Here is a 140,543-nt window from a genome sequence, read left to right on the forward strand (position 1 = left end):
AAACAGCTGAAGATCAAAATGGAACTGTTGCGTTTCGGCTATCTTTGGATGCTTTAGTAAGGCAGCTGCAGAGCTCCAGAGTGCCAGAATGAAGTGGTCCAAGTGCCGCATCTAGCACGCGTGCCGGGGGTTGCCTACCCCTGCTCTAGCAAAAGATTGTTTCACAGTTAATTGTTGTAAAGTACTAGTGCTCTTCTTCTTGGGCTGCTTACTGGAGGAAGATTCAGCCCCAGAAACAGCAGCAGCAGTGGGACTAATGCTCAAGAATTCTTCAGAGGAATCAATTATAGTGCAGGAGTCATCGAGCCTTACTAAGTTGGATGCAGGGCTAACTCCGATCGCTACTGAGGATATTGATGAGGACGGTGTTGTGGGTGTAGATGGCAGGCGTCGGGATGTAGGCAAGAAAAGGGTCCTAGCTGATGATGGCGTGCTTGTTGTTATTTTTTTTGCCATAACTTTCAGCTTTTCCTAACACCTTGCCATGAACTCTCATCAAATGGCGTAACATGGATTAGGTTCCAAGATGGTTAAGGTCCCTCACTCGACTGATTGTGGCTTTACATACACTACAAATGGCTATACAACTGTTGTCAGGATTTGGATAGAAATAATTCCACAAATAAGAATGTCACGGGCACTAGGAGTTCTGCCCAGGATTCACCAGTTGACTATGCTTACCAGAGGGGCAGAGTTTGCACAGCGGTCCTCTGGCAGTAGGGTGAATTGTGGAACATATATAACAGCAGATGGAGAGAGGATGCCAATGGAATTGATGATAGTCAGTGACTTGCAGCTATACTGGTAGATGAGTCAGCAACTTGCAGCTATACTGGTAGATGAGTCAGCGACTTGCAGCTATAGTGGAAAGGCAGGTTTCAACCACGGAGAGCAGGGAGGACGTGAACAGGTGAAGGAAGGTAATGGGAGAGTCAGTGGTCTGCGGATAGCAAGTTGTACCACTGCTGTGATGGGAAGACTTGTCCAAGTGCAGGTAGGTAGCAGGGAAGTCAGTGGTCTGCGTTCAGCAAGTTGTACCACTGCTGTGTAGGGAAGACTTGTCCAGGTGCAGGTAGGTAGCGGGAAGTCAGTGGTCTGCGTATAGCAAGTTGTACCACTGCTGTGTAGGGAAGACTTGTCCAGGTGCAGGTAGGTAGCGGGAAGTCAGTGGTCTGCGTATAGCAAGTTGTACCACTGCTGTGATGAGAAGACTTGTCCAGGTGCAGGTAGATAGAGGAGGCGTCAGTGGTCTGCGGATAGCAAGTTGTACAACTGTGAGTAGGTGAGGACTTGTCCAGGTGCGGATAAGTGGAGGAATGAAAAGAGTCAATAACTGTATGAAGACAATGAGAGCACAGAGGAACTGTTCCAAACAGATATGCAGCGTTACAGCTAATAGTCTATAGCGGTATGTATACCGCTGCTGAGTAGAGAGGCTTGTACAAAGCGGATATGCAGCGTATCAGCTAATAGTCTATAGCGGGTATGGATACCGCTGCTGAGTAGAGAAGCTTGTCCTAAGCGGATATGCAAGGTAACAGCTGACAGTCAATAACAAGTAAGCATACCGCTGATGAATAGAGAAGCTTGTTCACGAGGATATGCAGGCACAGCAGGAGCGCTGAACGGCTGTAGCGGGTATGGGAACCGCAGGTGAGCAGAGCAGGTAATCCAGCAGACAGCTGAGGACACGAGCAGGATACAGGAGTCAGTACCGGGTATGAGAACCGCTGATGAGCGGAGCAGGTAATCCAGCAGACAGCTGAGGACACGAGCAGGATACAGGAGTCCGTAGCGGGTATGGGAACCACCGATGAGTAGAGCAGGTAATCAGCAGGAAGCTGAAGACACGAGCAGGACACAGGAGACACCTTCAGAGACTCACAGGGAATGAGACTCAAGATCAGGCAACGATATAATGAGCACAGGTGCCTTAAATAGGGAGAGGTGCCTGATCCACCAATTAGATTAAAAGCAAAGGTCATAAGAGTTCTTGGATGCTGCGCATGCACAGTCCATCAAGATGGCGGATGGCCGCGGCTCAGGACAGGCGCCGGCAGGAAGGCTAGAGAACCACGCACCAGTGCAGAGGCACTCATGGTCCGGTGAGTGACAAAGAAGTGGCTTTTTTGGTCTTATACCCAGGCATGACAATGACCTTTTTCTTGTCATGTGCCAGAACTGCTTCCACTGGTGCAGGACTTACACAAACAACCTCATCCTCATCAACATCCTCATTAGCACCCTCGTCGGCTCCACAAATATCCCCCTCATCCTCTTCTAATTCCAAAGTGTCATCCTCAATTGGTGTATCACCGGCTACACTCAGGCTGTTCAGGCACACATCAGCAGAAATGCTGAAAGGGTCCTTCTTTATGGGTACACTTTCAGAATGGTCACGATTACACATACCACTCGTGGATGGGCTCTCCTCAGGTATTGGTGTCATTTCTGATTCTGAGCATACAATTACCTTTAATGCTTTACTGTTTTCTTCCATCTCGACTTTCACACGTAACAGTAGTTGTGCACCACTTTTGGACTTCAAATTACTTGGTCTTACTTGATCACGAGTGACCTTACAAGAAGCCTCAGTAACATTTTTAGATCTTGCACTAATAGAGAAAGGCGAAGCCCTCATTCTTTCTTTGCCACTGAGTGTGTAGAATGGCATGTTGCCAATTTATTTTTTTTATCAGCAGTTAACTTTTCCTGTATTACAGCTCTTTTTCTCTTCAACACGGTAAAAGGTGTTTTTTTGTTGGATTTTTTCCCTGACTTCAAAAGACTATGTACTTTTACATATGTTTTACCAGATGACATACAGGAAAGACTACCATCAGGACTGGTGGCAGTAGCTGCTTGCTGCTCCTGCTCATATGGCTGTGAATCCATTTTAATGAGACCCCAAACACTTTGTAGTGCAAATTCAGAAGTATACTTTGCTATCTTACAATTTCAGCACTCAGCAAATACAGTTTTTGTAGAAGGGGGGAATATGACACCCAAACACTTTGTAGTGCAAATTCAGAAATATACTGTGCTATCTTTCAATTTCAGCACTCAGCAAATACAGTTTTTTAGATGGGGGGATATTACACCCCAAACACTTTGTATTGCAATTCAGAAATATACTTTGCTGATATATTACTATTTCAGCAGTCAGCAAATAGTTTTTTTAGAAGGGGAGAATATGACACCCCAAACACTTTGTAGTGTAAATTCGGAAAAATGCCTCCTCTATACTCCTCTATTCCTGCGACCTAACCCTTCTCTGTCCCTCTCTCAAATGAGGCTAGATCGCTGTGGAGGCGACTATTTATTCATTCTAAAACTCGCGAGATCAGACGACGTCACGATGACATTTTGCCTCGTTTTGGCGCGAGATAACCGAGCCGACTCGGCTCATTACTCGGATTCGTGAAGTTCGGGCGGGTTCGGTTTCAAGGAAATTGTCGGTGAGTCTGTATTAGAGATGGGCGGACTGCCCATCTCTAATACAGACTCACCGACAACTTGCCTATTTGTTTACTAACTCATTATTTCTTTTCTCTGTGATGCCCAGACTATATTCCTCCAAAGCAGAAATAAACATTACTCCTCCCAAAGAAGTTTCATTTATGTGAAGATTTTTGAGATATGGTGTCATAACACACAACAATTTCATTATTCCAGAATTTGTATTTTATTTTATAAGTTGAATCTGAATAATGCACATGACCGTGAAACGTAAGCACTAGCTCATTGGCAGCATATTAGCATCAAAGCACATCCTTAATATATAGATATGAATATATTTATATATATTATGCAAACATGAATCTAAAGATGTATCATTGTCTAAACAGGAATAACAGGAAAGTCTTCTATAGTACAAATAAAGCACTAAAGTAGGAAATAACTATGTCACATGATACAGGTTTGCATTCTTCATACCTGTTTTTACACTGCAGAATCTTTTACAAGGGATTTAATATTTGCTCTGGGCAATGGACAGATTTGGGCGGAGTGTTATATAGGCACTTATGTCTAGAGATGCTCACTGACCCCCGTGTTTTGGTTTTGGATCTGGATTACAGTCGTGTTTTGGTTTTGCCAAACCGTCATTGCGTGTTTTGGTTTGCCATTTTTGAAAAAAATAAAAAAAAATTGGTCTAAAATAACCTAATTTAGTGCTCCACCAGTTTCTTGGATAAATGAGGTAATTCTAAAGCTAATAAATTATGAAAAAAACAGTTTAATCCCTGGTAGGCCATCCTTAATTCGAACACTTGTCTGCAAATTATACAGACAAACCTGGTTGTCTACCTCCTCCATCTTTGATTATTGGCAATGTAGACATCGTCTTTGGGTGTATATTACATCCTACACTTGTAGTTGAATAGAAAAAAAGCAGCCTGCATAGACTGTAGAATTAGAAAGTAAAAATAAATGGACCAAGGTAGTTTGGTGGCTATCTATGCCCCCCAGCCCTCCACTTGTAATTGAATAGAAAAAAAGCAGCCTGGATAGACTGAACAATATAAAAAATAAATGGACCAAGGTAGTTTGGTGGCTGTCTATGACCCCCCCCCCCCCCCCGTCCTCCACTTGTAGTTGAATAGAAAAAAAGCAGCTTGCATAGACTGTAGAATTAGAATATAAAAAGAAATGGACAAAGGCAGTTTGGTATCTGTCTGCATCAGCCCCCCCCATCCACTTGTAGTAAAATAGAAAAAAAGCAGCCTGCGTAGACTGTAGAATTAGAATAAACAAAGAAATGGACAAAGGCAGTTTGGTATCTGTCTGCATCAGATCCCCTCTCCACTAGGAGTAAAATAGAAAACTATTCAGCCGTTATATAATCTAGAATATAAATAGTAATTGAGAAAGGCAATTTGGTATCTGTCTGCATCATAATCATCCACATCATCATTAGTGCCCTCGTCGCCTACACAAATCTCCCTCTTCTAATTCCAAAGTGGCATCCTCAATTTGTGTATCACCGGCTACACTCGGGCTGTTCAGGCACACATCAGCAGAACTGCTGAAAGGGTCCCTCTTTATGGGTACACTAACAGAATGCTCACGATTAGACATCCCACTGTTGGATGGACTCTCCACAGGGATTGGTGTCATTTCTGATTCAGAGCAAACATTATCCTCTACTGCCTTACTGTTATCTTGCAGCTCGGCTTTGACGCGTAACAGTAGTTGTGCACCACTTGTAGGCTCGGTAACATTTTTTGATCTGCCACTAATAGACAAAGGTGAAGGCCTCATTCTCTCTTTGCCACTGCGTGTGTAGAATGGCATGTTGGCATTTTTTTTTTATCGGCACTTAACTTTTCCTCAGTTACACTTCTTTTTCGCTTCAACACGGTAAATTTTGTTTTGGTGTGTGTTTTTTTGACTAATTTCAAAAGACTGTGTAGTTTGACATCGCCTTTCCCAGATTACGTACTGGAACACTACTATCAGGACTGTTGACAGAACCAGGTTGCTGATTCTGCTCATATGTGGACTGCTTTGAATCCATTATGAGCCCAAAGCACTTGTAGTGCTACAAATTGTTTTAGATACTGCTGACAAATATGACTTTTGACAGCCAGAAAAATTTATGCAAAAGAATGGGGGACAGCCCAAAAGCACTTGGAGTGCTAAATCCGGCCCTTCCTCTCCCAAGATGCCACCAAATGTCTTATTCACTCTCTGATCATCTCCCGCTTGGACTACTGCAACCTCCTCCTTACTGGCATCCCCCACTCTCATCTCGCTCTCCTTCGATCTGTACTTAACGCAGCCGCTAGGCTCATCTTCCTTTCTTGCCGCTCCTCTTCTGTCTCCCACCTCTACCAATCCCTTCACTGGCTCCCCTTCCCCTACAGAATCCTGTTCAAGCTCCTCACTCTTACATACAAAACCCTCGCCAACTCCACTGCACCCTACATCTCCACCCTCCTCTCTATTCATGCTCCATCCCGCCCTCTCCGTTCTGCCAATGACCGTCGCCTCTCTTCCCCCCTGATCACCTCCTCCCACGCACGTATCCAAGACTTCGCCCGCACTGCCCCCCTCCACTGGAACAAGCTACCTCCCTCCATCAGAACTTCCCCTAATCTGTCCAGTTTCAAACGGGCTTTAAAAACCCACCTTTTTCTTAAAGCCTTCCAGTCTCCCACTTAACTTCCTACCTTTTCTTCTGCCTCTTCCTCCCCCCTTATCCTTAGTTTCTCCATCTCTCCCCCGTGTCTCTCTGTCTGTCTACCCCACCCCTTAGATTGTACGCTCCTTTGAGCAGGGTATTCGCTCCTCCTGTCTTCACCACTGTTAACTCTGCTTTCCAGCTACTTAGCCCTCCTCCGTGAGGACCCTCTTTCCCCCGTCCCCTCTCGCTCCCTCCTCTCCCCTTGGGGGTCTCCCTGTCATCCGTGCCTTCCCTCTTGGACTCCGTCATTGGCGGACCTTCCCCTCTCCCCTCCTCCGCCCCTCTAGCTGTGCTTTGAGCTCACTGAGTTACTGTGATTATTGTTTACTGTACTGTGCCGTCTCACCTCGAATTGTAATTTCGTTTGTCCCTGTACGGCGCTACGGACACCTAGTGGCGCCCTATAAATAAAAATTAATAATAATAATAATAATAATAATATTATTTTTTTAGACTGCTGACAAACAGGACTTTTGACAGACAGAAATATTAATGCAAAAGAATGGGTGACAGCCCAAAAGCACTTGGAGTGCTAAAAATTATTTTTGGAGACTGCTTTCTCCCTCTGTCAAATGGCGATGGATTGCTGTGGAGGCTGGTATTTACGCTTTTCAAATCTCGCGAGAATTGAACTCAGAAAAACGAATACGTCACAATGACGTTTTGCCTCAATTTCGAATCCGAATGGGCAGGAGAGTACTGAGCGTGCTCGGCTCGGTACTCGGATACCCTAAATTCGGTAGAATTCGGATCTCGGGGAACCGAGCCCGCCCATCTCTACTTATGTCACAAACATACACTTAAGTAGATGTCAGAATCACTAAAAATAAGATTTACTTCCACGGAAAGGATATAGAATTTTTTAGTCCTATAAAGTCATACACTTTACCACCGTGAAAGTGACATTATTATCATTTCAACTAATTTAAACAACTTTCTTTGTCCTGAATCGATGCTTAATATAAACATGCATCTTCTCTGTGTAAGTAAAGCAATGTGTTTAGAGTCTTAAAATAAAGTATGAAATAAACTCAGCCCAATGTTCCCTTAATTTTCTAAGTTATGTTTTGGTTGCTGTATTTTGATCTGATTACAAAGTATTTTGTCTTTTTTTGGGCCGTGATTCTTACCTTTTTTATACCACTGTAAATAACTCCCAATGTGATTGCATTGAAGGCAAAATTATTACAAAACTATTTATTTCTTACCATTGTGAATCACAATATTTTACTGAACAATTGGAGCAGCAGTCAATATTAGGTGAAATAATAATGAAGTTCATTATGTATAACTCACGTGATGGCTGGTTCGCGGAGCCCTTTTCGGCCGTAGAGTAACATACAGTAGTGCACAGTAAACCGTCTAGGTGTGGAATAAAAACAATAACAGAGCCACAGTATCATAGAAGCCAAAGTCACAGAAGTGCAAGTAAATTCAATCTTGATATAATTATATGAAGTGGCAGGCGTACAGGGTAGAAACTAGGCAGGCTTGCATGATGATAAAAGCTGGAAGGTGGAATGGTGTCACAGTCTAGTGAAACAGTAAGCAGTCAGGATCAGGAATCTGAAGAGATGCAAGATAACAGGAAACAAAGTGGTGGAACACTAAAAGCTGGATACACCTGGAGGTCTGAGCAACAGTCTGTACATAGGAACAAACAAGGAACAGAGGTATAAAGCCAGGGAGGCAGCTGAGGGTAATCAGATGAGAAAGAAGATTAACCCCTTAAAGATTAAAAAGTCCACAAGAAAAGCACCTTTGGAACGGCATGATCAAAATGTGTACAGAACACCATCCTAACAATTACACCATAAGTAACTTCCAATGTGATTCCATTGAAGTAAAAATTATCACAAACCAAATGATATCATTATGTAGCTCCCTGAAGAGTGCTCCCTCACCTAGTATTATATTGTTAACTCAAAAGACAAGTGATAATAAAATGATATGAATCACTGATTGTAGCAATGTGCATTTAACAGCAAAAAAAATAATTTACTTACATCTGTAAGTAACATGTATTAACATGGTGACCAACCTGTGAAACCTGAAGGGCTGCTGTGAGAAATTTGTTGTCAGACATGATGCTCATGTCAGTATTACATAGGGAGAGTGAACCTCCTGCAGCTCTCTGGCTCAACCATCAAGAGACAGCTCAAGTCTCAATGGGCTCAAGCACACTGTGAACTCAGCCCCATTCTGAACAGGTTGAAGCTGTGTGACATTACATCAGGGTGACCCACGCTGTAGGTTTCCCTGTTGTAGTGTCAACAACCAAGCCTGTCATAGCCTTGTGCTGGCATTTGTTGAAGGACCCACTCTGTTCATTGCCCAGAAATTGCCACAACCATCCCAGGCTATGAGCTATGGCTATGTGTCTTTATTTATAATTGAAATGTTTTCAAATTCAGCATCAGTCCCATAATACATAGAAGACAGAAAAGCCCAGCAGAGACATACCAGGACCACTAAAGACTTGAAACCAGGAATCCTCAATCTACTACTTATCTCAGAAGGACTGGACATTTAAGGCCTTGAAAACTAGAGGAGACAGATAAGTAAAACTGCACTAATCAAACACTCTGCAGTGTGCGCCTCACAAAGTGCTTTTTTTCTGCCGATTACATATTCAAACTCTTTATTACCTTTAAAGATGGATAATTAAAAATGTTATGTCACTGGGTAATACTTTTTATATTATCCACTGGCAGACACTCCCGGGCCGCAAGTGAGACATGCATGAAACAAAACGCTACAAATTTACAGGACAGTTAATACCCTGTGACAACATAGTTACACATAAGCACATAGTGAATTTTAGGTCACCTTTATTGAAAGAAAATACAAAGAACATTATTATAGTAATTTGGAAACACAGAAGATATTTAGATTTAATTGAAATTGTTATACTCATAACTGATTTATATCCATTTAAATTTGTTAATTATTTATATTTTGTCAATCATGACCCTATTACTACTTAATTACCCCCTTCACCAATTTCCACTCCTTTTGAATACCTACTTTCCCTAATAAAATTCTTCCTTTTAAAAGTGTCCATTTCTTGGGGTCTTGTCTTGGTTTGGGAACCTCACCTCTTTCTGCACCGGTGACACTCTCTTTCTTCACTCAAGGAACAAGAGGATGTCACCACAATAAATATCTGTTGTTTTCCTACATTTATACAGTATTGTTAATAGAAAAGGTTTATGATTAGGCAAATTTCCTTTGTACAGTTTTATTCATGAATCACAAATAACGTAAGTGGAAGAAGAGCAAAGGGAAAGGAAGAAAGTTTTTTAGAAAAAATCCCCATCTCACAGTGATAAAGTTTATAAAACTTTAAAACATTGCGGTTCCAAAACTGTGTGCCTCACAGGGGTGACGTGGCCAGGGCCGGTGGTAAGCAAGGTGGGGAACTACTTGGTAATAGTTTTGGCTTTAGAGGTGTCTTGAAAAAATTATGGAGATCCTAAGGGTGCCTCGAACCGAGAAAATTTGGGATCCACTGCTAACCCTAAACAGAAGAGATCCATCAAGCTTGTGTTGATGTTATGAAAATGGGATTTTGAAATCTCTGTGTATATGTCAATTGTATATTGCAAGATGGCAATTTCTGCAATTAACAAGTTAAATTTTTTAAGTGGTCTATTTATTCAGAAGTAAAGTAAATAATAATGCATATTATATCGTATTATAAAATTCAGATGGCATTAATATATATCACATATAAATGGTGATTACATCAGTATGCAAAAGAGACATTTATATCATATATCATGAATAAAATACATTTTTAGCTTTGAGTTCTGGGACTTGCACTCTCTTGGCTTTATATATTGTATGTATGTATGTATATGTATTTCTTTGCAACATTATTTATTTACCATTAGCACTCTATATTGAATATTTCCAAGTTAGACCTGTACACAGTAGAGACCTATAAATCAGTGTGTGATAGACAGGCTGATATACTTTAATGGACGTAGGTGTAGCCATCTAACCTTCAAAAGGGGATGTTCATTACCCTTAAGATCAGTAATAAGTTAAAACAATACATCTAATGAAAGAAAGAGACACCACCCTGTAATAAAATAACAGCAGGCATTGTAATGTGTTACAAGATATAAAAAGCAAAGCTGACAATTCAATATGATGGAGCAACAAGTTGAGAAAAAGGCCGACATGGCATAAAGAAGGAAAGAGCTTGTGGCCGTAGGTGTCTACTGAAATCCTTAAAACTTAGATCAAAGGGTACATTGTATCACATAAATGATACCGAAACATAATGTGAAGTGTTATGTACACATTTTTCTGATCACTAAAAATAAGGCCTTATGTAGGATATTTAATATTCCTGAATTTCTTAAAGGTGGGGCAGTGGATATATCTGTATCCGGGAAATACACACTGTTAAGTGGTGTAGATTCTAAAGCAAGAGTGCCCCTTATGGCCAAATTCTCATGAAAAATGTTAGAATATTTATGAGCTTTACCAGTCACTTTCATTTTTAAGTGTCTCTTTCTTTATTCATGAAGAGCTCTACAAAATATATATATATATATATATATCATTCTGAAAAGAATTTGTGTTAATACTGTAGGTAGATATGCAACATTAACAGATCCACAGGTCAGGGCATGTTTTATTTCAGAGCTTCTACATCCACCGGGGAATGGTCTCTGACAGGAGTCTCTGTATTTCCGTTTGCCACCTGAAACACGGAAGAAATTTAAATTTAAATTCAACTTACTTATTCATGTAAAAAATGTGCAGAAATATATATACACAGTGGACCTGATTCATTACTGATCTTGTCATCATCATTATCCTCATCATTTCTTTATATAGCGGCAGCAAATTCCGTAGCGCTTTACAATTGGATCTTATCTGCCTTTTTTTGAGGATCTTAAGAAAATCTTCTCTGAGCATGCCAAGAAAAGGGAGATAAGAAGGACAATCGGTTGCGTAAGCTAAGATTTTCTCAAGTTAAGGTAAAAATCCTTCTTAACTGCACATTAAGAAGTTTTCTGACCATGTAAGAAAAAAGGGTTGGGAATGGGAGGAGAATGGGCGGAGATCCAAAATAAGTTAAGAAGAGTAGAGGTTATTTGTACTGACTTAAGAAGAGTAGGCGTTCCCTCTGTATCTGTTGGATAGTTAAGAAAAAAAGCTGTGAGTTTTATCTTAACTTAACTCCTTGTTGAAACTTAAGGAAGCTCAGGGTCATGTTTAAATCCAAAGCAGCTACAGCAGCAGCGCTGAGTAACAACAATAAAATGTTCTAAAAGCATTATTCGTTTAAAACACTTGCAACTAAATATGCACAACATGTATCTTAATACACTTCACCTAAGAAAAAAAATTTTTTTTGGGGGGGGGGGGGGGATTTATTATATATTCATATCAAACAATAAACATTGTGTACATTTTGTTAAAAGCAACTTATTTTTAATTACAACCATCATTGTAATAAATTGCACTGTAAAGTGGCTGATGTGTCCACAGTTAGTTGCTGATAGTTGTTAAAAACAGCTAACAATACGCTAGTAATAATGTAACAGCATAACAGCTTAATTTATGAAAATTTTACGGATAATTTGTGCGGACTTAAACCAAGCGTACGCTTACATAAGGGACACATAGGAAAGCCACACAAACATGGGAAGGATATATAAACTTATATTACCACTGTTGAAAGGTGGATTGTCTAACCACTACACCAACGTGCAAGTTGAAACAATATGTGCATAAAATAGACTAGAAGGAAAAGCTGAGCATCAACTTCTCTCATAACAAACAGTTTTACTTTAATAATTTTTATAAATGTCAATAAATATACAATGAAATATTAGAGACATAAATCCTTGGTACATGCCCAGTTTAAATATTTGGATATGGAAATTCAGTCATGTATAATAATAATAATAATAATAATAATAATAATAATAATAATAATAATAATAATAATAATAATTGGACTTCAAATTGACTTTTTTTTTTTTCTTTTTGGCACTTAGGTTTTTTTAGCTGTCATCTGTGGATATTTCCTATGTTTTTGCATACAATTTTCAACATGCAGTTTAGCCATATTCCACAAAATGTAGCAGGAATCAAACTCATGAACCCACTGATGAAAAGTGGATTGTCCAACCCAACGTGTGAGTGGAAATAATATGTCCATGAAATAGACTAGAAGGAAAAGCTGAGCATCAACATCTCTCATAACAAACAATTCTACTTACTTACTTTAATAATTTTAATTAATGCAACAATCAATCAATTATATTATTATTATTAATTCTACAAAGAAATATTGGAGCCAGAGATCCTTGCTACATGAACAGTTTAAATATTTGGATATGGAAATTCACAACACAACACATGGATTACTGCCAACATGAAGGTTTAAGGATAAACAATAAAGAATTACACACACACACATTCTCTTGTTCTCCATCAAGAAAAATGTGCTATTAATTTAATTTAAAAATGTAAATAAACGTGAATGCAGATGTAACGGCTAATAATTCGCAATCATACATATGTACGATACTCTAAAACCAAATATTAGCGTACTCTTCTATAAGGGACACATTGGAGTAAATGAAATGATTCTGGATTCAAACTCATGACCCTGCTATTGTTGTGAAGCTTTTCAATCTAATATCTATTAATATAATTCTTATGTGGTTTTTTAAATTTTCCATGTTGCATGTTTATCCAACAGATCCCCAGCCCTCCAGAAACTGTGGAGGCAGGACACTTCAGGTTCAACATTGATTTGCAAGGTAGAAATGTTTTCAAATATGGTTTATATCACACTTTTTGAATTCTCTGACATCCTAAAAAAACAAATCTATTGTGATGAAAGTAAAGTCCTGTTTCATTTTTATAAACATATACAAATGCAGGCACCAGATAGTTTGGACTTATACAAAAGTGTACCTTTGAATTCTGCAAAATTGAAATTGTGCTGTAAGGCCTGCCTCTGCTGCTGCTGCTGAGATTATCATATGTGACTTTTATAGCCTTAGTACTTAGAAAAATAATGATAAAGCTTGATTGGTAGAGTTTTGTTTAAAATAGACCAAACTACAGGTTTTCCTTTATGTACTACCAGGCCTTAGCTGGGACATGTCTGCCTCACCTGAAAAATATTCAGTAATCAAGGAGGATTGGCAAGTTTAATTTCATGCAGAAGGATCAAGACATGGAGGAGTTGCCTTTTGCAGCATGTAAGTATCTAGTTGTTGTTCCTTTTAATGTATTGGGGGACCTGTGTTACAGTTAAGGCAACAAATTGTAGATTTTACTGCTTGAAAGTACAGGTGTATACAAAGTACACAGTCAACTATTTTTTTTTATTTCAAAATGGCCTAAGGTTGATTGCTTTTTCTCTTATATTTTAAACAGAGAAAGAAGACAGGCATTATGGGTTCCAGCATGACCTGCCTTGTCCAATGGGATGAAACCAACATGCATGTGTTTATAATTTTTAGTTTACAAAGGTTGGAATTTTCAGTTCGTTTTCATGTTTCATTGATTACTGTAATACTCATTCTCCTGTAACTCTCTGCTGCTTTGGACACTGTTTAACACCCGCTTTTCCTACACATCCTTCACTCCATTGTCCATCTAGACACAGTTCTCTCCTGGGTCACTTCCTACCTCTATAACTGCTCCTGTAGTGTATCCACCTCTGGCACATTCTCCCTTCCATTCTCACTCACTCTCTATTGAGGTGTCACAAGGCTCCTTTTAGTGCTAAATTGTGTACTTTAATATTTTACATCTATGGGTACTAATTTGGTCATTTGCCCTCCAATACCACCTCTACGCTGAGGACACCCAAATGTACAATGCTTTCCCTGACCTATTTCTTTCTGCACTATCTGTTGAAAAACTGTCTTTGTGCATTCACCCATGGATGTCATAACCATACATGCCTACTTCTAAGATTTCTCTCCTGGGAGATCCGGGGGAGAAGTCATGTGACATGGGGACGGAGGAGGGCGTGGTGACATTTCACGTCACCATGGCCCGGCCCCCACTCTGAAAAGCTGAAATTCACGGCATTTAATGGAGGGGGTAGAGCTTAATGATGCGATTAAGGCCGGCCCCCTCCATTCACTTTTGCCTACTCTTCCGGAGTCCGAAATTTGGGAGCCTCCCGGGAATTCCGGGAGAGTAGGCAGGTATGGTCATAACGATAGCTAAAGAAAATCATGTTCTAGAGAGAGCTCATTCTTGTCCCTCATCCCAGAGTCACCAACTGGCCTCCAATCTCACTCACTGTCAATAAAACTACTATACCCTCTGTGTTGCCTAAAATTGAATTCCTCAGTAAATTTGTGAGGAGGATAGGAGGATCAGATTCATGAGGTATATTTGAGTACCAACAATGTATTACTTTTAATCCTGTCAAAACCATATCACAAAGTTATGTTTAAAATTAGGCATATTTTAAACCATGAGTAAATTACTGTCTGCTTTTTGTGATAGTTCCCTCAAAAAGTTACACTTTATTTCTAAACTTACATTTATAACTCAGCTATGCAAAAACTATCGAACTTAAATCTAGTGCCTGTTATCAGGTGCCTGCAATTAAAGGTTCCTGTTATAAAGTAATAATAATAATAATAATAATAATAATAAAAAAAGTGCCAGTAATTGCAAATAGCAATCCGCCCCCTATTTGCTAGGATATGATGAATGACAGGCAGACATTTTACACACAGGTGTAGAAAAGATCCGCGTGTCACGGGAGCTTGCCCACACGTGCTCAGAGAACCAATCAGAGAGCAGAGTATTGGAAAGTATATTGTGGAGAAAATGAGGTCCTCCACATTCGCACGGAGAACTGAGAGTGCTGACCGAGGGCATGGACAGCATGCCCTCTGGTCAGTACATCTCTAATGAACTTAAATTGGGTGCGTACCAGAGGGTGAACCGCTACATCTGGTGCCGTTTTTATCAAAGGTGGAGCATTGTGTAGCTCCAGAGGCGCTGGAGTGATCTGCGCCGCTGCCAGCTCCAGCTTTTGGTGTAGCTCAGGGAGGAGATAGTAAGATGTGAGTTCTCTATTAATTGGATGAAAAACTAATCTAAACACTTGCTTTATTTTTAGGAATAGTTTCAAACTTTATTTTGAAAGAAGGTGCCCTACCCAAAATATAAATCTGTCTCTTGATTAGAAATGTAACTCCCATCACGTAACTCTGATCACATTATTATCTGACTACATCTATATAATTGAGAACCAGGTTGATTTTTGAAATATACACTTATATGTTATATTTATTCTAACAGACCGTAGACATCATGTCAGATGGCTGGAGGCGGAGGGGGTGACGCTGGTGGTAGAGGCAGAGGAGGAGGAGGTTGCACCACTGGTGGAGGCAGAGGAGAATGAGGAGGTTGCGGCAGAGGTGGAGGAGGCACCAGAAGAGGTGGCGGAGGTGGACCTGGAGGAGGAGGTGCCTACCACACAGCCAGTGTTGGAGGGAGCGAGGGGTGAATGTAAGTATGGAAATTAAACACTATGTATTCCTTTTCTAGTTGAGCAAAAATCATTAATAACCACATGCCCTTTTCCAAATAGCTACTTAGCCATTCCACAGTTTTCAACCATAATGGCCATAAGAATAATTTTTGTGATTTCAAGTAAACCCCAGCCACCACACAAATGTGTATATATAAATACATCTGCCACCCAAGTGTAGTAATCCTCTGCCTAGTACTGTGTTTAGCATACTATTAATCTTTTCCAACAAAGTTATGTAACACTCCATGCCTCTGGTTATCCCAGCAAATGAGACAAACAAAGTACACCCTTTTGAAGTAATATATGTTTGAACAATTAGCTAAGCATGTTTTTTTTCTTTTTTATCAACAGATCTAGAAGACACCCAGGCTATGGATGAAAACACTCAAATGAGGCCATCACACACGATATATTAAAATATAGAAGAAAAATAAAAAAATATTTGAAATTGTTAAAAAAAAAAATAATGTTTTGAGCCAAAATTTATAGTTAATGCAAATATTTCTACAGTTGTTTTTTTTAAATTACCATTTTAAAATTTGTTTGTAAAAAAAAAAAAGGTGTCTGTCTTTTGTAATTTAATTACAAGAAATGTATCGAGGTTATTTTAGCCAATAATGGCTGGACATTCAGAACATACCATAATATTTAATTTACATTGGTCCCTTTGCACTACATCTTACTTTATTTCATCATTTATTTATTTTATTTTTTTAAATTTCTTTATTGAAGAATGTCAAACATGTACACATCAGTAAATACATTAGAACAAAGATATGCTTATACTTAATAATCATGAACCACGACACATAGTATGAGGAAAGTCGTCATCTGTGAGTTACTGAAGTGAACTATAAATATGATATCACACATAAGATACAAAAGCCTGGAGAGACCGGGGCAACACAAGCACTCTCCTAGTCCAGAAAGATAGGTGGGTCTTGCATGAATATTCTAGTTTCGTACCAAAGGGTGTGTTGAAAACATTTTTGTATTTGCTCTCTCAGCGGGACTGACAAAGTGCCAACAAAGCTCTCCCAAGTGTCAAAAAATCTCCCTGTGTATTTTGTTTTTTGGAGGGAGGCTTCCAACCAGTCCATTTTCATGACAAAGAACAATTTTTCTTTAAAGAGGTCCAGTGTGGGGGATGTGCTCTGGATCCACATGTGGAGGATGCATTTTCTTGCCACTGCCGAAATAATCAGCAGCAGACGTCTGCCACCTCTGGATGTGCGGGCATTTGGTGGGAGAATGCCCAATATAGCCCAGTCTGGTGTGAAAGGGAGATAATTTACCAGATCAGTAGTAGCGAACCTCCACACGCTTATCCAGAACCCTCTAATAACCGGACATCCCCAGAAACAATGAAACATGTCCGCCCCTCCCATCCCACACTTAGGACACCTATCATTATCTGACAGACCCATAGCCAATCTGCGATGTGGAGATATATATCCCCTGTGAAATATGTTGAGGAACATTTCTACATATGTAGAGGCTGGGAGTAATCTGATCGAGATGTTTAAGTTTTTAAGCAAAATGTCATTAGTTAAGTGCGGGAATGTCAATAACCATTGAGCAAGGCCCGAGCGTATGGTAGAATAGTCTATGTTGTTTCTCAGGAGTCTATAATGAATTGAAATAGCTTTTTGTTTGGGGGATTTAGAGAGTAGTATATTGTCTATTGGGTTATCCCAATCTATGTCTGAGAAAAAAACAATTAGGCTCTTGACATAATGTTGGGCTTGGAGAAATTTCATCCCGCATGGGCCTAGAAATGGAAATTTTTCTCTAGCTTGGGCATAACGCAATGGTTTCTTGGTTGATTTATCCATCAATTGACCCGCAGAGTATAGACCCTGTTGTTCCCATGTCTTAAAGGGATGAGCCGCCATGCCATCCTGAAAATCAGGATTACCAACAAAAGGAAGGCGTACAGACTTGTAAGGATTTAAATGAAATTTATGTCGAAGAATGTGCCAAATCTTTCTCACAGACATCACCAGTGGGTTATCTAATAATTCTATCGATATTTCCTGGTCATGAATGTGAAGAAAGGACTTTATATGCATAGAAGGTATAAATTGTTTGTCCAATGACAAATTGGTATATATACTAGTTTGTGATATCCAATCTCTTAAGTACCGTAAATGTGCAGCGTAACTATACAGAACTATATTGGGAAAGTTGATGCCTCCATTGGAAGATGACTGTTGTAGTTTGATAAACGGGATACGAGGACGTTTTTTCCTACAAATGAACGTGCGGAATAGGCAATTCAATAAATGTTCATCTGATTTTGTGAGAAGTAAAGGTAATGTTTGTAGAGGATATAGCAATTTGGGGAAGGACACCATCTTCAAGAGATTCGCTCTACCCAGATATGAAATATTGAGATTATCATTTATTTATTTATGATGGAACCAGCAACTCTGAGGCGCTGTACAGAGGACACAGTCCCTGGGCCAATATAGCTTACAGTCTAACAACACACACACACACACTTTGATTGATGAAGTCAAATGGCGTTGAGGGAGGACATTAAAAAAAACATGGGAAGAACATATAAAGTCAACACATATAAGGAAATGGTTGTGAAATTAACTCATGGCCCCAGTGCAGTAAGGTAGTAGTCTGAGCGACTAAACCACCGTGCTGCTCGAATGTGATCTGCATTGATGTTTTGTAAAGCTGAGTACATAACATAGCACATACAAGCCGTAGATAGAGAAAAACAAGGATTCAAGACAATGTTGCATTTTTCTCCAAGAAAGAGCCCTAAAAATCAACCCACCCCCTCTGAATCTTAGGCTATTCATATGGATGAACATAATAATGTGAATGTGACCTGTGGGGCATCTTCCATTTTAAAAGTAAAACATTGTAATAAAATTAAAATGCACCTTGGCCTAACAAAGTTGCATTGAAGGGTGAGATACATCTAAAATAGGATGACAGATCTATCATTGTGGTAGAACATGTAGTAGATCACGTTTGAACAACAGAGTAAAAATCAAGCTAACAAGTGTTTGTGTGTTACCTAAAAAAAAACCATTACTTTATCTAAATAGTATCCTAATTGTACTCCTTGCAATTTTTTAAAAAAATCCTGGTTTGGCCAAAGCTCCTGTTGTGCTCATTTTCTTAATGATTCACGTCTGCAAGCTGCACACAGATGCTAAGGCCATATTTGGTATTTGAACTCATGACGCCAGTTTTGTGAGACCAAAGTGCTAACCAGTAAGGTACCTGTTCAAATTGTAACTGCCATACATTTTTGGGTAATAAGGAAGAGCACTATTATGTAGCTCTTATATCTGTTGCACACATGCTGCATTGTTATACTTCTCAATCTAGTCTCTAGAATGTATTGATATTTTCGATTGAACCTTGCCTTAGTGGTTAGCCAATCCACCTTCTAACAATGGAGTCATGAGTACAATTCCTAACTCATGCCCTTTATCGTTATGTACTTTGCTATGTATCACTTATGGAAGAGTAGGCTATGCATTTTTTGTAATGTAAATTACATATTTTTTCACATACATTACTGTTTATTTTAATATGCATGTTTATTTATGTTTGTGAATTATTATGAGATTAATCTGCATCCACCTTATTATTATTTTATTATTATTACAATTTATTTATATAGCGCCACTAATTCCGCACCTCTGTACAGAGAACTCACTCACATCAGTTCCTGTCCCATTGGGGGTTACAGTCTAAATTCCCTAGCACACACAGACATAGTTGTAATCAAACTCTTTACACAATCTTTCATGTAGGGGATTAAGAAGGTGTGTTAATTTAGCTAATTTAAAACAATTCAAAATGATTTCTCTCAGGTGCTATAAAGATGTAAGTGTTACAACTAATAATTAGATTACAATTGTGCTGCAGAATACACTCCAGAGTGTGTTTTACATTTGTAAACAAACTCTTAGCACCTCCCACAGTTGCAGTTACGCAACACTTTCTTATCTTAAATTAAGAAGTGGAAGTTATGCTTAAGATCAGTTGCTTCTTATATTCCATTGAGTAAAGGACTGAAGGTGTGCGTGTTTTTGAACTTTCCATTCCTTAGTGAATTACAAACTTCTTATCTCCCCGTATGTTCTTAAAATACTTATTGCAATTTAAGCACAAGATCCAATCAGGCCCAGTGCCTGTAATCGCCAAATGATCATCAACTATCTGGAGCCACAAATCATGGACTGTGCCTGTAGTCACCAGAGCCAGGAACTAACCCTGTACCTGTAACAATCAACTGGCTGGAGCCAGAAACAAGCACATTGCCTGTAATAACCCAATTGCCATGAGCCAGGAACTAGTGCTTGTAATTGTTGCATGCTTGGAGCAAGAAACTGGCACAGTACCTGTAATGATCAAATACTTGGAGCCAGAAGCTTGCCAGTGCCTGCACTCGCCTACCTCCTAGAGCCAGGAACTAACGCTGCACGTGTAATTAATCACATGGAGCCAGAAACTAGAACAGTACCTGTATTCGCCACCTGCCCAGAGCCAGGAACTAGCACTGAGTCTAACATTATCAAATGTTTAAACCAAGAAACTAGCTCAGTACCTGTAATCACCAATTACCCAGAGCCAGGAACCAACAGTGTACCTGTAATTATCAAATGACTGGAGCCACAAACTAGGACAGTACCTGTAATTACCAACAGCCCACAGCCAGGAACCAACACTGTATCTGTGATCATCAAGTGCATTGAGGGAGACATCTAGTAAAGTGCATGTAATTCATACTTGCCTACTCCCAGAAACTTGTTTCCGGGAGAGGGGGCGTGACTGGAGGGCGGGGGGAGGCCAATCGTGCCATTTTGGCCCCGCCCACCGCGAAACTGTAATGACCATCGCAAGGGGCGGGGTCAAAATTCCGCGATTGGCCTCGTCCCGCCCACCCTCCAAAATAGCGTGATTTGACGCGATTCTCTGTGAATTCCGGGATGCGGGAGAAATGCCAGCTGACCCGAATTTCGGGAGTCTCCCGGACTTTCCGGGAGAGTTGGCAAGTATGATGTAATTTCCAATTGCTTAGAACTAGGAACTAACAATATACCTGTAAATATCAACTGCCCTGTTAGGTCTATCTGTCTGATCACGTGACCTGAGAGGCGGGGAATTAACTTCCCTACTATTTGTTAGGTCTGTCTGATCATGTGACCTGAGAGGCGGGGAATTAAAACTTCCCCACTATTTAGTCTTCACTCTGACACTCTCCTCTGTCAGAGCAACAAGTGTACTTAGCGTCTGGCTGCTCCTGATCTCTGTGCTTTCCCTGTGCACTTATCCCTGTGAATACTGGTTGACCTTCTGTGTACCGACCAGGCTTGTCTGATTAACCCTGCATCTGCTGAATCCCTGGCAACACGCACTGGCTGACTTTCTGTGTACTGACATGGCTTGTTTAGTTAACCCTGCATCTGCTGAATCCCTGGCAACACGAACTGGCTGACCTTCTGTGTACCGACCCGGCTTGTCTGATTAATCCTGCATCTGCTGAATCCCCGGCAACATGCACTGGCTGACCTTCTGTGTTTCTAGAACCGTTCACCCTGCTACCATCTCTCTACCACGCCGGTGGGCTAACCTAAGGGCCACGACCTGCGGGCTTCCGGCAGCTAAAATCATCCAGCCTTGCGGCGGTTCTTGGAGAAGACAGGGTGGTCGGTTAGACTCTGCGCCCTGGGGAGGCCAGTGCCAATACAAGTTGGTAGTTGTCTCCAGTGAGACGTAACATGCCCAAAGGCAGGAACTAGTAAAATGCCTGAATCAATGAACATGTATCCTCACTAGCAGCTGCAATTGTTATTCTGCTACCTTGTATGTCAAAAGTACCCTACACCTGTTACATTATAAGCTTGTTTGGGTAGGACTATCGTTACCTCTGTTTCATGTTATTTGTTGGTATCATGATCCCCTCAATGCACATTACTGCATAATATAATGGTGCTTTACAAATAAAAGATAATAATAACAAGAAGAAAAAAAAATGTTTTTACAGGAAAGGTTAATTGAGAGCGAGCTAAGTTAGGGATATCCATTTGTTAAAGTTTGCTCAAACTATAAATGCAATCACATTTTCTGCTGGTTGATAAATAAAATAAACTAGCTATAGGTGTATTTTCCCGTTAACTGGGGAACATCAAGATCCATAAAAAGTAAGAATTCAAATGTACATATTTCATTATGCTTAATTTACAACCATCCTAAGAAAATTAGGACACATAAGGGCCCTAACCTTTTGAGAGGACTACCACTGATTAATACTAATTAATGTTAATGATATATTAAAATACATTGGGCTAATTCATGTTCGTCCGTTTAAGTAGCGTATCTTGCGTGAAAAAGCTCTGCCTATACCCAAAAACAAACATTACGCAAATTAATGAAATTGCATGTAATTCATGTTTAAACACAAATTACACTTTCAACTCCCTACAACTTGAGAGGCGGAATGAGGGAGGGAAGTGACAGACATGAACACTAAGGTCTCTCCGACTCAGATGCGGACAATTCAAGCCCTATGTTTGTCACAAGCATACTTGTTTTGAGCTGTATCATTTGCACCCACTACAGGGCAGGTGTAAATGTTGACTGATAATTATGACTGACACAACATAGACTTTTGATTTAAAGGTTATGTATGCAAGCCACTAGCTATCACAGAACAATTGTATGCAACATAGATATAGTATTAAAACACATTGTATATACAGTATGTATTGAAAGCATCGTTATTTATGTAATTAATGTTTAAAAAAAGTGTATATATATATATATATATATATATATATATTTATATGAAAATATTTATATTAACGATTACATTGATATTATATTGGTTGTTATTTTATTATAAAATAAAACTTTTATGTCTTCTGATGTGACCTGTAATTGTACATACTACAGTCTGTTCTATGTGTCTAAATATGGCAAGTACTATTTAGGCAGAGTGTTTTTCCGTCCAGATTCAACTGAAAACTTATTTTATACCATTGGATTTGAATACGTTCAGAATTACGCACAAGTTCCGTGCACTTTTTAAACACACAACTTATGTGCAAGTTTCATTCATCAGGCCCATTGTGAGGCATTTATAAAAATAGAGGCATAAGTTATATTAAAACACTGTTTGTTTGACAAACAATAATTATTATATATACTGATTAAAACAACGGCACTCTCATTTCTAGGAGACACTGCCACCCAGTGGGCAAATTATTACCATGCCATATTGTTTTGAATTTGAACACTGTTCTATTGCTTGATTTTTTTTATAGATAACCATTAACAAATGCAGCAAGAGGCTGGGAGGGTGTATCAAATTTGATGTGCCGTTATACTGGTTTGAGCCACCTGATTGGCACTTGTTAGCCTGAATCTTGACCACGAGTGGACTCTGCCAGCCCTGACTTCTTGCTTAGTTTCTCACCATTGCACCTTTTCTGCCAGTCCTGACCTACCAGTTTGATCCTGATTACCGATACCTGCCTCCTGCCCTGACCTTTGTGACTGTTTACCTGAGTTCTCATACCTGCCTACTGCCCTGAATTCAATGCTTGTTTTATCTGGATATTTCATTTTCTTTCCTGATACCAACTTGGGAATATTAGACCTCTCCTATCCTGAACATATACACTACCACTAGTTTTATCCCACAGATTCTGTCCTCATCTGCTCTTCTTTCATCCATATTTCTGCACTCTGACCACAGGGGGTAAATGCCTAAAACTCAATGATAAACTCCTGCGGGCTACAGAGTACCAGTGTGCATACTAAGCGCTATGGGAAAGAAGCTGCTATAGGTAAAGCACATAAATAGCCTGTTTTTTGGTGATTACATGGAGGGTCCAGGCACTAGAAAAGCTTTATCTAAGCACAGTATTCAAATAACTCTTGAAAACATTTGCAGTGTGTAAAGAAGCACTTGTGTTTTAGGCTTGATGGAGAACTTGGAGGAACAAATAATGAAACCTTTTTAACTTAAATCAGATGTTTGTTCTCAAAATTTCAAGGTAGGCAAAAAAAAGCTTTTAATTTGTAAGACTGAATATACAGTAGCAATGAGGAAAACAAAAAAATCATTGACTTGCTAGTGAAGGCAGCACTAGAGACTGTCAAGAAAGAAGTAAATTCCCCCCAAAAAATTATATCATTGACACACAAAAGAATAACAATTCTATGAAATCCAACTTCTGTTTTAGTGAAGAATGATTTCCCCTCCAGAATATGTGAATACCAGCCTGGTTCATCAAGGAATGCAGAGTGAATGCAATTTGCGTTGTTCTTAAATTGGATGGAAACTGCACGCAGATACGCTCATATTCAAGTTCAAGCAGGTCTGAAGAAATGTTTCTAGTTGAATATAGGTTTAAGTATGTTCTGCCTATAAGGCACTTGCTGTATGCAGACTGACACAACACACTGCACGATATGCACAATACATATGTATATATAAATCCCATCAGAACCGACAGATAAAAAAATAGGTTTTCCTTAAAGAAAGGTCAGATGATTAAAGTTCATTTTTTTTTTATTATAATTTGGTGAAACACTTCAAATAATTTGTTTTTTTTACTGAAAAGGATAGGATGTATATATAGGAAAAACATATCCTTTGTACAAATAAATGGTATAAATTCAGTGAATTTCCACAGCAGGAAATACACATATTTTTTGGGAAACATGCAATATTATCACTTTTTAAATATAGTTTACTTACTATTACACCCAGGAAACCTGCACAACATGTGCATAGACATATAACCGCAACAAGGAAAGCTAAAAAGATATACTCAAAGATCAGGATTCCAAACGCAAATTTATAAACCAAATCATTACAACGTCTTGGATTTTCCTGGTAGATTCTAAACACCCAGACGCTACCTGGGGAAGAAAAAATAAAAGGGTTTTTAGAAAATAAAGACAATTTTTTTCTTCTAAATGTCGTTATATTAATTATTAAGCGTTTGCTACAGTAGCTCTCTTTGGTGATCAAGCTGGACCTAGGTTGTTGCAAGAGATAAGCAATTGTTCAGATTTCATGTGTGGGATAATTCTAAATAATAGGCCTATAGGTAGGTTCACATGTCACAGTGATACTATTAGGAGGTTCTCTAACTATTTGAACAAGTCTGAAATGTGTTTGAAATTTGTTCACTGACCTTGAAATTTTGGTCAAAACAATCTAGAAAATATGAAGATTATTTTTTGTGTGATGATGTGTATTTTACAACTGATACTCTATTTGAATTTTAAGTATGACTTTGAAGTTTGCAGTTAAAATATGTATATAAAATGTAAACTTTACAATATAGCCTTTTCTGTTTGTTGAAACTTAAATGGCTCAATTTTACAGTATTTTCTTCTAAAAAATAATTTAATCAACAAACAATACTGTTTTCTAGTTTGAATTCACTATTCAGATGGAAAAATGGTAAAACATACCAATGCCGTAACTAGACATTTTAGTGTCCTGGGCAAGACAGTGCACCAGCGCCCCCCATCTAAGTGGGAGTGGCAATCTTTGAGTGGGCGTGGTCAACATACTGTGGGGTGTGTGGCTAGCGCTTTACAAGTTCTAGACCGCAATGTAACCTCCCTCCCCATTCTTCATGTTCTGGCTTTGTAAGGATTTTTATGTAATGAGCCTCCATAGAATCACAGTACTTTCAATGCAGCCATCACATGCTAGCTGTATAACAAATTTATTGATTATTGAAATAAAACTCACTGAAACAAACTGAAACATAATTGTAATGGTACCATCTTTACCACACTGCCCCGTCATCACACTGTGCCCTCCATCACAGTTTCCCCTTTATCACACTATGCCATGGAGCAACGCCTTTATCACACTGTGCCCCCTTATCACCATCACACTATATATATATATATATATATATATATATATATATATATATATATACATATATACACACATACACACAATATAAAGACCATCCTAGTGTCCGCCGTACCATACAGAGAGCATTCTTATGACCACCATACTATACAGAGAGCATTCCTATGACCGCCATACTATACAGAGAGCATTCCTATGACCACCATACCATACAGAGAGCATTCTTGTGACCGCAATACAGATACCATTCTAGTGACCCCATATAATACAAAGAGCATTTTTGTGACTGCCTCACAATACCACCCCTCTTCAAAATTGTTAACTCCAGGATCATCATAAAACCCCTATCAACATTAACTCCCTCATCAAGTTTAATCATTAATCCCCACATCATAAATAAATTTAATTCATATTCATTAAACCCCCTCATTATCCTTCTTCAGTCTCATTAAAAAGAGTGTATATGTGTGTGCCCAGAGAGTCTGTCCCTGTATGTATGTGACCAGTGTCAGTACCAGTGCATGTATACCTAGTATCTGTACTTGTGTGTGTGTGCCCAGTGTGTGTAACTGTAGTTTCTGAAAAATTACTTGCCATAAGATGTCCAGGGACAGCACAGCATGGCCTCAGTGCATAGAAAGTATCTTGATCCTGGAATGTTGGGGGCCCTATTTTGAAAAAAAAAAATTGGTACATGAAATTTAGAAAACTCCAACCAGCTCCGGGGTTAAATCAATAGCACCCACGTTTAATAATTAACAGCCCCAGCAATAAATTATATAACATTTACGTTTAATAAATATAACCATTTCCTGCATTCATTTCCGGAATTAAAGAATTCATATTCACATCTAATAAATAGCCCTCCTCACCAAACACTGTCCCACAGTTAATTAATAGCCCCAAACCACCCCAGCGTTAAATTAAAGGTCCCGTCACCTCACTTTAAATTAATAAACCTCACTATTAAATTAAAAAGTCCCATCAGTAAATTAAATTGACCCACCATCACCCCACAAATAAAATAGTACCCATTAAATAATTATCCCCCACCTAAATGCCACCATTAAATTAATAGCCTACCTCCCACCCATATACTAAGACACTCAACCTCCCTACCCTCATATCACACATTATATTAATACACCCCCTCTTCCCTCACATATTATGGCAGCATACCACCACCCCTTCCTCATAAAGCATAGCAGCATGTAGCATACACCCCCCCCTCCATCATAGCAGCACCCCCCTCTCCACCTTCTATCATAGCAGCACACATCCCCCCTCGATCATAGCAGCACACATCCACCCCCTCCAGCCCCCATCATAGCAGCACACACCCCCCTCTCCACCCTCTATCATAGCAGCACACATCCCCCTCTATCATGGCAGCACACATTTTCCCCCCCTCGATCATAGCAGCACACATCCCCCCCTCTATCATAGCAGCACACATTAATCCCCCCCCAAGCTTTTGCTTGAAGTCCTACCTTCATTCTTCTTCCTTCCTGTCCAGCCGTCGCTGCCTGGCTCTTCTCTGCTTCTCTGCTCCTCTGCTGCCTAGCAACGTCATGACATCAGATGCTGAGGGGCAGAGTTCAGAAGGGAGGAGGAGCCATTTTGAATGCACCGGGCGGCCAGCTGTCTGATTCGGAGGTCTGTTAGCTGTCAGTAAAAGAGGCAGGTAGTGGGCGGCCGCTGCACCACCTTGGGCTTGAGCCCTGGGCGACGGCACCGCCCACACCTGCCTAGTTATTATCTGCCTCCATTATCAGATTGAACCTATAGGTTGCACTATGTATGTATTCTATTTTTCTTTCATGTACATTCGTGGAATAAGCGGGAGTGGATTGGATACAGCATAAAAGAACATACAAATACTTTTTGGGAATTCAGGACATTTGATGCATTGACTTACATTCACCATTTGGTTCCAAGGACTATAAGTATATTACCAATAGCGCCATCTTTCCCTTATGTTTGTTGTTCACATGTGAATATCGAGTACCATTGGGAATTGTGTACTGTAAGATGAAGGGCTGCCTTTGGTTTTACTGCGCAGAAATTTTCCTGTACTGTTTTTGGTATACTACAAAACCTATCTATTTGAGCTTGAACATGTAAAATCAGTGTGTTTTGCTGAAATTTAGTTAAAAATGTTTCATCTGTGTTAAATATATGACGCTATTACAATTTTTCAAACATTAGAGTCTGTTTGAGAATCACCTTAAAACAATTATGTGAAACACTTTGTACTTTATGGAGACAGAGGAAAAAGACACACAGACATACACAGTATTTGTACGCTTGACCATTACACCAACACTTTAATAAGGAGTTGGTCCCCCTTTTGCAGTGATAACAGCTTCCACTCGTCTTGGAAGGCTTTCCACAAAATGTTGGAGTGTTTATGAGGGAGTTTGTGCCCATTCATTCTTTAGAGCAGGGGTTGGCAACCTTTTTCTATCGGAGTGCCGGCTAAAATCTAGTCAAGCCCAGGTGTGCCAGGTGTGTGTGTGTGTGTGTGTGTGTGTGTGTATGTGTGTGTATATATATTATATGTATATATAATATATATATATATATATATATATATATATATATATATATATACACATATACATACACACACACACAAGTTAACCCGTGCATGATACGCATGCATTCTAGTCAAATCAAGCTACTTAAGGTGTTAAAAAGGTTCTTGTCATGCATTTGGGCCATAGCCCAGGCCTCAACCACCAACCACTCCCCACTGTCACCCCCGGCAACCACCAATCACTCCCAACTGTCACTTCTCCTTCAAGAAATATATATATATATTTTTAAAATCTTTATAAACACTTTTAACAATTAACAAATTAAATTAACAAATTAAAAACATCTTAGTATACCAAATTTCAGCCCTTTCTGAATTTTTTTTTCCACACACACTAAGAATTTAGTAGGTCAGTGTATAACTCCGCCCAGCAGGTGGCGCTGCAGCTTGGTTTTAATTTTTCCACACACACACACACACACACAGGCAGACAGACTAACACACGCCACTAGACATTTATATTATATATATATATATATATTATATTATATACACACACACATACATACATACATACATACATACAGAGCTGCCTAGAGAAATTCATGGCCCCAGTACAGCAACTCCATGGGTCCTCCCTTAATGTTGTGCCGCCTCTTTGCGGCGGCACAACATTTTTTTACCATGCAAGTGGTCATACAATTTGGGGTGTGGCAGTACATCATTGGGGGCATGTCTAGCAGGTGAAAAGTACCAGGCCACCCTCTTACAGAAAAATGCATTACTCACACATGCCCCCTTGCTCAGCAGCTTTGCTTACATATGTCCCCTCTGCCCACATGCTTTAATCACACTTGCCCTCCCTCTGCCCAGCACCTTTAGTGACACATGCCCCTCTCCATCACCTTTCGTCACAAATGCCCCCTCTCCAGCACACCTTCTTCTTACCTTATTCTCCACTGCACAGCATGGGAAGATATCCAGCAGCCCGCCGAGTACCATGTGATCACTGCAGTCACATGACCTGTCATCTGAAGGTACCGGAGCTGAAGGGGATTTAGCCACTACTGATCCCCCTGCACTCAAAAAAAAAATTAAAAAAGAACTTTTAAAATATTTTTTTTCTTTCAAAATTAGGTCTCCAGAGGGGACTCGGGCCACCATGCAGGCCCAGGCAATTTGTAGCCGCCCCTCTCCTCTCGGCGGCTATATATATATATATATATATATATATATATATATATATATAATTATTTCTCATTTTATGAGGCTAATATCATATTAACAGTAAGGGACCAGCAAAAAAAAAATGTTATGCCGCACAGTAGTGCCCCAGTTCACATCATACCTCATAATTGTGCCCCCAATTCATCTTATGCCACATAGTTGTGCCCCCAATTCATACTTTGCCACAATTGCCTGCAGAAAGACATAGTATGCCACAGTTGCCCCCATAAATACATAGTATGCCACAGTTGCCCCCAGAAATACATAGTATGCCACAGTTGCCCCCAGAAATTCATAGTATGTCCCAGTTGTCCCCTAGAAACTCATGGTATGCCACAGTTGCCCCAGAACCACATAGTATGCCACAGTTGCCCCCATAAATACATAGTATGCCACAGTTGCCCCCATAAATACATAGTATGCCACAGTTGCCCCCAGAAATACATAATATGCCACAGTTGCCCCCAGAAATTCATAGTATGCCACAGTTGCCCCAGAACCACATAGTATGCCACAGTTGCCCCCAGAAATACATAGTATGCCACAGTTGCCCCCAGAAATACATAGTATGCCACAGTTGCCCCCAGAAATACATAGTATGCCACAGTTGCCCCCAGAAATACATATGCCACAGTTGACCCCAGAAATTCCACAGTATGCCACAGTTGACCCCAGAAATTCCACAGTATGCCACAGTTGCCCCCAGAAATACATAGTATGCCACAGTTGCCCCCAGAAATACATAATATGTCACAGTTGCCCCCAGAAATTCATAGTATGCCACAGTTGCCCCAGAACCACATAGTATGCCACAGTTGCCCCAGAAACACATAGTATGCCACAGTTGCCCCAGAAACACATAGTATGCCACAGTTGCCCCCATAAATACATAGTATGCCACAGTTGCCCCCATAAATGCATAGTATGCCACAGTTGCCCCATAAATTCATAGTATGCCACAGTTGCCCCCAGAAACACATAGTAGGCCACAGTTGCCCCAGAAACACATAGTGTGCCACAGTTGCTCCCAGAAACACATAATATGCCACAGTTGCCCCAGAAACACATAGTGTGCCACAGTAGCCCCCAATACATTTTATGTCACAGTAATGCCCCCTTCTCTTTACACTTCAAAGTGCCTCCAAAAAATTTTGTAGATAGAGAAAAAATGCCCCCAATGACTCTTATGGCCTCAGAATTGCATGAAATAAATTTTTAGGACACAAATAAATGAATAAAAAAAAATATAAGTTTATACTTACCTCTTCCAGGCGTGATCCGCAAAGGTGCTTGGGAGGAACTGCGCAGCCGACACTGAACTGCTGCGCTTGCTCAGCAGTTCAGTGTCGGGGAAGGAATGACAGCCGGAGAAGTTCAGCTCTTCTCCGGCTGTCATTGAGAACAGACGGCGTGCCAGGACTCAGGGGGTTGCGTGCGTGCCGAGGGTTGCCGACCCCTGCTTTACAGCATTTATGAGGTCAGGCACTGATGTTGCATGAGAAGGCCTGGCTCGCAATCTCCGTTCCAGTTCATTCCAACGGTGTTCGATGGGTTTGAGGTCAGGGCTCTGTGCGGGCCAGTCAAGTTCTTAGGTGCTTGATTTTATACACCTCTGGCAACGGGTCTGATTAAAACACCTAATTTAATAATTAACAGGTATGGCCAAATATATTTGTCCATATAGTGCAGTGGTACTCATTATTTTGACGAGTGTATTAGCGTCAACGAGTATATAGACAAAAAAAATCTCATTCAGCGAATTTAAAGCTACAATGGCAGGACCCGGTAACTGGACAATTTAATCTAAGGGTTAGGGTAAGGCTTTAAATACACAAATCTCAATGTCGCTTTCTTTTCTGACGTAAAAGTGAAATGCTAGCATGCAATATGTTCACAATTTCTAGCAGTCTGGATGGCATTGTCGTCGGAAATGTCCTCTGCCTATTTTAATGTAAGCCTGCATTTAATACATGTTGCTGTTACAGTAATCAGACTTTTTTTGTCTATATACTCGTTGTCGCTAGTACACTCATCAGAATGATGCACCCACACATATAGTGCACCTACAGTATATATTTAACTTAATCCAATGCTTAAATCTTTAGAGTGATCTTCATCAAGGATACAAGGGCCATGATGATAGCCACCAACTCCTGGTTTCCCGGATGGCCTCAGCAGAGCCGAACCTCTTTAAAAATAGGGCACAGGGATTAAGGATGCCTTTGTTATCAGTCTGGTAGAGCTTCCATTTGACACTAAATAATAATATGTAATAATCAAAATGTTGAAGCTAAGCTATGTGATTATAAGGAAAAGAGCTCTGTATCTTTGCAAAGCCAGGAAAGAAATGATGCTCATAAAAGCCTTGTTCAGTGGCCCAGTCAAATCCGGTCCTGACTGGTGGGCTCAGATGAGCTGCACAGCTCAAACAACCAGGACTGGCAAAGTTTTCAAGGGCTAGATTTACTAAGAATCGTGTTTGGTGGCGGTTTGAAACTGCCACCCATCGCCGGCGGTTTAGTGGTTCAAACCGCTGCATTTACTATATGGCGGCTTGAGGCTTCAATTTAAAATGACTGGCGATTTATGGCGGATTGAAAAAGCTAAACGGCCGGCGGTTTGGATGAAACCGCCATCAAAACCGCCAACCAAAAGACAGAACAGAACAGTTTTAATACCTGCTTCAGAATGGCTAGATAGCTTAAACAGGTTGTTTGAACTATTTTGCCATTCAGAACATAAGAGAAAGCACCATTGACATTTAATTATGTTGGCAATCATTATTTATTGATTAAGGGGCAAAATGAATTAAATATTAACTTATGAGGGAATAAAAAAATGTCATTATATTAAGGGGATACAATTATTTAATTATTATATTATTTGGACAATATGTAATGACAAATTGTGCAGCATAAATAATTATATCCACCATTAACAATCAGTTAATAATATTATATATTCACATTTTCTACATAATATAATGCTATAACAGTGTCCCTTTAAAAAAAAAAATATAAAAAAAAAATTCTCTCATAAATTAATATTACATTTATTTTGTCCCTTTATCAATAAATAATGATTTTCCAAATGATTAAAATATCAATGGTGTTCATCTAGGACACCTTGCTGGACTCGGGTGGGCTCTGCTCCTACTCACACCTCAGTGACCTATATTCGTTGCCCAAAGGTAACTTTTACAAATACCTTCAAATCAGGCATCTATTAACTTCCTTACCGTTGAGTATTCCGGCAATAGGCCCTCCTTTAGCCAGGTATTACTCCCCATTAACTAAAGGTAGTAGTAGAGCCAGTATTACCCTCTGGTATAAAACCTTATTGAGTCTAGATATCGCTCCCAAATCCAAACCTCAGATCCAATGGGAATCAGACCTTCAGTTAGATTTGTCAGAGGAAGACTGGGAACATATTTTCGCCAACTCCTTTAAAATGTCCAAGTGCCTTAATCACACTTAGATGTTGGTAAAATTATTGAATAGAATATATGTTACCCCAGACAAACTTCATAAGATCTGGCCTTCTATATCCCCACTATGTTGGCGTAATTGTTCTGAGCGTGGCGATATTTTTCATATATTTTGGTCATGCCCGGTAATAAGGCCTATATGGAATAAGGCCTTTCAATTGATAAGCTCAGTCCTTCGTCACTCGGTCCTCCCCACACCAGAGTTAGCTTTATTGCAATATTATCCCCCCTCTCTTCCCAGTTGGGATAGATACGTGACAGGCCAGATACTGATAGCAACCAAAGCAGCTATAGCCCAGGCCTGGAAGCAGCCTCTCCCCCCTACTCTGGCCAAGATAATCTCCAAAATGAATTTCAATTTCGAAATGGAAACCCTGGGTGTCCCATATTCCACGTCAACATCGTCCCCGCTGATTAAGTGGAGAGCCTGGCATAATTATGGGACAGATGGGGAGGGAAATCCATCACGTTCACTTACCTCGCCCTCTAATGACAATGACGCTGGTGAATGATCTTTTGTTTGATGGGGTGTAAAGTATTAATCAAGCCGAATGTACACAACGTATAGTCAATTGCATTTGATTTTGACGCTGTATTTTTTCTCAAGGATATTGTGTATGTGTTCCATCCCCTTATATACCCTTTCCCCTTTTTTTTTTTCTTCTGTACCCCTTTTGAAAAACCTTGAAAAAACCAATAAAAATTTTATTCGTTAAAAAAAAAAAAATATCAATGGTGCTCTCTCTTATGTTCTGAATGGCAAAATAGCTCAAACAGCATGCTTTTTGATCAATCTCGCCTATTGCAACCACCTCCTTCATTTTGGCCGTTTGGATGGCTGTTTTGTGGCGGTTTTGAAAACCCCAGCTTAGTAAATCTAGCTGTTTGTATGTTCATCATTGTTAAAATCGGGATGGCGGTTTGTAAAGTGGTGGTTTTGAAAAATGTAATTTCTGGCCGTTTTGACGTCGGTTTGGGCTCTAGAAACCGCCGGAAAACTAGCCGAAAAGCGGCAGTTTGAGCCAACTGCCCTTTAGTAAATTTAGCCCCAAGTGTTTACTTGAATTTATGGCAGAGGTGGTTTTGGCTCTATATAAAGGGTGTGTACCATTTGGGTGTTCAGGAGCTGCATGTCAGGATTGGTGAGGGGTTATGACTCCTGAAGGACTGATTAAAGAATGAGAGTACTACAGAAGGACTAGAAGGATCAGCAAGTCTTCTTCCTTCAGCTGGAATCTTTATTACCTGCCATAAGCAGGGTTACAATGAAACAGGACAGCTGCCTTGCAAGCAGTGTCAGGAGAGAAGCCTCTGTTGTCATAGGATCAAGCCTATGACAGGGTTGGCCACTAACAGACCTAAGTGTTGTGCATCCAAACCGTTATGTGCTGTGTCACATTTTCTGCAGAGTGATTTTGTTAACCCTTGCCTGTAAATGTTATAGTTGCTGTTGGTGTATATACTACAATCCTGGAAGTGCTATATACAAAATAATACCTTTTTCTGTTGTTAAAACTTAAATTTTAGAAAACTGGATATTTACCTTGGTGTAAAAGTGTGCTCCCATATTCAAAATGCCAGATAAAAGCTAATTTAATGTGGGAGTGCTTGCCAGTTACTCTCAGATACACAATTATCTGGTTGGCCCAGTTATCATTAGAGCACCTTCCAGGCACACTTTATAGATAAAAGTACACTTATAGGCGCAATTCTAACAACGTAATAAAAAATATGTCAAATAGTGACACTTTGTGAAACATCTAATAAATATAATCATGTTATCCGCTCACTGTCATAATCAATATACAGTAAATGATTTAAATTTAAGATAAAATTGTGACATACAATATAAAACATTGCACATGGAATACAAAGTAATAAAATTATTGCTATGAGGGTCATTATATACTTTGGGGGTTTTAGACAAGAAGACAAAATAGAGATGATGTAAATAATATATTCATTCTTTAACAGCTAGTGGGTTAGATCACCTACACTTCCCCAGCTAATTAAATCTAGTCTCTCCCGTTACCATCTATGGTATATTTACTTCTGCCAATTTAAGTTATTTACTTTTCTTTAAAAGTTATTCACTGCTGCTCATTTGTAATTAGAAAATGATTCAACCCCAAATCCCACCACATTTACCTGCGATGAACCAGCAAAAGGAGAAAAGAGCCATAACACTCTCTATGGCATACGCTAGCCTGTCACCCACCAGCTTTAGTGGGAGGAGTGCAAATGCCACCAAATGAAAGACCCCAGCCACAATCAAGTAGATTGGGATTTTTGGCTCTATTGGACAGTTGTCAACGTGCATGGATCCTGTAGAGAGAAATATACACAGATTACAATACAAAAACTGTATTTACTTGACATAATAGTAAGGCAATATTGATCTACAGTCTTACCTATGATAATCATGGCAATACTGAGTGCTGTCCAGAGTAATACAGAAAACAGTTGTGAGCCTAAAATAAAATACAAAATATTTAATGAAATTGAAGGTTACAGAAACTAACCTAATATTTTATCTCGGTAAAGAGATGGCACAATAAACATGGCTGTGATTTGAGGAGTACAAACAGTTCAATTGTGTGAAAAACCCCTTACCACACCAAAACATAAGTGACCAGCAGCATTTAATGGGGAAACAGTCCATTCCCTTCCTCTTCGCCCTCTTCTGGCCAGAACAGCCATAAGCACTGGCTGATAGAATTACATTTGGAACCTGAAAACCCGATTGTCTGTCAGACAGTAACAGCACTATCAGGAAATACCAATAATTTCTGTAAATGGGATCCAGTAGCTGAGGTTATTATCACTGCTCAAACAGACAGAAAATGAGAAAGGGTCAGCACAGTGTGCAAGTATATGTATGCACATTACATTTGGCAACATAGATGGCTATTCACATTAGTATGACAATACTTGCCTAATCTCCCAGAATATCCGCGAGACTCACAAATTTCAGGTAGATCTCCAAGGCTCCAGGGAGATCAGGCCACTCTCCTGAATCCTGCCCACTTCCAGGATGGTGACCTCCATGACACGATTTGCGGTGAATTGCTACACTTTGGACCTGCAAAATTGTATTGAATAATTGCGCTGAGGGGCCAAAACTTCTGAAAGAAAGGTTTGGTCAGGTGCTGATCATTTCATTTTAATGCCACATTGCACTTCCTGGCTTGGACTTGTTATTCAAGCACATCGCACAGATGCTCGATTGCATGTAGATCTGGGAAATTTTGAGGCCAATTCATCACCTTGAACACTCTGTCATGTTACTCAAACCATTCCTGAACAATTTTTGCAGTGTGACAGAGTGCATTATCCTACTGAATGAGGCCACTACCATCAGGGAATACCATTGCCATGAAGGTGTGCCCTTGGTCTTCCACCATGTTTAGGTAGGTGGCATGTGTCAAAGTAACATCCACATGAATGCCAGGGCTCAATGTTTCCTAGCAGAACATTACCCAGGGCATCACACTGCATCTGCTGGCTTGTGTTCTTTCCATAGTGCATCCTGGTGCCATCTCTTCCCCAGGTAAACGAAGCACACTCACATGACCGCCCACTTGATGTAAAAAAAATTACTTTATTCATAAGACCAGGCCACTTTCTTCCAGTGCTCCATGGTTAATTTCTGGCTCACATGCCTCCTTTCAGCGGTGGAAAGAGGTCAGCATAGGCACGCTGACTGGATATGTGGCTACGGAGCCCCATACGCAGCAAGTTGCAATGCACTGTGCATCTGACACATTTCTATCATATCCAACATTAATAGGCTCATTGATAGCCTTCACTCCACATGCGCCTCTATGAGCCTTGGGCGCCCATGACCCTGTAAACCGGTTCACCCGTTGTCCCTTTTTGGACCACTTTTGGAAGGTACTAACCACTGCATACCAGGAACTCCCCGTAAGACCTGCCGTTTTGGAAATGCTCTGACCTAGTCGTCTGTCAGGCACCGTCTCCTGTTAATTGCACACAATGCGTGCACATGCTCTATTCAGTCGCGTCCCGTTGCCAGGCAGCGGGACACTATCTCCGCTCACCAGTCGGCGGTCAGCATGTCTGACCACCAAATCTCCATCACCCAATCAGGATGCACCTTATGGTTTATAGAGCACCCTCTGACACATGCTGGGGGCCAGAGTATTGGTTCACTCCTGCTCCAGCGCTTCCTGAACTTCTGATCCAGTGTTCTTCAGTTCTGACTCAGCTTCCTGACTATTCTCCTGTGTTTCGTTTTGGTATCTCGCTGCCTGGCTGGTTTGAGTATTTGGCTTGACCGGCTCTCGAACCTCACTGTGCACTGCACCGTTCGTTTGGCTTTGACCTGGATTGCCTGACTACGCCTGTCTACTACTGGCGCTACACCACTCACTGTCTTGGAGAACCGCGACCTGCGTACCCTCTGCAGCTAAGCCCAAACTCCCTTGCAGGGGTCCCTGGTGAATACCGGGGGTACGTTAGACTCCCAGTTCAGTTGCGCCAATACCGGTTAGCGGCCATCTCTGCAATTCCGTGACAGTATACTCTGGCCATATGAGTGGACAGGACAAACCCTCAGCTCGAGATCTTCTGCTCCACTTAGCCCAGATGGTGGATCAGCAAGACTCCAATCAGGCACAACTCTTGCAATGTCTAAAAGGGTTTGTTTCTTCCAGCAGGCCAAGCGTCCTTAGCAGTAACGGTTTCCTTTGCAGCCACAACATCTACTGCTAGCACCTCTAGTTCCAGAGGCCTACGTATTCGCCGCCAGAGAAATATGATGGCGATCCTAAAAAATGTTGTGGGTTCCTTAACCGTCAATGCTATTTAGTTTGAGCTTGCCCCGGAAAATTTTGCCTCCAAGAGGACCAAAGTGGCTTATATAATAGCCCTCCTCTCTGGTCAAGCCTTGGCCTGGGCTTCTTCCCTCTGGGAACTGGATGTTCCTACGCTCCCAGATTCTTCCACCTTCACTTAGAATTTTCGGAGGGTCTGTGATGAGACGGCCGTGTTTCCTCCGCCGCTTCTGGCCTATTAGCTCTCTGTCAAGGGTCACTCACTGCTGGGCAGTATACCGTGCAGTTTCGCACCTTGGCTTCAGAACTCTACTGGAACAACGAGGCCCTGGTAGCCACCTTTTGGCAGGGATTAAACGACCGCATAATGGACGATCTGGCCTCCTGTGAGCTCCCGTCTAATCTTGATGACTTGGTCTCTCTGTGTGTTAAGGTGGACATCCGTCACAGGAAACATACTCAAGAACGAGAACGGACCCGGCACTCCTTCCCTCCCTCGTTCCAAGCTCCAGCAATTCCTCCAGAGGAACCCATCAAATTGGCCGCTCTTGCCTTTCCCAGGAGGAGCGTGACAGACGCATCAAGAATCATCTTTGCCTTTAATGTGGGGATTCGAGTCACCTTCTCTCATGCTCCAAGAGGCTGGGAAACGCCCCATCCTAGGCGATGACAGGGCGTCGTCCCAAGATTTAAGTCCCTCACTCCCTACTCCTTTAGAGATTCTGAATTTCTGATGCCTATTACGCTATTTTCTCCAGATGACCCCCCGCAATTGGCAGCTTTTGTGGACTCTGGATCCGCTGGGAACTTCATTTCCGCAGAGTTGTATTCCAAGCTTAGTCTCTCCATCCTTCCATTGCCACAGCCTCTGGCACTGACCGTGATTGATGGTAATCATATCAGCAATGGTTCCATCGACCGCATGACCAGTTCCTTATGGCTGGCGGTAGGAGCGCTTCACTCTGAGTGGATGAGTTTCCTGATTCTTCCTCAGACCTTCAATCCCGTTATTCTGGCCCTTCCCTGGCTTAAAGCTCACAATCCGCAGTTCAATTGGTCTTGTGTCCAAGTAATTTCTTAGGTGTCCACCTGCAAACAACATTGTTTGACTGCTGTACATCCTCCTAAGGCTTCCATCTCCTCCTCTACCCCGCAGCCTGCTCTTCCTGAGGTCTATGCAGAGTTTGTAGATGTATTCAGCAAAGTTGTAGCTGAGTCTCTGCCTCCTCATCAACCCTGAGATTGCCCTATTGACCTCAAACCCAACAAGTGCATCCCTAGGAGCAGAGTTTTTCCCATCTCTCTCCCTCATACTCAAGCCATGTCTGTATATGTCTCTGAGAATCTTGAACATGGTTCTATCCGCAAGTCTTCTTCACCGGCGGATGCAGGATTCTTTTTTGTCAAAAACAAAGACAGTACCCTTAGACCCTCTATTGACTACCGGAAGCTGAATGCTATTACGGTGAAAAATTGTTACCCGTTACCCTTCATATCAGAACTCTATGATCGGATGATTTTCACCAAACTGGATCTTAGAGGGGACTAAACCTTATCCGCCTTCGCCAAGGTGACGTGTGGAAAACCGCCTTTAATACGAGAGATGGACATTATGAGTACCTTGTGATGCCCTTTGGACTTTGTAATGCCCCTGAGGTTTTTCAAGAATTCATCAATGAAATCTTCAGAGACCTTTTGTATCTATCTGTAGTCGTCTACCTTGATGATATCTTTGTCTTGTTCTGGAACATCACCTCTCATCGAGATCATGTCAAAGAAGTTCTGTCTCGCCTCCATACCAATAACCTATATTGCAAATTGGAGAAGTGCCTTTCTGATCAACGTCAGGTCCCCTTCCTCGGATATATAATCGCCGGCATGGGTCTTCAAATGGATCCTAAAAGGGTAGAATCTATCTTTAGTTGGCCTCAAACCTCTGGCCTAAAGGCTACTCAGCGTTTTATTGGATTCTGCAATTATTACCAGCAATTCATTAAAAACTTCTCATCGTTGATCTCGCCCATTATGTCACATACCTGTAAAGGTCGACTAGCCAAAAATTGGACTCAAGAGGCAGTTTTAGCCTTCAAAGTTCTTAAGGAAGCTTTCGCCACCGCTCCTGTCTTGAGACAGCCTGACCAACTACAACCGTTCTTTTTAGAGGTTGATGCTTCCTCGGTGGGTGTGGGTGCAGTTCTCTTTCAGAAGAATTCTGTCGGCACTTTCTTTTCATGTGGCTTTCTCTCCAGAAAATTTTTACCCGGTGAGACCAACTATAGAATTGGGGACAAGGAGCTCCTGGCCATCAAGATAGCCTTAGAAGAATGGCGGTACCTGCTTGAAGGAGCTCTCCCTCCTATCATGGTATTCACAGATCATAAAAACCTCACCTATCTGGAATTTGCTCAGTGCCTTAACCCTCGTCAGGCCCGGTGGTCACTTTTATTTTCTAAATTCCAGTTGATCCTGACTTATCATGCTGGGTCAAAAAATTCCAGGGCCGATGTACTTTCCAGGTCTTTTGATCCTTTGGATTCTTGCCAGCCGAACGTTAGACCTATCATCAGTCCTCTGAAGATTTGGCCTTGACTAAATCCTCAGTTAAGGCACCCCCTGTTGGACGCTCTTTTGTCGAGACCCATCTCTGTCCCAGACTGTTGACTTGGGCTCACGATTCCAGATTTGCTGGACATACTGGGGTTAAGAAGACCACTGCTCTTTTGTCCCGCAGCTATTGGTGGCTGTCCTTGAGTTCTAATGTTCACAAGTATGTTGCAGCTTGCAAAGTATGTGCCCAACACAAGACACAAAGGCGTCTGCCTGCCAGGCTTCTTCTTCTGCTCCTGCTTCCAGACTCACCTTGGGCAAGCATCAGCATGGATTTTATTACGTACCTTCCCAATAGTCATGGTTTCAATACTATTTAGGTGGTGGTCGATCGTTTCTCCAAATGGGCACATTTTGTCCCTCTCAAGAAATTGCCATCTGCTGCTAATCTAGCCACTCTTGTCATTAATAATATTTTTCGGATCCACAGTTGCCCTGTTGAGACCATCTCTAACAGAGGTGTACAATTCATTTCAAGATTCTGGAGATCCTTCTGCAACAATCTAGGAATTAAGCCAAAATTCTGCTCGGGAAACCACCCCCAGACCAATGGACAGACTGAGCGGGCCAATCAGGATTTGGAGACGTTCCTCCATTGTTATTGCTCTGATCACCTATCCTCCTGGAGTGATTATCTACCTTGGGCAGAGTTTTCACAAAATATCCATCAACATGAATCATCTGGAACATCTCCCTTCTTTACCATCTTTGGCAGACATCCCATACTTCCCACCTTTTCAGAAGTTCCCAGTGCATCAGTACCTGCAGCTCAAGAGATGGTCAGTGACTTTTTGAAGATTTGGACTCGGGTATGATCTAAACTCTTACAGTCCTCAGAACGGTATAAACACTTTGCTGATCGTCATCGTAGGAAGATTCCAGTTCTTCACGTTGGGGACAAGGTGTTGCTGTACACGCGTAATTTCAGACTCAAGCTATCTTCTATGAAATTCGCCCCCCCCCGATATATTAGTCCCTTCTGCATTTCTCATATTATTAATGCGGTTACCTATTAGCTCCATCTACCTCCTTCACTCCGTGTGCATAATTCATTTCATATTTCCTTATTAAAACCATTGGCTCTTAATGAATTCTCCAACCGTCAGCCTCCGCCTCCTCACATCAAGACGGCCTTGGGCGACGAATATGAGATTGAACGCATCTTGAAATCCCGATCCATTTGTGGTAAAACTCAGTTCCTCATCCACTGCAAGGTTTATGGCCCTGAAGAAAGGTCCTGGATGGATAAGAAATACCTACATGCCCCCCATCTGTTGTCAAAGTTTTTGAAGATTTCCAACACTTCATCTTCAGGGGAGGGGTGTACTGTCAGGCGCTGTCTCCGCACTGACACTTGGTGCAGTAGACGGACGCCTGCACCTTCTCGGCAGCCTATTATTATTATTATTATTATTAATTTTTATTTATAGGGCGCCACAAAGTATCCGTAGCGCCGTACAAGGACAAACAATGGCACAGTACAAGGTGAAACAGCACAGTACAAGTAACAGTAATCACTATAACTCTGGGGGCTCAGGCACAGCATGAAAGAGAGGGAGGGAGGGGAAAAGTGAGTATAGGCAGGTAACTATGGCCCAAGAGGGTGGGCACGGATGACAGGTTGAGAGTCACTGAGGGGAGCGGAGAGAAGCGAGAGGAGACAGAGGGCAGAGGGACTGAGAGGAGGTGAGCTGAGTAGCTGGAGAGCGCAGTTAAAAGCGATGGAAACAGAAGGGAGAAGCCTAGCAGCGGGATGCTTCTTGATCCTTGCACGCAATGCATACACATGTTCTGTTCAGTCACGTCCCGTTGCTAGGCAGCTGGACACTATCTCCGCTCACCAGTCAGCGGTCATCGTGTCTGACCGTCAAATCTCCATCACCCAATCAGGATGCACCTTATGGTTTATAGAGCACCCTCTGACACATGTTGGGTGTCAGAGTATTGGTTCACTCCTGCTCCAGCGCTTTCTGAACTTCTGATCCAGTGTTCTTCAGTTCTAAATCGGCTTCCTGACTATTCTTCTCTGTTTCGTTTTGGTACCTCGCTGCCCGGCTGGTTTGACTATTTGGCTTGACCTGACTTCTCTGTGGAACCACACTGTGCACCACAACGCTCGTTTGGTTTTGACCTGGATTGCCTGACTACGCCTGTCTACTACTGTCGCTACACCGGTGACTGTCTTGGAGAACCGCGACCTGCGTACCCTCTGCAGCTAAGCCTAAACTCCCTTGCGGGGTTCCCAGGTGAATACCGGGGGTACGTTAGACTCCATGCCTCCCTGTTCAGTTGCGCTAATACCAGTTAGTGGCCATCTCTACTATTCCATGACACTAACCATCACAATTATGCCATTGTCAAACTCACTCAGATCCTTACACTTGTTCCTTTTTTGCTGCTTCCAACACATCAATTTTAAGATCGGATAGTTTACTTGCTGCCTAATATATCACACCCATCAGGACATTCTAAGCGGTCAGTATTGTGGCTCATAGGATTGCTAGCTGTCTTTCTGATCTCCAACGGTTGTTGAGGATTACATGTTGCTGGTGCCACAAACTGATGATCGCAATGGCAGAAAATGAAGCAACCGCAATAACAGTAAACTAACAGCATTAGTCTACTAAGCAAAAGTCTCACTGTGTATGTTACTGTTCAAAGGGTGCTGCTGGTGAAAGAGTACTGGGCGTTGCTGGAAAAAGGTTGCTGTTGCTGAAATGGGTCCTGTTTCACAGCCATATAGGTGCATATTACCAATCAAGAGTAGTATACTAATATGGTATGCACACTGTTCTTTTTTTTCATGTGCAGACAACAGAGTTTGACTGAATTTGCTGCCACAGGCACATTTCCTTGAGAACACGGACCTACAGGATACAAACCTCTCAACATTTTAAAAAGCAAAATATCCATTCAAACCTCACCTAGATCCACATAGACAATTCCCCTTTCTGAGGTCAATGAATCAGGACAATACCATCTAAAAAGGCACTGTTGGTAAGTATCCAGGATTCAGTAGAAAGTTGCACTTGATTTTGTATTTATGTCTTTGAAGGATTGATTACATAACTAAAAATACATTTGAAGTAGTGTTTGTGAATAAAAAAGTATAATACTTTCCTGAATTGTTTTGTGTGCTCAAATCTGCTGTAAAAAATCCTTATTGCATCTGAAGATTATGGGCCTGATTCATTAAGGAAAGTAAATCAAAATAATTGAGTAACTTTGAAACTTGGCAAAACCATGGTGTTTTGGAGGGGGGGTCAATTTAAAGTGTGAGGACAGATTTATAATTGGGGTAGAGCAAGTTGTATATCAACTTTAAATTTCAGTATGCAAATAAACTATCAAGTATTTGTGTGCTACATGAAAAAACAGACAGTATTTATCTTATGCATGGTTTTGTCCAGGAGAAAACTTACTAATTTTTTTGCCTTACTTTCCAGAAAGAATCAGGCCTTATATCTCTTTACTTTAACAAGGCAGGAGTTGCTGCACGTCCCCTGCAGAGACCTTTTTGATGATTTTTAAGATGAAATAATGGAGACCACATTGCAGAATATTGAACTTACGAGAAAATCATTACAAGTCAACATATAAGAACACAAATAAATATAAAATTGGGATATGTAAAAGCATGTACATATTGATGGAAGACGCTGGAAAAGAAATCAGGGGCATGTGTCTTCTTTCAACAGATAAGGACATGCAGTGAGAAAGAATGGGCTACTGTTGGTGCTGTCTTATGAAAAGAGAATTCATACATCCATGATTGTTCTGCAGATCAGAATGGATGTTGGCTCATCACATGGTACCAAAACATTAGTGCATCATGAAAACCAACATGCTCCATAAATGCCGTCAGCAAAAAGACACATCAGTATATGATTATTTGTGAGCAGCAGGTCATGTGGCTTCCCTGGACAACAAGAAAGTAGGGCCCTTACATTCATTAGTTACAAAGCATAATGGTAACTGATCACGTATCCCCTAGTGTTTAACAAATACATGAAACTGTTTTTGTTAAATCAATAAATAATAATTATTTCCCAGCTTGTCGTAGGCAATGTGGAAATGTGAAGTGTAGACTTCTAGCACTTGTTCTAGAAAAAAGTGCTGGTTCACGACTAACTGGATGGACTTACTCTGCCATCCTGTCCTTCTCGTCAGTTTCAGTGGGTTTATTGATTCGTCTTGGGGTTTCCTTTTACTGTTAGTGACCTGCTGTAACTGACCACTCCTACTGGTGTTAGTCAGCTACAAGACACTCACTGACTGAGTGCTAACAGCACCCCATAGGGTAGGAGAGTAGCTGCTACCACCACCTGGCTCCTTCACCAGCACCTGGAACCAATTACTTCTAGGTGCTTGTTAGAGCTGCTGCAGTACCTCTTTGCAGGTGACTGTGGATGGTTCTTTATGACTGATTACTTAGGATCAGGACTGTAAGGTTCAACACAGGACAGACAGGGAACGGATAAGAAAGTTAGCTCATATAGGTAGGTCACATGATTACAGCAACTAATAGGCATCATGCAGGATCTTATAAGCAGTTGGTGTTCACTGCTCAGAAATAGTCCTTACTAGGACTGCTAGACATTCCTTAGGGGTGATAAACCCAAATGGAACACAAGAATGTACACACAGAATACAGCAACATGTATTAGCCAAGCCCATCTCCACTCCTGACATAAATCCTATTATGCACTTGAAATACTGCATCAATTCTTGTGAATGTATGAGCAGGCTGGCCAATGAGGGGATAGACTGCACCGAGACAACCAATTAGGATTAAATTTGAGTGGGCCAATGTACAGGGGCTTTAGGCTCATACCCAGAACATTTCTCCCCTTGGTAAAAAGAAGGTAGACATTTTACTTTGCAAACCAGGAGATCTTTCAACACAGAGATATTATATTTTATAATTATTGGGATGGTCAAGGTAACATCACCCCACATGGCTGAAGCTAATTACTGATTTACATCATACTTGCCAACTCCCGGGAGAGCAGGCAAATATCCTGCATATGGCATCTTGGTCCTCAAAATGACGAGATTCGCAGTGAATCGCGTCATTTTGGCTTCGCCCCCAACAACAAAAATGGCATTTTGTTGCGGGGGTGGAGCCAAAATGACCCGAATTACCGCGACCCGCCCCTCCTGCCCTCCAACCACGCCCCCCTGCCTGGGATCTCCCGGAATTAACTTACCAAAGGTTGGCAAGTATGATTTACATGTCATTTCCTGTTTCAGAGTGACACAACCCTGTTGTAGGCATACTGCCTTAAAAATCAATACAATTAGTGCATTTACAATAATATACACCAGGTATGAAGTGCCGATAAAAGAAATACATTGAAACACTAAGTTATTTCTTCTCATGTTCATTTGGGGGAAGTTTGGATTCAGCCACTATAACAATTTACATCTCAATCGCTGGGAGGGATTTCCCAAAAACATTATTTAATTATCAATAGAGATGGTCACTGACCCCTGTGTTTTGGTTTTGGATTCGGTTTTGGATCTGGATTACCGTCGTGTTTTGGTATTGCAAAACCGCCATTGCGTGTTTTGGTTTTGTTTTGCTATTTTGTTGGAAAATCAATGTTTTTGGGCCTAAAATAACCCACTTTAGTGCTCCAACTGTTTTAGAGATAAGCAATCTAATTGTAGAGGCAATAAATCATGTAAAAAACAGTTTAATTCTTCGTTGGTAGGCCTTCATTTATTCTACACACAAAACAGATTGTCTTCCTCTCCATCTATGCATATTGGCAATGCAGCCATCGTCTTTGGATGTATATTACACCCTACACTTATAGTTAAATATGTAAAAAAATGGAAAAAGGCAGTTTGCTTTCTGTCTCTATAGGCCCCCCTCCACTTGTTTAAAAAAACAAAAAATTCGGCCGTTATAGACTGTACAATATTAATTTAAATGGAGAAAGCCAATTTGGTTTCTGTCTCTCTAGGCCCCCCTCCACTTGTATGAAATACCAAAAAATTCAGCCGTTATAGACTGTACAATATTAAGAGAAATGGACAAAGCCAGTTTGGGGTCACTCTGTCTATGACACCCTACCCTTAAGGATAAATTGCCCAAACAGCAGCCTTTCAAGACGGTACGTGATATGGAAATGCCACAAGTCCCTTTCCTCTTTGGGGGTAGATTGCACCCTTCACTTACATAGAAAGTGTCACGGTATACTGGGATACAGACCCCTGACCTGCCAAGACTAACACTCACCAGAGGCGCGGAGTCTAACATAGCGGCTGGCCTTCACCAAGAACCGCCGCAAGGTGGTATGGACTTTGCAGCGAACGCCACGCAGGTCGCGATCCCCTGGTAGTGGGGCAGGTTCCACGGAGTTCGGAGAAACAGAGCTTGAACAGAAATGACCACTGATATAGCGAAGCTGTATGGAGTACTGCGGGTTGCAGAATGACCGCTGGGATAGCGGAAGCTGTACAAGTTGCTGCGGTTTGCAGGATGACCGCTGGGATAGCGGGAAGCTGTATAAGTTGCTGCGGATCGCAGGATGACCGCTGGGATAGCGGAAGCTGTACAAGTTGCTGCGGATCGCAGGATGACCGCTGGGATAGCGGGAAGCTGTACAAGTTGCTGCAGATTGCAGGATGACCGCTGGGATAGCGGGAAGCTGTACAAGTTGCTGCAGATTGCAGGATGACCGCTGGGATAGCGGGAAGCTGTATAAGTTACTGTGGTTTGCAGGATGCTGTATAGAATTGCTGCGGATTGCAGGATGCTGTATAGAATTGCTGCAGATTGCAGGATGCTGTATAGAATTGCTGCGGATTGCAGGATGCTGTATAGAATGCTGTGGATTGCAGGAGGAATTCACTAGGACATCCAACTGAACCTAAGAACAGGCTCAGAGTGAAGGAAGAGGGAGGTTTAAATACTGGAGGAAGATCCTCCAACCAATAGAGTGCAGTGGAAGGCCTTAAAGCAGAAATCGGGTCTGCGCATGCGCAGACCCATCCAAGATGGCGGCCGTCATCGGAACTCCGCCGGGCGCCGGAGAGGTAAGAGAGCCGGGTCCCGACTAGCGGGTCCCTGGCGTGACAGTACCCCCCCTTTTAAGGGTGGACGCCGGACACTCGGCCCAGGTTTACTGGGAAACTTGGAATGGAATTTCTTCAGGAGACCTTGAGCGTTGATATCGGCTGCGCGGATCCAGGAGCGCTCCTCAGGACCAAATCCTTTCCAATGGACAAGATACCAAATACGACCTTTGGAAATCTTTGAGTCCAAGATATGAGTTATCTCAAAATCCTCATCCTGTTGAATTTGGATAGTTGAAGGTGTAGAGGAGGTAGTGGAGAAACGGTTGATGATAAGAGGTTTCAACAGGGAGGCATGAAAGGAGTTCGAGACACGTAGACTCTGGGGTAACTGTAATTTGAAACAGACTGGATTTAGAATTCGCAGGATCTTCTAAGGACCTATAAAACGGGGAGCGAACTTCATACACGGAATTTTGAGGCGTATATTCTTCGTAGAAAGCCAGACTCTGTCCCCCACCTTGAAAGCAGGAACGGCCCGTCTCCGTTTGTCAGCGAAAAATTTGTATCTGAAAGATGCTCTCCTGAGAGCAGATCGAACTTGAGTCCAGATGGCTGAGAATCTTTGATGTACAGACTTCACGGCAGGCACCTGGGTGGGAGGGAGGGATGAAAGCTCAGGAAGAAGTGGGTGAATTCCAAATACCGTGGAGAAGGGAGTAGAGGACGTGGACTCATGGTATGCATTGTTATGCGCGAATTCTGCCCAAGGTAGAAGGTCTGCCCAGTCATCCTGGTTAGCAGAGGAAAAGATCCTTAAAAAGGTCTCAAGATCCTGGTTGACCCTCTCAGTCTGCCCATTAGATTGTGGATGATAAGAAGATGACAGGCATAAGCGGATACCCAACACTTTACATAGGGCCCGCCAGAACTTGGAAACAAACTGTATTCCTCTGTCAGACACAATCTCGGAACGACATTGTCACTCACCGGACTGTGAGTGCTTCTTCCCGGACTATTAGGAACCGTGGACGTCCTCTATCCTGAGGGACTGCGCATGCGCAGCCCTTTCCAAACCTTCAGTGTATGTTCCTTTAACTTAATTGGCAGATCAGGCAACCTCCCTATATTAAGCACCTGTGGTCAACACCACGTTGCCTGATCTTGGAGTCTCATTCCCCATGAGTCTCTGAAGGTGTTCCTGTGTTTCCTCGTTTATTCAGCCCAGCTGATTCCTGTGGTTTCCAAACCACTTCTACCTCTGTGGTTTCCAAACCACTTCTACTACTGTGGTTCCCATACCACTTCTACCATCTACTGTATCATCGTGACTGTGAGCTGATTCCTATCTGCTGCCTCCGTGCACTACAGTCTTCTAATCACTTCAACTCTACCATGTATCATTGGGACTGTTAGCTGATGCCTATCCGCTGCCTCCGTGCATTACAGGCTTCAACCACATCCACTCACCTGTTCATGATTGTGACTGCCAGCTGATTCCTATCCGCTGCCTCCGTGCACTACAGGCTTCAACCTGCAACTCGTCTGTGTTTCACCATCGTGACTGCTAGCTGATTCCTACCCGCTGCCTCCGTGTACTACAGTCTTCAACCTGCAACCCGTCTGTGTTTCATCGTGACTGTTTAGCTGATTCCTATCCGCTGCCTCTGTGCGCTTCAGTCTTCAGTCCTTGTCTACTCTACCGTGTTTCCTTGAGTCTGCTGCCACTATTGCTACCCGCTACTCTCCGTGATCATCTGTTCCAGCTCAACTCTGCTCCGGTGTCCCATCGTTACTGCACCTGCTGGTTGCTATTGGTTACCTCCGTGTTCCCGCAGAGACCCGCTGCTGTTACTTCTCAGCGCTACTCATCCATCTACTGCTGATCCGCTCTCCACGCCTTCCTGTGTTCCCTGCTGGTCTACCTACCTGTGCGCTGCACCTGCTAGACCCCTGCTTCACCCATCCAGGGACTTGTATCCTGCTGGCCTCCTGCCCTTCAGGTATCTCTGCACTCCTGTCTGACTGCCTTCTCCTGAACCACGGTATGCATACTTCCCATTGACTGTGCTGTGTATTGCATACCTTGCTGGACTGTGTTGGTTCTCCTCTGGAGTGTACTATCCGCTGAGTCTATTGCCATCATTGACTGTGTTGGTTCTCCTCTGGAGTGTACTATCTGCTGACTCCACTGCCATCATTGACTGTGTTATCTCATGCCGGATTACTTCAAGAGACTTTCTATATTGGCAGTGTTGTTCAGTCATTTATACATTTATTTTGTGCATATTACTGTGGATCAAAGTCAAGGTGCCCGTGTATATATTGTGTTGCAGTCTCTCCCCGTGCACCTCCTCACATATATATTCAGTAGTACAACTTGCTAGTGGCAGACCACTGACTCCTGTTTACAGTTTCACCTGTTCCAGTATCCTCTCACATAGCAGTGGTACAACTTGCTAACGCAGACCACTGACTCCCCGGATACCTCCACTTGGATTCCATTCCTTCACTCAGACAGCGGTACAACTTGCTATCCGCAGACCGCTGACTCTCATCACCTCCTCGTTTCTGTTGGACATTCCTCCTCACTATAGCAGTGGTACAACTTGCTACCGCAGACCACTGACTACCTTCACGTGTCCTTTGTCCATACAGTTCCTCGTGTATTACTACCTCCATATTGCCAGTGCTGCTAGTCATAGACTTTCCTGAGCATCTCATCATCTGCTATTTCCTGTTCCGTGATCACCCTGCTACCAGAGTACCATATTACCACCTATACTGCTCTGGTAAGCCTATCACCTGGTGATCCCTGGGTAAAGACTCCTAGTGCCCGTGACAGTAAGATCAGGCCATGACAGACCCAGATACGGAACCTACCGCTAAGGAGATGCTGCAGCATCTGGTCAGCCGTGTGGAGCAACAGGATGCTCGCCAACAGCTGTTACTTCAATGTTACCAATCGTTAACCTCCCAAGGAACATCTGGACAGACTGTTACAGCTAGTATTGAAGCTCCTGTGCTTTCCTCCGTTTCCCCAGTGCCATCCCAGGTGTCTACAGCTCCTACGCTTCACCTGCCTACTCCGTCAAAATATGACGGGGACCCCAAAACTTGTAGAGGTTTCCTTAACCAATGTTCAGTCCATTTTGAACTCCAACCTCAAAATTTTTCTACCCATCGTTCCAGAGTGGCCTATCTTATCTCATTGTTTTCTGGACAAGCCCTGGCTTGGGCCTCCCCTCTGTGGGAAAGAAACGATCCAATTCTACAAGATAGTGCCAAATTCATTTCCACGCTCCGAAGTGTGTTCGATGAACCAGGTCGTGTGACCTCCGCTGCTTCCAGCATTCTTCGTTTGCGACAAGGCTCCCATACAGTAGGACAGTATGTCATTCAATTTAGGATCTTAGCCTCTGAACTTCAGTGGAACACTGAAGCATTAGTTGCCGCCTTCTGGCAGGGGCTCTCCGATAAAATTAAAGATGCACTGACTACCCAAGAGCTTCCTTCGTCACTAGAAGATTTGATCTCTCTTTGCCATCGTGTAGACATGAGATTTCGTGAAAGAGAATCTGAGAAAACAACTTCTGCTAAAGCACCTCTTCGTTTAAACCCTCAATTTCGTCCAGTTTCACCTTCTGTGATTCCCATGGAGATAGGACGTTCCAAATTATCTTTAGAAGAGAGGAAACGAAGAGTAAAGAATAGACTCTGTATCTATTGTGCTGATTCCACACATATGCTCAGTTCTTGCCCTAAGAAATCGGGAAATGCCAGGCCCTAACTAGTTCTGGAGAGGTGAAGTTAGGGTCCCTGGAGTCCTCTCCATTGTCTATGAAATCTAAAGTCTGCGCTTTCGATGTTACGATTTCCTTTGCTACCAAATCCTTTGAGTCACAGGCATTGATTGATTCCGGAGCAGCAGGAAATTTCATTTCTAAATCACTAGTGAATCAATGGTCCCTACCAGTGATCACTTTAAAAACACCCATTACTGTGACGGCTATAGATGGATCACGTCTCATCAATGGTCTCATCACCCAGAGTACGTCTCCAGTAACCCTTCAGATTGGTGTACTACACCATGAAGAAATTTCGTTTTTAATTCTTCCTGTTACGACAAGTCCGATTGTCTTAGGCCTTCCATGGCTTCAATGTCATTCTCCCCAGATTGACTGGCGCACCCCTCAAGTTACGTCTTGGGGGCCTGAATGTCACCATCGTTGTCTCTCTCAAGTTATTCCTCTTAAAGTACAGCAATCTTCCATCTCATCTTCCTCCCCGGGACTCCCTCCTCAGTATGCTTCATTTGCCGATGTGTTTGATAAAGCTCAGTCTGAACGTCTTCCTCCTCATCGTTCTTGGGATTGTCCGATCGACCTTCTACCTGGCAAGACTCCTCCCAGGGGTCGGGTCTATCCTCTCTCGTTACCTGAAACTCAAGCCACATCTGAGTACATACAGGAGAATCTCCAGCGTGGGTTCATTCGACCTTCCACCTCTCCCGCTGGAGCTGGGTTCTTCTTCGTCAAAAAGAAGGATGGATCATTACGCCCTTGTATAGATTTTCGTGGACTCAACGCCATTACTATCAAGAATCGGTATCCCATTCCGCTGATCACTGAGCTATTTGATCGCATCAAGGGAGCTCGGATATTTACTAAGTTGGATCTTCGTGGTGCCTACAATTTAATTAGAATCCGTTCCGGTGACGAATGGAAGACCGCGTTTAACACCAGAGATGGGCATTACGAATATTTAGTAATGCCCTTCGGGCTGTGTAATGCCCCCGCGGTTTTCCAGGGTTTCATCAATGAGATCTTTCGGGACTTATTATATGTATGTGTCGTTGTCTACCTGGACGACATATTGATCTTCTCACAGGACCTGCCTTCTCATCACCAACATGTGGCAGAGGTCCTCTCCAGACTACGGAAAAACTCATTGTTCTGTAAATTGGAAAAATGTTCATTCGAGTTACCCCAGATTCCATTCTTGGGGTATATAGTTTCCGGAGTTGGCCTGAAGATGGATCCAGACAAAGTAAATGCTGTACTACATTGGCCTCAGCCAACTACTCTTCGTGCCATCCAGCGTTTTTTAGGTTTTGCCAATTACTATAGACGCTTCATTCAAGACTTCTCATCCATTGCATCTCCCATTGTGGCCTTAACTCGGAAAGGGGCTAATACTAAGCAATGGTCATCTGAGGCTCTCCAAGCCTTTCAAACCCTCAAAGAGTCCTTCTCGTCTGCTCCCATTCTGCGACAACCTGATGTGACACTCCCCTTCTTCCTAGAAGTAGATGCCTCTAATGTGGGCTTAGGAGCTATTCTCTCCCAACGCTCGGAGCAACAAAAATTACATCCTTGTGCCTTCTACTCTCGGGGTCTTCTGCCCGCAGAGAAAAACTATACTATCGGGGACAAGGAGTTGCTGGCCATCAAAGCTGCATTAGAGGAATGGAGATACTTGTTGGAAGGAGCTCGCCATCCGGTGACGATCTTCACGGATCATAAGAACTTGTCATATTTGCAATCTGCTCAATGCTTGAACCCTCGTCAAGCAAGATGGTCTCTTTTCTTTTCCCGTTTTGAATTAATTATAACCTTCAAACCAGCTGCTAAGAACAAGAAAGCTGACGCTCTATCTCGAGCTTTTGTGACGTCCTCTGATGTAGAAGAGGTTCCCAACCATGCTATTCTAGACCCCAAATGTATTTCTCTGGCTGCTTCATCCACCAAAATGCTACCATTTGGGAAGACCCTCGTGCCTCCTACTCTGAGGAGGAAAATCCTTTCGTGGTTCCATGCCTCTCGTTTTTCTGGACACGCCGGTGAACATAAGACCTTTGAGATTCTCTCTCGTAGTTACTGGTGGCCTTCAATGAGGAGAGACGTCAAAGAGTTTATTGCTTCCTGTGATTTATGTTCTCAGTTCAAATCCTCCCGCAGAACTCCAGCAGGGTTGCTGCGACCACTACCCATTCCGTCCAAGCCTTGGACCCATATTAGTATGGATTTCGTTACTGATTTGCCACCAAGTAAGAATCACAATACTATTTGGGTAGTGGTAGACAGATTTTCGAAGATGGCTCATTTCGTCCCTCTGTCCGGTTTACCTTCCTCGTCTACTCTGGCTGAACATTTCATTAAAGAAATCTTCCGCATCCATGGATGTCCGTCTGAGATTGTGTCAGATAGAGGAGTACAATTCGTTTCCAGATTCTGGCGGGCCCTTTGTAAAACCTTGGGCATACGATTAGCACTCTCATCGTCTTACCATCCGCAATCTAACGGACAAACGGAACGAGTCAATCAAGATCTTGAGACTTTTATTAGGATGTTCTCTTCAGCCAACCAAGACAACTGGGTAGAATTGCTCCCTTGGGCTGAATTCGCCCATAACAACATGTACCATGAGTCATCATCCAAAACTCCATTCTTTGTGGTCTACGGTCACCATCCGTCTTTTCCGGAATTTCCTGCCCTCCCGCCCACCCAAGTTCCTGCTGTGGAGACTGCTTGTCAGACCTTCAAAAATATCTGGTCTCAGGTCAAAACCTGTTTAAAGAAGACATCTAACAAATATAAGTCTTTCGCAGATAAGAAGAGGCGGGCTATTCCACCACTAAAAATTGGAGATCGTGTCTGGTTATCTACCAAAAATATTCGTTTGAAGGTTCCATCTATGAAATTCGCCCCTCGTTTTATTGGTCCATATAGGATCATTCAAGTTATCAATCCAGTATGTGTTAAACTTCTTCTTCCTAAGAATCTTCGGATCTCCAATGCCTTCCATGTGTCCTTGCTCAAACCTCTCATCATCAACCGTTTCTCGACTCCTTCCTCAGCACCGCAGCCAGTTCAAGTTCATCAGGAGGAGGATTTCGAGATTACTGAGGTATTGGATGCAAAAATTTCGCGAGGAGTCCTCCGTTTCCTCGTTCATTGGAAGGGCTTTGGTCCTGAAGAGCGTTCATGGATCAAAGCTGAAGATCTTAATGCTCCTGCCCTTCTGAAGAAGTTTTATTCCAAAAATCCGGACAAGCCCGGTTCCAGGCGTTCTGTGCCCACCTTTAAAAGGGGGGGTACTGTCACTCACCGGACTGTGAGTGCTTCTTCCCGGACTATTAGGAACCGTGGACGTCCTCTATCCTGAGGGACTGCGCATGCGCAGCCCTTTCCAAACCTTCAGTGTATGTTCCTTTAACTTAATTGGCAGATCAGGCAACCTCCCTATATTAAGCACCTGTGGTCAACACCACGTTGCCTGATCTTGGAGTCTCATTCCCCATGAGTCTCTGAAGGTGTTCCTGTGTTTCCTCGTTTATTCAGCCCAGCTGATTCCTGTGGTTTCCAAACCACTTCTACCTCTGTGGTTTCCAAACCACTTCTACTACTGTGGTTCCCATACCACTTCTACCATCTACTGTATCATCGTGACTGTGAGCTGATTCCTATCTGCTGCCTCCGTGCACTACAGTCTTCTAATCACTTCAACTCTACCATGTATCATTGGGACTGTTAGCTGATGCCTATCCGCTGCCTCCGTGCATTACAGGCTTCAACCACATCCACTCACCTGTTCATGATTGTGACTGCCAGCTGATTCCTATCCGCTGCCTCCGTGCACTACAGGCTTCAACCTGCAACTCGTCTGTGTTTCACCATCGTGACTGCTAGCTGATTCCTACCCGCTGCCTCCGTGTACTACAGTCTTCAACCTGCAACCCGTCTGTGTTTCATCGTGACTGTTTAGCTGATTCCTATCCGCTGCCTCTGTGCGCTTCAGTCTTCAGTCCTTGTCTACTCTACCGTGTTTCCTTGAGTCTGCTGCCACTATTGCTACCCGCTACTCTCCGTGATCATCTGTTCCAGCTCAACTCTGCTCCGGTGTCCCATCGTTACTGCACCTGCTGGTTGCTATTGGTTACCTCCGTGTTCCCGCAGAGACCCGCTGCTGTTACTTCTCAGCGCTACTCATCCATCTACTGCTGATCCGCTCTCCACGCCTTCCTGTGTTCCCTGCTGGTCTACCTACCTGTGCGCTGCACCTGCTAGACCCCTGCTTCACCCATCCAGGGACTTGTATCCTGCTGGCCTCCTGCCCTTCAGGTATCTCTGCACTCCTGTCTGACTGCCTTCTCCTGAACCACGGTATGCATACTTCCCATTGACTGTGCTGTGTATTGCATACCTTGCTGGACTGTGTTGGTTCTCCTCTGGAGTGTACTATCCGCTGAGTCTATTGCCATCATTGACTGTGTTGGTTCTCCTCTGGAGTGTACTATCTGCTGACTCCACTGCCATCATTGACTGTGTTATCTCATGCCGGATTACTTCAAGAGACTTTCTATATTGGCAGTGTTGTTCAGTCATTTATACATTTATTTTGTGCATATTACTGTGGATCAAAGTCAAGGTGCCCGTGTATATATTGTGTTGCAGTCTCTCCCCGTGCACCTCCTCACATATATATTCAGTAGTACAACTTGCTAGTGGCAGACCACTGACTCCTGTTTACAGTTTCACCTGTTCCAGTATCCTCTCACATAGCAGTGGTACAACTTGCTAACGCAGACCACTGACTCCCCGGATACCTCCACTTGGATTCCATTCCTTCACTCAGACAGCGGTACAACTTGCTATCCGCAGACCGCTGACTCTCATCACCTCCTCGTTTCTGTTGGACATTCCTCCTCACTATAGCAGTGGTACAACTTGCTACCGCAGACCACTGACTACCTTCACGTGTCCTTTGTCCATACAGTTCCTCGTGTATTACTACCTCCATATTGCCAGTGCTGCTAGTCATAGACTTTCCTGAGCATCTCATCATCTGCTATTTCCTGTTCCGTGATCACCCTGCTACCAGAGTACCATATTACCACCTATACTGCTCTGGTAAGCCTATCACCTGGTGATCCCTGGGTAAAGACTCCTAGTGCCCGTGACAGACATCCATGAAGTCGGAAAATCTCCTTGATAAAATGTTTGGTTAGAACTGGAGAGGAAGGCAGACCCACCAGAGGAATGAAATCAGCCATCTTGGAGAACCTATCTACAATGACCCAGATGGTGTTGAATTTCTTGCTGGGAGGGAGGTCCGTGATAAAATCCATGCTAATGTGGGACCAAGGCAGAGAAGGAATAGGTAGCGGCTGGAGCGGCCCTGCCGGAGCTTGATGGGAGGGTTTTGATTGAGCGCATGTCCCGCAAGCGGCTACGAAATCCTTTACATCGTTTCGAATAGTAGGCCACCAGTAGTTTCTGGATATGATCTCCAGAGTCTTCCGGGCTCCAACATGTCCAGAGAAACAGGAAGCATGGTACCAAGAGAGGATCCTCTTTCGGAGAGTGGGGGCAACAAATGTCTTACACACAGGTGGAGTACAGGGAGTAGAGGCAGACAACTGTACACATCTAGGATCCAAGAGAGGGCGTTTAACAGACTCCTCTGAGTCAGAGGTAGGAATGATGGCCTGCGATAAGGCGTCAGCTTTCTTGTTTTTGGTGGCAGGTTTAAAGGTGATAATGAGCTCGAAGCGGGAAAAAAACAATGACCAACTGGCCTGCCGAGCGTTCATACATTGAGCAGAGTGTAGATATGACAAATTCTTATGGTCGGAGAAAATAGTAACTGGATATAGAGCTCCCTCCAGGAGGTATCGCCATTCCTCCAAAGCCACCTTAATGGCCAACAACTCCTTATCTCCGATGGTGTAATTCCTCTCGGCTGGCAGAAGGCTTCTGGAGAAAAAGGCGCAGAGATGAAATTTGTTCTGTCCAGATTTCTGGGACAGGATGGCCCCTATGCCGATATTGGAGGCATCGACTTCAAGAAAGAATGGACGAGACGTCTCGGGCTGCTGAAGCACTGGAGCAGAGGAGAAAGCGGTCTTCAAAAACTGGAATGCCCGTATGGCTTTGGGGGACCAGAATTTAGTATCGGCCCCTTTGCGGGTGAGGGCAGTTATGGGAGCAACAATGGTGGCGAAACCCTAAATTAAGTGCCGATAATAATTGGCGAAGCCTAAAAAGTGCTGGATAGCTTTAAGGCTTGTGGGAAGTGGCCATTGTAAGACAGCTCGTACTTTCTCAGGGTCCATGTCGTCTAGATAGACGACCACACAAACGTAGAGAAGGTCCCGGAAAATCTCGTTCACAAAGCTCTGGAAGATGGCCGGGGCGTTACACAATCCAAAGGGCATAACGAGCTATTCGTAGTGACCATCCCGGGTGTTTAATGCCATCTTCCATTCATCGCCGGCCTTGATCCTAATGAGATTATAGGCCCCGCGGAGGTCCAACTTGGTGAAAATCTGTGCGCCCTTGATACGATCAAAGAGTTCCGTGATAAGCGGTATGGGGTAGCGGTTTTTGACTGTAATGGCGTTAAGGCCTCGATAATCAATACACGGTCATAGGGTACCGTCCTTCTTCTTGACAAAGAAGAAGCCTGCTCCGGCCGGAGAAGTAGAAGGCCTGATGAATCCGCGGTGGAGGTTCTCTTTGATATAGTCTGACATTACCTGAGTTTCAGGCAAGGAAAGTGGGTATACCCGGCCTTTGGGTGGTATCTTCCCGGGTTGTAGAACTTCCGGACAATCCCAAGGTCGATGAGGAGGAAGGCTTTCAGAGCGAGCCTTATCGAATACATCCGCGTAGGGAGCATACTGAGGAGGAAGACCTTGCGGCAGAGGGGTAACAACTTTGACAGGGAGAATACGAGGAAGACATCTCTAATGGCAGGCGGAACCCCAAGCAAGAATTTGTGGCGAACACCAATCTATTTGCGGGGAGTGAAGTTGAAGCCATGGTAAGCCCAGAATGAGCGGACTGGTAGCAACCGGTAGAACCAGGAAGGAGAATTGCTCCTGATGTAAAACTCCTACTTGAAGGCTGAGCAGAGAGGTGCGTTTAGTAATAGTTCCTCTAGGTATTCGTTAACCATCAATGGCCGTAACTACTATGGCCCTCTCCAGGGGGATAACGGGTAAGGCATACCGGGTAACCAGGGACTGAGAAATGAAGTTGCCAGCTGCCCCGGAATCCACTAATGCAGGAGTGGTGAACAGGTTTCCGGGGGCCAGGATGGACACGGGAAAGGAACAGGTTTTAGAGCCAGAACAAATAGGAGAGGATTCGGATGACCCCAGCCTGACCTCCCCAGAGCAGGTTAGGGTTTGGCGTTTCCCAGTCTCTTGGGGCAAGAATTCAGCAGATGACCCGGGTCAGCACAGTAGATGCAGAGCTTGTTTTTCAGTCTGGGCTCTCGTTCCTCCGGAGTTAGGCGAGACCGTCCCAATTCCATGGGCTCCACAGGAGATACTGGGTGTTGGAACCGAGGTGCCATCCTGGAAGAGGAACGGAAGGAAGATTCCTTCTCTGAAGATCGCTCCCGGAACCTCAAATCAACTCTGTTGCAAAGAGAGATTAGAGCGTCCAAGGTGGACGGCAGCTCTTGGGAAGCCAGAACGTCCTTGACTTTGTCAGAAAGGCCTTGCCAGAAGGCGGCCACCAGGGCGTCATTATTCCACTGGAGCTCTGAAGATAAGGTCCGGAATTGGATTACATACTGTGCTACGGAATTAAAGTCCCCTGTCGGAGGCGGAGGATGCTGGAAGCTGCTGAGGAAACCCGACCGGGTTCATCGAATAGTTTCCGAAAAGCCGCGATGAAGGCGGCACTATCGCTCAGAAGTGGGTCGTCTCTCTCTCCCACAGGGGGAGGCCCAACCCAGAGCCTGTCCGGAGAGCAAGGATATAATATAGGCCACCTTGGAGCGATGAGTGGGGAAATTCTGAGGTTGAAGTTCGAAATGGATGGAACATTGATTAAGGAAGCCCCGACTGGATTTCGGATCTCCCTCAAATTTAGTGGGAGTAGGTAAATGGAGGGTAGATGGAGCAGATGCAGAAAGGCGCTCAGAGGGTTGAGCGGCAACAGGAGGATCCACCCCGACACGAGGAGTGGTGACTTGCAGAGAATCCACACGTGTAACTAGGGCTTGAAAGCACTGTAATAACTGTTGCTGCATTGCATCTTGTTGTTCTACTCAGGAAACCAAGTGCTGGAGCATGTCCCTTGTTGAAAGTTCCGTGGAGGGATCCATCATGGCCTGTTCTTACTCTCACGGTATACTGGGATACAAACCCCTGACCTGCCAAGACTAACACTCACCAGAGGCGCGGAGTCTAACGTAGCGGCTGGCCTTCACCAAGAACCGCCGCAAGGTGGTATGGACTTTTCGGGGACCGCCACGCAGGTCGCGGTCCCCTGGTAGTGGGGCAGGTTCCCTGGAGTTCAGAGAAACAGAGCTTGAACAGAAATGACCACTGAGATAGCGAAGATGTATGGAGTACTGCGGGTTGCAGAATGTCCGCTGGGATAGCGTAAGCTGTACAAGTTGCTGCGGTTTGCAGGATGACCGCTGGGATAGTGGGAAGCTGTATAAGTTGCTGCGGATCACAGGATGACCGCTGGGATAGCGGAAGCTGTACAAGGTGCTGCGGTTTGCAGGATGACCGCTGGGATAGCGGGAAGCTGTACAAGTTGCTGCAGATTGCAGGATGACCGCTGGGATAGCGGGAAGCTGTATAAGTTGCTGCGGATTGCAGGATGACTGCTGGGATAGCGGGAAGCTGTATAAGTTGCTGCGGTTTGCAGGATGCTGTATAGAATTGCTGTGGATTGCAGGATGCTGTATAGAATTCCTGCGGATTGCAGGATGCTGTATAGATTTGCTGCGGATTGCAGGATGCTGTATAGAACGCTGTGGATTGTAGGAGGAATTCACTAGGACATCCAACTTAACCTAAGAACAGGCTCAGAGTGAAGGAAGAGGGAGGTTTAAATACTGGAGGAAGATCCTCCAACCAATAGAGGGCAGTGGAAGGCCTTAAAGCAGAAATCGGGTCTGCGCATGCGCAGACCCATCCAAGATGGCGGCCGTCATCGAAACTCTGCCAGGCGCCGGAGAGGTAAGAGAGACGGGGCCCCACTAGCGGGTCCCCGGCATGACAGAAAGTTTTAAAAAGATGTTATCGTCATCATCTTCATCCTAACCCTCATCAGTGTGTACGTCATCATCACAGAGTATCAATTCATCGCCGCTTGAATCCGCCATTAGAGAACAGTCAGTTCTTGGATGTCTTGGATGGTGAAGGCCTTCCTCGTGGAAGATGTAGTTCATTTTTATAAACATCATTTTCTCCACATTTTTGGGAAGCAACCTTCTACGGCGATCACTAAGTTCCCTGCTGTGCTGAACACTCGTTCAGAGTACACACTGGAGGGTGGGCAGCTTAGGTATTGCAAAGCAAGTTTGTACATGGGTTTCCAAATGGCCTGCTTTTCTTCCCAGTAAGGAAAGGGACTGTCTGACATTTCCATATCAACTACCTCTTGAAAGTAATCCTCCACCATCCTTTGCATGTTTAAACTCGTATTGGATGGAGTTATGGGCAAAGTGACAAATTTTTTTGAAAAATCCTTCAAACCAGCCCAGATGTTAAATTGTTCTGGTCTGCCCCCTGCGTCTTCCCTGCTTCTTTTTGGGAAATTTAATTTTTTAGGAGCAGCAGCAGCTTGAGAAAGTGAAGGAGGACACGTCTTCAAGCCGAGGCTCAGTTTAGTGGCCAACTTGCTGAGCAATATCTCCTTGCAAAAGTTTACATCTCGCTCATTTACAAGTAAAGACTCAATGTAGGTCTTAAACCTTGGATCAAGCACAGTGGCCAAAACGTACTGATCCGAGTTCAAGATCTTAATAACTCGAGGATCATTGTGAAGCAAATTAAGTACTTGATCGACAAGGCCAACATACTTTGCTGAATTGCTTGCTTTCAGCTCCTCCTTCATTTTCTCAAGCTGCTTTTCCAATAGTCTAATTAAAGGAATGACTTGGCTCAAACTAGCAGAGTCTGCACTCACCTCACACGTCACAACTTCAAATGGTTTCAGCACCTTGCACAGGACTGAAAGGATTCCCCACTGTGCAAGAGTGAAATACATCCCCCCTTCTTTCCCAATGTCATGGCTTGTGTAATATGCTTGGATGGCTATGCGCTGTTCCTCCATCCTCTGAAGCATGTACAGGGTGGATATCCACCTAGCTACCACCTCTTGCTTAAGTTGGTGGCAGGGCAAGTTAAACTGCTCTTGGAGCTGCTGTAATCTCCTACATGCTGTGGCTGAATGCCTGAAATGGCCTGAAATTTTACGGGCCACCGAAAGCATCTCCTGCACCTCACGGTTATTTCGTAGGAAGCTCTGCACCACCAAGTTGATGGTGTGAGCAAAACAGGGAATATGTTGGAAATCACCCAGCTGTAATGCTCGCACTATATTGTTGGCGTTATCAGAAATGACATACCCTGGGGAGAGTCCGAGTGGTATAAGCCATATATCAATCACATCTCTCAGTTTGCGTAACAAATTGTCAGCCGTATGCCTGTTAGTGAAGCCAGTGATACAAAGAGTGGCCTGCCTGTGACAAATGTTACGTAGTGGTGTACATGCTGCTGCTGTTCCTGCTGGTGAAGGTGAATGACCAACCCAGTGGGCTGTCACAGTCATATAGTCTTTGGTTTGGCCACTTCCACTTGTCCACATATCTGTGGTTAAGTGGACAGTGGAATGGCATTTTTCAGCACAATCTCTACATTTTTACACACTTTTTGGTATAGTTGTGGAATTGCTTTACGGGAGAAATGGTGTCGCGATGGAATTCTGTAACGCGGACACAAAACCTCAATTAACTGTGAAAAACCAGCTGCGTTTATTGTGGAGATTGGACGCAGATCTAACACTAACATTGCAGACATGGCGTCTGTGATTCGCTTGGCGACTGCTGTCATATTTGCTTCCCCTCGCAAATGATTGTTTCACAGTTAATTGCTGAAATGTAGGACTGCTCATTTTCTTGACCTGCCTCTGGGATGACGATTCACCCCCAGCAGCAGCAACAGCAGCAGCAGTGGGACTAACGCTTTCTTCAGAGGAATCAATAATAGTGCAGGAGTCATCCAGCCTTAAGTGGGATGCCGGGCTAACTCCGAGCGCTACTGAGGATATTGATGAGGATGGTGTGGTGGGTGTATTTTGTAGCCGTCAGGATGTCGGTGAGCGGAGGGTCTTAGCTGATGATGGAGTGCTTGTATTTTTTTGGGAAGAACTTTCAGCTTTTCCCAACACTTTGCCATGAACTCTTGCTAAATGGCGTAACATAGACACGGTTCCAAGATGGTTAAGGTTCCTCCCTCAACTGACTGTGGCTTGACATACACTTTAAATGGCTATACAATTGTTGTCTGGATTTGGGTAGAAATAATTCCACACATAAGAAGAGGATTTTTTTGTTTTTTTCACCCAGGCATGACAATGGCCTTTTTCTTGTCACGTGCCAGAACTGCTGCCACTGGTGCAGGACTTACACAATCAACCTCATCCTCATCAACATCCTCATTAGCGCCCTCGTCGCCTACACAAATCTCCCCCTCATCCTCTTCTAATTCCAAAGTGGCATCCTCAATTTGGGTATCACCGGCTACACTCGGGCTATTAAGGCACACATCAGCAGAATGCTCAGGATTAGACATCCCACTGTTGGATGGACTCTCCACAGGGATTGTTGTCAATTGTGAATCAGAGCAAACATTCTCCTCTAATGCCTTACTGTTATCTTGCAGCTCGGCTTTGATGCGTAACAGTAGTTGTGCACTAATTGTAGGCCCGGTAACTTTTTGGGATCTGCCACTAATAGCCAAATGTGAAGGCCTCATTCTCTCTTTGCCACTGCGTGTGTAGAATGGCATGTTTGCAATATTTTTTTTATCGGCACTTAACTTTTGCTCAGTAACCCTCCTTTTTTGCTTCAATACAGTACATTTTTTTTGGGCTGTTTTTTTTGCACTGATTTGGAAACACTCTGTTGTTTGACATCTCCTTGGCCAGATGACATACTGGGAACACTAACATCAGGACTGGTGACAGAACCTGGTTGCTCATTCTGATCATATGTGGACTGCTTTGAATCCATTCTGAGCGCAAAGCACTGGGGAGTGCTAAAAATTAGTTGGTAGATACTGCTGACAGATATGACTTTTGACAGCCAGAAATATTTATGCACAATTATGGGGGACACCCCAAAAGCACTGAGGAGTGCTAAAAATTAGTTGGTAGATACTGCTGACAGATATGACTTTTGACAGCCAGAAATATTTATGCACAATTATGGGGGACACCCCAAAAGCACTGGGGAGTGCCAAATATTAAAACAAAATAATAAACCTCTATCCTCCTCTCTTCTCTAGCGATGATGTTCGGCCTCGATTTGGATTCAGAGCGGGCGGGAGAGTACCGAGCTACTCGGCTCGGTACTCGGATAGGCGATATTCGGATGGATTCGGTTGTCGGGGAACCGGACCCGCCCTTCTCTAATTATCAATTTCAATAATCACTTCCAAGCTTGTGTTAGGCAATATTGGAATGTAAAGTGTTGTTTCGTAACATATCCAAATCTGAGAGGGGTTTTCCAAAATCTCTGGCACTTCAACAAGACTTATTCCTCCGAGTACAGGATGATCTATTCCCAATCGTCCCAGCGATTTCCCTATTTAAGTAATCTGTACTTAAATAATTATTACTCTTTTAAGCGACTGGGGGAAAAAAAACACTCATTCATTATTGCAGTCCGGGTAAATGCAATAAAAAATAAGTGGGAAGTTCCCAAGCAGAAAATTGTATACTAAGTAGAACAGGTTTTGTTAGAGTTTGAGAAACAGATCACTGTGGCATGAAATACAAGGAAGCCTCAGACCTACTTTTTCTACTGAAGTGTAGCTAAATCAATTATTACTGGTGTGGAAATATTATTACAGCCCCCAGTCTTGTTCCTGTGTGCAGACTGGAGAAGCATATAACAAAGCTCAGGGAATGCAGCAGTAGAGTAGAACCCCCAGGATACCTGTTTCTGAAGTTGAATGTACAGAAGCTCCTGCTGAAGAATATTAGTATTTGACACCCTTTCTGCGTTAGTGGTTACTACCCTTCTTTGCTGCTGGCTAACATGCACCCCACCCAACCTATTATTTATTGTTAAAGGGACTTGATTTTTGCCCAAGGCCCCTTTTTAGATCTCACAAATTTGTATTACATGATATTGCTAGATTTAATATCTAGGGATATAATAAATCTAGGTATTTCTGAATTCTCCAATATTGTTCCATCTGGGATATGACAAGGATTGGTAAGATGCCTGTCAGGTACATTTAAAATTAGAACTCCTAGAGGTGTCTGCAAGATCTTTTCATGTATACAATTGCAGCACATTTATTTCAATAATTTCTTTAGATGGTTTACAATTGTATTTGTCAACACTTTAAATACTAAGAGCTCATAATATCGCGGAGACAGAGATGGATATAAACTTAGGTGATGGTTTTTTGAGAGAAATTCCAATATAAAGTAATGGACACTACATGGCAGAATATGGAACTACAGAGAAAATCAGATGACCAATAAATATAAGATCACGGAGAAACCTATTTAAAAAGGATTGCAATAGCAAAAGATAATGAATGAAAACATTGCACATACACAAAACAGCCTGATGGTTCGCAGATGCAGCAGAAGATAAATAGATTAACAATAATATTTGCAAAACAAATCAAAATCAGAATTAATTAAATCAGAAAATATGTAAATGACATCACATTACATCGTCAGAGACAATAGATGGTGAAAAAGTAATATATTTGATAATAAACAACAGTCCAAATACTAAAAACGTCCAAATGAAAAAGGTAAATGGATGAAATGGGAGATTGATGCATCTTTGATGGAAACACAAGACAGCTACAACTTTCAAAAAGGTCGGCAAGCTTGTTTAACTGTATGTGAATGAGAACGACTTCACGTCATGAACAGTGGCACAGTGGTTAGCATTGCTGTCTCACAGCGCTTGGGCCATGTGTTTGATCTGTGAGGAGTTTGTATGTTCTGAACACATACTGGTAGCTTAATTTGCTTCTGACAAAATTAACCCGTGGGTGTGTGTGTGTGTGTGTGGTAGTGAATGTAGATTGCAAGTTTCACTGTGTCAGGGACTGATGTGCATGATATATTCTCTGCATGGCACTGTGTAATATGTATGCACTATAAAAATAACTGTTAATAAATACTTGTAGCACTGGTGACTTGAGCAGGCCGCACATCTGCTTTAGATGCCTCCCCTGCAGATAGAAAACAGCATCTCCCAGCATGCAGTAGGGAAGAGGAGCTGGTGAAGTAGCAGTTGAAAACAGCAGATGAAATTCTGAGAGGGACTGAGAGGGAGAGGCAGGAGTTGGAAGAGAAGGAGCATGGAGGAGAGGAGAGGAAACAGTACTGAACAAGTGCTACTGCAGTGATAAGAGAGACCAGCACTGTAGAGACAGAGGAGAGTGCCATAACAGGAGACACTATAAGCTGGTCCGCTGTGAAACATCTGACCAGAGGAGCAAAGAGAAAGAGAGAGAGAGAGAGAGAGAGAGTGAGGCTGATAAGTACCAGTGTTTCTTATATTGTGCACATGATTGGACTGAGCCATGGTTGTTAGCTAGATAGGGATAGTTAGCTAGGGTGGTTGGACTTAATCAAATCAAGAGAAAGCAGCAAAAGTATTCTGTTATTCCTGCAATATTTACGGAGAGGAGATAATTTATTTGACAAGGAGTCTATTATATAAATTTGGACATGGTCTTGCACTTCAGCCTGCAAACTGCTTTATATTGGAGCTGAAAGAAGAAGGGGCCTATATTCCAGCTAACTAATGATAAAGCTGCACATCCATATAGATATATATGTATTTGCTTTTGGACTGTATTACTATTTTAGTGTTTATAGATGTTTAAAGTGATTTACACAGATATCAGTATATAGCTTTACATCAATATTTTAATACAGCGAGTATTATATTAGTGATAATAGAGGTACCTCTAATTATAATATATCAGAAATCTGTGCCCAAAAGTTGTGTACCACAGATCTGCATCTACAGTGTGGTTTCAGTGGAGAGGCTGGAAAGGGAATCTGTATGGACTTATGCCGTATGGCGAGGTGACTACAGGGTACATTTGAAATGCTATAGATATTTAACTAAATGTGAAACATTAAATATAGATGTCCCATGTATATAAAAAGGTGCCAAGATAAGAAGGTAAAACAGATGTGTGTGATGAAACCGTCTTATAATCAATAGAATCAAATTGTGCACATCAAATTGTGAGAAGTCCTGACCTTTGAAATTCCAGGCCTATATCTCAGGAAATAGATATCTCATTTCGAAAGCCCTGTGTCATTCTGGGAACAAGTGCCCTGACATTGGAAGAGTTCATTTCCAATGGTGGGGGTGGGAGCAGTGCGAGAAAGGTTAAAATCAGCTGGCTCACCCAGTAATGGTGTTCATTCTATGGGGAGACCTGCCTAGGGTGGAATGTGCCATTTGTTTCCTAAGTGTACTCCTCTCACACCAAGTCTTAAACTAGTAAGTTAGTGACATTGGTTTTATTTCTGAAACGTATTAGTGCAACCTATTTTGTATGTCTTGTTATTAACTTTTTTGTACTTATGACTTAGAAACATTTTTCAGATTAAATACATTTAATCTAGCATATTCCTTGTGATTCTTTTTGAATTTACGAAGCCAAGTGAGGCTCATGCTACATGTATATGTGATTTAAGTGTGAAAGATTAATAAGCAGTTTTGGTGAACACCATAGTAAATCCTTCATGGTGGCAGAAAAGGTGTATTCATTGGTAAGTGACTAAGGTGACTCCAGTCACGGCCAGCTGTTTCAGATTGCTGTATCTGAGGCAGGCTGGGCATTCGTGACATACAGCATATATTATCAATAAACTAAGATACAAAGAGAATTAGAACACACTTAATGAATGGACAGAATAAATAATGATTGAGCTAACATCAAGTAAAAATGTGTAGTTGTTCTAAGTGGAGGGTAATAACTATGATGTTCACTGACCCCTGTGTTTTGGTTTTGGATCTGTATTTTGATTTTGGTTTTGGCAAACCGCCCTGGTGTGTTTTGGTTTTGGTTTTGGACCTGTATTTACAAAAAAATAAAAATGCTAAAATCAGATAATTTGGCTATTTTTTTGTTTCTACATTATAATTAACCTCAATAACACTAATTTCCAGTCATTCCCAGTCAATTTTGACCATCATCTTCATTTATCATCATTTATTTATATAGCGCCACTAATTCCGCAGCGCTGTACTCACTCACATCAGTCCTTGCCCCATTGGGGCTTACAGTCTAAATTCCCTAACACACACACATGTCAATTTTTGTTAGCAGCCAATTAACCTACCATTATGTTTTTGGAGTGTGGGAGGAAACCGGAGCACCCGGAGGAAACCAACGCAAACACGGGGAGAACATATAAATGCCTCACAGATAAGGCCATGGTCGGGAATTGAACTCATGACCCCAGTGCTGTAAGGCAGAAGTGCTAACCACTACCCCACTGTGCTGACCACCTCACAGGTCACAATATGAGCGACAACACAAACACACAGCAGTTTAAATCACATCTAGAAAACATTGCCACACAGCAGTGTCAGAAAAGAAAAGTGGGACAAGATGGAATTGTCTTTGGTGTTATCTGAATGCCTGCACCGTGCCAGTATGCCCATAAACTAGTGTTTTTGGTGGACCAAAGTGTCCACAGACAACCACATCTGTCAGTTGCCGATCGCCTTTACTACTTTTAGGCTCCAATAAAGCAATATGCATGTTCGGCCAATGTTATGTTGTGCTCTCTAGTTTGTTACTATAATTAAAATTATAGAAATAATTTGAAAATCCCTGGCACATTGCGTATAAGTTGTTACAAGGAATAAACTGGATTTTTAAGTTGTTGGGTATTGCCAACACATGTAGGTTCAATTTTGAGTATCAAACTCTTTTTTCTTTTCTTTTTTTCGTATGTCACGTTAAATTGACCATTGCTGTGATTAGGATTCTTATACAGTTTTCCCTACACAGACACATGAACCACTAAAACTTTTATTTGTTGGATACAGCATTTTGCTGTATAGTACATGTACACTTACATATGTCAATAAACAGTAGGGTCAATTTTCTCCATTCATTTTATTGTTAAAATGGGCACTATTTAATACAGATCTTACTGTATTTTACTTATGACTACACATTGCAGGAGAGCAAAACTTTAGTAATTACATTATATATAGATAAAATAGACTATACTACTAAAAAAAATTTTTTATCTTGCTAGAACTTCAATTCTGACAGATCTTATGGAAATGTGACTTGTAATACAAAAACAGTAAATATTTAAAATAAAAAAAAATGTTAAATCTTTAACTAAAATCCAATAAAAACTTAAAAACCACCTTAACTCAAGAATAAAATCACACAATTTTCAATCCCAGGCCTACCAACCATCAATTTAACCTCTCATCTCTTCTGCTCATCCTCCCTTGACCCCTCTTCTCTCTCCCTTTGATTCACTGGCCCCCTTTTGTGCCTGACTTTGTTTACCCTCCCTTAGGATGTAAGCTCGAATGAGCAGGGCCCTCTTCCCTCCAGTCTCCATACCCGTTCTTCTGCTCCGTCTCTACTGTATCTGCCCTCCCGGAGTTTCTGAAGTACTGGTTCTGTGTGTTTATTGTTCTGTATTGTTCTACCCTGTATAGTCTACTGTTTGTACTGTGTGCGGCGCTGCAGAAACCTTGTGGCGCCCTACAAATAAACGATAATAATAATAATAATCCCAAACAATCTCAGTAGATAAGAAATAAAATCAGATTTTAACACACTTTATGTTTACAACATTATTATAACAAACCAGTCCTTGCACTCCTCATATGTGTATTGTATTAGTTGTACCCATAAAGTGATGTGTGAGCACACATTCGGCCACATGTCCACAATGTCAGTTGCTTCTATATTTAAACTCGCTTAGAGTATTATCTGGTGCCTGAGCAACAGGTTGTGTTAGCATATGTTGTGTTTAAGCATTATTCTTAATGACCTTCTGACACTGGCCCAGTTTGTTCTTGGCCCTGAGTACTTGCTTGTGATCTCAACCCTGGCATATTTTATGTTTATAAATAATTTTCTGTCCCAACCTTAGCCTGTATATTGACCATGATTCCTGTCCTGTTCCCTAGTATAGTCATGTGCTATCTAGTGAGGCTAGCACTGGGGGATGTAACTAGTGGGTTCCAAGAAGTAAAGCCCATCACCCCTTTGTGTGGGTCCTTGATGAAGGCTCTTGTTCCCATTAAACTAATTGCACAGAGATAGCTAGTGCCAATTGCTAGCAGCACAAGTGAGTTCACATCCAGCACAATGCATTACAACCACACTGTTACAATTTGAAAAAGTTCAATATTTTTACCCAAGTTTTTATTTTTAGAAACAACATTAGTAATTTTGACATATGTCTCTAGGTATACTTATAAAGTGTCTGTCTTTGGTTAATATATTGGCAGGCCAGGGTGACTAGATATAACAGAACCATACAGATGATTACTTAAATGTAGCCAATTGTATCTTGTCAGTTACCAGATATTACGAGATCCTCAATTCTGTCCCAACAAAACAGTTGTACCAAAAATATTCAATGGGCTTAGTAAAATGGGTGAAAGAGAAAGGGGAATTGTCTTACTGTTACTTAACTAAAGGTCCCCTATATTCATTTTTCTAAAAAAAAAACCCATAAAATATCTTGAAAGCACTTCTGGCCACACCATCATCAGAGATCAACAGCAATACCCCTACTCTACTACAATATACTGACTACTATCTGCAGAAATATGTTATAGCCTCTCACTCATACAGTATTAAATATGTTAATGACATTTAGAGTTAGGACAAAAGCAAGAGGAGAAAACCATGATTTGATGCAAGAGGTGCAAATACTCTAAATTTGCCCACATATTTTCCAGTTCAGCATGGTTTTGCCAACATGCAAATTTGTTTGTTTTTATTTTGCACCTAACTCTAAATGAGGCCCATTGTCTGAAGGAATATATATTTGATTCCCACTTGTGATTGTGATTGTAACCAAGACATTCCTTAACATTTTAAATCTTCTTATATCCTTCCTCCAATTGCTTTTCAATAGTATATTTTGTTCATAAAGTGTTAACTAAATGGAAGTCCAGAAGGCGGAGCCATCAAACAGTTACAGAAAAAAATCTTAAGTCATCTCCTGTCCACCATAGATTGTCCTTTTTCAATGTTGTTTAGCTAAACCTTCTTCCTCTTCTGGTTCTAGATGAGACTTTTACTTTCATGCTGCACAGATACACTTGTGCTTCTACACCAGCATGGAGTAGATGTGTGCCTGGTGTTTTTCTTTAGCCTCATGCTTACTGCTGGAAATAGAGCTAGGTCAGTTGTTCCTCATGACCGGCAGCGGCTCGTCACCAAGAAGGCAGTGGCGAAACAAAGGCAATGTCACTCACCGGACTGTGAGTGCTTCTTCCCGGACATTTAGGAACCGTGGCCGTCCTCCATCCTGAGGGACTGCGCATGCGCAGCCCTTTTCTAAACCTTCAGTGTATGTTCCTTTAACTTAATTGGCAGATCAGGCAACCTCCCTATATTAAGCACCTGTGGTCAACACCACGTTGCCTGATCTTGGAGTCTCATTCCCCATGAGTCTCTGAAGGTGTTCCTGTGTTTCCTCGTTTATTCAGCCCAGCTGATTCCTGTGGTTTCCAAACCACTTCTACCTCTGTGGTTTCCAAACCACTTCTACTACTGTGGTTCCCATACCACTTCTACCATCTACTGTATCATCGTGACTGTGAGCTGATTCCTATCCGCTGCCTCCGTGCATTACAGTCTTCTAATCACTTCAACTCTACCATGTATCATTGGGACTGTTAGCTGATGCCTATCCGCTGCCTCCGTGCACTACAGTCTTTCATTCACATCCACTCACCTGTTCATGATTGTGACTGCCAGCTGACTCCTCTCCGCTGTCTTCGTGCACTACAGGCTTCAACCTGCAACTCGTCTGTGTTTCATCATCGTGACTGTGTGGCTGATTCCTATCCGCTGCCTCCGTGCACTACAGTCTTCAACCTGCAACTCGTCTGTGTTTCATCATCGTGACTGTTTGGCTGATTCCTATCCGCTGCCTCCGTGCACTACAGTCTTCAACCCTTGTCAACTCTCCCGTGTTTCCGTGAGTCTGCTGCCACTATTGCTACCCGCTACTCTCCGTGATCAACTGTTCCAGTTCAACTCTGCTCCGGTGTCCCATCGTTACTGCACCTGCTGGTTGCTATTGGCTACCTCCGTGTTCCCGCAGAGACCCGCTGCTGTTACGTCTCAGCGCTACTCATCCATCTACTGCTGATCCGCTCTCCACGCCTTCCTGTGTTCCCTGCTGGTCTACCTACCTGTGCGCTGCACCTGCTAGACCACCGCTTCACCCATCCAGGGACTTTGCATCCTGCCGGCCTCCTGCCGTTCAGGTATCTCTGCACTCCTGTCTGACTGCCTTCTCCTGAACCACGGTATGCATACTTCCCATTGACTGTGCTGTGTATTGCATACCTTGCTGGACTGTGTTGGTTCTCCTCTGGAGTGTACTATCCGCTGAGTCTATTGCCATCATTGACTGTGTTATCTCATGCTGGATTACTTCAAGAGACTTTCTATATTGGCAGTGTTGTTCAGTCATTTATACATTTATATTGTGCATATTACTGTGGATCAAAGTCAAGGTGCCCGTGTATATATTGTGTTGCAGTCTCTCCCCGTGCACCTCCTCACATATATATTCAGTGGTACAACTTGCTAGTGGCAGACCACTGACCCCTGTTTACAGTTTCACCTGTTCCAGTATCCTTTCACATAGCAGTGGTACAACTTGCTAACGCAGACCACTGACTCCCCGGATACCTCCACTTGGATTCCATTCCTTCACTCAGACAGCGGTACAACTTGCTATCCGCAGACCGCTGACTCTCATCACCTCCTCGTTTCTGTTGGACATTCCTCCTCACTATAGCAGTGGTACAACTTGCTACCGCAGACCACTGACTACCTTCACGTGTCCTTTGTCCATACAGTTCCTCGTGTATTACTACCTCCATATTGCCAGTGCTGCTAGTCATAGACTTTCCTGAGCATCTCATCATCTGCTATTTCCTGTTCCGTGATCACCCTGCTCCCAGAGTACCATATTACCACCTATACTGCTCTGGTAAGCCTATCACCTGGTGATCCCTGGGTAAAGACTCCTAGTGCCCGTGACAGGCAAGAAGGCAGTGGCGAAACAAAGGAGGAACAGAGATGTCAACAGCAATGAAAGTTGAGAGCAGTTACAGTTGAACTTACTGGGTCCAGCTGCTGAACTTAGATGATTATGTGCGAGGCAAGGCACAGAGCCAATCTAAAGCACAGTCATCACTAACTCCCACATACATGCAACAATAAAGATTTTTTGGGGTTGCATTGGCTATTCTATGAGTTTTTATGAAGTTCTTGGTAGCAAATGCACTAATCAACTGCAGGATCTCTCACTGAGTTATATTTACTTTGAAATCAATTGAAACTCTTTAATTGTGCACAGGCGAGCACAAAATCAATTTATTCACATCTAAAGACAAGTGATTGTTGCAGGGTTCATCTATGTGCATCTTAGCACAGGGAGAAAATACTTATGCAATCATGTATTGCAGAACAGCAATAGTTTTCTTATTTTCCTTGGACATACATATTAATCTCCCTCAACATACAATCTCTTTCTGAGAATCCTGTATGATACAAATCAGTGGCCATGTTTTCATAAACTTTTAACTGCAATATCATATATACTTTAGATAATACTTGATCATTTCTGGTTTCTCGCTCGATGTGAAACCAAGTGGTGTGATTTTTGGACTTGTGCAGTTGAAACATAAAGGCACTTGTGTTTGATCGCCCCTTTCTGCGCACTCTGAACTGTCATCATCTCGCTGTTTTACAGTTTATTGTCATTTGTAGTTTCTATTTGTTTGGTAAACATATCTTACTGTGCCGTGCGTATTTATGTTAATTGTTATACAAGTTATTCTTAAACGTCACCTGGTTGTTAGAAACCCCTCCAGCCGATACAACACAACCCGGAGTCTGCTCTGCCAGTCAGGTGTTCACTGGAGACCCTAGTGGTGGGGACAGACTGGGCCGCAGACTGACAGAGGGTCATAAAGTGTGTACCGGCTGGGGAGAAGCCAGGTAAGCGTAGTGGAGTCCAAGCAGGGGTCAAGTGCCGGCAGCAGATAGCAGATCCAGTAAACAGACCGAAGAGCGGGGTCACAGGCACAGTAGCAAGATCCAAGTTACAGGCTGAAAGGTCAAGGGTCACTGGCAAACAGGCAAGGTCAAAAACCGGAAGCGACGCCCCGGTCATCATGGAGACGGCCGGGACGTTCACTAAGGCTCCTGACAGTAGCCCTTCCTTGAGGAGGGGTCAAAGAACCCCGACATCCAGGATTTGTAGGAATTTTCTTTAAAAATTCTTTAATGAGTTTCTCAGCGTGAAGACGCCTCTGTGGTATCCAAGTTCGCTCTTCTGGGCCGTAACCCTTACAATGGACTAGGAACTGGACCTGCCCTTGCACCTTCCTTGAGTCCAGAATTTTTTCAATGATGAACTCGCGGTCTCCATTAATAAGCAGAAGCCAAGGTCTTTTAGAGGAAGATTGATTGTATTTGCTGGGAGCAATGGCTTTTTTCAGAAGAGAACAATGGAAAGTACAGGGAATTTTCAAAGATGGTGGTAGTTTGAGTCCGAATGCCACTGGATTCACTTTCTACTCGATCAAAAATGGCCCGATGAATCGGGGACCAAGTTTCTTGCAAGGTTGCCTCAATTTGATGTTCCGTGTGGACAACCATACACGGTCTCCTGCTTTTAATACACATGGACCACGATGGCGATCAGCGAAGGCTTTAGACCTAAGAGAGGCTTGACACAGAGCGGAATGTACCTTTTTCCAAACGGAATTCAACCTGGCAGTGAAGGCAGGTGTTCCAGGATCACCAACAGAGACAGCAGAAGAGAAAGAATTAGATTTTGGGTGGAACCCGAGATTACAAAAGAATGGGGATTTGTGTGTTGCAGAATGGCAGGAATTGTTATAAGAAAATTCTGCCCAGGGCAAGAGAGAGGACCAATTATCGTGGAACTTGGAAACATATATGCGCAGAAATTGTTCCAGGGATTGATTGGTTCTTTCCGTCTGACCATTTGACTGAGGGTGGTAAGCGGAGGACAAACTAACTTTGATTCCGAGGGAATTGCAGAAAGACCTCCAAAATTGTGCAAGGAATTGGGACCCTCGGTCCGAGACTATGTCTTCTGGAAGGCCATGGAGACGGAAGATATGAGTAATAAATAAGGTGGCCAAACTTCTGGCATCCGGCAATTTGAGTAAGGGTATAAAGTGTGCCATCTTGCTGAATCGATCAACAACTACCCAGATGGTGTTATGACCCGAGGACAAAGGGAGGTCGACAATAAAGTCCACGGAAATATGGGTCCATGGCCTGTTTGGAGTTGGTAAGGGTAGAAGTTGACCCGGAGGACGGATTCTGGAAGACTTGTTCCTGGCACATTCTGGGCAGGCGCGAACATAGTTTTCCGCATCCGAAGACAAGGTGGGCCACCAAAGCCAGCGGGAAAGTATTTCTATGGTCCTCTGGATACCAGGATGACCTGCTGAACGGTTGTCGTGGCATTCGATGAGGGCCGACTTCCTCAGATGAACTGGGACAAACAATTTATCAGCAGGTGTCTGAGCTGGAGCAATTTTCTGGAAGTGGCGGAGTGTGGCCCCAAGATCCTGAGTTAGACCGACATGAATGGAGGTCAAGGGAATTATTGGTTGCGGGTCAGGGGGCTGAGGATGGGATGCCATAAAACTCTGAGACAGAGAATCAGCCTTAGTATTTTCTGATCCTGGACGGTAAGTGATAAGGAAGTTGAATCGGGTGAAAAACAAAGCCCAGCGGGCCTGTCGAGGATTTAGAGTTTTGGCGGTCTGCATATACTGAAGGTTTTTATGGTCAGTGAAGATAGTAATAATGGGAGATGCTCCTTCTAACCAATGCCGCCATTCCTCGAGGGCCCACTTGATGGCCAATAACTCTCGATTCCCAACATCGTAGTTAATTTCGGCAGATGAGAATTTCTTGGACAGATATGCACATGGGTGCAATTTTTTGCTTTGAGGATCTCTTTGAGAGAGAATGGCGCCTCCTCCTACATCTGAGGCGTCTACTTCAACAATGAACGGAAGCTCAGGATCTGGATGCCTAAGAATGGGTGCGGATGTGAAAGCGACTTTAAAGGGCAAAAAAGCTCGCCAACGCCTCCGAAGACCAATTAGTTGGGTCGGCGCCCTTCCGGGTGAGGGCGGAAATAGGAGCCACCAAGGAAGAAAAGGAGCGTATAAACCTCCGGTAATAGTTGGCGAAGCCAAGGAACCTTTGGATCGCCTTGAGGTTAGTAGGAAGAACCCAGTCTTGGATTTCTTGGACTTTACTGGGGTCCATGGAGAAGCCAGATGAAGAAATGATATAGCCTAAGAAGGCCATCCTGGGGACTTCGAACTCGCACTTCTCCAATTTTGCGTAGAGGTGGTGTTGACGTAACTTCTCCAGAACTTCCCGAACCTGTTGGCGGTGCTGAGGCAAAGACTGAGAATAAATTAAAATATCATCTAAATAAACCACCACAGTCTTACCCAGGAATTTTCACAAGATGTCATTGATTAAATCCTGGAAGACTGCCGGAGCGTTACACAATCCGAAATGCATCACCAAATATTCATAATGCCCAGAGAGGGTATTAAAGGCGGTCTTCCATTCATCTCCCTGTCTAATGCGGATGAGATTATAAGCACCCCGTAAGTCAATCTTAGAGAAGATGGTGGCAGACTTGAGCTGATCAAACAAAACAAAGGTAAGTGTTTTTTACTGTGATTTCGTTCAGGCCACAGTAGTCGATGCAGGGTCTCAGACTGCCATCTTTTTTAGCCACAAAGAAACAGCCAGCACCTACCGGGGATTTAGAGGGACGGATAAATCCTTTCCTTAGATTCTCCTCTACGTACTGTTCCATGGCTTGAGTTTCCGGGGCAGACAAAGAATACAGACGCCCTTTGGGCAATTTAGATCCGGGCACAAGATCGATAGCACAGTCGTAGTCCCGATGAGGCGGGAGAGAATCAGCCTTCTGTTTACAGAAGACGTCACTGAAGTCCTGGTAAGGTGTAGGCAACAATTCTGGACTAGGCTGCAGGGTTCTGAGAGGCAGGGTCAAACATGAAGTAGAGCACTCTGGACTCCAAGGGATGATCTCTCCTCTTTTCCAATCAATAAGGGGATTATGACTTTGCAGCCATGGATACCCCAGAATCAACGGAGCAGAGGGACAGGTTATTAGGAAGAATGTGAGTTCTTCAGTATGGAGAGCGCCTACGGATAATTGAACCAATGGGGTCTAGACGAGTATTCGGCCCCCAACCAGGGGATTACCATCCAAGCCGCAGGCGGTAATGCTCGAATCCAGTTTGACTTCGGGGATTCCAAGGGTTTGAGCCAACAGAATGTCCAGAAAGTTACCTGCTGCACAGCTATCAAGGAAGGCCGACAAGTCAGTGGAACGATGTCTGAAGGCTAAGCGTGCAGGGACTAACAGAGAGTTTTCCGAAGAGGTTATTTGGAGACCTAAACGCACCACTTCTCCAGCACTTGAGTCTAGGCGTCTTTCCGCCTTGCTGGGACAGGAACGTACTAAGTGGCCTGATTGGCCACAATACAAGCAAAGACCTAGTGAGCATCTTCTGGAGCGTTCCTCCGGAGACAGGCGATAAACACCCAGCCGCATGGGTTCAGGGGTATCCCGCAAAGAAAAATCGGAACTGGGTGATGACCCAGGAGGTATTGATGACTCACGTTCAGTTTTCCGCTCTCTAATTCGACGGTCAATTTTAATGACAAGCTGCATCAAATCTTCAAGTGAGGCGGGTACAGGATACTGAACAAGAGAGTCCTTAATTTGCTCGATAAGGCCCAAACGCAATTGACTCCGCAGTGCCGGATCATTCCAGGCACAATCAGTAGACCAACGCCGGAATTCCGCACAATATTCCTCAGCGGAACGACGTCCTTACCTTAATGCCCGGAGATGAGACTGAGCTGAGGCCACTCTGTCTGGGTCATCGTATGGCAACCCCAAGGCCTGGAAGAAGGCATCCAGTTTGTAATGCTGGACTTGTTGGTGAAAGGGTGAAGGCCCAAGACTGAGGATCGCCCTGGAGAAGGAGATAACAATCCCTACTTGTTGCTGTTCGGTACCAGAGGAGCGTGGTCTCAGGCGAAAGTATACCCTGCAACGTCCTTAAAGTTGCGGAAAACAGACCTGCTTCCTGAGAATCGATCAGGCAAATTCAACTTCGGCTCTGGGGATACGCCAGAGGAGGCTTGCTGAGGTTGCAGGTCTCTGGAGGCCTCTTCTTGCGCTGATGAACGCTGGGCCAATCCCTGGATCATTTGATACACGGTATCAACATGGCCAGCCAGCACTTGAAATGGAGACGATTTAATTCCGCTTTCCTTCATTAAAGTTGGTCTCCGGTATTTCTGTTTTGGCCGGTTATAATGTTAGCAACCCCTCCAGCTGATACAACACAACCCGGAGTCTGCTCTGCCAGTCAGGTGTTCACTGGAGACCCTAGTGGTGGGGACAGACTGGGCCGCAGACTGACAGAGAGTCGTGAAGTGTGTACCGGCTGGGGAGAACCCAGGTAAGCGTAGTGGAGTCCAAGCAGGGGTCAAGGGCCGGCAGCAGACAGCAGATCCAGTAAACAGACCGAAGATCGGGGTCACAGGCACGGTAGCAAGATCCACGTTACAGGCTGAAAGGTCAAGGGTCACTGGCAAACAGGCATGGTCAAAGTCCAGGCAGGGGTCATACACGGGTAGTCAAATCCATAGGTAAATCACCAAGAAGGCAGCGGAGCAGGCTAGCTGACAGCAACTGAACGCTATAACCGGCAGGGAGGCTAAGCCCTCAATGCCTTATATACAAACTTTGGCCAATCAGGGCTCAGCCCTGAAATACATCACAGATAGCCTGCGGGCTAATTAATGTAAGTATCCTATCTTAGCGCATGCGCCCGGCTGCCTCACTTGCCGGGGCGCATCGCTTTCTGCACTCGGCATGCGGCCGGTCGGGCCCGAGAAACCGGAAATGACGCCCCAGTCGTCATGGAGACGGCTGGGAGGTTCACTAAGGCAGGAAGTGAGTCGCGGCGGTGCCCGAGGCCGCCGCGGCTCCTGACACTGCTAGAGTGTTTAATCAGGTATAAGAGAGAACAGGTTGTCTGGATTAAACAATTAGCATATGCAGATATAATACTAGCAAACTTTTCATGTTTAGCCAACAAGGTCATTGTATACTAGTACCCTGGATTAGACTCCTAGGCACCTTCTCCACAGGAAGCCAACAATCTCCAATCACTATGGGGGAGGACACTCAAGATTAATTCTTATCATTTTCCCCACTTACCACAAGCTGGCTACCGTCCCATATCCACCCACCACTAGCTCCACCCCTGTGGAAATATTGAACAGGATATAAACTATGTTTGGGAGTACTGGAATGTGTTTGTTGGATAGTGACAAGGAAACGCACTTCTGTCACATGTCTATGCTGTGCCTGCAGAATTGCCTCTGTCTGGTGATTGTATATCCACATGTCTGTATTGCCATCTACGGAATAAACTCTGTTTTGTTTGCAACAATTTGCCTAGGTGATTTCAAAGAACTCACTAGGACATGCGGGCCTCCCACTTGATGGAAGCATTAGTTATTGGAAGCTGTTATAGTAATATAGAGTAAATATCTTCTTGATCCATTTGGACAGACTCATCAGCTTGTTGTAGAAATTATTGTTATCTGCCAGCATTCACATATAGTTTTGTTCCTTTAAAAAAAATCTCATAAATGTTGGCTTCCAAGAATAATGACAAACTTTGTAACCTGGCTGTTATTGCAGAAACTCCCTTCTGAAGAGTAAAAATAGACACAAAAATAGGTGGTCTGTGGCCAATATGGACTTCTGTCCATAAAGATATTGGTGGAATTTCTTTATTTCCAATACAAGAGTTAAAGAATCAAGATTAATTTGTATGTAATTACATTCAGCCAATGCTAAGGATCTCAATGTGATTGGACCCTCACTGCCATCTGGTAGAGAATGTGATAATGCTGCCCCTATTCCATAAGTCACCACATGCCAACTTGATAGATAGTGATGGGTCAAAGTTCATGAGGATCTTTTCTGATGTGATCAGCTTGTCTCTTGAAAAGAAATGTCCATGGTGCTCCCTTCTGTTATAGAGCATTCAATGGTGTAATACCATAGGTATTTGCAGTAGAAATTTGTGGTAATTCACTAGTCCTAGAAAAAATATCAACTGGGCCATGTATTATTTCATGGGGCTCGCAGTGCTGCTTCAAGTATGTCTTCAGACTTGCACAGACTGCTTTTGTTAATTACATGTCCACAATAAGAAATGTATTCCTTAAAAAATTCACATTTGGCTCAGTCCATATTCATATAATCTCAGGTATTCCTGGAACTGAAACTTTTGTGTCTATTAATTGTCAAGTATTGATTGAAGGTGTCTTCAATTGACATTTGTAAACATACCTCTGGCAAATCTACTTTTGTAAAACGGTCTCCCCCCAGCAGAGCTACAAATATTTGGTAGCATATATCATACTTTGTGCAGCTCCGGTTTAATCATTGTTTTAAAGTCTTTACATTTGCAAATACTTCCTGCTTTACTTTTGTCAATACTGGAACTATAGGCATGACCTACTCACTCCATTCTACAGGTGACAAATAAAGTTTTCTGCTCTGCCTCAAATTTTGATTAAATAGTAAATGTTACAGATCGAGCTTTGTGAAATTTCGGAGCAGCCTTTTTATCTAATACAATGTTGGATTTTGCTCCTTTGAGTGTTCCAATCCCATTTTCAAATATGGGTTTTGTATCAGTTAACAATTGATTTAATCTCCTAATAGTAGCGTTTGATACTTTAAATGTTAACACCTTAAATTTTTTTACTAGACACCAAACAACTTTTCTTAACCATTCACAAATAATACTAGTCCAACATTTTGTAACACATATCGATAAAATTTGTATTTCACATCAACTTTAATCTTCCTTAGAGGAGACACTCTCCAGCATATGTCTTCAAACATACAGAGGTTTTCCCAGTTCAATTTTTAACTTAATCCCCTCCACTTCAGGGGTGATCCACATTACTTGGCAGTTTGCCGCCATTATACTGTGCAATCCAAAACAGGATATATGACTGGCAGCTGAGTCTGACTCATTTTCTGTCATCTTGTGTAACTGTGAAGGTTCACTTAATTCACTCTTATATTGCTGTTTAACTCTCTTATTTTATAATCTTCCTGGACTGCATTCTCTTTCAATATGTCCTGATTTAACTCACCTGCCCAGTTTGTGCTCTGGGCTCCCACTTTACACGATTCATGGCTAGGAATCTGTTTTTCTTTGTGCAGTGATTAAAGTGATTTTATCCTCATTGCCAGTTGTAATGTATGTCGTTTTCAAATAAACACGCTGACCACTTAAATATATTAGAAACAGCATCAGCTGAACCGTTTAATTCTCAGCTCATGTATAGAATACAAAAGATGACAGTTAAGCACATGATAAATACATTCTTAGAATACAATTTTAACATCTACCATAGAACTATAAATTAGTGTGTGGGGCTATTATTTTTATGTGGGGGCTGGTGTATGGGGGTGTTAATGTATGTTGAGGCTAGTGGAGGATTTTAATGTTATGTGGTAGCTTTTCTTTTGAAATTTGGTGATATCAATGTTATGGAGTGGCTCTTTATTAAATGTGTGGTTATTGATGTACCATTATGGGGTTGGAGCCCATGGAGTTTTAATCTGGTTATGTGCTGGCTTGTAGGACATTTGTAATAGTTGCACTACTAAGTTCTGTTCTTTTGAATGCTGGGTGTTAGCCCATCACATTGTTAGAGGAACTTTGCTGATTTATTTTGTTACCACTGCAACCTATGAATATAATTGTCTGTGTTGTTAAACAAAGCTCATATTGTACAACTGTCCACAACATCAAATTTTGTATATCTTTTTGACCTATAATATCAGCAATATACTATTTCAACAAGCTTAAATTTATAAAACTCATGTGAGGATTAAATGTAGCTCTTATTTCAGAAGCCTTAAAAAGCTTGTATCCTCCACTCTGACAGATGCAGCTGCTGCAGTATGACAGTCAAGAAAGTGCCTCTATAAGCAGATATCCCAGAGTTAATTAAAATTAGCAGCACAAGTTCTGTGTCTGAAAAATAAGTACATTCAATACAAGCACAAATGTTTGCTTATTCAAGATGGAGTAGATGGATATGACACAGTTTTTAAAATTTAACAATACTTCATTACACAAGTCTTAGGGATCATTCACATACTACAAGTGCCACTCCAATGCAATTGCCTTAGTTACACTGCACATGATATGAAGTTATTCTTGTAAGGAATGATCATTCTAAGGGATTTAGTACAAAAGTTCTGTTTAAATAAAGTAATCAAGTTCTCACAGCACTCCACTAATGAATGCAGCCAATTAGATCTCAGTTAGGACATACACAATCTTAACACATAAACATATAGTTAATAGAGTTGAAAACCTTTTAGGCGCGGTCAATAATTATTAGATCTCAAAAGGAGTAAATAATAAAATATACTTAAATATATATTCCCAGTTAGCCATTAAAAAAAGTAAAGGCTTTTATAGGTGTGGAACATGCCGAACGGGTCGGCTGATCACAAGCAGAAATAGTAAAATCCAAGAGTTTATAGTTAAACAACAAACATATAAAATATTCACTTTATAACATGTAATTAGAAGAATGTGATATATTTGCTAGAATATAAATGCGGTCTAATATATGTAGGTGACACATCTAGACCACTAAAAACACGTATTTGTGAACATTTAACAAATATTAAGAAAGTTTATCCGTCACACTCTGTATCTTTACCTTTTAAAATGTACTGTTTCATAACAGATCTTGTATATTTTATAGGGATAGATTTGGTCCAACATAATTGGAAACATAGAGAGAGAGAAAATATGCTTGCAACGACTGAGATGTCCTGGATATAGAAATTGACTGTCTTATCCCTAAAGGTCTACATAAGGCCTTTGAATTAAAAAGTTTTTTACCATGTTAATCTATTGGCATCTTAACATAAAGTATTGACACGTTCTTTTGTGCTTATTGTTTATAATCTCTGAGGTTTACATATTGGCTGACAACATGAAGGTACCGAATATTACAGAAAGAACAATGAAGAAAGGAGAGCAACATGTATCATCTTTATGTATTTTTTGTATTATTATTTTCCTCATTCAATGTGGCTCCTTATATTTTAGTATGTTTATATGGACATCATGTTGTATTTTGTTTATTATGTTTTAGATATAGTTGTTACAGATATATATTATCCTTATGAACTAATTAGGGTTAGGACAAAAAAAACCTTTTTGTTAGTATGGAACACTAGTATATTACCATCACGTTCCCCAAAATGAGGCTTGGATTACAAAGTTGTAACTTACCGTGGAGCGCAAAAACCGGAAGTCGTCATGCGTTCCATGATGTGTTCCAAATAAGCCAGAGGTACTTCCGTTTGGCTTTGAACGCGATAAAGTTTAACTGAAGATTTATTTCATTGCATGTAGGACTTATATAGGGTTTCTTTTGGAGAGATAAGTTTTTTTAATACGCTAATTACTGGAAGTTCCACTATTTTCCCTGATTGAATAAGGAGACTTTAAACAGACCAACAAGCATTCGGTCTTTATGCACCTTGAAAAAGACCATTCTCAGTTGAAACGTGTTGGAGCATTAAAGACTGAATACTTACTTTATACCTTTGGATTTTACACGGATCTCCTCCCTGTATGCCAACAAGGATTGGAAACATCTTCAGTGTCCTATCTTCTTTGGGGATATTTTGAAAACAACAAATTTATACACTGCGTTTGTGACCGCATCCTGTTCAGTAGCAGTACCCGCACATTTTATGTTATTCATCTATTTATACTGAATTTAATGTGAATGTAATAATTATGTAATTAAAGATCATATATGATTTAAACAATATTACGCTAGATATCTTTCCTTTTCCTTTCCTGCATATATGTAATACGGTGAGATGAAAAAGGAGGATTTTGACCCCTCAAGGGAAGATTTATCGAAGGAAAAATCTTACATTGAAGTGCCTATGTAGAGTGAAACGCTAAGTAAGTTTCAAACCACTGAGGGTTTACACTTCTGGAAATCTCTGTTTACTATCACTATTTCCTGTTAAGAGGGATCACAGTCTTATTACACTGAGAGAATATTTCAGCTGGAAACTTTAGTTTGTGAAGTGCCTGCATAAAGTGAACCTCTAGTAAGTGTATGCACACCATCACTTCTTTCTGCCAACGAGGGAACACTGTTTTGTCATATTCAGAGAACATTTTCAACAACAAATCTTAGTATGTGAATGAACATTGGTTTATGTATGTTTTGTGCAAATATTTTTTGTAAATACAGAATTATACTATTGTGATTTCTATTTCTATGTGAAAACCTAATGGGAGAAATCTTGGAAGGAGGAGTTATTGGATTTGAAAACAACACAGACATAATATAAGTATATTTTATTATATACCCCTTTTGAGATCTAATAAGAATTATTGACGATGCCTAAAAGGTTTAAAATCTGTATAAACTAAAAGTTCTGTTTAGCCTGCCCTGTAGTATTGTATGATAATCTGTTCACTTGGCTGGATTTCAGTTCCCACTCTGGCCACCAGAGTACTCTCTCACACAACCCTTTTCTTTCCAGTCTACTACTACCACCAAGATGGCATGGGTGCAGGCCCGGCGCTCCCATTAGGCAACCTTAGGCAGTTGCCTAGGGCGCCAGGACCTGCAGGGCGCCGCTGATTAGATTTTCTAATCTAGTCTGTGTTTTGGGGACAGAGGTGCGTCGGATGCCAATGTGCTCTCCTGCTCTCACACTGTTTGCCAGTGACAGTGTGAGTAAAATGACAGTGTGACAGTGTGAGTAAAGTTATTTCCCCACGCCCCTCCCCTCCCCTCCCCTCCCAGCATGCACTGCTCCACCCTTTCTCCTCTGTGTGAAGCAGCCGAGGAGCTGCTATTGAAGAGATGAAAGAGAAGAAGGAAGAATTTCTACCCCATAGTTTGAAAATAAAATATAGGGCATGAGGTGCCAAGAAAATAGTAATTTTCTCCACCATAGTTTGAAAATCAAATATAGAGTATGAGGTGGCAAATAATATTCAATATTATTTGCCACCTCATGCTCTATATTTGATTTTCAAACTATGGTGGAGAAAATGACTATTTTATTGGCACCTCATGCTGTATATTTAACTTGCAAACTATGAGGTAAAATTTCTACACTATAGTTTGCAAGTGATGCAGAGGGGGGTGCAGTGGGTGTGATGCGGTGGGGGGTGCTGTGGTGTGATGCGGAAGGGGATGCAGTGGTGTGATGCAGAGGGGGGTGCAGTGGTGTGATGCAGGAGCATGTGTGTGATGAAGGGACATGTTAGGGTCCATCATTGCCTTTAACAAGTGCATAATTCATATACTTATTGTGTCACAGACTTATAAGTTTTTTGTTCCAAAATCTAACACCTGGATACCTCCCCTCTAGAAATCCCGTGTCTGCAGTGGAGTCTGGACAGCGTTCTGCATCAAACATCACTGCATCTGGACCACTGGAGGAGGTAAGGCTTATCTTTTTTTTTCTTTAACACAAAAGCACAAAGTCAAATATATAAAGGTCTGTGAGGCAGATATTTGGTGTGTTTTCCGGGTTGGGGGGGGGGGGGGGGGGGAGGGTGGTGTATTTTGAAATGTTGCCTAGGGTGCCGAGAACCCTTGCACCGGCCCTGCATGGGTGTCTGCATTTTCATTTTGATACAGAATTATATTTTTTGAATACAATCTTTAGGATTTCAGTTCTGGACAAGTACAGTCCAGCAACTGGCCTAATGCTAAACCATACTTGCCTACTATCCCTGAATAACCGATAAACTTGAATTTCGGGTAGTCCTCCCAGACTCACGGCAGAGAAGGCTACCCTCCATAATCCGGCTTCCCTTTGTTCTGCATTGGGGTCTTATGGACTGCATGTAGTTTCAAATCACTCAAATCAAGTTTTTAATACATTTTAGAAAAAAATTGTTTTTATCATCATTACCTGGAATCTCCTGATTTTGCCTGATAAAAGTTGATATCTACTTTACTGATTGCTAAAAGTAACCAAGGGGCCCTCAACCAGCATATCCAGATATCACTATCACCTTGTTGGACTTACCCAAATGAATATTGTGTAGCATTGTAAAACTAGTTTAATCTGTTAATAAAACAAACATTAAGGACCTATTTCATTAAAGGACATACACTGAAATTTTGTACATATAATATGCAAGATTACTCTGTGCATGCTCAGAACTGGATCATACGCCACAGAACGCAGCAACGTTCAATTCAACTTGGAGCACAAAGGACACTTATAATAGCATACGATTTAAGGGAGGTAAGGGGCGTATGTCCATTGTCAATGTATAGTAAGGGCGCGCCAAGCTCGATTCTGGGCATCTCTCTGGTACTTGTTTTTCAGCAGTATCTCTTGCTCCAGCTACAGGTCTAGTCTACATGCCCATTACTAGTGATGGCGGCTGAATATGTATGCTAGGACATGTGTTTGCAATCAGGAGCAACACTAAACATGTATTATATGTACAGTAGACATTCATAACATCCTAATAAATTGATTTTAATTTCTTGGGTGGGGGTCAACACTTTATTTTACTTTTTAATGTTTTATAATAAATGCCTATATTATTAACAGGTGACATTAATTGAATAGCTTCTTTTTTTGTGTGCGTACTTTTGGGAGTTTATATTCCACATAGGTATTGATCGTACCGTGCAGAGTCTTGTCTAGTAGAGCAGAGCAGACCTACAGCCGTATTCATCATCACACATATCTTCACATCCGCTCCTTGTTGAATTTGCATGTGCGCTTTTTAAAAAAAATGCACATTACATTCGTTATATGTTCCTTAATGAATCAGGCCCTACATCTCAATATACCATAATTCACAGATAACATCAGAACATATGAAATATGACAAAAACACAATGCATAACAATATCATGTCAATCTTGCGACCACACCATCCGTGTACTTTAGCCTTATAGAACATAATGCTCATAGCAGTTGCATTATGATTTCTAATATTGTGTGCTCAGCATCCTGCTTTCATCACACCCACTATGCCTAATATTCCCATTTGCACCTTTTGTCTCATATTAACCCCGCCCTTTATAATGTAAAGGGCAGGATCCTCTACACCAGACATGTCAAACTCAAAACCCCAATTGGGCCAAATAATCTAAGATTGTGTGGGCTGCAAGAAAAATAAAAAGTCTCATATGCAATTTTGTAAGGTTTATTATTAAGAAACAACAAAAATAAAGTTTAATGTTTTCTTCCCAATGCTTGACACTGTGCCCTCCATGCTGCTTTTGCTCCCACTCACTTACCTTTCTATTGTCTTCTTTATTCCTGTCTGTTTTCCTACCTTCTGTCTTCTTCTCCTCTTCTCCTCTTCTTGTGGCTTCTCTCTGGGCGATCCGCACTGCAAATGTTGGGTGTGCAAATGTTGGGTGTGAGGACGTCACGCCTAACATTCAGTGTGAAGTGGTGGGTGAAGGGGCACCAAGTCTGAGAGGTTTGGTGCTCCCCCCCACCTGCCATCCCCCGCTTTGCTTACCCTGCTGACCATGTTCCACGGGCCATAAAAAATATGCTTTTGGGCCGCCAGTTTGACACCCCTGCTCTACACTATGTCTGTACTCTATATCTCATGTCTGCCCATTCTCTGTTCTCCTCTGTTTTGTATGCCTTGAGATTTGTTCTGATAATTACATCCATACATTTATTATTCTGCTTATTACTACCCATTGTTCTAATTTGTATGTACGTATGTAATATTGTTGTATGTTCGAACCCCCTATTTAAAGTGAAGTGGAAGCATTAGTGGCACCTTATAAATAAAAGATAATAATAATAACAACAATAATAAAGACAAATAAGAAGTGTCACGCTAGGATTGCAGGAGGTGCTACCGACGGGTATTGACACAACTAAACAAGGAGGCGCGGTGTCTAACGCACCCCTGGTATTCATCAGGGACCCCCGCAAGGAGGTATGGACTTGGCTGTGTGAGGTGCGCAGGTTAGTCACCAGTGTGGAACAGGAATAGTCGAATGGTCCGGGTCAGAAGCCATATGAGAGCGAAGTACCCAAGGATAATGCAGAGAATGGTCAGAGGGAAGCCAGAGGTCAGAACCAAACAGACAAGAATGGTGCTAGGCATAACACGAGAGAGTAGTCCGGAGATCAAGCCAAAGATCAGAGCCAAAACACAATGCTGGAACAGGAACAAAATGCTGGAGCTGGTGAACCAATACTCTGGCACGGGATACAGCTAAAAGGAGGTTTAAATAGAGGGAACTACTCCTTGATTGGTGCTGCGGTTTTTGGTGGTCAAAACACAACCAACCACAAAGCAGGTAAAGAGTCTCTTGCCGATATGCGACATAATGTGAAGTTCTGCGCATGTGTGCGCAGTGTAGCTACCTGGAACCAGAAAGAGCGTCCCATTGCTAGGCAGCGAGGCGCCGTCAGTGAAAACAGACAGGCATCCATCCCTGACACCTAGGAAAAGTGCGGGATGGCCTGACAAGAAGAAATCTGAGTCAGGGTACAGAAACTATTGCTGGAAACAATTAATGACTGGAGACAGCAGAAAGATGCATTAGGATAGTGTTCTGCCTCTAAAAGGTTAGTCCATTACATATATTCGAGTTGATAGCTATAGGAGAATACCTAATATTTACAAGAGTAAAATCATTGCTCTTAAAAGGGAGAAGAGACTGTACAATATACTACTGATTTCAGTCAAGCACAATTAAATGGGTTTGGGTACGAATTATCGATCGTTATAAGACCGACACTTACTTTAACAGCAAAAAATGACCGAAGGTGACTTGGGAGACATTAAAAAAAGCAGACTGACCTGAATAATGACAACTGAACTATCGACAGTGCTGTGCAAAATCCTGAGCACAAGTAATGACGGCACAGCGTTTTTACGTCATTTAAAGTGATGACCGCCATGTGAATCGTTTAAAAGCGGCAATGGCGGCTCCCTAACCATAACCAGATCCCTAACTCGATCACTAACCCTAACCCGATCCCTAAACCTACCACCGTCACACTTATCTTAGATGACAGCCTGCATTGCCACTTTAAAAGTGGCGGTCGCCATTTTAAATGACGTAAAAACGTTGTGCCGTCATTACTTGTGCTCGGGATTTCGCAGAACAGTGTCAGATAGTTCAGTTGTCATTATTCAGGTCAGTCTGCTTTTTTTAATGTCTCCCAAGTCACCTTCGGATATTTTTTGTTGTTAAAGTAAGTGTCGGTCTTATAAGGACCGTAAATATGACTACAATGGATTAAATGAGAGCTACATACACTATTAGCCAATAGCATTTGTGTCCCTAGCCCATACATCTAATTCGAATAGATCCCTTTTATTATATCTTTATAAGTATGCATCTAGATAATAGGGTGATACTAATGGGTACACAGCAGTTTTTATTTAATATATTCTCTATACTTTCATTGCTAAACTTGGATTTTATTTTGCTGCTTTTATAACTGGATGCAGGAAAAAATAACAAAAAAATTCTAATTACTTATTAAAAAGTTTTAGATAATTGACTGGTCTCTAGTGCACTCCAGAAACATTTAATTTCAGTGTTGAATTGTGTGACTGTTCTTGCTAAGTGGTTAGCACCTCCACCAGAGTGATGATATCATGAAAAAGAATCATTAAATAATGATAAAAGGCAGATCACCATGGGTACTAAATATAAAAATGTATTATGCGCTGCGGTTGATATATTTCTTGATACAGATACTATAAGGGCTTGCCTAAGGCTAATTTACTGTATCCACTTACGTTACAAAAATAGCTCTGCCTGGATCAGTAATCCATGTGTGTTGTCTCAGTTCATGGGGCCTACATGGTTTATCTACATGCCCTCAAATAGGAATGAAGAGGAATGTTAGCATTATCTAATGCTCATTTACACCTGTATGCTTTAGTGCATATTTCACAAGTTAATTAAAGCATGAAAAATCCAATTGTGCTATTCCCCTTATTGTGTTCTAAAATGTAAATTTTGCACTATTTTGTAGCGCACACTATTTCTCTGGTGTTACCATGCAATGCCAGTACAATACATTGTATTAGTAAAAGTGCAATGCATGAAAATCTCAAAGAAAATGCAAACCCATGAAATGACACATCCTCATCCTACACACCCCTAAGCATAACACTGTAAAAAAATGTGTAGAAAAAAAAAAGATGTTGACAATATGCAAATATTGATTACATTTGCAGTGCCACCATATTGAGTATGCCAGCATACTCACTAATTATATCAGATTCATGCTCCATTAAATTAAACAGTCCTACCCCACAAAATGATGAAACCTATACTGTCCCTCATTGATTAGGACAGCATTTCCCACCTCACATCTGCCACACCTTCCAATACAACTCTAATGTGTGGTTCTCACTTTGTTCATGGCAGAGATGACCCAGAGCGGTTGGAGCTTTTTTTAATTGTAAACATACAGTATATAAAACTACTTGCTGTCCTGGTATTCTGTCATATCAGATAAAGCTAATGGCAGCTCCATTGTTACAATGTTAGTTTCTACACATGCATCCATTTCTGGAACCATAATGTTGGTGCTGTGTTGGATGAGTTAGTGTCTATTATTTTATTCTGGTCATTATATTTAACGCCACCAACCAGCTGTCTACTTTATCATGGGCTCTTGTAAAGACAGGTATTCCTTGTTTTTGGTGCTTCATTTCCTTTCATTTATATTTTGGCATAATTTTTTTTACAAAGATCCAAGAATGCGTTGTCTATGACCTTAAACTTTTTCTTCACAGTGGCAGTGGTAGAGCACAGACGTCCTATCCGGATAAATGGTCAAAAAGGGTGTGTGCTTAATTGTTAGGTTGGCAATGTAAGTTAAGTGTGGAAGGGAGATTGGGATGATAGTTCACGTCAGTTGGTATCGAACCTATCCTTGAAGTCACTGGCTTGAAATTTAAGGTTATGAATGTTGTTACTGCTGGACTGAAGAGAGAGGTGAAGGTGCATTTAGGATTTGTGGGCAGAGAGGAGACTTCAGTTTCTAATATAAGATTGTTTGAGTCGAGATGGGCAAGAGCATACCTGAAAAAGCAAAGAATATTTTTTGAACAACAATAGAAAGTTGTCAACTTACAATAATGCTCTGCAGTACATATTGGGGTACAATACTGCTAGGGGCAGGCTGGGCCGGTGGGCTGGGGCATCAACGTTCAATTCAACTTGGAGCACAAAGGACACTTATAATAGCATACGATTTAAGGGAGGTAAGGGGCGTATGTCCATTGTCAATGTATAGTAAGGGCGCGCCAAGCTCGATTCTGGGCATCTCTCTGGTACTTGTTTTTCAGCAGTATCTCTTGCTCCAGCTACAGGTCTAGTCTACATGCCCATTACTAGTGATGGCGGCTGAATATGTATGCTAGGACATGTGTTTGCAATCAGGAGCAACACTAAACATGTATTATATGTACAGTAGACATTCATAACATCCTAATAAATTGATTTTAATTTCTTGGGTGGGGGTCAACACTTTATTTTACTTTTTAATGTTTTATAATAAATGCCTATATTATTAACAGGTGACATTAATTGAATAGCTTCTTTTTTTGTGTGCGTACTTTTGGGAGTTTATATTCCACATAGGTATTGATCGTACCGTGCAGAGTCTTGTCTAGTAGAGCAGAGCAGACCTACAGCCGTATTCATCATCACACATATCTTCACATCCGCTCCTTGTTGAATTTGCATGTGCGCTTTTTAAAAAAAATGCACATTACATTCGTTATATGTTCCTTAATGAATCAGGCCCTACATCTCAATATACCATAATTCACAGATAACATCAGAACATATGAAATATGACAAAAACACAATGCATAACAATATCATGTCAATCTTGCGACCACACCATCCGTGTACTTTAGCCTTATAGAACATAATGCTCATAGCAGTTGCATTATGATTTCTAATATTGTGTGCTCAGCATCCTGCTTTCATCACACCCACTATGCCTAATATTCCCATTTGCACCTTTTGTCTCATATTAACCCCGCCCTTTATAATGTAAAGGGCAGGATCCTCTACACCAGACATGTCAAACTCAAAACCCCAATTGGGCCAAATAATCTAAGATTGTGTGGGCTGCAAGAAAAATAAAAAGTCTCATATGCAATTTTGTAAGGTTTATTATTAAGAAACAACAAAAATAAAGTTTAATGTTTTCTTCCCAATGCTTGACACTGTGCCCTCCATGCTGCTTTTGCTCCCACTCACTTACCTTTCTATTGTCTTCTTTATTCCTGTCTGTTTTCCTACCTTCTGTCTTCTTCTCCTCTTCTCCTCTTCTTGTGGCTTCTCTCTGGGCGATCCGCACTGCAAATGTTGGGTGTGCAAATGTTGGGTGTGAGGACGTCACGCCTAACATTCAGTGCGAAGTGGTGGGTGAAGGGGCACCAAGTCTGAGAGGTTTGGTGCTCCCCCCCACCTGCCATCCCCCGCTTTGCTTACCCTGCTGACCATGTTCCACGGGCCATAAAAAATATGCTTTTGGGCCGCCAGTTTGACACCCCTGCTCTACACTATGTCTGTACTCTATATCTCATGTCTGCCCATTCTCTGTTCTCCTCTGTTTTGTATGCCTTGAGATTTGTTCTGATAATTACATCCATACATTTATTATTCTGCTTATTACTACCCATTGTTCTAATTTGTATGTACGTATGTAATATTGTTGTATGTTCGAACCCCCTATTTAAAGTGAAGTGGAAGCATTAGTGGCACCTTATAAATAAAAGATAATAATAATAACAACAATAATAAAGACAAATAAGAAGTGTCACGCTAGGATTGCAGGAGGTGCTACCGACGGGTATTGACACAACTAAACAAGGAGGCGCGGTGTCTAACGCACCCCTGGTATTCATCAGGGACCCCCGCAAGGAGGTATGGACTTGGCTGTGTGAGGTGCGCAGGTTAGTCACCAGTGTGGAACAGGAATAGTCGAATGGTCCGGGTCAGAAGCCATATGAGAGCGAAGTACCCAAGGATAATGCAGAGAATGGTCAGAGGGAAGCCAGAGGTCAGAACCAAACAGACAAGAATGGTGCTAGGCATAACACGAGAGAGTAGTCCGGAGATCAAGCCAAAGATCAGAGCCAAAACACAATGCTGGAACAGGAACAAAATGCTGGAGCTGGTGAACCAATACTCTGGCACGGGATACAGCTAAAAGGAGGTTTAAATAGAGGGAACTACTCCTTGATTGGTGCTGCGGTTTTTGGTGGTCAAAACACAACCAACCACAAAGCAGGTAAAGAGTCTCTTGCCGATATGCGACATAATGTGAAGTTCTGCGCATGTGTGCGCAGTGTAGCTACCTGGAACCAGAAAGAGCGTCCCATTGCTAGGCAGCGAGGCGCCGTCAGTGAAAACAGACAGGCATCCATCCCTGACACCTAGGAAAAGTGCGGGATGGCCTGACAAGAAGAAATCTGAGTCAGGGTACAGAAACTATTGCTGGAAACAATTAATGACTGGAGACAGCAGAAAGATGCATTAGGATAGTGTTCTGCCTCTAAAAGGTTAGTCCATTACATATATTCGAGTTGATAGCTATAGGAGAATACCTAATATTTACAAGAGTAAAATCATTGCTCTTAAAAGGGAGAAGAGACTGTACAATATACTACTGATTTCAGTCAAGCACAATTAAATGGGTTTGGGTACGAATTATCGATCGTTATAAGACCGACACTTACTTTAACAGCAAAAAATGACCGAAGGTGACTTGGGAGACATTAAAAAAAGCAGACTGACCTGAATAATGACAACTGAACTATCGACAGTGCTGTGCAAAATCCTGAGCACAAGTAATGACGGCACAGCGTTTTTACGTCATTTAAAGTGATGACCGCCATGTGAATCGTTTAAAAGCGGCAATGGCGGCTCCCTAACCATAACCAGATCCCTAACTCGATCACTAACCCTAACCCGATCCCTAAACCTACCACCGTCACACTTATCTTAGATGACAGCCTGCATTGCCACTTTAAAAGTGGCGGTCGCCATTTTAAATGACGTAAAAACGTTGTGCCGTCATTACTTGTGCTCGGGATTTCGCAGAACAGTGTCAGATAGTTCAGTTGTCATTATTCAGGTCAGTCTGCTTTTTTTAATGTCTCCCAAGTCACCTTCGGATATTTTTTGTTGTTAAAGTAAGTGTCGGTCTTATAAGGACCGTAAATATGACTACAATGGATTAAATGAGAGCTACATACACTATTAGCCAATAGCATTTGTGTCCCTAGCCCATACATCTAATTCGAATAGATCCCTTTTATTATATCTTTATAAGTATGCATCTAGATAATAGGGTGATACTAATGGGTACACAGCAGTTTTTATTTAATATATTCTCTATACTTTCATTGCTAAACTTGGATTTTATTTTGCTGCTTTTATAACTGGATGCAGGAAAAAATAACAAAAAAATTCTAATTACTTATTAAAAAGTTTTAGATAATTGACTGGTCTCTAGTGCACTCCAGAAACATTTAATTTCAGTGTTGAATTGTGTGACTGTTCTTGCTAAGTGGTTAGCACCTCCACCAGAGTGATGATATCATGAAAAAGAATCATTAAATAATGATAAAAGGCAGATCACCATGGGTACTAAATATAAAAATGTATTATGCGCTGCGGTTGATATATTTCTTGATACAGATACTATAAGGGCTTGCCTAAGGCTAATTTACTGTATCCACTTACGTTACAAAAATAGCTCTGCCTGGATCAGTAATCCATGTGTGTTGTCTCAGTTCATGGGGCCTACATGGTTTATCTACATGCCCTCAAATAGGAATGAAGAGGAATGTTAGCATTATCTAATGCTCATTTACACCTGTATGCTTTAGTGCATATTTCACAAGTTAATTAAAGCATGAAAAATCCAATTGTGCTATTCCCCTTATTGTGTTCTAAAATGTAAATTTTGCACTATTTTGTAGCGCACACTATTTCTCTGGTGTTACCATGCAATGCCAGTACAATACATTGTATTAGTAAAAGTGCAATGCATGAAAATCTCAAAGAAAATGCAAACCCATGAAATGACACATCCTCATCCTACACACCCCTAAGCATAACACTGTAAAAAAATGTGTAGAAAAAAAAAAGATGTTGACAATATGCAAATATTGATTACATTTGCAGTGCCACCATATTGAGTATGCCAGCATACTCACTAATTATATCAGATTCATGCTCCATTAAATTAAACAGTCCTACCCCACAAAATGATGAAACCTATACTGTCCCTCATTGATTAGGACAGCATTTCCCACCTCACATCTGCCACACCTTCCAATACAACTCTAATGTGTGGTTCTCACTTTGTTCATGGCAGAGATGACCCAGAGCGGTTGGAGCTTTTTTTAATTGTAAACATACAGTATATAAAACTACTTGCTGTCCTGGTATTCTGTCATATCAGATAAAGCTAATGGCAGCTCCATTGTTACAATGTTAGTTTCTACACATGCATCCATTTCTGGAACCATAATGTTGGTGCTGTGTTGGATGAGTTAGTGTCTATTATTTTATTCTGGTCATTATATTTAACGCCACCAACCAGCTGTCTACTTTATCATGGGCTCTTGTAAAGACAGGTATTCCTTGTTTTTGGTGCTTCATTTCCTTTCATTTATATTTTGGCATAATTTTTTTTACAAAGATCCAAGAATGCGTTGTCTATGACCTTAAACTTTTTCTTCACAGTGGCAGTGGTAGAGCACAGACGTCCTATCCGGATAAATGGTCAAAAAGGGTGTGTGCTTAATTGTTAGGTTGGCAATGTAAGTTAAGTGTGGAAGGGAGATTGGGATGATAGTTCACGTCAGTTGGTATCGAACCTATCCTTGAAGTCACTGGCTTGAAATTTAAGGTTATGAATGTTGTTACTGCTGGACTGAAGAGAGAGGTGAAGGTGCATTTAGGATTTGTGGGCAGAGAGGAGACTTCAGTTTCTAATATAAGATTGTTTGAGTCGAGATGGGCAAGAGCATACCTGAAAAAGCAAAGAATATTTTTTGAACAACAATAGAAAGTTGTCAACTTACAATAATGCTCTGCAGTACATATTGGGGTACAATACTGCTAGGGGCAGGCTGGGCCGGTGGGCTGGGGCATGTGCCCCCCCCCCCCCGGGCCTGATAAAAAAAAATATTTTGGGTTGGTCCCTAGTGTCACTACCCCAGGACCAGCCACCTTCTCCCAAAGACCGCGGATCCTTATGATCCATCCCCCTCCCTTCCAATATGTGTGCACTTCCACTGGTGTCACATGGGATGAGCACCAGGTGACAGGTGCCGTCCCATGTGTAAAGAGCTGAGGAGACTGCACAGCGTGCACAGATATAACCAGGTAAGTGGGGTGGCGGTAATATGTTAATGGTGTGAGTATATACATATATTAATAGTGTGTGTGTGTGTGTGTGTGTGGTGGGCCAGTATATGAATGTCGTCTGTGTTTGAGAGGGGCCAGTATATGAATGTAGTGTGTATGAGGGGGGCCAGTAAATGAATGTAGTGTGTGTGAGGGGGGCCAGTAAATGAATGTAGTGTGTGTGTGTGTGTGTGTGTGTGTGTGTGTGAGAGAGAGGCCAGTATATTAATGTAGTGTGTGTGAGGGGGGCCAGTATATGAATGTAGAGTGTGTGTGTTTGAGTGGGCCAGTAAATTAATGCAGTGTGTGTGAGAGGGGCCAGTATATGAATGCAGTGTGTGTGTGTGTGTGTCTGAGAGAGGGGCCAGTATATGAATGTAGTGTGTGTGTGAGAGGGGCCAGTATATGAATGTAGTGTGTGTGTGAGAGGGTCCAGTATAGGAATACAGTGTGTGTGTGTGTGAGAGGGGCCAGTATATGAATGTAGTGTGTGTGTGTGTGTGTGTGTGTGAGAGAGGGGCCAGTATATGAATGTAGTGTGTGTGTGAAAGTGGCCAGTATATGAATGTAGTGTGTGTGTGACAGGGGCCAGTATATGAATGTAGTGTATGTGTGTGTGTGTGTGTGTGTGTGAGAGAGGGGCCAGTTGTATGAATGTAGTGTGTGTGAGAGAGGGGCCAGTATATGAATGTAGTGTGTGTGTGAGAGGGGCCAGTATATGAATGTAGTGTGTGTGTGAGAGTGGCCAGTATATGAATGTAGTGTGTGTGTGAGTGTGGCCAGGATATGAATGTAGTGTGTGTGAGAGAGGGGCCAGTATATGAATGTAGTGTATGTGAGAGAGGGGCCAGTATATGAATGTAGTGTGTGTGTGAGAGGGGCCAGTATATGAATGTAGTGTGTGTGTGTGAGAGTGGCCAGTATATGAATGTAGTGTGTGTGTGAGTGTGGCCAGGATATGAATGTAGTGTGTGTGTGTGTGTGTGTGTGTGTGAGAGTGGCCAGTATATGAATGTTGTGTGTGTGTGTGAGAGAGGGGCCAATATATGAATGTAGTGTTTGTGTATGAGAGGGGCCACTATATGAATGCAGTGTGTGCGAGGGAGGGAGGTCTTAATATAAATTGGGAGGTAATTATTGGATGCTATTTTATTTGTGGGGGGATGGTGGGGAAATTGAACTTAATAGTGGGGCCTATGAATTTAAGATGGGGTGATTGGACCTTTAATTTAATGCTGGGGTGGTTTGGGAGCTATTAATTGATTGTGGGGCTGTTTGGGGAAAATTAGGTCTATTTATTAAATGTGATTATGAATTATTTAATGTCTGGGATTGTTTTGGAAAATGGTTATATTTATTAAACATAAATGCTATTTATTTTATTGCTGGGGTTGTTTGGAGGGAGGGAAATAGGTTTATTTATTATATGTGTATGCTATTAAATTTAATGTTGTAGCTAGTTGGAAGGAAATAAATCTATTTATCAAATGTGAATACTATTATTTTAATGTTGGGGATGGAGGGAGGCCTAATTATAAAACGTGGGTGCTATTTTGATTTAACACCGGGGCTGGTTGGAGTTTTCTATATTTCATGTACCCATTTTTTTTCCAAACAGGCCCCCCAACATTCCAGGATCCAGACAAGCAGTAACTGATCTAAAGACACCAACAACCACAGGTGGGGAAAGTGACAACAAGTAGGAGAGAGCAGGACATTCTACCAACTGTGCTGAATCTGGCGGGCAGTCCCGAGTTTGGGTGACGGTCTCGCTTAGTAAGGATTTGTTCTGAATGGAAGGACAGTTGGGAGGTATGTCCCGCTTCACCTTGTACTGCTTGTGAAGGCAGAGCCGTGTGCACCTAACAGTAGTGCCCACTGTATTGCCTGTGTATTTGTCTAAAATAATAACCATTTTACATCATACGGACCCCCTGTCTAAAGTACCCTAGGTCATCGAGACTCTTAATCCAGCTCTGGGCCAGGGTGTCAGATTCACACCAAGTGCTCTGCTCCTCCTCCCAGTAGCACTCCTCATATTATTTGTTTTAGGTTAACCCTAAAACAAATAATAACTCTATTAGTGTATAGTGCAAAGCAAAAAACAAGCTGGCAAACACATCAGGTGTTTAAAGCAAAAGGGTTTTTTGCATTTGATAAATCCACCCCTGTGTTCAGTACTGTAATAGAACATTATTATATAACATATTGCTATATGATTTATACCCCATTATAAATCAGTCAGGTATGTGCAAAAAAGTGAAGTTTGTTTTTTGTTGAATTATTTGTTTTCATTATTTAAGATTTATCATTTATAATAATAAAATATGGCTGGGTTAAGCAACACTAAAATAACCTCTTTTTAGATTTATAAATAGATATTGTAAAAGTCAAATGATTGGATGAAAGAAAGTATATTAATTAATATTGTTTCACCGTGCGATTGCGATCAGTACGCCACGTGTTATGATGCAATCACATGATAAATAACGCACGCATACACTTACACTTACACATTCACTTGTACATAGTTCATTTTTATAATAGTTCCAACCCACAGTTGTTTATGAACAAATGTTATTGAATTTATAGTTATATATGATAATGGTAAAAAGCATGGATACTTTGCATTAACCAAATGTACAACTAATGCTTTTCTATATTAAAAACAAGGAATGTTAGTTCCACATATTGCAATATACGAGGTATGGCTATTAAATAACGAGACTGCTTAAATAACTCACCTTTATTTATTGGTATTACAAATATAATGTTTGTCCCCTTCAATATATTCCCCATTTGCACGAATACATCGCTGTAGTATTGTTTTCCACTGGTCGAAGGCATGGAGCAAATCAATTTCTGTCACTTGTTTCAACATCTGACGTTTTCTTCTTTACAGCATCAACTGACTCAAAATGTGTCCCTTTAAGCGCCGATTTAACTTTTGGGAAAAGATAAAAATTGCAAGGTGCTAAATCGGGCGAATATGGAGGATGTTCAAGTGTAGTAATGCGTTTGTCGGTCAAAAACTGCTTTACAGAAAGTGCTGTGTGAGCAGGCGCATTGTTCTGGAGAAGAAAGAAACCATTTTTCCACAGTTGTTTCTTTCCGAGTCTCTCTCAGCTTTTTCAAAACTTCCTTATAATAATGCTGATTAACTTACCTTTTGGCTTGAGAAAGTCTCATTCAGAGACGCAACGCGTCGCCTATTGTTGTGGAGCATATTACCGCTCATTACTTGGAGTCTGAACACATATCCGATATACGGACCTAACTTGTGAGGGACCTGACAATTTGGTTCCCTGTTTCTGCCCGGGCAGATTTTTTCAGCCCACACCACCATGTGCTGACAGCCGTATGCTGTAGAGAGCTGCTACATTCGATTAAGGGGACATCGTTTCTCAGGATATTGTGGACATTCAACAGCCTACAGCTGTAACAACATTCAATCCGGAGAGTTGTGAACTGAGCTGAGATTAGAGGATCGTGAGTACCGCTGGTTTTCGCTATCCCCATCTATTGCTGGACACTTGAATTGAACTCTATACTCCGGTTATTGATTTTAGTACCCATTATCATCGTTTTACAATGCTCTCAATTTTTATCCATATACATATGTGATTGTGGCTTTGGTTTGCATATCAATGCGGCCCAATAATTATTTATGTGTTCAATTGGCAAGTTGATTGCGGTTTTTTATACATACCATTAGGAGTATTATCTCCTTATTTTATCATATTGCTGGATTTCAATACATGTATGTGCATTATTAAATGTTTGAAGTACCTAACTATTCTGCCCTGGTTTTTGATATTTTTTATCATTTACATTATTCATTCCAGAGTGTCGTTTAGCGCTGTTATCCTTTGTTCCATTGATTAACTGCTGTGCCTTCTGGAACCCATTCTTCCAAAATTACAAGCTTGATATCGAAAAAAAACAATGAGCATTGCTTTGAATTTTGACTTGCTTTGACAAGCTTTTTTCATCCTTGGTAATGACTGTGTTTTCCAGTGCATTGACTGTCTTTTGGTTTCAGGATCGTACTAGAAAATCCAGGTCTCATCACAAGTGATTACTTTATGAAACAAGTTTGGATCTGAGTCAAGTTGCTGCAGAATGTCAACACAATATTCCTTGCGACTGTCAGGCGCCGTCCGCACGGCCGCCTGTCTGCCTGACAGCGCGTCTGGTTGCTATGCAACCAGACGCATCACTTCCGGATCCCCCTGCCATCTGACTCCTGGCTGTGATGACGCGCCCCGTTGCTAGGCAACGGGACGCTATGAAGGATTCCCGGCGGCAGGTATGACAGCGCTGCAGCGCTGATTCTGATTGGGTTACCACTGTATTTAAACCTCTTCCTGCCCTCTCACCAGTGCCAGAGTATCAGGTCTTCCTGTCTCCAGCGTTTGTGTATACCAGTTGCTGTATTCGTTCCTGACTATCCTCGTGCTGCTTGTGACCCTTTTGACCCGGACCGTTTGACCACCCCTATCTGGATTCTGCCTTTGTACTGTGCTCCCTGAACGTTACCGACCCGGCTTGCCTCACCATTCTTCTGGATTTTCCTTTGTACCGCTTCTACCTGAACGTTGCTGACCCGGCCTGTATCTCGCTGTGGACTCTAGGAAGGACCGCGACCTGCGTGTCCCTGCAGCGGAGTCCATACTTCCTTGCGGGGGTTCCTGGTGAATACCAGGGGCACGTTAGACTCCGCGCCTTCCTCTGAGTTGCGCCAACAACAGCAGGTACCCACTATCAGTCGTGACAGCGACGTTCTTTTTGCTCTGGTGTGAGAACCCTTGGGACCATCTTTGCACAAACTTTCGTCATGTTAAGATCCTCACTCAAAATTTTCCATACGGTGCCTTTGTCAATGTTCACGGATTCAGCTATCATTTGAACACTGAGTCAGCGGTCTATTCGAACAATCTGACTGATATTTTTTTCTTTACATTTTCTTCGGTTCTTGTAGTGCAAGGTTGTCCAGGGCGTTCATCATCTTTGACATTCTCATGTCCCTCGCTAAATCTTTTGTGCTACTCAAACACATGCGCACGAGACAGGCAGTCATTCCCATAGACCGCAGTAAGCATTTGAAAACATTATGTTGGTGTTTTGTCCAATTTTACTAAAAATTTCAAATTGACACTTTGTTCAACTTTTAAATTTGGCATTTTTTCGGCACTCTACAGAAAACACAACCAAACTAAATGGCGACTCACAATCAACTGAACGTCAAAGAGTGTTGCAGCTTGTCATACAGGTTCAAGGTTACTATGTATGCAGTTATAACCGGTTCTGACTGCTTTGTTTACTAGATGGAATCGCAGTCTCGTTATTTAATAGATATACCTCGTATGTTAAGCTGATCAACTCACTCCAGTCTTTCCATTTTAGCCAGTTCAAACATGATCAAATGCTATGCTTTCTTTATCTGGGCTAAAGACTTGCACACAGAATTTAAAGGGAATTCTTTCCAAAGTAATAGCAGCCATGGGACAAATATAAAATACATAATACAATTGATACACACAGTTCAGCCTATACTTACCTAGTTTTGACAGGTTCCCTCCAGGAGATCACTGAAGAGGGGTGTGAAGGGAGGGTGGCAGAGGGTGGGGCTTTGCGATTCACGTCATTTCGCGCCTCCCCCCAGTGATGTATGCCTGTGTGGGGTCTTTATACAGTGGTAAAAAGACCCAAAGCAGGCAGTACGTCTCTGGGGGCGGGGCCAAAATGATGCAAATCATAACAGGCCGCCCCTCTTCCGCCCATATACCCCTCCATGTTGGCAGATGCGGGAGAATTGCCAGCTTTCCCGGGATTCCGGGAGACCTACCCTGAATTCGGGAGAGTTGGCATGTATGGTTCAGCCAGTCAGTAAGATACACTGCAGTCTCCAAAAAATTTTGCAATAATGTTTGTTGTTGCAGTACAAATTCATACTTTCAATTTTATAAAACCTATATGGAAACCCGTTTGTATATGAAAACAAAAAATATTATTTAAAAATTCAAAAGCACCTAACTGTTATTCCACAATACGCAATTTTATAAAACAGATCCATTATAATACATCTGACACATAGTTCATATTGCTGCAAAGATGTTTTGAAGTTTAGGATAAAACAAGGACCTTCACAGACATACTCTGAAGTATTTAGCAAGTAAAGCAAAGAGATTTCCCTGCATTACACAGCCTCACCACTCTGATTACTTTTGTCTTCCCAATTGATGAAATTTCCCCATATATTATTCCAAGATGCATATTATATATGTGTGTGTATGCGTTTATACTTTAAATAGTTAATACAAGTTAATATCTTTCAGGGAGAGAGAGTCTAGTCAACTGTTTGCAACAAAGGGGGAGATAAGACAGTCTTAGTGCCTGACTGTTCCAAGGTACGAGAAAACCGGATGAAACTTAATGTGCTGTGGGCCCCTCAAAGTCAAAATCTGTATAAGGTGGGAAAAGGAGGATGTGTTGATAAAAAGTAACAAGAAAGGTATATAAGACTGTTTAAATGCATCATTTCATGTTCACACTCTTCCTAGAGTGCTTGCATATAATAACTAAAGGATCTTACATCTGGATCTATTGGCTTATGTCTCTAACGTCAGATTGATTGGTAAAAACTTAGCTACAACAAGTGATTATACTGGATAGTGATATCAGGCAGACAGAGTATGTCTGGCAAATATTAGGAACACAGTGAATGATTGCAGATACCAGGAATACAATGGAAATATTGTAATGCAGACTACCTAACTCTGGTATATGGTTTTGTAACAATGTAATGTAATTGGTTGATTTTGGAACATTCTGACTTAAAACAATGTACACATTCAATTCCCTTCCTGTTAGAATATCACACTGTATCTGTTTAACACTGTTCCATAGTGACCTATCTCAAACTACCTTTTACCTCCTGTTAATATTTTATGTTAGTTGAATTATAATCCCCATTTCCCAGTAATCTATACATCTCACTTTTGCATACTCTCAATTTTTACAAAGATCTGTTTATAAACATAGCTTGCATGTATAATATAATTTTCAAGGCAAACATATGACATACGGATATCCTGTCATAAGCCACCCACACAGATACATAATCTGTATTTAGTTATTGAATATTTGCTTCTGTCATTTAGTGTATTCTGTTTCTTAATCTGACTTGTGCATATCAGAAAATGTTACTACAAAATTTAAAGTTTAAATATTATTGTTACTTTTAAAGCACCAACAACATATTATGCAGTGCTGTACATTGAAGGGATCATGATACAAATAACATCAAACCCATCAAGATTCGATTCCGTGTTGTTCTTTAGAAAGACGCGGGACGCACATTATTACTGCGCACTAAATAACAACACAGGGAATTGCATTTGCCCCTAAGAGGTGTGGGGAACAAGTGATACATAAGGTAGCAGGATAACAATTGTAGCTGTTGGAGGGGACATGTGTGACTTCTGTAAGGTATAAGCATTATCAGTCACCAATACTAAAGTAGCCACTGGCAATTCTATGCAGCTGCCGGTGGTGTGGTATGGTTGGAATGAACAGAGGTAATGGAAGGTGAAGACATGAAAAATGAACCACTCACTATAGAAATGTCAGCAACTGGCAAACATGCGTCTCCTTCACATACATATTTATATTATTTTAACAGGGCTGTTAACAGCACATATTAATTTTTAGAACATTGTATACTTCACAACGTTATAGTCACAGGCACTAGGATTTTTTGGACCCTCATTGTCTGCTTGGCTTGCCACTACCCAACCCAGAGGCGTAAAGTCTAATGAGGCAGATGGTTTTCACCAGGGACCTCCACAAGGAGGTATGGACTTTGTACCTTCTACACCACAGGTCGCAGTTCTCCGAGTGGGTGCTAGGAGAGACCGGTAAGAGAACCCAGAGGCCAGAGAGAGAGCAGGTCAGACAGAAAGTGGAGGTGATCTGCCGGCACGAGTAAGTAGTGAAAATAAGTGGACAGCTAGGAAGCTGCTGGGTAAGGAGCGATAGTCTGCGGCACTGGTAGTAACCTTTGTGAATGGCTGGACAGCTTGGAAGCTGCTGGATACTATGGAACGAAAGTCTGTGGCAGCAGTAGTTACCACTGTGAATAGCTGTGTAGCTGCTGAATACAATGGAGTGATAGTCTGTGGAAGCAGTAGTTACCACTGTGAGTAGCTACTGGATACAAAGGAGCAATAGTCTGCGGAGTAGTAGTAACCACTGTGAAAAGCTGCTGAGCTGCTGGACACAGTAGAGCGATAATTTGCGGACTGCAGTGACTGAGAAGCACAAGGAGCCACGTCGGAGAACTTGAGCAGGGGAACTAACACAAAGAACTGGCACCATGGAGCTGTAACAGGTACCTTAAATATCCTGAAGTAAATTAATGGACTTCCAATTGCTGAGAGGAAGAGGTGATAAGATATCAAAATTCAGAATAGAGGCGCCTGAGGAGAGCCGTGGCACTCAGGAGCGAGAAGACCATGATGGGGATAGGGCAGGTAAGTGCACTGGGTCCCAACCAGATGGTCTGGCGTGTGACAGGTATGCTTACTTATACTCCACGTTTATATTTTTTGAATTCTCCTTTGTGTTCAACTGAATTTTTGTTTTCTATGGAGGTCATTTACAAAGAGCACATGATGCATATTGCAAAATGCCTTGAATTTGCTCCAAGGTGTCTCAATGATCTGCCCACATCAAGGTGCATATCTAGAGTCTGATTCATGTTTGGATGCATATTTGCATAGCGTATCTTGAGTGAAATAGCTCTGTGCATGCTTAGAAACAGACCTTGTACCAACGAATGCAATTGCATGCGCTTAATACATGAACGCAAATGACTCAACTGCCTACAGAGGAGGAACAAGTGAAAGGGCGGACAGATGTAGGCCATGTACAGTACGGGCATTCCGACGCAGATGCAGCCAATTCAAGCCCTGCGTTTCTCCCAAGTATGCTTGATTTCACCCATATCATTTGCACCCGCTACAGGGCAGGTGTAAATGCTGACTGATAGTGATGACTGACAAAAATGGCTCGAAAGATACAAATGTACCTATATTTTATATAGAAAAAATATATTTATATAAACAAATTACAATGGAAAAGGTTACAGGTAATAACAGTCAGGGGTTTTACTGCATAGAGAGCCTACTAGACTATAATCACCAGAAGCACTGTCCTTGTCACCAATCCACTTGATCACTCCTCTGCCAGCAAAGCAGGGACCAAGCCCAATGTCTTCCTGTGTTTGTCAGATCCACAAAGTAGCAAATTCCCTGGAGGTTTAGCAGATCCAATCGCTGGCACATTCCTGGACCAGTCTAACTGGAGCCATAACTTCTAGTCAGCCTGTCTGAAGTAGGATATAGAACAGGGAAAGCTACCTCTTGCAAGCCTAATCAGGTTCCCATGGTAGTGTGGTCTCAGTGGGGGCTGGTCCCACTAAGTCATGTTGGGCAGCCTCAGATGGCAGCAAGCTCCCTTTGGGAAGTCTGGCTAGATTCACTGAAAAACAATAGGCACTCATTTGTCAAGCAATAAATTATAATTCCATTGTGTCTTTGGTCCAGATCTCAGTTAACCCCCAAGTGTCTTTTTAGCTGAAAGTGGTTTTCCATCTGATTTGCATTTCTGGCTCAACATGGCCGACCAATAGCAGAGGAAGTCCTGCAAAGGCTTTAGACACTGGTCGGCACAATGGATGACTGGATAACCCAGGTGAAATAGCTATTCTAGAGAACATGTTAAAGAGTCTAGAGGTACCTACAGAACCCAGCTGGTGATTTAATACTATGCAAACACCACACTTCAAAAATGCATATAATGAACAACACACAATACAGTACTGGGGAGAGGGGATATCAGGTGAGCTTAACCTTTATCTTTGGTATGCCTAGCACTTTGCCCTTGCCACAAAGGAGCAACCAGCTTCTGCGTCACGTGACCTTTTCTGCAAAACACAGGGAGGTCACGCAGCATACTAGAGGAGGAATGAGTGCAATGTGCTTTGCACCGCGTGCTTCCCCCCTCCTCTGCAGGCAGCTAGAATAACTAGTTCTAAAAAAAAAAGGAAAAGTGAGGGAGGTGTGAAAGACATGTGGGGGCAGGTAAGTGGAGTGGCATATGGGGAGTTCTGAGTGAGTGGCATGAGGGATACGAGGGTTCTGAGTGCATGTGGGTCTATTATGTAGCAAATGGAAGCTCTTAGTGGCCTGTGGTGAAATTTTGTAGCAAGTGAGAGGCATTTGTTTGATGAATGATGTAGGCATGCCATGGTCATTTTCAGGTTGGAGAGACACACATGCAGCCTTTGAAATACAGCAGGTAGCCATCTCTGGTATAGCCAGTCATGTACTCACAGAATGTGAAAGATGGTTGACAAGCAGTTCAGCAAGAAGGTGTAGACAATCCTGTTTGGCTGTTTGCATTTTCCTACCGACTCCTCTCATGATTGTGCTCACTAACCATTTTTCACATTATTTTCTTGCAACATGGAATTATCCAATTGATTAACACAAAATACTTTTTTCCTTTATCCGACACTAAGGTAATTTCTAAATTTCAAATAATAATAGACATGAATTGGTTACATAAGCATTAACCTTCCTGTTTTAATATTTGGTAAAATCACCTTATATTTTAGCTGTGAGTCTATTTGTGTCTGTACTTGTATTCCACACCTGGACACTGCAATTTGTACACATTCTTCTTTTCAATATTGTTCTAACTTATTCAGATTAGATGGGAAATTGATGAACAGCAGTCTATAAATCATCGTGCAGATTGATGGAATTAAGGTGTGGACTTTGACTGGGCCACTCCAGGATTATAATTTTTGTGTCTTTAAGTCAGTCCAATATGTATTTTGCTGCAATTTTTAGGTCATTGCACTGCCGAAATAAAATTCTGGCTAAGCTGCACCACGTTTTCCTCCAAGATGTGTCTATATCTTATATAGCACTTAGTGTTGAATCCAAAGCATTTCACTCTGTTTTAGACTTTTCTCCACTTGGTATGAGCTATCCCACATTCTTTTTGAAAAAACTTTATAGTTTAGATATCATGCAGGTTTTCTTAAAAAAATGTAGGCCCCTCTCTCATAAAACACAAATGTGTAAAATGGACGAGCTATTGTTATCCTATGGACAGATTCTCCCATTATCTATCTTGGAAGACTAACTATCATAGTCGTCATAGGCCTCCTTCACAAGTCCCCTTCTCATACATTTTCAATTTTGGAGGATGGCTTGCTTTATACAAATTCACAGTTGTGTCATATTCTATTCAGTTTTTAAAATTAACTTAATGATGCTTCAGGGGATACTCAAAATCTTTAAACATTCTTCTAACTTCCTGATTGGGGATTTTAAATAACCTTTTATTGGGTTTGCTTAAAATGTTCTTTGATCTTCTTGACAGAGCTCTAGTTTGGAAATGCACTAACTGGATGTAGTACCTATTAAAAGTACTTCACTGACAGAGAAGAAGTCGACATGAGGACTCCGAATGCATATTAGAGCGACCTGCCAAAAAAACTACTTACCAGGATGCCCATGAGTTGATGAGACGACTCGTTCTGTTGCCGACTCTGCAAAATGACATCATCACAAACCGCGACTTGTATTGAAGCGTGGATGCATGGACCCAGCTGTCATTCATGTAATGTAAGTATTATTTTATGGGTTAGGTTAGGGTTTACCCTAACTAATGCTAACCCTAACCCCTAAAATAATGCTTACATTTCATGAATGACAGGCTGGTCTGTCCATCAGCGCTTTAAGACAATTCACGGTTTGTGATGACACCATTTTGCAGAGTCGGCAACAGACCGAGTCGTCTCATGAAGTCATCTGCATCCTGGTAAGTAGTTTTTTTGCAGGTCGTTCTACTATGCATTCGGAGTCCTCATGTTGTCTTCTTTTCTGTCAGGGTAGTCAGTATCATTAAACTGACTACCACCGCACTAACCAACTGTGGGACATCTCTGGCCACCTGTACACAGATGGACTCCAATCAACTGATTATGTGACATTGCATCCTGTATTCACAATCTTATACCCCATTCATACTGCACCAAAATCCCGGGATTTTGCCGGGGCGAGCTCAAACGACCCGGGTCTTGGTGCAGTATTAATGGTACAAGTCAAAAATCCCGGGTCTAAAAACCCGGGTCTTCAACCCGGGATTTATCGAGGGGTAATTCCCGGGTCGGACCCGGGTTGCCTGCACTATGAATGGTGCAACCCGGGTTTTTCAACCCGGGTTGCACAGAAAACAAGCTGATTGGTTGTCTGCCTGAGTTGTCGGCCATGATGAAAAGTAATGTGGTGAACAATCACCACCCACTTTTGCATCATCTTTATGCGTCAAAAAACCAGTCACCTTTCAATGACATCACCATTTTTCAGCCAATGAAAACTGCTCTGGTGATGACTCCCACAAATTGCCAGGGCACAGACTTGTGCAGTATGAATGGGGTCAACCCGGGAAATTCCCGGGTCCGAGGTGCAGTATGAATGGTATTTCTGAGCTGGGACGCTCCGAGCCCCGGCAAAAACCCGGCTTGAAAAACCCGGGATATTGCCGGGGCGGCAGTATGAAAGCGGTATAAGATGTGACTGAAAGATATGGTGTAGGAAATCTGGAGCATCACACTAGTTTAAGTGGTGAGTGTGTATTGTAAAGCAGTTTGTAGTGTTAGTGTCACAGAATTGCAGAGATGGCCGCTAACCAGTATTGGCGCAACTGAACAGGGAGGCATGGAGTCTAACGTACCCCTGGTAATCACCAGGGACCACCGCAAGGGAGTTTGGGCTTAGCTGCAGAGGGTATGCAAGTTGCAGTTCTCCAAGACAGTCACCAATGTAGCGACAGTAGTAGACAGGTATAGCCAGGCAATCCAGGTCAGAGCCAACTGAGCGGAGCAGTACACAGGGAGGATCATGAGAGAAGTCATGTCAAGCCAAATCAGCAAGGCAGCGAGGTACCAAAATGAAACACAGGAGAATAGTAACAGGAAGCTGAGTCAGAACCAAAGAACACTGGATCAGAAGTTCAGGAAGCGCTGGAGCAGGAGTGAACCAATACTCTGGCAACCAACATGTGTTAGTGGGTGCTTTATATACCATAAGTTGCATCCTGATTGGGTTAGGGAGATTTTGGCGGTCAGACATGGAGACTGCCGACAGGTGAGCGGATATAGCATCCTGCTGCTAGGCAATGGGATACGGCAGCTGAGAAGGTGCAGGCATCTGTCTCCTGCACCAAGTGTCAGTGCGGAGACGGCGCCTGACAGTTAAGTGTGTAAATCAAGTTGTTGCTGGTTCAGGTTATAAACTTAATTGAAAAGATAGTTTTGAGATAAGTGAAATTATTCACAAGAAGTCCTGAAGACTTTAGTAAGAAGGGGTAACAAGAGGACCATGCTCGAGCTGGAGGTTTTATCTCAGGGAATATATAGTTTTGAGAGATGAAATAAGGAAGTGTAATATTGTTGGTGGCAACTGGATTTTGTAATTGTGTTTATGCGCAATAAGTAGCTGGGTTTAGTTATTATGCTTTTTTTCCTGTATAACCAAGAATGCATAGCAAGTGTATATATGCTCTGATTGCTTACGCTGTTATTTTAGGCAGTCATACTGCACTTAGGAAAGAAATCGATAAAACATTCTATTTTGTTCCGCTCAGTAAGTATATTCATGTTTAAGATTTCTATTATTTGCTTATGCAGCACAAAGTTACTTGTTATAATAATGTGGAAGAGCCTTCACATGCATATAAGTGTAGTTCAGTAACTGGAGTAATAGACTTGCTCATAAAGTATGACATAGTGCTTGCATACAGGATTGACCCATCTCACAAATAAACAATATTTGCCACATTACTCACAAATAATGACATAACTCATTGACTTTGGTGATAAAATGCCCAAAGCTTTTATAATGGGCCACACGAATAATAGCAGCACAAGTGGCGTCAGATGAAGTAACTGCATACATTCAAATACCTACAGCTATCTGAAATAAGATTAATATGTGATACCAAACAAAATCAGATTACTATACCACTTTAGCTGGCTTTTGAGAAGCCAGGCCTGCTCAACCACCATCAGGTTTAATAGCCTCCATTAGGATAAATTACTTTGCCATAACTTGCCTGTACTTCCAGCTCCCCATCTGTTACATCTGAGACCATTTAAAACTTTAAATTGGTCCTAACCCCCCAATAACCAACATCATTTTAGTTTACACAGTTAATGGATTCCAAGGTACTCTAGTCTTGCTTATAAAAAAGAAACAACATTAATCACACTTGTTGGTCAAATCCAGTTACACATGCCCAATAACTGGAATTTCCAGTTCCACATGTAAGGGTACCTAAAGTTTCTACCTTCAGCAGATCAAATACTTGAAGCCAATACCGAATTCTAAAACAAGAAATTTTCTCCATCCTCATATCCCCCCTCCTCTCCCCTGTTTTCCCCCATTCTCACCAACCACCTCTTTCCCTGTTATTTCAGAAGTAATGTAATTACCTTCTCTTCTTCTTCTTTCCAGCTTCTCTGCTGCTGATTTCTTCTTGTCCTTACTGGCTACTCTCAAATCCTTTCTACTGACTGCTTTGTGAAGTCACAATGCTGCAAGGAGCCAGGCGCCTTCCAGATTTGTGTAACAGGTATAAATTATTGGTCCTACCTTGAGGTGAGCAAAATTTTCAACTGTTCCTTAAAATATACACCTTGTTCTGCATTTGGCCTGAAATGTTCCAAGCAGAATTCCTCCTATAATTTCTGTTCCCCTAGATATTCCCAGTCTTACACAACTATTGCCTCCAGTGAAGCCACCAATAAAGAGAAATCAGTACCCTCCCCCCACCAAAGACAAGTGACTTGTTGCTATTTCTCCAGTTCCTTTGTAATTAGAAAAAAAACTTGTTAATTATACAGGCAAAAGTTAGATATCATGATATAAAAATACAAAAAACTGTAATGAATAACATATTCTGATCATACAAAGCCTAAAATATTGATAATTAAGTTCCTGAGGCTGTCCTCCATGCAAAATAAAAGAGAACTCAAACTACATTGAAATTTACTCAGGATCACACCCTCCCCCAAATAACAGAACTGTATTTCCAATTTCTGGAACCAGCACCAAGATAAAGTACTAAGGCTCTGGAAGGTATACATTTTGGTCTGAGATACTCTAATTGCACCTAATGAAATATGGTTTACGTACCACTGGTATCTACATGGAACCTGGTTGTTCTTCCTAATTTTAGACAGTTTTCATATGTTATGGGTTAACCTAAATTATTTAACCTGATGCAAAAAACAGTGCAGAGAGTAAGAAAGCAAAAATAATGGTTTTGTCTTGCATATACTGTACATATATTGTTTATCAGTTGTTTTCGGATCACTAAGAAATGTTATTTATTTATCGTACTGGCACAATGCGTCTCATATTATTGTGAATGCAGTAAGTATATTTTTTGTTACAGGTATTTTTGAGAAGGAGACTTTGGGCCTAAATCATTCAAGAAACGTAAATGCCGATATGTGTCATACTTTGCATAAAATCACACTGTGCATGTCCAGGAACAAGCCATACACCAGAGAATGTCCAATTCATCTTCGACCGCAAAGGACCCTTGCTACAGCCTATGATTTCATGGGCCAAAATGGAGAGGGGAATGGGCGTATGCACGTAGACAATTTACAGTAAGAACATGCCAAGCTCGAGCACACGCAGTTTAAACTTTGGGCAGCGCTACAGGTATAGTGTAAGTGTCGATCACTAGTGATGACGGCAGTATATGCCAGCTAGAACATGTGTTTGCAATCAGGAGCAATTGTAAAAATTTATTTTATGAACAGTAGACATTAATAACATCCTAATAAATGTATTTTATGGGGGGCACGTTTTTATTTTTCTATTGTTTTGCCATTAATGACTATATTATTAACAGATAACATTAATTGAATAGTTTTTTATTTTTTTGTGCGTTCTTTTGTACTTGATATTCAACATATGTATTGGTTGCAATCTGCAGTGTCTTGTCTGTTAGAGCAGACTGGACCTAGACTCGTATTAATTAATAGATGTAACTTCAGATCCGCTTCTTGTTAAATATGGATGTGCGTATACCCAATGCACGTTTGTTTAAAACAAAAACAAAAAAGGACATTACATTCGTTTTGTGTTTCTCGATGAATGAGGCCTTTTTGTCTAACATTTTGAAGACAGGATATCCCAAGTTAACGAAGCTTTGATTTGAGGCCAGGAAAGTAATACATTGACCAAAGCCATTTTGTTGTTTGAATGCACCACATAGGCACTCCTCTCCTATCTGTGTGTGTGTCTGTGTTGGAGTTAATAGGGAAAATATCCCAATTGTGATGAAGCATACATATTTACCATATCTTGCTAAATTGCGGATTACTGTTTACATCCAATTTTAAAAAATGCATTGCTTCCAGTACTATCCACTGACGCATTAATTAATGTGAACATGTGAAATCTCAGTGTAGACTTCATGGCTCCAGGGTTGGTTAAAGAGGCAGAGGGTTGGATTATCTCATGTTAACATGTGTGTGGAATATTGTATGTGAAATGGCAGAAGAGCCCCATGTAAATGTATTCCATCTTTTACTTCTGGATGATTACCAGTGCCTCACACTGGTGTGTAATAGTCCTTGTTGGGACACTTTAAAAACAATAAACATCATTCTGCTATCAATATCCTGCATGTCACCTATTGCATGCTGCATCCTGTGATCTACAGATAAGTGTTAAATTCTATCCACTCCCTGGCTGGATCAGGACCGCTAGGTAGCATGCAGAGAGTGACAAAGTAAGTGGTCAGGACGGACCAGTCAGTCACCAACAAAGAGGTGCTGAAGCATCTAAACCAAACACCCAGAAGTAAGCATTTTGAGGAGGCAGTGAAGAAGCCTGGTGGTGGCAGCGACTACGCTCCTACAACTGGTGTACAGTTGTCATTCAGAGTCGGTGAATGTCTGGTACAGTTGTCATTCAGAGGCGGTGAATGTCTGGTGTCTGAGAACATCAGTAGGTGTAGTCAGTAACTGTAAGTTACTGACAGTAAAAGGGAACCCTAGGACAACTGGTAAAACCCCAAGTAGAAAGATAGGGTGGCAGAGTAAGCCCATCCTGTCATTTTAAAGCTGGTGGCACTAGTGGTGATACAAGACATCCTGACACACCAAGACAATTCAATGTACAAGAACAGTAAATTTGTGCCATGAAATACTATTTGCAGAAATAGTCACACTCGATGGTGTTACACATACATTGCATTTATTCTACATGTGGTAAATGGTGTCACTTTAGACTGAACATGTTTGAGTTTTGACTTGTGATGCATCCTTAGTAGCAGGGAAGGGCACAGTGGTTGCAAACAAGGCAGGGCTGAGTACACAAACCGTATTAGACTCACCTGATGTGGTTGAAATTTCACCCATTGTTGTCAATCCTAAAACACAAAAACGAGGTTTAAATGTATCGTCATCTCCACATCATGCACATAAAAGCAAACAAACTTAAACAAATGATCTACATTCCAAAACATACATATGTGCCAGAGCTACTAACATCCATTTACTCTGCATTCCTGGCAATCTCGTTTTTCAAAAAACAGTGTGACAATTTTTTACCATGTTCTGTTTTGTTCTGTGTTGCAGAGACTGATGGTAGGCAGATTCATTGCTGTTCAAATACCAGCAAGATGATCTCTAGCAAGCCTCTACCCTTCATCTTTTTCAGCATGGTACAGCCCAAAGTCCTGTATGAACTTATTTATACAGTTCAAAAGGCAAAAAAACTGTGAATGATACAGAATTCAAGATTCCTCCAGAGAAAAAAGCTCACTGGAAACGTTATTTTACAAGCTTCATTTTTAAATTACCAATAAGAACCTTGGGTAGGAATATGGTTTCCAATACCACTATAAATACCAGTGTTATATAGCATCCATTTGCTATTCCCAGAGTCAATAGAGAAGAGACATTATCACCATATGACGAAGATTTAGGAAGGAGTGTTTTAGGAGGACTGAATTGATTTGCTTCTCATCTGCAGGTTCTAAAGCAGGGACGGGTGGAACCTCAATGGGGAGAGTGCAGCTGTGGTAGGGGAAACGATGGTTAGATGGCTGGAGATTTTAAACTAGGAGGTGGACAATGGTGAAGATAAAAGCAGTGTACAAAATAGTGTACACAGGAAACAGAGATTACTCAAGGGAAATGGGGGAGGAAAATTAAAGAAATATATACAGCGATACATATACATGTTAAAAAAATGTTAGTAGTCTCCCAAACAAAAAATACAGAAAACTGAAATTAATGATGTTTGATGTTTTAGGAGAATTATGATCTGAGAGTTGACTGGATGAGTGTAACAATGCACAAAAGTTTGGAATCACAAAGAAATGTCTTGGTCTTTGATATAATTGATCATTTAATTTTCAACGTACCATTAAATTGACCTAAAATTATTGTCAATGTATTGACTATATCACAACTTACTATTTTTATTGCATAAAACTGTTTTATTCATAAAACTTTATATTCATTAAAGAATGCTCCATTTGCAGCACTTACAGCTTTGCAGATGTCTAGCTGTCAGTTTTTGAAGATATTCAGGGGAAATTTGTACACATGTCTGCTGTAGATCTTCCCAGTGCTGCGTCTGGCTTGTAGGGCATTTTTCTCTGACCTTATTGTTAAGCTCATCCTGCAAGAACTCAATGGGGTCGAGATCTAGCGATTGTGCCGTATAGTCCATCAAAGTCAGTGTTCTGGTTCCGTTTTGTTTCACCAGTTTTTCCATAGCTCAGGGGTAAGCTTATGATCGTTACCCTGCTGCACAAATCAAGCAGTGACCACAGGGGATTCAATAACATTGTAAAATAGAGTAGTAACCTTTCTGGATCATTATTCCTTGCACTCTGTACCATAGCAGCAGCAAAACAGCCCCATACCAACAGCCATGTTTGACAGAATGCATTAAGCACTCATCCAGCAAATTTTCATTTGCCCTATGTCTAACATATGTTCTCCTTTTTGAGCCAAACAACTCAAACTTAGACTCATCTGTCCATAATACTCTTTTCCAGTCATCCACCATCTAATGTCTGTGTTATTTTGCCAATTTTAACATTCTTTTCCTATTTGCCAGTTTCAAATATGGCTTTATCCTTGCACCTCTGCCTATAAGGTCTATAACCCGTCATTTTACTGTTGCAGATTACAGTTGTATTTGGCATGTACTATTTAAGGAAGGCCACCAACTCAGTACCTCAAGGGGTCTGTTTCACAAACTGCAGATTCCGATGCACTTATCCTTTTGTGCAGTTGTGTATCTGGGCCTTCCGCTTCTGGCTGCAATCAGTTTGCTATTTTCTCTCAAGACAGTAGTGGATACTTTGTATAAATGTTCAAATTCTTGGCAATCTGACACATGGAATGGGATCATTTCTCAAAGCAATGCTGGACTGATGTGTTTCTTGAGAAAGCTGTTTTGATTTGGCCATTAAGAGTTTGCCATTAAGACACTGGAGTAATGGCTGTTGAAAATTTGGACTGTTTTATAGAAATTAAAAATCAGTCATTTCAAACAGTAATGGTCATTTGTAACACTTCCTTAACTACACTGTATGGACAAAAGTATTTGGCCACACCCGTTAACTTTTGAATTGAGGTTGCTAGAGGTGTATAAAATCAAACAGTCTCCATTTGCAAACATTTGAGGCACAAAATGTGTTGTTCTGAAGAGCTCAGTGACTTCAAGCGTGGTACTGTGATAGGATGGCACTTTTGCAATAAGACGGTTATGAATTTCATCCCTGCTAGATATTCCACAGTCAACTGTAAGTGATATTAATAGAAAGTGTAAGCATTTAGGAACAAAAGCAACTCAGCCACGAAGCGTAAGACTACGTAAAATCAAATGACTGCTAAGGCGCATGGTGCGTAAAATTCACCAACGGTCTGCTGATTCCATAGCTAAAGAGTTCTGAACTTCAACTGGCATTAATGTAAGCACAAAAACTGCGGCGGGAGCTTAATGGAATGGGTTTCCATGGCCGAGCAGCTGCATGCAAGCCTCACATCACCAAAACCAATGCCAAGTGCCAGATGGAGTGGCTTCTCTGTTTGGCAGTCAGATAAGCGAGTCTGGGCTTGACAGATGCCAGGAAAATGTTACCTGTCTGGCTGCATTATGCCAACTGTGAAGTTTGGTGGAGGAGGGATAATGGTATGAGGCTGTTTTTCAGGGTTTGGGCTAGGCCCCTTATCTCCAGTGAAGGGCAATCTTAATGCTTCAGCATACCAAGTCATTTTGGACAGTGCTATGCTTTCAACTTTGTGGCAACAGTTTGAGGAAGGCCTTATTCTATTCCAACATGACTGTGCCCCAGTGCACAGAACAAGGACTACAAACACATGGTTTGATGAGTTTGGTGTGGAAGGACTTGACTGACCGGCACAGATCCCTGACCTCAACCCCATCGAACACCTCTGGGATGAACTGGAACGGATATTGCGAGTCAGGCCTTCTCATCCAACATCAGTGCCTGACCTCAAATGCTCTACAGAATGAATGGGCACAAATTCCCACAGATACACTCCAACATCTTGTGGCAAGCCTTCCAAGAACAGTGAAAGCTGTTATCGCTGCAAAAGGGGGACCAACTCCATATTAAAGTATATGTATTTAAATACAGTGTCATTAGAATCCCTGTTGATGTAATGGTCAAGCGTCTGAATACTATTGTCAATATAGTGTATAATTTTTAGAATATACCCATGTTTCTGATATACTAATGGGACACTTGGCTCAAAATGTTCTAAGTGTGACATTTACTTGGCGCTTTTTCTACTTGATTTAGTTTGGATCTCTACGCTTATATATCCTGTATTATTTTTGAACCGTGCAGAAAACATTCAGTATTTCTAAAAGACCTATTAATAAAATGGTCTCTCACTAGTAATAGTGATTAAATCTTTAATTTTTCATTTATATAACACTCTTTGGGAAGAATTAAATTTTCAGTGAAGTCCCTTCAGGGCCTCAGGTGACGTGCGCCTGCGGTATTTTCCGGGCATTAAACTATTTAATATAGTAGATATTTGCTCTATGAGGTGCAAGCAAAAATCTGCAATGATTTAGTATCATAACATTCTATGGAGTTTCATTGTGCTAGGCTCAGATAATTGAATTTCACTCTAAAAAACCCAATATTTATTTTTCATTGTACAAGGCAAATTCAGTAAAAGTTGCACACTGCCAAGTGCCCCACTAGTATATCAGAATCAAGGGTAAATTCTACAATGTACATATAGAAACACACACAGACATAATGTGTGCGTGTATGTGTCATTTTTATTATTATTATTATTATTATTATTATTATATATTGCCAAGACAAAGGTGCTTCCACAGTGGTGCCTGGTGCCCACATTTACTCATTTTTGCCCTAATTTACATAGTTTTAAGACAGTGGGAACACAAATTTCACATAGTTTTCAAGATGTTATTCCAATTAGTGACAGTTTTTATAATGAATAGCTAAAACACACAAAAACAAGCAAAGTTATGTCATTAAGTGCAAAAGAAAACGTCAATATAAGGTCATAGTGTCATATTCAGAAATATACTACTGCTAGAACTAACACCACTACAAAACCTGCAGTGCATCACTGACAACGGCAGCTTATTCCATGAGTCGAACCACTCCCTAATCCAAAGTATGTGAAGTTTTATGTAGTGGTCTGTCCTTAACACACATCATGTATTTTAAAACTGTGGACAGGAACTGATTATGTCGTGGAGAAACACGTTTGGAATAAGCAGCATCAGTATAAGATGCATCCTGCTGCAGTCTGTTAAAGCCGTTATTTAGACAGATCATTTCTGCATCTCTCTAACCAAAGAAAGGTTAAGTAAGCGATCTCTGCAGATATATTTCAAAGGACAAATCCTTCCCGTTGCTGATGCTGGTTTTCTGCAGGTTTGTTACTTCACGTATCTAGAAGCAGAGCGAATGTTTGCAGGTCACTAGCTGTAGTTTGAAAACATTAACACTGTCCAGTTCTCACCTTGTTAGACACCAGCGTTCTCACAGAGGATCCTGAAATACACAAGTCCCTCCCTTCTGCTGTCTCTGTCCTTTTTATTCTTCCAAGCATAAGGATGACAGTAGAAACAGCTGCAGGCCGTTCCCAGGGACGTCCTCTTCACTGCAGTGGGAGGAAGGGGGTGGGCATTGATTTTAGACTGAGAAACAAATTATGTTGGCACTTTGACTTACAGAAAACAGAAGCAGCATTACTAAATGTAAAAACACATTTCAAAAACCACAAGCAACAACCCTGTTGTCAGATCGATTTCCCCCATATTTCTAAGTCTCTGGGGCACATTTATCAACCCCCGCATAAAATGAAAAATAGTTTTCAATCCTAATCGCATTGATAAGGATTGAACTATTTCTCATATTTATGAAAAAAGCAACACAGGAACAGCAGTTCCGAAAAACTATACAGTTGCATAGAGAGAGCGGTGAGTGACAGGGAGGGATCATGTGATCCCTCCACACATGCGCTGTTCAGCTCTTCGAGCAGAGCGGACAGTACTGAGATCTTTTCAATTATGACAATGTACGCCAGCTGGCGTACATTAACACGCTAAAAAAAGATAACAATTTTTCATCAAATTTTAGTAAATAGCGATACTGAGCAGTGCCCATACACTAATATGGGGACTGCTCAGTAATGCAAAGAGATATGCAAAGCAGAAGATATCTATGATATCTGCTGCGATGTAGTAATAGTAAATAAGAATTTTGAGGTTAATCCCTGAAAATGTCATTGAACACACTTTTTAGTTTCATAAATAGGCCCCTCTGTATCACAAGAAACATAACGTTGCTATGTGAGACCCATATCAACCATATTAAAAGTATAGTTTTGAACATTTGAAAATAAGTTCCAGCGTGTCACGGTCAGCGGGTATCATGTCCGTCCTCACATGCTGCACCTTACCTCTCTGGGGGTCTATGTACTAAAGTATAATGTCCATTGCAAAATGAATGATGGACTTATGGCACTTATCGTTTGTTAACGGAGTCCTCATAGATTAATATGGGGACTGCGAAGTACTGCAATGTATCACGCTTTGAAAACCTCTGTATTTCACAGAAAGGTAATGCCATCTCAAGATGACATTACCTGTCTTTTTCTATTGGATCCTGCTGAAGCCTCTCTGGCTTCACAGAATCCTTACAGTAGAAGTGCTATACTCCTTTCACAGGCAGCCTAGGAAAACCTCTTTGCACCAGAGGGGTCACTTTCAGGGCCGTCTTTCCCATTGGGCACGCTGGGCAACTGCCAGGGGCCTCTCAGGCAAGGGGGCCCAATAGGCAGGGCTTTTTTAAGTAATGAAAGAAAAAAAAACTTACCTTTTTGCGGTCACACTGTGGCGATCCGGCTCCTACCCTGTTCCCCTCCACCGTGCTGCACTCGCACTGAATGTGATGTCATCACGCTCAACACTTTCAGTGAGGTGTACACAGAGAGGAGCCACGACACGACGGACAAGCAAGCGAGGAAGAAAAAAAACAGATAAGAAGGTGGTAGAAGGGTGTCACGAACACGCTCTCAGCTGCCGTGACTTTGGGGGTGTTTGCTGTATGAAGTCACATGATTCCAGTCAGCAGTCTCTCTTCATCTATCACACAGGTTATAAACCTACTGAATCGCCCCCAAACAGCGCTCATACCTCACACTCTTCAGGTTTGCCACCACCTATTGAATACGGGCAATAGGACCCCAATTTACTGTCCCACAGTGGCACACAAAGATTCTAGCTATCCACAGACTAGCAAGACCCCACCAGCAAGCAAAGGGTTAACTCTTCGCACCTCCATACTGTTACACAAATGTAAATGCAAGCACACACAGCTTGTTAATCAAATGTATCAACAAATTACACACTGACATTCAAAGGGTTAACTTGGCCGAGCTATATTCTTCTTAACAGGCTTCTTAATGGATTCGTTAGAGTATCAAGGACGCAACATATTAAATTATAGATGCAATGTACAAAAGTACAGGACATACAGATATAAAAAAAAAATAATGAATAAACGATTAATAGGTTGACATAACAAGAAAAACAGTTTAAAATAAAAGGGGTTACATTCAAAGTAGCACTTACGTGAATTGACTTTTCTGGCCGAGGGAAATTGGCGTGGAAGCTTATCAATGTGAATTGATTTCCCAAAAAGTCTGACAATTTGCTGTAACTGGTTTCAGCTTTTAATAGACACTTCCACACCTCTTCCTACCCTCGGTGGGTTGTGGCCTGTGACACTTTTTCAATCACAATTTGCGTGTTGTCTGCTTTACTACTCAATTCTACTATGTGACCTAACTTTTTTTGTGGAGCGTCACACAGACCCAATTTTATTATTAATAAATCCCTTATGACTTTTTCCAACAAACATGATGGAATTTTGACAATGTGACATACCTTTTCCAAAGATATATAATTTTAGCTGTCCCCAGATAACACCCGTACCTGTCATTCACAAACCCGGTGAGATTTCTGCTCCTCAGTATGGAGTGGCACCTGGATTTCCCATAATATGAACTATGAAGACATTTTCCTTTGAAGCTCATATTTCTACATACCTGTATAGGCCTTGAAAAGGCTGCCTAGGGCTGCAAGGATGTCCAGCTGTAACTGGACCCACAGAGTCTATTCAGGTGTCCAAAAACTACCCTTATTCCCCACAATTATGTGATGGGTTAACCCTTATAAATAACTGTAATTTCTCTATGTTCACGACAAAGGGTAAGTGAAGAGGTACAAATAGGAGAATAATGGAGGGCACAGGTACAGTATCTAATACAGGGCAGGGGGGGGACCAGAGGCGCATGATGAAAGGGGAAAATAGAAGAATAATTGTCACGACACGAATAATATTTAGTGGATCCCTTGTTTCTGCCAATAACTCACTCAGTGGTGCGGAGTCTAACGGGTAGGAGATTTTCGCCAGTGACCCCCGCAAGAGGGTATGGATTTCGCCGCTCCTATCCCGCAGGTCGCGGTCTCATGAATGAATGTTGGCAGAGGAAATAGTGGAGCTTTAAACACGGTTGGTACAGGTGGTCAGAGAGAATCTGGATACACGAGCTAATAGTCCTTGGCTCAGTGGTAACCCAAGTAGTAGAAATGCTGAAATATGATAGCAGAGGTATAGATGATACATCAGGATAATTGCAGATAGATATTGATGCAGTATAGTTGAATGAAAGAAATAACGGTATAGGACTGGCTGATATGTAGTAAGTAACTCAGGGCAACAGCGGACAATCACTAACATGGCAACAGGTCAGATAGGAGTGATGAGATACAACACACTAATCCACAATTGGTAACTCATGGAGACTGCAAGGAATACTAATAGAGCAACAGTTCAACAATGGTTATAACGGAGATTGAAGTTAGCTAGTCCGAAAATGGTAACTTGAAGCATAGTAGGTGAATCACTGATACAGCGGCAGTTCAGATAAAGGTAGTGGTAAAGTAGAACTTAGCTGACCTGTAGATAATAACTCAGAGCATAGCAATAGAATCATTGACACAACGGCAGTTCAAACAGAGGCAGTAATGGTATAGAACTTAGCTGATCCGTAGATGATAATTCAATGCAACAGGTGAGTTACTGGTACAGCGGCAGTTCAATATGTATAGGTAACAAAGTAATAGAACTTAGCTGATCCGTGAATGGTGATTCAGAATAGCAGGTGAGTTACTAGCATAGCGGTAGTTCAAATGTAGAAACAGCAGAGACATTAAACTTGCTGATCCGCAGATGGTGATTCCGAGCAGCAGCGATGAGTACAGGTGTAACAAGTAGTTCATTAACAACAGTTCAATATGTGGAAGTAACGGAGGAATAGAACTTAGCTGATCTGTGCATGGTAATTAAAAGCAAAGAGTGAGTTGTTTGTACAGCGGTAGTCCCAATAGAGGTATTGGGCTAGCTGAACTGAAGAAGGTGATTCCTAGCAGCAGCGATGAGTACAGGTGCAACAGGTAGTTCACAAACGGCAATAGCAGCGAGGAGTATAGTTGATTCCAGACGTGCAAGCAGACAATAGGTGAGTCAGATCAAAGGAAGCCAAATCCTTTTTTCTTGTAGCCTTGCTTTTGATCTCACAGAGGCACATAGAGACAAGGAAGGTAGATTTCTTATCCTAGTGGGTAAACTGAATAACCTCCCTTGCACGCTAGTGAATATTTATGCCCCGAATCAGGATCAGCATAAATTCTTTAAACGTCTAGGGACAACGCTCTCTCAGGTCCGCAGGAGAGAGCTGATAGTAGGTGGAGACTTCAATATGGTTCTTACCCCTCACCTGGAATGGTCTTCCCCCTCAGCTGCTCCACCAGATGGGAGAGATGGGAGGAGCTCCGGGGCTCTGCAGGACTTTATGAAGCTGCATAATCTGTATGATACATGGAGAGTCTCTGACCCTTTGGCCCGAGATTATTCCTTTTACTCTTCCGTCCACAACACATATTCCCGAAACGACATGGTCCTGCTCAGCCACGATCTGATTCTTAAACTTACTAATTCTAATATCCACTCGATCACGTGGTCCGACCATGCCCCGATCTCGGTGGACCTCTCCTCCTTAGTCTCTCTTCCCTCTTCCTTCTCCTTGAGACTCAATGAATCTCTCCTCCATAATCACAACACGGTAGATCACCTTAAATCCCTAATATCTGAATATTTTGAAATTAACGAGACCCCTGATATTTCACCTACAACTCTCTAGAATGTCCATAAGGCAGTTATCAGAGAACACCTTTTCACCTTGGCAGCAAATGCCAAGAAGGCAAAACTAGCTGAAACTATGTGTCTCTCCACCTCCCTTCAGCAGCTGGAGGTACAACATAAATCCAACCCGGACCCTGCTGTTCTTTAATGAGGGGTGAGCTTAACCTGCTCCTCTCCCAGCGAGTGGCCAACAAGCTGAAATGGCTGAATCAGCATTTTTATGAAAAGGGAGATAAAGCAGATAAGCTTTTGGCCACCCGGCTGCGGACTAATATCTCATCCCGCAATCTTATGGCTATCAGGGACTCCTCGGGGCTTCCTAATCTTTGATCCAAAATTAATTTGCTCTGAATTTCAGAACTATTATTTGAAACTGTACAACCTCCCTCAACCCTCCAACCCTTTGGATAATCAGAAACAAGTGGAGTGTATATAGAAATTCCTAGAAGACCTCGTCTTCCGAAGCTGACTCCCCGTGCTGCTGACCGTCTTAGTGAACCCATTTCTCTGGAAGAGGTGGAGCAGGTAATTAAGGCTCAGAAAGCTGGTAAGGCACCTGGGCCTGACGGATTCTCGGCTGCTTACTATAAAAAGTTTACTGCTCTCCTGGAACCTCGTCTCTCCACTCTCTTTAACTCGATTCTGAAGGGCAGCCCTTGGCCCAAAAAATCTCTGGAGGCTCGGATAACCCTGATCCACAAAGAGGGACAAGACACCCATAATTGTGTTAGCTACTGCCCAATTTCCCTGCTCAATAATGATCTGAAACTTTATGCCAAGATTCTCGCCAACCGCTTAAACACTGTACTCCCAGGTTTAGTTCATTATGATCAGGTGGGCTTTGTCCCTGGTAGGCAGGCCAGGGATAACACGAGGAGAACCATCGACCTTATCCACATTCTTAACACTAGAAAAACTCCCTACATTATTTTATCCTTGGATGCCGAAAAGGCCTTTGACAGGATCTCCTGGCAGTTCATGACCCATACTTTTAGGCACCTTGGTCTGTCTGGAGATTTTCTGTCGAGGGTACAGGCTTTATACTCCCATCCCTCCACCAAGGTTGTGGTTAATTGCTCTCCTTCTGATCCCTTCCCAATTAGGAATGGTACCCTCCAGGGATGCCCTCTTTCCCCACTAATTTTTGCTTTGGTCATTGAACCTGACAGCTGCTATCCAAGCCTCCCCAGATATAAGGGGGGGTGGAGATGGGGTCTCTGGAGAGTAAACTCTCTCTTTGCCGATGATATACTCATGACGCTCCAGCAACCAAGAACATCTCTGCCCAACCTGTTCGGCCTTCTCACGAGATATGGCAGCCTATCCAGGTATAAAATTAACATAACAAAATCTGAAGCCCTGTTTCTCAACCTGCCTACCCGGGACTGTTGTGACCTTACCTCCCACTTCCACTTCAGATGGCAGAAGAAAAAAATAAAATATCTGGGGGTCTACATCACCACCTCCTATGAGTCCCTATATGAAGAAAACTACCCGGCCCTTTTTCTTAAACTTAAATCAGACTTTTTGCCTGGCGGACTCTAATCATTTCGTGGCTGGGCAGGATCATAGCAGTAAAAATGATTATTCTCCCCCAACTCCTCTACCTTTTCCAGACATTGCCTGTTAAAATACCTCTCACCAAATTATACTCTATGCAGTGACATTTAACTAACTTTGTTTGGCGGGACAGGCCTCCCAGGGTCTGAGTGGCACAGCTTAAAAAACCCATGAGCCGTGGAGGCAGGGGTCTCCCTGATCTCAAGGCTTAATACTGGGCAGCCCAGCTTAGTTCAACATTTCCTCATTTGCATCTCCCGCCTCTCATGCTTGGGTGGACTTAGAAGCTGCCTATCATTCCCTACCTGACCTATCCGGCCTATGGGGAATACCTTCCGACACTAGAAGGGGGTTAATCAAACATTTTCCAACCCTAGAATTTGCTGCTCAGACCTGGGAGGTCTGCAAATGCCACCTTTCTGTCCCTCCCAGCCCTCTTTCCATTACACCCCTGTGGCACAACTCCGCCTTTCTCCCGGGTATATCCCGATCTTTTTCTCAGATATGGACCACAGTGGGTCTCCGATTTGCAGGAAGCCTCCTTGAACAGGGGAGGCCCATACCCTATCACGTTCTTTGTTCTAAAGTTCCTGACTTTCATCCACCTTTCTATCAATACCTTCAGGTTCGGCATTTCCTCCTGTCTCTCCTGTCGGATAGTTTGTCTCACCTCCCCTCCCCATTTGAATCTCTTTGCCTCTCGTCTCCCTTGCGGATGGGGATGATTTCTTCCTTGTATAATCTCCTATTGGAGAAAATGTTGCCCTCTGGTAATACACATGAGGAAATGGGAGAGGGACTTGGGCCCCCCCGGAGGAGGCTTGTTGGGAGACCATCAGATCGAATGTTGCTTCTAGTTCTATCTCCACATTATTCAAAGAAAACGCTTGCAAAGTTTAGTACAGGTGGTATCTTATACCCGATAGGCTTGTAAGAATGTATCAGTCTGCCTCTCCCAACTGCTGGAGAAATTGTGGACACCGAGGTACCTTCATGCATATCTGGTGGTCGTGCCCTGTCATTTCCTCCTTCTGGGATAAAGTTGCGGGGTCTCCTTTCCTCCCTTCTCCAATTCCCCATTAGGAAGAATCCATGGTGCTTCCTGTTATGCTACCCCTTGCAGGACCTCGATACATAATCTGCGAAACTAGCATCACATGTTCTGGTGGCCGCTAGATGCCTGAAAGCTAAATTGTGGAAGCAGGTGGAACCCCCCCCCCCCCCCCCCCCGCGTCTCTTCTCTAAGAGCTCAAGTTTGGTTTATTGCCAACATGGAAAAAATCATTTCGTCACTACGAGATAAAGAGGACAAATTCCATTAAATCTGGGCCCCCTGGCTCTATTTCTAGGATTCCACTTTCCCCCTCCCACTAAATAACGCTCTCCTACTCTACTATTTATAACATCGGGCCTAATATGTTTCTCTCATTCTCCATGGTACAACTTCAACAACACCCCCTTTTGTAGAAGATTATGCTTCTTCTATCCCTCCTCACTCAACGACCACTCCCCCCCTGCCCTACACCCCTTCGATACCCATAGCCTCACCCACCTTCCCTTTGTTCAATACTTTTGTGTTATACTGGAATTTATATTTCTACTATGGAAAGTGACTTTGATATTTTTATTTTATAAAACTTTATTCAAGTCTGTGATTTTCTGTCTATGTCACTCAAGTTTATACAATAAACTTTGAGTTATAAAAAAAATAAAAATGCATTGCATTGCATAGCGTATGTGTACTTCCTGAATTGAGTATGCGCACTTCCGGTTATATTGTCATGTGTTTAAACAGTCGTTTTTATAGTTTGTTATATGTATAGTATAATGACTTGCTAAAGCCTCTGAAAAGATATTACTATTGTTTGGGAAATGTATTTTCTGTGCAGAAAACAAAAGGGTGTATGTGAATGGTATGCATAAAGACAAGAGTTTATTTACTGTTGAAAAGAGACAGATAAGAGAAGAATTTGTATACTGTTGAAAAGAGACAGACAAAGAGGTGATTTACTGTTGAAGACACAGGGATATGGGTTGCTGCCTGACAAGGTGAACTGGACAGCCGAGGTTGTGTTTGAAAAGAGAACACTATTCTAGTAGTATGCAGTATTTTGAGTAGCATACGGTGTTGGATTATTTAGTAGTATACGGTTTATTAGTAGTATACAGTGTTGGTATTTTAAGTAGTATACTGTGTTTATTAGTAGTATACGGTGTTGTTTATGAGTAGTATACAGTGTTTATTAGTAGTATACGGTGTTGTTTATGAGTAGTATACAGTGTTTATTAGTATTATACAGTGTTGTTTTAAGTAGTATACAGTGTTGTTTTAAGTAGTATAGAGTGTTTATTAGTAGTATACGGTGTTGTCTTAAGTAGTATATGGTATTTTAAGTAGTATACGGTGTGGTTATTAGTAGTATACGGTATTTTGAGTAGTATACAGTGCGTTTTTTTTCAGTAGTATATGGTATAGTGAGTAGTATACGGTGTATTGAAGAAGTATATGATTTGAATAAGTAGTATACAAGGTATATGGTGAAAGCAGGTTTCTAAACAAATGTTAGAAATGGTTGATGAGGTAAAAGAAGGGCCGATTGGTTCGGCGCTGTTTCTTATGTTTAAGAAATATGGCGTGTACACAACGGCGTATTGCGACAAATGGGTCAAGATGACCAATGATTGTGAGAGACCTTTTCCAAAGATCGGTAGTGGCAAGGGAGCGCGTGCACAGCAGAAATAGGCGTGGCGCAAAGCGCGCACACAGCGGAAGTGAGCGTTGAGAAACGTGGAGAACTGAGCGCACGCGCGCCCTCACAGCCAAATGCGATTGGGGTGATAAGTACAGCCGATACCAAAAATGTTAAGAATGTAACCAGTAACTTGTATCCTATAATTTATGTTAAAGATAATGTATCAAGGGAAGAAGGTGACCCAACGTCACTTCGGCCACTGCCCATGCTAGAAACATGCAAGAGGCAACTAGTTCAGAATGTAGTGATTTAGTAGATTTGCATCCTGTCCGCACAATAGCAGTTCCCAGTGGGAAGGCGGACAGAGATGGCGCAATTCCCATAAGACATGTAGAAATGCATTGTCCATGGACTAGATCTGAACTGCGTACAATTATGTCTGATTTCCCATATCCTAGGAAAGATTTAGCCAAGTGTCAGAAATTTGTTAGAGATTTGTTAGAGATTTAGGTTATGCACATGAGCCAACTAATAAAGACTGGCGAGTAGTGTTTAGGGCCTGTCATCCTCCCAGTACTGATATACAAAAGTTTATTAAGGATTGTATGTTGGAGGAAGAGAAGTCCTTAACAGATGATGATAATCAGGAAAATATTAAACGCATAATCTCTCAGTTGGCCATATACTTTCCTGTGGTAGTGGACTGGAGTAAAATTTTCACTATCAAACAACAGGACAGTGAAAATGCAGTAGACTATTTTTCTAGAGCTCTGATAGTGATGGCCAAATACACTGGGTTATCAGACATAAAGGATGATGTACACTACAGGGAGGTAGCTGTTTCAGACTTAATTGATGGCCTCATGGAAAATTTGGAAATAAGGGTGCAAACTTCATTACCGAACTGGAGAGGGATCACTGTAGATGCTCTCAGGGAGTCAGCTATAGAGCATGATAGAAATATAAATAAACAGAAAGAGACACTAAGTGATAGGTTAATGATGGTGAGTATCCAAGCACTAGAGGGACTGCACACACAACCACAGTATAATTACACCTGGTTTAAGGAAAAGAAACAACATGAGTTGAAGAAGTGTTTTAGATGCACTAAAACAGGACACCAAGCAAGGGACTGTAGAATGACAAGAGTGGAAGCAAAGAGACTTGGGCCACCTAAGGGGGAATCACACAGACACCCACAGAGACAGCGCACACAAGTCTCAAAGGTTTCTCAACAGTTGCCTGCACACCAATGCCAATGCCTTTGGGGGAGAGCTATAGCCAACTCTAGAGGTCAGGTCATACCTGTAGTCCTACAACCAGGCGATGTAAGTGTTAATCTGTGGTAAGTATCAGTGTGCAGATTTAGAAAGAAACTGATTTAAAAGTATACCTTGTTGGTATTGTTTGTTTGTTTGTTTTATGTTGTCGTATGTTTGCTTTCCTGATCGCTGGCCGATGGTAAGGAATGAAAATGTTTGTTTCATTTGTTGTTAAAAAAATAACTATCTTGGCTTTTCTTTTTCATAGATAAGGATAAACAAAAGAAATATAGGCTTAATGATTAAAGGGTGGGATGGAGAAGTGTAAAAATTACTCTTGAAAGACTAATGTTTGTTTGGCTGAGAGTCATTATTCAAAAATGAAGTATGTACATACTTTTCTCTAAATGTCATTTTATGTATTTCAGATAGAAACACGTGATATACTAAGAATGAGTCACTAAGAGTTAAATTTTCACTTCTCTATTATAAGCTTGGAAGTCTGTCACAAAGGTATATAGTTATGGTGATACAAAGTTCCATATGAGCGAACGACGGACACTGGATTGCACGGTTTACGTAAGACCCCCTAGTTAAGTATGGGGAGGGTTCATAGTTTAGCGAATAGCTAAGGGGATTAGTGGAATAAATACAGCCATTTTCCCATAGTGTCCAATCCAGCTGTCATGTTTGCTGTAAAATCTCCCTTTCTGCCTTTCTGTTTGTATTCAAATCCTTTTATTCTTATTATTCGTTGCTATCCTATTTCTCATTTCTTTACATCTCTGTTAGTATCTCTCTCTTCTCTTGTATAGAGATACAAAAAGACGTAGACACGGTCTCATTCATGGGGCTAAGACGTTTGTGACATCAGATGGACTCAGGGATACACACACTAGATTGACATAAGTCACAGAAGCAGCTAGGGGTTTGTTTTATGTGTATAGAAGCTGCTGATTTTAAGCAGAAAGGTTCTTGTTGTGGGAATATGATTCATGTTTTATAGATTGCATATCTGCTTATTTTTTTGTTTGGTCTCCTGTGCAAAGTGTGCCTTTATATATATACACAAAGGGTGGAGAAGACAGGAGTGTGCTGGAGGTTAGATATACATATATGCATCTCTGTGTAGAACATTGGAGTAGGATTTTTCCCACAAGACATGACATAATGTGAAACCCTAGAAAATGTAAAATTTTCTTGTTTTATATTTTTCACTGTTAGACAGACATGTACTGGATACTGTTATATTTGAAGAAAGTGTTATAGAGATAGATCCCTTTGCCCTTCTCACTTAGCCAAGTAGCTGAATGTGTGGGATTGAAAATGGCATGTGAGTTGGCAGAGGGAAAATCGATTGATTTGCATTGGTCTTCAGCATTGTTCTAGTCTAGGGGGCGACATTGAGGTGACTGAAGAACTTTTTATAGCAATGCCAGCACATGAGTAGGACATTACATAGAGGACTTGAGACAGCGACACATTTACCAACTGAAGTAGCTGCTAGTAAAGTCCACACTTACACACACGACTGTACATGGCTGTCACACCAGGGCGTACATGGCTGTCAAATAGACTGCAGGGTTCTATGTGACAGCTGTTTCGTTTTGTTTTTTTCATTGTATTGTTTTAAACTGTGTACACACACACACACACACGCATGCATACACATATTAGTTAATGTATGATTATTTGTGTTACCTGAAGAATTTCTCCAGGTGAAACAAATCCACGTCATCCAATTACCACCTTGCAGGATCCTCAAGTATGCACTGGTGTATCAATGAAATATATCTGGGTAAAGGTGTTTTGAAATGTTTCTAATGTATTACTGTGTCATACTTAGGACTTTTGTTATTCAATGTGATAGCCCTAGAGTTATTAAAGGTGATAGGGGTATTTTTGTTATTGATAATAAATGTATAATGTATGAGCAGTGATAACAAATTACATACTTTTTGATTAGCCACAACCAGTGTGAAAATAAAGTAACGGTACTAGCTAGAACAAATTGAATAGACTGAGGCTTGAAACTTGATTGAAGTGGCTGGTAGCTTTGGCCATTAGTCCTCCCCACTATCAAGATTACACCTGAGCTGCCTCTTAACCTGTTGTCTTTTGAAATGTTTTTGACTTTTCTTGTGATGAGTTTGTAACTGAGAGACTAGTCTAGACCTTGAGAGGAAAGGTAAATAGTGAGACAGCAACTGAGAACGTTCAAAACACTGTCTCCTGAAAAGTTACACAAACTGTCAGGATGTTGGACCGGGAGAGTAAGTTGTGGAACAGTAATTTCCTATGCTCAGGTTATTTGACAGACAGGTACCAAGTGTGGGCTACCAGCATCACGCGTCTTTAGGGGTAGCAGAGAGACACTGGTACCCATTCCATCCACTACAGAGGAGCCAACCCAGAGAAGGTTCCAATTACACTCATGAATCTGTTCTGGGAGGCCCCAAATGCAGTTAGCAACACCTGAGCCAAAGACTAAGATAGTTGTCCAGCATGAGATGGTAGTTTTTCCTGTTCTGTGTTTCTCTCATCTCATTCTCTGTTCAGGACAGTCAATTCTTTCGATGATAGACAGGTGACAGAGGCTGGTTCAGGTAGTGATATTGAGGAGTTGGAGATGAAGGAGAAGTTGGTAGCACAATCGGTCCAGCCAATTACTCTGTTCAATTCAGGGGTAAAAGAAAATTTGGAAACCTTGGAGCTTGGAGAAAGTGTGAGGGGCTATTGTCTGTGGAGTATTATGTCCGTAAGTACGTTGACCCCATAGTTGAAGAGAGGTACATCCAGCAATGCCAGTCCAGTAATATTCGGATTTGAGCAGGCATCCTTGAAAATGATTATCATTCTTGGGTGGGTAAGGTTTTAGACCAAACTAAGTGCAGGATGTGCTCTCACGTGCCTCAGAGATTATAGCTGTTAGGAACTCCCAAGTCAGTACAGTGAAACTCGGGAACTACTCAGAAGGCCAGGTGTTCGCTGGAGCCCCTAGTGGTGGGGACAGACTGGGCTGCAGGCCGACTGAGGGTCGAGTAGCGTATACTGACTTAAAGGAGTTTCCCAGAAGTGGAGTTATTGGTGCACGTAGTATAAGAGAAATCCAAGGTCCAAAGGTCACAGGCACAGAAGCAATATCCAAGGGCAAGCAAAGGGTCAAACTCACAGGCAGAGAAGCGAAATCTGAATTCCAGGCAAAGGTCAAGGTCAGAAGAGAAGGGTCAAAGGTCCAATAGAAAGCAGGGGTCAAACACGGGTGGTCAAATCTAAGGTAACAGGAACCTAAATGGGTAGTACAAGCAGGCAGCAGGACTGAGGACAGAACGCTATAACCGGCAATGAGGCAGCGGGCCTCATTGCCTTAAATACATAGTTGGCCCAATCAAAACTTACATGCACCCCTGCAGACTAATGAGAAACATAGCACCAGACCAATCAGGGCTAGTCCCTGATAGGTGCACACAGATGCAGGCTAATGCCTGTAACTAGTCCCCTAATTAGCCCACAGAATGTGTCATCTTTTGCGCATGCGCCCGGCTTCCAACAGCGCCGGGACGCAGCGCTATGTGACAGGCGTCCGGCCGTTGCCTTGGCGACGGCCGGGTAGGAAGGGGAAGTGACGTCCCGGTCGTCATGTTGACGGCCGGGACACTGGAGCAGGCAGGAAGTGAGCCGCGGCGGCTGTGAGTACCGCCGCGCCTCGTGACAGTACCCCCCCCTTGAGGAGGGGTTAAGGAACCTCGACATCCCGGCTTAGTGGGAAACTTCCTAAAAAATTCTTTAATGAGTCTTCCAGCGTGCAGACGTCTCTGCGGTATCCAAGAACGCTCCTCAGGGCCATAATCCTTCCAATGAACGAGGAATTGGACTTGACCCTGAACCCTTCTAGAATCATGGATTTTTTCAATGGCCTGTTAGAGAGAGACCGATTAAACTTGCTGGGAGCAGCGACTTTCTGCAGAAGTGAACAATGAAAGGTCGCAGGTATTTTTAGGGAAGTGGGTAGTTTCAATCTAAATGCCACTGGATTAATTTTCCTCTCAATTGGAAACGGTCCGATGTATCGGGGCCCCAGCTTCCTACAAGGTTGCCGCAACTTGATGTTCCGTGTGGATAACCAAACGTGATCCCCCACTTTCAATGAACAGGGTCTACGGTGACGGTCAGCGAAGATCTTGGATTTTCGGGAAGCTTGACCTAGTGCAGCGTGCACCTTTTTCCAAATGGACCTTAGCCTGGCCGTAAAAGCAGGCGTTCCGGAATCTCCACAGGGAACAGTAGTAGAAAATGAATTGGATTTTGGGTGAAACCCGAAGTTGCAGAAAAACGGGGACGTGTGAATAGTGGAATGGCAAGAATTATTGTACGCAAATTCTGCCCAGGGCAGGAGAGAGGACCAATTATCGTGAAATTTAGACACATAAATGCGCAAAAACTGTTCCAGAGCTTGGTTCGTCCTCTCTGTCTGTCCATTCGACTGAGGATGATATGCTAAAGACAGACTGATAGAGATCCCGATGGACTTACAAAAGGCTTTCCAAAACCGGGCAATAAACTGGGATCCTCGATCTGATACTATATCTTCAGGAGTCCCATGAAGACGAAAAATATGCATCAAAAACAAGGTGGCCAGGGTCCTGGCATCCGGTAGCTTGGGCAAAGATATAAAATGTGCCATCTTACTGAACCGATCGACAACTACCAGGATGGTGTTATGTCCTGCGGATACTGGTAGGTCAACAATGAAATCCATTGACAGATGGGTCCAAGGTCTGCTCGGTGCCGGCAAAGGTAACAATAGCCCAGAAGGACGGTTCCTATCGGTCTTGTTTTTAGCACACTCAGGACAAGCCCGAACATAATTCTCCACATCGTTTGACAAGGTGGGCCACCACAACCAACGAGAAAGAACCTCAATAGTCCTACGGATTCCCGGATGGCCAGCAGAGCAGTTGTTGTGGCCTTCAATGAGAACAGATTTCCTTAAATGGACGGAGACAAATAATTTGTTGACCGGTGTCTGAACTGGAGCGATTCTCTGGAAGCGCCGGATGGTTGCTCCTAGGTCCTGGGTGAGACCAAGATGAACAGCAGTTGTAGGAACAATAGACAACGGGTCCGGAGACTGAGGATGATGGGCCAAAAAACTTCGGGACAAGGAATCGGCCTTAGTATTTTTAGAACCTGGACGGTATGTAATAATGAAGTTAAATCTGGTGAAAAATAAAGCCCAGCGGGCCTGCCTAGGATTCAGAGTTTTAGCGGTCTGAATGTATTGGAGGTTTTTATGGTCCGTGAAGATGGTGATGGTATGGGTAGCTCCCTCTAACCAATGCCGCCATTCCTCCAGTGCCAACTTAATGGCCAACAATTCACGATTGCCGACATCATAATTACATTCGGCCGCTAGAAATTTTTTAGAAAAGAATGCACAAGGATGTAATTTTTTGCTCCTTGGGTCTTTTTGAGAAAGGATAGCGCCTGCACCGATATCAGAAGCGTCCACCTCTACAATGAACGGAAGTTCCGGATCAGGATGTCTCAGCACTGGAGCAGAAATGAACGCGGCTTTGAGTGCCGAGAAACTCGCCAATGCCTCCGAAGGCCATTTTGCTGGGTTAGCTCCCTTTCGAGTGAGAGCAGTGATAGGAGCCACTAATGAGGAAAAAGAGTCAATAAACCTGCGGTAATAATTCGCGAATCCGAGGAACCTCTGGATCGCCTTCAGATTAGTAGGGAGGACCCAATCCTGGATTGCTCGAACTTTGGCAGGGTCCATGGCGAATCCTGATGAGGAGATGATATATCCCAGGAATGACAGGGTGCCCACCTCAAATTCACATTTCTCCCTTTTTGCATAAAGGTGATGTTCCCGCAATTTCAGCAGAACTTGTCGAACATGCTGACGGTGCTGAAGTAAAGACTCCGAGTAGATTAAAATATCATCCAGATACACAACTACTGTTTTACCCAGGAACTCTCGTAAAACGTCGTTGATCAGGTCCTGGAAAACCGCCGGAGCGTTGCATAACCCGAATGGCATCACGAGATATTCATAATGTCCCGACTGGGTATTGAAGGCAGTCTTCCATTCATCCCCTTTCCTGATTCGAATAAGATTGTACGCCCCTCTGAGGTCAATCTTGGAGAATATAGTGGCAGATTTTAATTGATCAAACAACACCGAAATCAATGGTAACGGGTACATATTCTTAATAGTGATGTTATTCAGTCCACGGAAATCGATGCATGGTCTAAGACTGCCATCTTTTTTTGACACGAAAAAACAACCTGCGCCTACGGGAGATTTAGAAGGACGTATGAATCCTTTTTTCAGGTTTTCCTCCACGTATAGCTCCATGGTCTGAGTCTCTGGAATGGACAAGGAGTATAACCGCCCTTTGGGCAACTTGGAACCCGGGACTAAATCAATGGCGCAGTCATACTCTCGATGTGGTGGAATGGAATCAGCTTTTCTTTTGCAGAACACATCAGAGAAGTCCTGGTAGGGTACCGGCAACAAGTCTGGACTAGGCTGTAAGATTCTAAGCGGCAGGGTCAAGCAAGACGTGGAACACTCGGGACTCCAACGAGTAATCTCTCCACTTTTCCAGTTGATAAGGGGATTGTGACTGCGAAGCCAGGGATACCCCAATATCAAAGGAGCAGAGGGACAACTAATAAGATAGAAGGAGAGCTCCTCTGTATGGAGAACTCCTACAGTCAACCGAACCATTGGAGTCCTAGCGAGAATCCTTCCCCCAGGCAAGGGGTTACCATCCAAACCACACGTGGTGATGCTTGATCCTAACCTGATATGTGGAATATCAAGCGTCTAAGCCAAATGTATATCCAGGAAATTACCAGCCGCACCACTGTCAAGAAAAGCTTTCAGGTCCATGGATCTCCCACGGAAAGTTAAACGTCCAGGCACTAATAAAGAGTTTTCTGAAGAGGTAATCTGAAGACCCAAGCGCACCTCTTCACCTGCACTTAGGCTTTGGAGTTTCCCGGTTTATTGAGACATGAGCGAACTAAGTGGCCTGGCTGACCACAATACATACACAGGCCTAGTGAGCGTCTTCTGGAGCGCTCCTCCGGAGGCAAGCGGTATGCGCCCAATTGCATGGGTTCAGAGGAATCGGGCAGAGTGTTATTGGAGCTAGTTCCATCGGAACAGAGGACTCCCGTTCAGCCTTCCTCTCTCTGATCCAACGATCAAATTTTATGACAAGTTGCATCAAGTTCTCCAGCGTGTCGGATATCGGATACTGGACTAAGGAGTCCTTAATTTGCTCGGTAAGTCCTAAGCGGAATTGACTTCGCAATGCTGGGTCGTTCCAAGCGCTATCAGTGGACCATCGCCTAAACTCCGCACAATACTCTTCCGCTGAGCGACGTCCCTGCCTTAGCGTACAGAGATGAGCCTCAGCTGAGGCTACCCTGTCCGGGTCATCGTATAATAACCCCAGCGCTTGAAAAAAAGGCATCCACAGACTGTAAGGCTGGACTTGTGGAAGGCAAGGAGAAGGCCCAAGACTGAGGGTCGCCCTGGAGTAATGAGATGATGATCCCTACCCTCTGTTGTTCGGAACCAGAGGAACGTGGTTTCAGACGAAAGTACAACTTGCAGCTCTCTTTGAAATTACGGAAGGCTGGCCTGCTTCCAGAGAATCGGTCAGGCAAATTCATCTTAGGCTCCGGTGTGTCACCAGCGGGAACTTGCTGGGGCTGCCGGCCTCTGGAAGCCTCTTCTTGGACTGCCAGGCGCTGGGATAAAGCCTTCACCACTTGGGAAACCGCCTGTATCTGGTTAGCCAGAATCTGGGCTGGAGACAGATTCGACTCCTCTCCGTCCATGGCCGTACGATACCAATCTTCCTGGCCGGTTATAATGTTAGGAACTCCCAAGTCAGTACAGTGAAACTCGGGAACTACTCAGAAGGCCAGGTGTTCACTGGAGCCCCTAGTGGTGGGGACAGACTGGGCTGCGGGCCGACTGAGGGTCGAGTAGCGTATACTGACTTAAAGGAGTTTCCCAGAAGTGGAGTGATTGGTGGACTGTAGTATAAGAGAAATCCAAGGTCCAAAGGTCACAGGCACAGAAGCAATATCCAAGGGCAAGCAAAGGGTCAAACTCACAGGCAGAGAAGCGAAATCCGAATTCCAGGCAAATTCAAGGTCAAGGTCAGAAGAGAAGGGTCAAAGTTCCAATAACAAGCAGGGGTCAAACACGGGTGGTCAAATCTAAGGTAACAGGAACCTAAATGGATAGTACAAGCAGGCAGCAGGACTGAGGACAGAACGCTATAACCGGCAATGAGGCAGCAGGCCTTAAATACATAGTTGGCCCAATCAAAACTTACATGCACCCCTGCAGACTAATGAGAAACATAGCACCAGACCAATCAGGGCTAGTCCCTGATAGGTGCACACAGATGCAGGCTAATGCCTGTAACTAGTCCCCTAATTAGCCCACAGGCTGTGTCATCTTTTGCGCATGCGCCCGGCTTCCAACAGCGCCGGGACGCAGCGCTATGTGACAGGCGTCCGGCCGTTGCCTTGGCGACGGCCAGGTAGGAAGGGGAAGTGACGTCTCGGTCGTCATGGTGACGGCCGGGACACTGGAGCAGGCAGGAAGCGAGCCGCGGCGGCTGTGAGTACCGCCGCGGCTCGTGACAATATCAAGTAGGACTATTTCTCTTTCCACTAAATATTCCTAAGGTACCTGAATTATGAGGTGGGAGGTCACTAGGGGAAAGGTAAGACAGATAGGTCCCTTAGTTTGGAATCTCCCAATATTTGGTAAGCCAATCACTGTTTCCTGTACAAAGAAACTTGAGTATTGGGAGATTGAATAAAAGAAAAAAAAAACCGAAATAGACAATAGCCCGCCCCACAAGTGTTGAAGAAAGGAAATGTTGATATTATTGGAATATATATTTTAGCTCAGGTTGATGATGTTATTGGTGAACATGAAGTGTTTAAAGGTTGTCTGAGCTTAAAGACATGCGTTGGACTGATGAACCTGTTAGACATGAAGAACTGTAGTAGAATATTCTATATTGCTGATACATGTTCTATCGTACTCTGTACTCTTCCAAATAATGTATTACATGTTTTATTGTACCCTTGAACGGCATACAAAAAGGTTATCTCCAAGCTCCAGAGGTATAAAAAATTGTTTTGAGGATTAAGACTCTCTCTTATGGTAACCTGTTTGGCTCTACAGACAGCGTGGTCATATGCCAAGGGGGACTTACATTACAGAGCAATGAAACGTGATACTGAGATCCTGCATATAAAATCTTTTAAGGTGATAGTTTATTATACTATCAAAGGGTGGAACTGACGAAGTCGTCTAGTTGGATGAACAAAAGTATATTGGTTAATATTGCTTTTACCAGAGAAAAATAAGCCTGCACTCGGTATATCCTATATTGTATGTGGTACCAGCTGAGTGGCAATATAAATGCCCATATATGTATACAAAACAAAAAGAAAGTTGTCAGCGCTTATCCTTTAAACTGCATATCTGTGTGTGTCTAGCAAAATGAAAACATGAGGTATTATTTCGTATTTTGATCAAAAGACTTAAGCATGCATCCCAACATCAAGGGTACCTCATTATATGCAGGTCCTACATTGACCTATATGCTTTAAACACTATTAAAATGCAGTTAAAATCAGATGCACTCACCTCCCAGGTATAGGGGTTTACATCTAGCAAAGGCTAGCTTGTGAGCCACACCCAAATGTGCCTTAAATAGGCTTGATGGACAGCTGCTATGACAAAAAGGCAATATTTTGAAACAAAACCAGAGAAAAATAAGCCCGCGCTCGGTATATCCCACATTATATATGGTACCAGCTGCTTGGCAATAAGCCCGCGCTCGGTATATCCCATATTGTATGTGGTACCAGCTGCGTGGCAATATAAATGCCCATATATGTATACAAAACAAAAAGAAAGTTGTCAGCGCTTATCCTCTAAACTGCATATCTGTGTGTGTTTAGCAAAATGAAAACATGAGGTATTAGTTCATATTTTGATCTAAAGACTTAAGCCTGCATCCCAACATCAAGGGTACCTCATTATATGCAGGTCCTACACTGACCTATATGCTTTAAACACTATTAAAATGCAGTTAAAATCAGATGCTCTCACCTCCCAGGTATAGGGGTTTACATCTAGCAAAGAATGGCTTGTGAGCCACACCCAAATGTGCCTTAAATAGGCTTGATGGACAGCTGCTATGACAAAAAGGCAATATTTTGAAACAAAACCAAAGATTTTTTTGTATACATATATGGGCATTTATATTGCAACGCAGCTGGTACCACATACAAGTTTCCATAGGTTCAGGCTTCAGGAAGGTCCAGTGTAATGCAGTCCATAGGTCAGTTCAAACAACACCCTCCAAGGGTGGGGGTTTACTTTCCAAGGGTGGGGGTCAGCTCTCCAGAAAATGAATACTAATCTTCCCACCAAGAACTAGTTTAAACTGGTCAATTAGCATTACACAAACAATACCATTCTAATAATTTATTCCCTATCATCCATAACTAGCATACGCAATGTGCGATTCTTTCGGCGAATGAGCCTGATGTCTGCGGATAAATAGGGGATTAGAATGATACCAGACATCATATGTTTCCTGTGACCTGAACCTTAGATCTCACTAACATGTACATATAACCTTATAGTATTTAACTATAAACTAAATAACAACTGTTCATAAACGACTGTGGATTGGAACTATTATAAAAATGAACTATATACAAGTGAATGTGTAAGTGCGAGTGTATGCGTGCATTATTTATCGTGCAATTGCGCCATGACACGTGGCATACTGATCACAATTGCACAGTAAAACAATATTAATCAATATACTTTCTTTCATACAATCATTCGACTTTGACAATACTAATTAATCCCCACTGGAATCCACCATTACAGAGGTCTCTGTATTTTTATCTAAATACCAGTAAAGGCCGTGGAATTTGTAGTTTCATTTGAGTTCATTTCATTTTTCATTTTGTGACAGAGCTGTCACAATTTGGTTTTTTAGACCAGACCAAATGTCAAAATGTTCTTCTGAATCATCTGCATCATCCTTGGGTTTCTTAGAAAAGCTTAGTTTTTTCCTAGCAGCAGTAGCCTGAGAAACTGAAGAAGGAAAAGCCGTCGTGTCAGGTACCACTTAAGCTGTCAACTTGGTCACCAGGAGTTCATTGCATCTCTTGTTATCTGGGACAGTGGGAAATAAAAGGAAGGCATAGCTTTTAAACCTAGGATCAAGCATAATCGCCAAAATGTAGTGATACGATTTCCAGAAGTTGATAAATCTACGATCCTGGTGAAGCGATTAAAGTACTTCATCTACAAGTCCGACATACTTAGCAGAATTTATTTGTTTCATCTCCTCCATCAATTTTTAATGTGCTTTTCCAAAAGTCTAATTAAGGGAATCCCATTGCGCAAGCTAGCAGTGTCTGAACTCAGTTCCCAGGTGACTACTTCGAATGGTTTCAGTACCTTACACAACACGGAAAGTATTCTCCACTGTGCTGGACTAAAATACATTCCCCCTCCTTTCCCAATGTCATGGCTTGTGGAGTAAGCATAGATGACTTTTAGCTGTTCCTTCAACCTCACAAGCATATAAAGTGTGGAATTCCAAAGCTCTGTACCACCAAGTAGTTTGTGTGAACAAAACAATGAATGGATTTCACCCAGCTGTAATGCTCTCACATTATTGGTGGCGTTATAAAAAATGACATATTCTCAGGAGAGTCCAAACGGGATTAGCCATGTTGCAATGACATCCCTTAATTTTTCAAACAGGTTGTCATCGGTATGCCGGTGATACACAAATGTAGGG

The 140,543-nt window shown here is 42.2% G+C and overlaps 1 protein-coding gene across 1 annotated transcript; it reads right to left on the minus strand.

The window, feature by feature from the left end:
* Nucleotides 1-9,001: 9,001 nt before the first annotated feature.
* Nucleotides 9,002-118,538, minus strand: LOC142104188 (transmembrane protein 272-like). The gene is made up of 6 exons (XM_075188712.1): nucleotides 118,387-118,538; nucleotides 113,724-113,759; nucleotides 35,291-35,350; nucleotides 35,028-35,204; nucleotides 24,484-24,647; nucleotides 9,002-10,904 (listed from the first exon to the last, which is right to left on the minus strand). Exons 2-6 carry the CDS (start codon nucleotides 113,746-113,748, stop codon nucleotides 10,836-10,838), a joined length of 495 nt encoding a protein of 164 aa, XP_075044813.1. The 5' UTR covers nucleotides 113,749-113,759; nucleotides 118,387-118,538; the 3' UTR covers nucleotides 9,002-10,835.
* Nucleotides 118,539-140,543: the final 22,005 nt, after the last annotated feature.

The sequence above is a fragment of the Mixophyes fleayi genome, chromosome 10 (genome assembly GCF_038048845.1).
Source record: "Mixophyes fleayi isolate aMixFle1 chromosome 10, aMixFle1.hap1, whole genome shotgun sequence".
Classification (NCBI taxonomy): domain Eukaryota; kingdom Metazoa; phylum Chordata; class Amphibia; order Anura; family Limnodynastidae; genus Mixophyes; species Mixophyes fleayi.

Bases quoted from the DNA above. Each gene is read 5' to 3' on its own strand.
- LOC142104188 (XM_075188712.1), bottom strand. From the start codon at position 113,748: ATGGGTGAAATTTCAACCACATCAG. The intron at 35,351-113,723 runs GTGAGTCTAATA...ATTTTATTTTAG, and splicing joins TGAAATTTCAACCACATCAG to GCTCACAACTGTTTTCTGTA. The intron at 24,648-35,027 runs GTAAATGTGGTG...TTTCTTCCCCAG, and splicing joins CTTTTGCTGGTTCATCGCAG to GTAGCGTCTGGGTGTTTAGA.